Source organism: Lytechinus variegatus, chromosome 3 (assembly GCF_018143015.1).
Source record: "Lytechinus variegatus isolate NC3 chromosome 3, Lvar_3.0, whole genome shotgun sequence".
NCBI lineage: Eukaryota > Metazoa > Echinodermata > Echinoidea > Temnopleuroida > Toxopneustidae > Lytechinus > Lytechinus variegatus.
Window position 1 is genome coordinate 26,481,950 of NC_054742.1, and position 107,995 is coordinate 26,589,944.

The window sequence follows — 107,995 nt, forward strand, 5'->3', positions numbered from 1 at the left end:
TGAAATTGTGAAGGAATGCTGCGGCTTCCAGGAGGCCTAGTCAGTCGGCCTACTCTAGATGATGGACCTTGTTGCAAAAGATTATTATTTTTTGAAAAGTTTTCACATGGGCAAATGAAATGAAATATAGAAACAATGTTTAAGTCATAGGCTTAACATTATGCAAAAAAACTATCATGATATCGTGATCAAACATATAGCGAATGTATTACGCAAATCCACCCTTTACTTCAAAATTACCGGTACTTAAAGTTAAGATTAATTAGGGCCTACTATAAAATAAGATATTATGCTTTGATAATAAATTTGATCCTTATAAAAAAAAATCCAAACTAGCCTTACATGGCCGCTGATTGCAGAGTGGATTTTTTTTCAGAATGAGAGCAGCCATGTACAAAAATGTTAAAATTTACCACCAAATTTTGTGACAAGCAAAAAATTTGAGTAATCACCAAAAAGTTAAGTTATCTTGTCCAAAATACATGTTTTATTCCGATTTTGAATGATGTATTTCTTTCCATCATAAAAGACCAAAAATAGTATGGGGACATGTGATATTGTGTCCCCCCTACTATTTTTTTTGGGGGGACGTCCCCCAGGGATTTCCGCCCATGGAAATAATCGGCACTGATTTTAGTCAGTGCTGACAGCTTTCATGAAACACCCCCAGATGGCGCATTTTTCTCGTTGTTCGCGATAGTCCTTTCTGAAATAAAATGGCAGCCTCCAGTGGGAAAAAGAAAGTAGATCTTCGGGAGTTAATGAGACAGCAAAAGGCTGCAAAGCAAAGCAATGTCAAGAGAATTGAATCACCATTAGCGAAATATCCTTTTGAATAGTATGTCAGGCAAGAAATTAATAAATTCGGCCATTATTAGAGCTAGAGCTATTACCGTCTTGAATTATTGTAGTCCCATGTTATTAAGGTATACGTTAGTCATTTGATCGGTGTTACTTTAGGCCAAGTAAAAAAAGATAGTAGTTGATCGTCCGGGTTTTTTGAGAGCGGTGATGAGGGAGGTCCTTGCTATTTGCTATCTTACTATTTTTTTTAAGAACACGGAGACATTTTCTCGGTCCGAATTTTGATATCAGTGATGAGGGAGGTCCTTACTATTTACTATTTTTTTGCTATTTTTTATTCAAATGATTGTCAGGCCATGTCAAGCTCGAATTATGTGATTGATGTATGCTCAATAGTAATAATGAATGATTAGAAATATATATTATTATATATGTATAAATATCTACGAATGATTGGAAATCTATGGAAAATGTTAAAATAGTATTGTGCAATAAAAATCTATTGATGTATTATATTATTATTACTGATGTATACTGGTACTGTATTGTTGTCAAACAGAATGTTCATGTCAAGTGAATAATTTAAACATTTTAATTTATTTAAGGGTAAAAAAATGCATGGTGGGGTCTTTTTTATTGTCATGGAGTCTTGTTCAATTTTCCAGAGCCAATCTCATTTTTAGCTCTGGGCATGGTTTCGCATCGCAGTTTTCGGGTGCTTGTTCGTTTACATAATGTTTAATACTACTGCTCAATTTTTATTCATTTTAAAAATTGATATTGAATATTAAATCCCTCATTGAATATTCGATGCATTGCCTCCTGACATTAGAAAACTTGCCAGAAAATTCAATGCATTTCACAAATTCACATGTCACGCCAGCACAGTCAATCACATCATCCTAGCACACATGCAGTTCTCCCAACTGAGTCACAAGCACACAATCACCGTAACACACATCTAAGTACAGGTGCTATCACTCACCAAAAAACCCCGCTGAAATACAAATTACGTCATTAGAATTGATATTTTCTGCGCCATATTTCCAGAGCATGCGACGGATTAGTTCAGATTCAGTAAGCGGGGTCCCCGAAAATGCACTAAAAATGAAGAAATCCGCGATCTTTTCCGAGTTTGCAAACTTTATTTCCTTGCTAATTTATGATGGTATCTTCAAAATTCCTATACAAAAACAAATCAGAATTTTTTTCTTTCTTGCAATTACGGCGATATCGACTTTGCAATTGTTTTTGAAGTTGCGAGAGAGATCCCAGAGTAATCTTGTGATTTTTTTCGTTATTCAGCAGCCATAAAAATAGTTAATAACAAGAAAATTGATGCTGCAATTAAAAAGGGAAGATGGCGAGGACGAGAAACAACACAATTTTTTTTTTTTTTTTTTTTTTTAGAAAATAGTAAATAGCAAAAATTTTCATGCGGCGGCCAAAAGTGATGCGCGCGAGGACGATCAACTACTTTCTTATTTTACTTGGCCTTAGGTTTAGCTACTATTTTTATTTTACTTGAGAAAAGGGCAAGACTTCTATATGTCCCCTCCACTAAAATTGAAAAAAAAAATGGAGAAGGTTTATCAAGAATTATCTAACATATATCTAAGAGATTTAAGAAGGAAAAGTTGGATAGGTCTAGATCTAGATACCAAAATATGGCTTTAATTTCGTCAAAAATTCGAATGTGTAATCCCCAATCATGGCATCGGTTTATTAAGTCAGAAAAATGAATACCCAATACTCTTAGAGAGAAGACTAGTCGTAATATCGGTTGAATACACTGGGCGTTGTGGCGTGCACCTGTAATCCAACCAAGCTGTGGGGAAGTTACAAATTGATGCAGAGGTTCGAGCCCTGGTCACGTCTTTTGGATGGTGACGTTAAAGGTCGGTCCCAGACGTAAACAATCATATCTGATTGATACACATCTGACAAAACTCAAATACACACACACACGATAACCGTTATGAAATCCATTACTTTCAACAATTCCTGCTAGCTCAGTGAGTAAGGCGACAGACTGGAGATGCTTCGATCTGCAGCGAGAGGCACTCATTCAATGAACAAGGTTGTATAACCTTGTTCTCAGTTATATCTCCATGTGTGGCAAAATAAGGGTGGCAATGTTTGGCTTATTTTCTCTTTTTCTTTGGGGCAAATGTTTGATTTTTTTACACTGACAGTTTCCATTAGACCTGTTATTTGTACAGCTTGGCTCTTATTTAAATTTGATTCTTTATATCATTTTTTTCTTAATTAAAAATAGAGATCAAAAAATGAAAATTTTCTTGCCATATTACTTTCCACCAATAGAGGGCGTACACAAAATATGCCCATAATTCAAGTTTTTGAGCGCTCTGGTGAATACAAAAATTATTCCCAAGTTACTAATGATAAATAAATTAAATCTGTATGGAAATTAGTAATCTTGGTCACAAAAGTGACATTTTAACTCTTAAAGTGTGTGCTCAATACAGGCATTGGCATACCATAGTCCTACCTGTAGATTCTCCACAGGCCAGATGGTAGCAGTGAACAAGTGGCGAGAGGTTTGAATCCAAGTTCCCACCGGAAGTAAGAAGAAAAAAAAGAAAGAAGGGGGTTTTGGAGAAGCATTTTTTTTTAATTAGTGGAGGGGACATATGGAAGTCTTTCTGAGAAAAGCATGTATCTTATCACTCTAGGCGACACCGCAATACTTACCCATGTTAAGAAACTGGGACTCCACTCACGCGCATTTGGGCCGCCCCACTTGAAAGATCTTTCATATTTCAGAATATTAAATGTAGTAAATACATTTAAAAGTGACAAATTTTCGTCAAATAACCAACAGATGACAAAGCAGAGACAATAAAATTAATAAACTTTTGTAAGTTCTGCAGTGATTTTCTTGCTAACCTAATAAATACATTGCAAACGAATACTAAAATTTAATATGTGATTATAAATAATTGTTATAGTTATAATAATTATTCATAATCACGTATTAGATTTTAGTGTTGAATAATAATTTTTATCTATAAATTGTTCTTCAAAACGGCATTTTGTAACATCACTAATCGAAGGTATGTCATATTATAATGAAGTGGTTCAAGGGTCAGACCTATTGCAGGGCTCGACACTAGCGGCGGTCGACGGTCCCAGACCGGTAAAAATCGCTGTCGGGCCGGTAGATTTTCAGAAATAGGAAGATTTACTGGTCCGACATGACCAGTAAAAAATATCATTGTCGGGCCAGTAATTTTTCCGAAAATAGCACGATTTTAAGGGTACGACATAAAAAGTAATAAAAACCATTGTTGGACCAATAACTTTTCCAGAAATGGTCAAATTCACTGCAAACCATTTCCCCCCGACAAATTCTGTCATTCACACACAGAATACACACAGAATGAATCACACGCAAGTATTACTAGAGTACATGTAGATACAGTGTACATGTAGCTAGCCAGCCACACGATCCACATGGTAAATTCTCTACTGGCTGCGCGAACGAAACTTGGCTAAACTCTGGCAGAAATCTCTCACATAACTGTCAAAATTCACGGTTCATACTCATGAAAGGCTCTTATAATGTCCATATTTCCTAAAAATTGGAGTAACTCTGTCATTTGTAAGCAGTAAAAGGAAAAATTTTCACTTCTGTTTGGTTCAAACAGATCGGGTTTCGGGTGGCATCGTCTGAATACATATTAGCCCCACATATGCATTTATGTGTGTGTTGATACACTTGGTTTCTGACTTTCTTTCATAGCTACTTTAATTGAGCCAAAAAGATACTGATAAAATATTTATGATGATGGTTTTACATGGAGCTTTCTTCCTCTGTTTTCTTCCTTTCCTTCTTTCTTTTCAATCTTTCTTTGTTTCTTCCCTCTCTTTCATTTTTTGTTAAAGTTTTTCTTTTTTATTTTCCTTTTTTTCTTTAATTCGTTCTTTCATTCTTTCTATCCTTATAGAAAATATTTTTCTCTTTCTTTTTTATCTTTTTTTTTTTCTTTCTTTCTTTCTTTCTTTCTTTCTTTCTCCCTTCCTTCCTTTCATTCTTTCTATCCTTATAGAAAATATTTTTCTCTATTTCTTTTTTATCTTTCTTTCTTCCTTCCTTCCTTCCTCCCTTCCTTTTCCTTTCCCTTTCCCTTCCTTCCTTCCTTCCTTTCTCTCATTCTTGAGTCCATCCATCATATATTCATCCTTTCTTTCATTCCTTCTTTTTACCCTTTTCTTTCCTTCATTCTTCGTTACTTTCTTTGTTTCTTCCATCCATCATACCCTTTCTTTTATCCATCATACCCTTTCTTTTTTTCATTTCATCCTTTCAGCCCTCTCTTTCATTCATTCCTTCCTTTCTTCTATCTGTCTTTTTCTTTCCTTTTCCCTAAAAGTTGTTAAATCTATTCTTTTACCTTTCCTTTCTTTTTTTTTGACTGCTTGCTTCCTTTCTCTCCTTTATTCTTTCATTCCTTCCTTTCTTTGTCTCTCAGTCTTTTTTCTTCCTTTCATCTATTCTTTTACTTCTTTCTTTTTGCATTGCTTGCTTCTTTCCTTCCCTTTCTTCATTTATTTCTTTCCTTTTATTTCTTTTCCTTCCTTCCTTTCCTTCCTTCCTTTTATTCTTTTTTTTCCTTCCTTCCTTTCTTTGTTTCTTTCTTTCTTCGTTTCTGTCTTGCTTTCTTTTTGTCCTTCATTCCTTCTTTTTATTGGGGGGGGGTAACAAAAGGCTAGAAAAATAAACTTGCACCTTTTTTAAATGTTTTCTTTATTTTTTGGAACCAGTAGATTTTACGTTCGGACCAGTAAAAATTTGAAAAACTGGGTATCTACTGGTCCGACATGAATAGGTTGGACCAGTAGAAAAAATAGGTTAGTGTGGAGCCCTGCCTATTGTACTTGCTTTGTTGACATTAAATGACAAAAATGGTCCTATTATAGACCAAAATTTTATTTAATTGCATACATTTATACACTTACTTTATAAAGGTATAGTTTCCCCCGAAAATAAAGATAAATGAGAGGTTTCTTACCAGACCGATGTCATGTATCCTGGATTGTAAACACTGCAATACAATAGGTTTGACCCTTGAACCCGCTTCGATATGACGTACGTGTACGTAGCTTCGATGAGCTGTATAATTATTTACAATCAGTATTTAAATTTTATTATGTAATAAAAAACATTTTTAATCTATTAATTTTTCTTCAAAACAGAATTTCGTAATACAGCAACAAACTAGTAATGCACTTAATCAGTTGTCAATCTCATTGTTTTAGTTCTTGGTAGTATGGTAGAACAATTTGAATAAACCTTGATATGATAAGATGCAAAAGAACAAGTGGGGATATGACATCAGCCCAACTAATGATGATTCATGAAGCCATGCCTAGTACTGTTTCACCGGAATGTTGCAATTACCGATATTTAAAATCTGTGAATTTTATTGAAATAAAAATATCTTCAGCCTGGAGCACCATTTTAATCCTGACAAATAGTTTATTGTAAAAAAAAGATAAAAAATAGTAGAGATATTGGTGCAAATTTGAAGAAAATCCATTAAAGGTTTAAAAAGTTTATTTTTTATTGTGACATCATATACAAGAAGAAACAAAATCAATGTAATGTCATTTTCTCAGAGATATGATAATGGGTTTTATTGTGTAGATCTAGTGAGTGATTGTATTAATGAACATGCGTATCATATGTGTCAGAAAGTAATTTCATACACTAGAAACTTAGCAACATCCTTCCAAAGAGAACTTGAATAGAAAGCTGATGAAAAATGGTAAAAACACATTTTGAAAGTCTTTATATTCTCATAATAATGGTCAAAATAGCTCAGTGATTTTTTTGTTTTCTCAACTTTTCCCATAGAAAACACATGTTCGGTAATGCGAGTAACAATACCTTTTTCAAGTGACCAAAATATTTCACATGCAATGAGGGGTCCCATTGGAAGCTGATATCATAAAAATGAAAAACAATTTCAAAAAAATTGTTACATATTTATATTTTGTAGGTATTCGTGTATGGTGAATTTATGAAAATAATGTGTTTGATATGATTGAATTCATGAAAAGTGTTTGGTAATGATTGACATCCATACCTTCAGTATATCAACAGACAAATTATTTCACACCTGAAAGAAGAAAAATTTGTTGTCATCATGAACAATTACAATTTATACACTTTATATTACATTATATATTGAGATAAGGTATAAAGAGATGATGGTTATGGAATGATCATGATAATATCATTTTTAGTGAATGTGAATATGACAGAAATAGAAGCAAGGTCTTGGCAATTACAATTTTGATTTATTGAATAACATCCAGGCATTCACTAAGACACAAATCACACAATTCAGGGGATCCAGTTAATTGTGAAAAATCAATGTTCTGTGGCTGTGAACAGACTACAGAGTTGTAGCTGTAATGCTATTTGGTGGTTGAAATGGTCATAGCTTACAAGTTTTTGAGGTTAAGTTTTTGAAATGACATCATAACTTAGAAAATATATGGACCTAGTTCATTAAACTTGGACATAAGGTTAATCAAGTATCACCAAAGATCCTGCATGAGTTTCACGTCACATGACCAAGGTCAAAGGTCATTTAGGGTCAATGAACTTTGGCCGATTTGGGGGTATCTGTTGAATTACAATCAAAACTTTAAAAGTTTTTGGATATGATTCATGAAACCTGGACATAATAGTAATAAAGTATCACTGAATATCCTGTGCAAGTTTCAGGTCACATGATCAAGGTCAAAGGTCATTTAGGGTCAATGAACTTTGGCCGAATTGGGGGTATTTGTTGAATTACCATCATAACTTTTAAAGTATGTTGGTCTAGTTCATAAAACTCGGACATATAGTGTGGTACGTTATGTCACTGACACAGCTCCTGTAGGACTAGTGTGCCAAAATTGATTTTTTGGTTGTTTTGGCTTCAATAGGGTCCCCTTAGACCAAAAACGATGGGGTTCAAATTTTCAGACCCCTCCTTCCCTTTGTGGGGGGTCCTTTTTGGCGCCATATTGGCCTGTACAAAGCCCAATTGTTTTCTCACTTTTCTTCGCCAATTATATATTTAAGTTGTCTGAGATGTATGAGAATGAATATTTGATGATGTTGTGATGTCAATGTTTTTTAACTTTTACCATATGGGGGCGGACTTTACGAAAAATGCCCCAAAATTGTAAAATATTGCCCCCAAAATATTATTTTTCCCTTTTTTGGCACTAAAATTAGGACAAAAGGATAACAAAATGAAATGAACATGTCTTGTTATACAATCCAACAACAGAGGAATATATCACATGTAATGTATATCATTATTTTTGGTCAATTGATGTAAAAATCATCCCCATTTCAGGATTTTATGCAGTGAAAACCTTACTACAACACTAGAGGGCGCCATAACTTATGATAAGCACTTCCCTAAAAAAAAATTCTAGGCACTTCAAGAGCAATTATTTCCAATGTCGATTCATAGTATGGGCATCTAATTTGTTTTGATTCTACCCCCCCCCCAGGGGGGGGGGCAAAATGACTGCCTTAGGCTAGAAATAAAAAAATCCTGGATTCTTTTTTTCTTGTTACTTAAGTGACCTTAATTTGATTTCTATTCAAAGATTTTTAAGGGTGAAGAAGTTAATCGGGAAAAGTTACAAGGACCCAGAAATCCAAGATGGCTTCCAAAAATGGAGTTTAAAATGGCTGTTGATACTTTAAATGGACATAGCACATTTTATATACCTGAGATAGATGGAATCGGTGTCTAGACCATGGTTTCAACGATCAAAATTGGGACAAGAATACCGTTTCCTTTTTTTATTTATTTAACTTTTGAAGGCCATCTTGGACGCAACATACCGGGAGAGTCGGTGGTCCGGTATGTTAAAAAATCCAAGATGGCTTCCAAAAATGGAGTTTGAAATTGCTGTTGCTTCTTGAAAAACCGATAAAGTTTGTTCAATATCTGGGAATATGAATGTGTGTGACTACCATGGAAAAGTGAGTCTAATAATACATTAGAATAAGCTACAAGGAGAGTCGTTGGTCGAGTATATATGTTAAACAATAGAGCATAAAATAGCCACTGTTACAAGTGGACATGTAATATCCATCAAGAATATGGTTTGAAGTCTAAACCATGATTTTTAAAGTCAGAAAATTAGTTACAACCGTTCGAGTGTTGTGGCCCAGTGGATTGGTCTTTTGACTTTGAAAGGGTCGTGGGTTCGAATCCCAGCCATGGCATAGTTTCATTCTGCAAGAAATTTATCAACATTGTGCTGCACTCAACCCAGGTGAGGCAAATGGGTACCCGGTAGGAAGAAATTCCCTGAATGCGAGAAGAAATTCCTTGAATGCTAGAGCGCCTAGGCAGCCCATCTAAGGCAGGCGTAATAATAATGGCAAGGCCCGCTTGGAGAACAGTTTTTAGAACTGAAGTGGCTTCCCTAGGTAAATACACCTATATTATTAAAGGGGAATGAAACCTTTGGAACAAATAGGCTTGTGTAGAAACACAAAAATAAAAAAATAAGAATAAAGAAAGTTTGAGAAAAATCGGACAAATAATGAGAAAGTTATGAGCATTTGAATATTGCAATCACTAATGTTATGGAGATCCTCCCATTGGCAATGCGATAAGGATGTGTGATGTCACTGATGAACAACTTTCCCTTTGGTGGACTATAGAATACCCTCAAAATGTCTCTTTTTGCTTTTTCTTACGATGATACAAACTCTTTATCCATTATGTATTCTTAAAAAATATGTATTACATGCCCTCATGTAGAAAGAACACATGATCTATGGATAGATGTGATAAAAGAGGCAATTCAAGTGAAATATATACTAAAGTAATGGGGAGAGTTGTTCATCAGTGACATCACACATCTTTGTCACATTGCCAATTTGCTATCTCCATAGCAATAGTGATCGCAATATTCAAATGCTCATAACTTTCTCATTATTTGTCCGATTTTTCTCAAACTTCTCTGTTGATCTGTTTCTTTGATTTTTCTGTTTTCACACAAGCTATCTTGTTCCAATGGTTTCATTCTCCTTTAATATTATCATAACAAGGACAGTCATTGGTCTATGTCGGAAAATCCAAGATGGCGTGAAGAAATCTGAGTTTAAAGTGAATGCTGTTACTTAAAAATGGACATAGTTCATTTAAAATTCACCAAGGACATATGATTTTGGTGTCCACTCAATGGTTTCATGATTATAATGATACTTTCGACTAGTTACAAAGATATGCACTTGTCCATTTTGCCTAAAAATCCAAGAAAGTTTTCAAAATGGCATCTAAAATGATTCCTAAAACTCATTAATAATGGTCAGAGTTCATACAATATTAATATGTGAGGAATAATTTGGATGTCTACATGGTGGTATAAAGGGTCATATAATACATTCAACAAATAACAAGGATATTTAGTTTTCCATTTTGTCTGAAATCCATGGTAGATTAAAAAAAAATCAAATGGGTGCTATTACAAACTCATGAATCAATATGATAACTTATCCCATACATTTAAGTGTAGGTACCAAAATATTTCTCACAGGTTGGTATTGTTTGAATAATGTCTCCACTTTTAAATAACAATAGTAATTTTGGAACCCATTTTTAAAAGCCAACTTGGATTTTAAGGCAAAATGGATAACTGCATAGTCATTGTAGCCAGTCCTTAATAAATATTTTTAATTTCAACTCTGAAATACTAGTGTAGACACCAAAATAATATCCCCAGGTGTATGTTTAATGTTCTATATCCACTTTTAAGTGATAGCAGTCATTTAAGCAATCTTGGATTTTTGTTAAACTTGACATCCGATTGTTCTTTCAACTTGGAACAATACTTGATCCTTTAAACTCTAGTGTAGACACCAAAATCAAATCCACAATGTGCATTTCTAATGAACTAGGTCTACTTTTAAGAACCACAGTCAATTTAGACCCTGCATTTTGGAGGCCATATCGCATTTTTTGACATAGCAGACCACTGACAGCCCTTATTTACTTATCCAAATGTCTTATTTGACCCTTGAAACCATTGGTTTAGGCAGCAAACTGGGGGCCGTTTCATAAAGCTGTTCGTAAGTTAAGAGTGACTTTAAGAACTACTGGTGATCCTTTCTTACGCGCTAAACCATTGCCTAAGGTGTATACCATTTACCAAAAGAAAGGATCACCAGTTGTTCTTAAAGTCGTTCTTATCTTACGAACAGCTTTATAAAACACCCACCTGATATCTCCCAGGCCGATATGAAATGAACTATGTCCGCTTTAAGTATCAGCAGCCATTTAAAGATCATTTTTTTTAAATTCATCTTTGACCACTGACTGTCCTTGTAACTTATCCTTATATATTACTTGACCCAAACCAGTGGTTTAAAATTAAACATCAAAATCACATTTCCATGGACGATATGAAATCAGCTATGTCTACTTTAAGTTTAGCAGCCATTTCAGAATAAATTTTTTGAAGCCATCATGGATTTTTGGACCCACCAGACCACTCACTGTCCTTGTAACTTTTTCCAATTTACTAATTCACCCTTAAAATCATTGAATCAAATTGCGGATTTTTAGCACACGGCAGCCTTTTTTGATGCCATCTTATATTTTCCAGGTATCCTGGGGTCCTTCTATTTACTCTACCCTGTGTCAACAAATTATTTCAACTCCTAGACCATGGAGTATGAAACTAATTAGGATTCTAGGGTGGATAAGGAGTGAGTCGTATTCATTAATTTTAAGTGAATGGTGGCCATCTTGGATACTTTCTTGAAAATAACCTCTTTCCCTGATTAGTACTAAAAACTGTTGAAAAACAATGTAAGTTCGAAAGTTCTCTAAACATCACATGTTATTTTAATAATGATTATGTGCATGTGTGTGTGTGTGTGTGCGTGTGTGTGGGGGGCTAAAAATATATTTTATGTTTTCTTTCTGTCTATCATGCAGTAATTGGAAAGTAGCCGAGAAGTATATAACTGACAATTCGAATTGAAGTCCTTTAATTGTAAATTGTACTCTAGAACGAGTGGCCGAATGGTGAAAGTTGTATGCCAGTCAGTTGGGGGGGGGAGTAGGGGCCCGGGGGGGCCACTTCCATTCACGAGTGGATACCATGCGCGACCATGGGGTCTCGAAAAGCACCCTAAACACGTAATTTTCATATTCTGAAAATGCACCCCTTAACAAGTACTGGCGTGTGAAACCCTACCCTTAACAAGTATAGGAAACAAATCGATACTCTTGGCAAATATTCCTGAAATGAACCCCTAAACAAAAGTACAGGAATGTTTTATTGTTACGGGTCCTTCAGTCGTCGGCTTTACCTTATTTGGTTTAGTACGACCCCACCTTCTACACCTCGCGCAAATCGGACTCTAAACACGAAGTGTTGGGGCAAAAAGGACATCCTTTATAAAACATTTATGTTTAATCATCCCCCCAAATTCGACCCTAAACACGTAATTTTCCTTGCGAAATAGATACCCTTTTTTCATAATTTTCGTGTTTTTGACACCCTTATCACGTTACGTACGTAACATGCCCTATCGTGAAAAAGACATCCTTTTTACATGTTTTTTTGGTCCCGCATGGTATCCACTCGTCAATGTAAGTGGCCCCCCCGGGAGTAGGGGATATGATTGGTAGGATTCTCGTCTAACTTGAAGCCTTCAGATATAGGCATTGTAGCTGTCTAGGGATGATAAAATACCATAAAACAATTCATTTTTCAACCGGGCGCAAAGTACTAATTCTCCTGATTTTAGTGGGTCTTGATATAGGTGACCCCCCCCCAGGCAGTGGGTGAGGGTGGGGAAAATTGGAACCCTATCATTTCCTGATAGATTGGACCCAAGTGAATAAAAAAAAAAACAATTTTGGCACAAAAATCCTGCAGGAGCTGTGTCATGATATACCGTACTAATATCATCATGATAAGTTATGGCGCCCTCTAGTGTTGTAGTTAGGTTTTCACTGCATAAAATCCTGAAATGGGGGTGACTTTTACATCAATTTACCAAGAATAATCATATAAATTACATGTGATGTATTCCTCTGTTATTGGACTGTACAACAAGACATATGCACTTCATTTTGTAATCTTTTTGTCCAAATTCTAGTGCCAAAAAGGGGGAAAATTATATTTTTGGGGTAATATTTTACAATTTGGGGTCATTTTTCGCAAATTCCGCCCCCCGTACGGCAAAAGTGAAAAAATATTGACATCACAACATCGTCAAATATTCATTCTTGTACACCTGAGACAACTTAAAAATAAAATTGGCGAAGAAAAGTGAGAAATAAGGTTGAAAACAATGGATTATCCTATTGGGCTTTGTACAGGCCAATATGGCGCCAAAAAGGACCCCCCACAAAGGGAAGGAGGGGTCTGAAAATTTGAACCCCATCGTTTTTGGTCTAAGGGGACCTTTAATATTGAAGCCAAAACAACCAAAAAATCAATTTTGGCACGCTAGTCCTACGGGATGACACACCGTACCGCACTAATAAGAGTAATCAAGTATCACTGAACATCTTGTGCGCATTTTAGGTCACATGACCAAGGTCAATGAACTTTGGACATAATGGGGGTATATTACCTTCATAACTTTGCAAGTTTATTGATCTGACTTTTGAATCTTGGACATAAGAGTAATCAAGTATCACTGAATATCCTGTGCAAGTTTCAGGTCATATGATCAAGGTCGAAGGTCTGTGAGGTCAATGAACTTTGGCCACATTGGGGGTACCGGTACTTGTTGAATTACCATCCTATCTCTGTAAGTGTATTGGTCTAGTTCATAAAAGGTGGAAATAAGAGTAACCAAGTATCACTGAACATCTTTTGCGTGTTATAGTAGTTTTAAAGTCAGCACTGTTGAATCGCGTGATGCAGGTGAGACGGCCAGTGGCATTCCACTTGTTATTTTTTTCTCGATGTCTGATAAATGACCCATATATTATAAAGGTCAAACTGAATGTTTGTTAAGAACTAAATTATTCCTTAACACTGACATACATATAACAACCTTGGTCAGTTAATCTGTGTAGTTTGCAGTCAGCAGGTGAAGAATGAAATACTGTGGACAGCTCATATTCAAGGAAAGAAACATAAAGATGTAAGTAAGATATACGGATACTTAATTTTTTTTTATTTCTCCACATCCTTTTTCTTCTCCCCCATCTCCTCCTTTCTATTTTGTATCATCTTCCATATTTTTTCTTGATTATAATACAAATAACTTGTTTTTTCACCCAATTACAGGATTATTCATCTTTTTTTTTTACTTGAGGCTTTTCATGATTCAGTATTCCAGAAACAATCCCTTATTTGTATGCATAAAGTTTCATGAATATAGTTGCAGTCAGTTTGTTTTTATATAAATTCAAATTAATTTTTTTTTATATTGATTTACATTTATTATTAAACTGGATGATGAAGGGAGGGGGTGTATGAGGCTGTTCTCACTACGTTCTTAAAACTAGTTTACTGGAAACAAGTTTAGTGGAAACTAGTTACGCGTAGTGAGAACGGTCAAAGCGGTCTTGGAAGCGATCTTCCAAACCAGTTTGGAAAACATCCTCGCGATGTAGTTTTCAAGATCGCTTTGCCTCGTTAAACTGGTTTTAGCGTGAGGACACAACCGTTCTTCGGAAAACGATCTTCGCACATTTTGAGCGCGCTACTCCACATGACAGGTGTAGAATGCCTATGCTGCGGTTTCGAATTTCGCACGAAACTTGTCACCCCACTGAGAGTGTTTCCATAGCAACAAGAGCGCTTTACGTGAAGTGATTTGAAAATCACTTTTGTGTGATCAAGTGAGAACGCTAGAAAAGCGATCTTCCAAAGTGGTTTCCTGAATCGGTTTCCAGTAAACTAGTTTCAGAAAGCGTAATGAGAACGGCCTCTATGTCTTTGAGCAAGTTGTCACTCTACAAATCCACATTTTGAAAATCGTACATGTAAGTGGCCAGCTCAATATGCTGCACTCTACAAGTCATTGACACTGCTGTTTATTGATCCACCTACATGTGCATTCATATATTATCATGGGTGATCAGAATTACTTGAAATCCTTGATCAAAAATACAGAAAAGTGTAAAAGATGTTGTGTGAAATCCATTACATTTTTCTCCCACAGAATGTGTTATTGCTGAAGACTGGAAAGCAAGTTGGCAGTACAGTAGTTAGTACACACCCTGTGAGAAGTAACGCTCAACCAGTGCCGCAGCCTTCAACCACTACTATCAAACGAAAGGCAGAACCGGATACTACTGCACAACCTGTCAAAGGCATACTAAAGAAACCAAGAAGTGAGGACTTATCTGTAGCTATGAAAGGTTTATGTTATTATTAGTAGTTTATGATAAAAGTAAATACAAAAATGAGTATGACACTAAATTTGAAATGTTTAGGTTGCCAGACAAAGAAATTGTAAAATCTAACAAGCAGTGGATTCATGATTTTTTTTCTGAAGGAGGGACTGAAACTCACTATATTTGAGTTAAGAGGATTAATGATTCTTGTCATGAAGGGGAAATCACCCTTGGTGCATACAGTAAATAAAAATAAAGCTGGAGTGTCAATGTCCATCTCAAGTAAAATACATCTATCAACATTAATAACATTAAGCTTCATCAAAAAGACAGTGACAGATTTGCCTGCCCGAACATATGCAGCCTCATTGTTTCTATTTGAATTTCATGATCAGGCATCCAGTAGATTGTAGTAGAAGTGTTTCTTTGAGCTTTATTGATTTAATACACAGCTGATGGATAATTCTTATTCTTTGCCCATATTTTTCAGAAATGAATTTATTCAAAATGGGAATTGTACATAAACCCTTTACCCGACAGACCAGTAATATGTACCTAGATAGTACATTATGATATGTTATTTCATTATTTTGTTCTGTTTTGATATCTAGTTGGTCTGCCATATGATGACTCTTCATCTGAGGAATCAGACAATGAAGAAACACCACAAGACAAGTAAGTTTCAATACCCAGGAATAGCAATGTAGTGCTTCCACTTTACAGTTTACCTGCATAATAGTAGCTCAAAGAAAAAAACATGAAACTTGAAATATTTATCTAAATTATTTTTTAAAGATAATCAATGTCCCTTCTTTAATATACAAACAGTTTGATATTTTTTAATACATTTATTATGTATTGTGTAATTTTTTGTGTTAAATCCTGCAATTCTAATTGAATCACTTATAAAAAAAATTTTCCGTCATTGTATTTTACTTTGTAATTATAATTCATCAAAAGGGGATTGATTTTTTTTTCTCTCAGTTCTTCATAATGGTAGTAGTAAAAGCCCCCCTCTTCATGAACTTAAAAACACTTTACTACATGTGTATGTGTTTGTGAAATCAAATTTAGTTATGTGTTCTCTGTGTTATTTAAATCTGCTATGCTTCTATCCTTGTAGACTTCCAGCAGACTTCTTTGACAATCCTAAAAGAACATCCACATCAAAGACGGTTACATCAAGTACATCATCATCACAGGTCAAGAGGTCAAATGATGTCATACCATCGGGACTTCCAGCAGGTGTGAATCTAATCACATTACAAAAAAATATATTTTTGTTTGAATTCCAGGTGTGGTATCAAATATAACAATTTGAACAGAATAATGATACATACTAAAATTTATCCAAATATTTTGATGCAATGATTTGCACTTGTACCATTTTTGTTTTGCATCATGACCTTCAACGTAAATACAAAGCAAATTTTGTATGTGAAAGGGATAGAAATAAATGTTTTACACCAGCGTATCATACTTGTTATAGTGGATCAGTAATTACATTTTGTTGGGTGTCCTTTTTTTAGCAAGTCTTGTGACATTAAAAATGCTTTTTCAAAATTCTATTTGCAGACTTTTTTGACAGCAGTGCTTCCTCAAATAATGCATCAGAAGAGCCTTCAGGAAAGGAGGAACAGGACCTGACCAAGTAAGTAAATCTTGTGATGTAAAGTTATTTTTGTTTTTAATCTTTAAGTCATATAATGCAAATAATGTTTTCCCTGACTTCAAAATGTTTTTGAGAATGATAGAGAAAATTTTGGTTTAATGAAAATCCATCAAAGAAATACAGAGTTATGGGTCTTTTAAGTTTTAATTTTGTGACAGCACATGTGAACAGGTCCCCTGTATGTTACCAGGTATATGATTTTAAATTCAATAAAATGCAATTTTCTTAAGAAATTCGAAAAGAATTGACCTGTGCACTCTATATATAATCAGACACATTATTTCAAGCTCATTTCTATTCGAGGATAAAAATAAATTCAGTAATTGTGAACCACAAAACAATAATGCAAATGTATCCATTGATAGTAAAAACTTATTTTAAGTAGTATAGCCATTCAAACTCCTGAGAGGCACATCCCTTTATTCCCTACCCAGAATAATTTTAGTCCTACCCCCTAGAGCTTGTACCTCTTGTATCTTTGTATTTCAACATGAATTGTGATAGCATAATCATTGAGATCTTCAGATCCAATTCAAGGTTTTCTTATTTTCTTTTTCTGTACAGTAAGCCAATGTCAGAGGTTCTTCCAGAAGGTTTCTTTGATGATCCTGTGCAGGATGCAAAGGTATCAACTCATATTTAATTGATTCCAAGTTCCATGTATCAAATGATTTCCCAAATCTAAGTGAAGATTTCAAGAAATTAATAGTTGATTGCAAGTCATTTTTAGGTCTGAAAATCAACCATACATTTTGCAAATAATGTGAATTTGGAATCAATTGCTGGCCTGCTCCTTGCTACAGAAAGTACTAATTGATTTGCTTAGTTGCAATGTTCACTGAAACATTATAATCAGTTATGTGTGAAATTTCTTGCAACACACCATTGGTTATTATTAACTTTAAATTAGTTCAACTGTCAACTGTAGTTGGAGGTCATGTTTTTCTTTTGTTTTATACCCAGTCTAGTCAAATTTCTTTTTAGTCTTAAGTAATTTTGTAGCCCCTTTTAATTTGATTTTGGCAAGGTTGATTAAAAAGCTTCTGATTTATCAAAATGTTATCATATTGAATTGAGCTGCTTTCTTTCATTGTTATTTCTATGAAGAGAAAAAATAGTCTCTTTCATCAACTATCTGACTTATTAATGGGAAGTCATGAGATATACAATAACATTCTTTTTTTTAATCTAGGTACGGAAAGTAGAAGTGAGGAACACAATGGAAGAGGAATGGGAGAAATTTCAGAAAGAGATGGAAACACAGCAACAGGTCAGTGTTGTGCTTTCTGAAGAGCACCACCATCATCATCAATGCAATCACCACCACCATCGCCATCTCCACTATCATTAACGTCTTCATCATCACCACCACAGCCATTATTATCATAAATATCATCACAATTCTACCATCATCATCATCATCATGATTATTCGCATTACCACTAACCTCATCATCCTAATTATTGTTTACTTCCATCCTCTCTTCATTGTCATCATTATTATTGGCACTATGGTAACCCCCATTATTACAGGGTTCCCAGCCCGTCAGGGAAATTTTTTTACTTTTTTCCAGTCAGGGAAAAATCAGGAAATTTGATTAAAAAATACCTCAAATAAGGGAAAAATGCCTAAAATGAGGGGAAATATCAAGGAATTTTGATTGGCCCTAAAGTCGAAAGCACAGAAGTTAGTCAAATATTAAAACAACATCCATTGAATGACTGGTAAAGGTGTTTTTTTTTCCTTATTAGTTTTGCATTATTGTTTTTATACTGAAAATGCATATAATTCACTGCAAAAACTTAGAATCCATGCAATACTGCGAATGGATTTGAATAATTATCAGGGAATTTTTTAACTTCATCAGGGAATTTTGTTTTCTTCAAAAGCTGGGAACCCTGCATTATCACCTTCACCTCCACCTCCATCACCATCATCATTATCACCAGGGGAAAAAAATTACATGGGGGCTCAGGGCGATTTCACCCCCGAACTGGTCAAAATAGCCTTGGAAACTAAGAATGTAGCCCTGGAAATCCCAATTATTGCCTGTTCAATATAATATATTGCAGATTGTGATAGAAGCCCCTGCAACTCATCACCACAATGATTTTCATCATCACATCAGGCATCACTTTTATCATCTTTAATATTAGCATTACCATCATCACTTTCTTCACTCATTATCATTAACATCAAATATTGGCATGAAGGTAACAATTATCATCACCATTATCATCATGAACAGCAATGCCATCACTGTCATCATTGTCATCTTTTACATCTTTACCAGCACAATTTCTCTACCACTATCATCTTTTTCATTATCATTATTATAATAAGTTTACCATCATCAGCTTCACCACCACCTTAAAATTCTTTTCTTTCTTTTTTTCAAAGAATGATTTGTACAGTTTTCTATATAAAGACACGTATAAGTCTTTGGAATTTCTGTTTTTATTTAGTTTTTAATTGAATATATATCTGAATAGGTATGTATATTGTATGTGACAACCTTAACCATTTTTCATAATTTCATTAAGAATTTAAGTCAGATATGAAGAAAAAAAATTGTTTTTCATTCCCAGGTGTCAGAAACCTTGGCAGAGGAAGATGATGAGGCAGCACAGACAGAACGAAATATTGATGAAATAGATGAACAAATGTAAGCTCTTTTCCATACTTTGTTACATATGTGATGACCTAGATTTATTGATTCATTTATTTCAGTCCGTGAATTCTGCTAGGTCTGATTTATTGGGTATACATCTCTCGCCCTTTCTTTTCATTCTACAAATGACTCTAATTGTAACACGAATGTTTTATTGTGGTTGATATCATAAATTTTAGCACTTGAATTACAAAATTATTCATTTCCATTGTGACATGTGTGGAATGGGGCATCCCTCTGCCATAATGAAATATTATTTCCACACCTTGCTCCATCCATGTCCATTTATTTTTTTCAAAGCTGCAGAATATACATCATCAGGTATTAAATTCTTGTTCAAATTTACTTTCTTATCATGCCAATACATTGATTGATCAATAATTTCCTCTCTCCACCAGAAGAAGGATATTGTAATTTTCTTGAAATGCCAAAGTGGAAATGATAAATATTGAATGTTTTCATTGATATTGTGTCAGATAAAATTTTCCTTATGTTCTGTACTCTTCATTTTCCAGTCAATGTTTTGCCAAAGTGGAGACACTATGGGACAAGAAAGATGAACTGAAATCAAAGGCTGAAGACAGATTGAAAGATGGAGAGAGGAAACAAGGAGGAAATGAACTTGATGAGAGTGGAGATGAGGCAGAGTTTGAAGAATTCTTGAACTGGAGATCAAAAGGTGCTTGGAAATGAGACTTTGTGCCTGTCAAATATGATCGATTCATGGAACAATGTTTTGGGCATTGACTGGTCTTGCACTATTGCTGATGAATGTAACTCACTACTCTTCTTTCATGAACACTATGGATGGTCAAGCAAAGAACGATATCAAGCATACAAGGACAACTAGTTTCTTCTGTGAGAGCTCGGGACCAAGGAAACGCTGATATTATATGAGTTCATGTCATTTTGGTTTTGACACAATCTGATTTTTGATTGAAGACATTTCTGTATACATGATTACAGCAATGAAACCTTTCAAAGCGAGACGGGCATTCTTAACACCATGGCTCAGAAAAATAAACATGAGCAAAACAAATTTCATTTCCAAACAATGGTGGCAGTCATTCTGAAAATTCTGTTGGCAATTTTATTGACTATTTTTTTTCTACAATTAATATGAAATAGGAATATAATGAAAGTGCCTTAGGCAAGATAATAGAAAACATGATAAAGAATATGAAAGGTGGGTAAAATTACTAGTATATAAAAATGATTTATTACTGCATAATTTCATTTTGGCAAGCTTAGTGTCAAGTTTAATTCCACATTTATCCACTTGGCTAATGTATGACGTCAATGCCATTTCTACAGTAGACTAAAGTTTGTTCCAACACCAATTATTACTGAGCTTATCAGTCATCCACAATTGTCTGATCAATAAGACAAAGACAACTATATTATCAATTACTTGAAAAACAAGTATTATTCTAACATACTGGAAATTGTGTTCATTCAAATTTATATAAGCCACAGAAATGACCATTGTCATGAGTGAGAGATCTGTGAAAATATCCTGTGTAAAGTCAGAATTTATAAAATATTTTTATAAAATTAAATATGTGTACTGTCTGATAATGTACAAATGGAATAAAGCAGTATATAATGTTAATACACCACATTTCTAACACTTTTTAAAATAAATATATTTCATTCCTGTACAACAATGACTATATATAAATTATAACATGATAAGTACTGACTTTATTGCACCCCAATATATAGTTGTTTTGCATCACTCATTAAATGGATATTAACAAAAGAACAGTTTACATAAAAGACAAGTACATTTCATACATTGGGTAAGGAGTAGTAAACAAGAGACCGGGGGGAGTTTCATGGAAGGACTTATCAGATTTTACAGTTACCATAGGAACGATGCCTCTCAGCCAATCAAAATCAGAGAGAGATGTCAGATATGACAACTTGTCGGGTGAAAATGTTGATAAAATGCAACCCCAGGGCCCCGACTTAAAAAGAGTCACGATTGATCCAATTATCTACAATGATGGAAAGCCAGCAATGTCAACATCTAAAATACATGTTTGTTCAAAAAAAAAATCTAGACATGATGTACATTCATACAATCATGGTTTTCTTTGAAATTTGGTGTGCTTCTCTGTTTACAAAGGACATTGTGCAAATTTCCTGTAGAAAAATTATGATGTCAATGGATTTCCATATACTGGAGGTTGATCGGATCGAATACTCTTTGTAAGCCCAATAATTTGCCATACTACTGGCTCTAACAGGGCATTTTAAACAGTACATAAAGTACCAAAAGATTTACCAAGATGAAAATATATTCATAAGCAACTAAAGTAACATATAATGGAAATGTTGGTTAAAACTATAAAAATGCAAATTATTGTGTTGATTTGGAAGTTAGCATATACAGTTGGTCCAGAAGTTTACATACACCCAGGAAATTCAAAGAAAAGTTGACTTACCAAACATAAAATTCACTGTATCTTACATTTGTGCTTTCATGACAAATTTGATATCAAACAAAGGAGTATGTCATGCCCCTTCATCACATTGCCTTGTCATCAGGACCTGAAAATATTTAGATATCATTTTTCCAAAAAAAATCTTCATATTTTAGAAAAATTATGAATAAAAAACTTGATGAAAAATTGCATATTTGTCCTAGTTACTTCTCAACACAAACATGTCAAATTGTACTTTTTGTTCAGTGGTGACATATCATGATAGAAAATGTAATATAAATCATAGATTTGACATATATTTCTATGAAACAATGTTTAAAATTAAAATAGACAATAGAATACATTCTTCAAAGAAAATTCCACCTGAAATATACTTTAATTATGAAAGTGAAAGAGCTTAATACGCTCTTTCATTTGATACCAAATTTGTCACACTAGTATTTACATGCATAAAATTCAAGACATATTCAACTTCACGACAATGAACTAATTTCTCTGAATTCCATGGGTGTATGTTAACTTTTGGCCTGGACTGTATGTGTATAATATTTCAATTACTAGTAACAGAAAAAATAAACAATAGATTTCCTTTGAACATTTGACAGATCCAGTCTTACACTACACTCTAATCTGCATGGATGTAACATAAATCTAGACCAACTGCAGCTTTGGTCCTATCAAATTCCGAATCCTACTTAAGTGGAGAGGACACAGCTTTGATAGTCTCAGCTTTGTTCTCGTGCTATGCTGCTGTGATCTCCCAATTTTGGTAAACATTCTAGAGGATACATTTGCTTTATTCAGACGATTTCTGATGTCATTTTCTGCCCCACCATCACTTGTGACAACACTATCAAGGTACTTGAACTCCTCTGCTACATACTAGATACATCTTTCCCATTCACTTGTGTTGGTAACAGATTTGTTATTGAATGTCATCTATGTTACCCCCCCCCCCCCTTCAAATCGCAGCAGACTTCAATTCAAGTCTTTTGAGACTCTTGAACTAATCTCCAGGAATCCGGAACTCAAATCAAATCCGGAACCATTGGACCCCCAACCACAGCCAATCCAGGTCCACTCTCTCTCCAAATCCATGCAATTCAGAGTGTACTATTTACACCATGCTCTCGCAACAGGATGCATGCAGAGGGGTCTGGTTTTCCAAGAGAGCATTACTTTCTGCATGATAGCCAAGGGTTTGAACAGGTATAAACCATATAACACTTTACAATTCAACTTCTTTTTCATATTTCCTGACATCATACAGTAGTCTCTGATGAAGCAATTCTATGAAGTACCTTCACTGCATCGCCTTTCCTAAGCTTGACTCCTTCCTTTAACATAGCACTATTCATCAGATGGACTCCAAAGAATATCTGGAATGATACAAGACAAAACAGTCCATATTCACGGAGGTGGTTCTGAAACCAAAGTCTGAGATCATGGTTTATATGCAGAATTATACATGTACTGTACATTTATTAAGAGATTCCACTTGAGCATAGTCACCTGTACAAATATATCTCAATTCTACCTGTAAATTGAATACCCAAAGACCAATAGTTCGATTAGGAAGCTGTTTTACAAGTACCAACACACATGTATCATTTAACATTTAATATAATTGATGAATATGATGAGATATGCATCCCTTGGGTAAGATCTGACTGTTTTATATACCATACACTACTTGGAATCTAAATACCATTTTTAGTCACAATTAACTCTTCATGGAATAGCTCCAAGAGATACACATTAGTTCTTACCTTTTTACTTCTGACAGCTGATAGTGTACACAAAGGCTCAGTACCCTTCTCCGCAGTGTCTTGGTTGATACAGATCATTTGGCAACGGTTACAGCATCCTTTGACCTACACAACAAGTACAAAATTGGAAAACATCTGTGATTACTACCTATTTACTTGATCTATACACAACAAAAAAAGTAAGTCCCCCCTTAAACAAACATTAATAATTTCCCAACCGATGCGAGTTTTTAGTATATTTTTACATGAGCGTGTAGGTAATTTTATAAGCTACCCTCTGAGTAAATGTTGTGGACTTATTTTGCGTCATGCTTCAGTGAGCACCGTCAGAAGGCAAAAATGTCACTTTTCAAAAGTCACAAGCCAAAAATCATGACTTCGATTCCATTTTACTGGAACTAATTCCACATTCTTAGCATGAAAAATAGTCAGAAGGCTTGTAAAAGGTACTTTCTAAAGTACGATACAACTTTTCGGCTAAATTTCATGGTAGAATAAACACAAGTCCAAATTTGCAATAATTTGATTTTTTACACATTTATATCAGTAAGAATGAAAGAATATGATGACAGTTATTTTGGGGAAGAGTATCTTCAACAATAATCATCGTTTCACGGTTCAATGAACATTTAATAAAAATAAAAAATACGATTTTCAAATATCATAGGCAAGTATTGTTTCATTTTAGTAACTGAAAATGATCTTTTCTCAACTCTTTCGTTATGTTCATGACCATTTAACATGCTTCAATGATTCAAAGGCGTTTAATTAAACATTCACGCTTGAATGAACACGTGGAATGTGATGCTCTCTTTTTTACGTTATTGGAAAAAATGCAATTCGTAATTATGGATATCTGTTGAAAACCTCCTAGCATAGTTCATTTGATTTGATTTTTATGAAAATCCCGATTTTTAATGCATCAGTAAGCACGCAATATTAAAAAATTATGCAAATGAGAAGAAAGTTCAAAGCCTTGGCCCCACTCTGTGCCATGTTGAATGCTTATTTTGGTGTGCGCGCCTTTTGGATAGTGTTACTCTGAAGCCATGTGCGAAGTTTCATGAAATAACTGTTGGCAAAAGTAGCAAAAACCGTCCATGAAACAAACCCTTATTTCATATTTGTGACAATTTTGACTTTTTCTCTCATAGACTTGTGTACATTATGGGTGCATATGTTTAAAAATAAGTAACCCCTCATTCAATATGGTGGAACTTTTTTTCAAGGCTGTCTTTAGCAATGTCATTTGGCAGTAATGTTTATCAACCTAAGGGTAGAATTCTGTGCAAAAATGAAATCGATGTGTTTATTCATGGATGAGTGAGCACGCATCAAAGTGGGAAAATTTGTATTTTCAATGTCACAGACTCATTTTAAAGGGTAATAAAGTGAATATTGAGGGCAAATTCGGTTTCAAATGTTTTTTTTATCATCCATCATTTCTATCACCACACACTTTCCGAACTTAAAACATTTTCATGGTTGAGCGAGCACATTCGAAAACTTAGGAATGAATACTCTTTATACGGCATAAATGTATTCTTTTCGTAACAATTTCTCATGATCAGTTTAATTTATGGGCAAATTAGTGGTGCACCCAGAATTTTGAAATGGGTGAGGGGCCTATAATCGGGGGAGCCACCAACATTTTCAAATTTGAACATGATCTAGCAAGTTGTAAAGAATACTACCATAACCCCCTATGATGATACGTCACAATACAGGGGCCGCGGAACAGTTTTCAAAGTGGGGGGGGGGAGCTGAGCCAAAAGTGGGAGGGCGGGGGCTGACCATGCAATGAATCACAATCGTATGGTCATTTTTACATTTTTGTACATGCTTTTTGAAAAAAGTGGGGGGGGGGGGCTTAAACCCCTCCCCCGCTTCCACGGCCCCTGCAATACAATGTGCTCACTCAACCATGAACATACGATATCAAAATTGTGTGTGGAGTGGCTAAATGATGGATAGTAAACCAGTATAACACCATAAAATTCACCTAAAAAAAACACTTTTGTCCAACATTGTACTTGCACAATCTGGAACACGACTCTTGTGACTTTCAAAAATGGTCATTTTTAATTCAATCTTTGATTTCTCATGCATGACTCAACCGATCAATCTCATATTTCCCCAGGAGTTGCCTAATGAGTGTAAAAAACCACCTACGAAATATCATATCTCAAAATAATTCCGTTCAAAAGTTACAGCAATATGATTTAGGGGGGACTTACTTTTTTTGTTGTGTATATATAAAAAACATTTAACGGGTAACATTAAATACCAATAATTCAACATGTACATGATCATGGCTTTGAAAAACCTTGAATTCAGTAAGATGTTTTCATCAATTCTGCTTTCTTTTCATTCAGTATATGAAGACATTAATATTGTAATGGGTATGAAACATGCATGGCAAAGTTTCCTATTTAGCTCATTTCAACATAATGAGCCCAGAGCTGATAATTTGCTTGAATGTTTCTTAAAGGATTAAAGGAAACTGTTCTCGATTCACATTCCCACCTCATTCAATACAATTGATGCTATTACACTGAAGACTGGAAGATACCATTCATTGTTCTGATTTGTTTTCGTCCATATACAAGACACAATCTTGATAAATCTGTGTGGTTTGTAGGCCTAACGAGCAGGTGAAGAATGAAACGGTATGATTGATTCATAATCAAGGAAAGAAGGAAAGTGTATTCTTTTCATCCTCCTCGTTCTCATCCTCTTTCCTTTGTTTTTCTTTATTTCATCTGCTTCCACTCCTCCTATTTTCTTCCCTCTCCCCTCCTTTGCCCTTTCATCCTCCTTCCCTCATGATACATTATCAAAGAGAAGATCATTCTACCTCAAAATCTTGACCTCCAATGGCTATCTTGCTCCATGATTCCTCTTCAAAAGCACTGCACCCCTCAACCACCAGGTTAGATCTAAATCTTGCTATCATGTCATCCAGTGAGAGCTGATGACTCTCTTGATTGGAGGACTGGTTGACCGCTGATAGGAGGGAAGCTGAAGAGGATGCAGTCACTAAGAGGTACTGTGACTGGTTGGCAAGGGATAGGGAGCAGTCTGATCCTCTCTTGGCTGTGTACACAAAATGAGATAAGTCATGATATGGTGCCAAATTCGAAGATGGTTAGCATTTTTGCCAATAAATGGTCTTTTTCTCAAAGATTTCAAAATGATGATTCCTATCATGACCCAGAGCAGTCATTAATAAATATTAAGATTTTCATCATCATAGTAGTTCCCATCAACATAAATCTCTTTAAGTGTAATGGGGGCATGGCCCTTATGACAATCAAAGTCAAGTTTTCTGTGAATTAACAATGCTCTATGTGATAGTGCCAAGTGTTGTTGCTGAAGTGTATCTTTTCTGGATGACACATGAATATGATTATTCATAACTTCAACAATTGTACACAAAATTTGAAACACACTATATCATATTCCACTTTTTCTCATTAAGAAAAATAGATCATTTGAACTGAATCAGAACAGTCAGTGGCATGTCCCTAAATGAATTTCAACATTCCTACACTAGCTATTTCCACTATATTAGGTACTAAAGTGAAAATTACCCATCCTTTCTGATAGTACAAATTTTACAAAATCAAATGACTTGACATGGTCAGTTTCTTTTCAAAGGAGAAAAAGTTTTGGCTATACTTGCCTGTATTTTTGTTGAGTTTACTTGATCTGTGGTAATCTGGATCTTGTTGCTGCAGACGACAACGCTGACCTATGACCTCTGTGAGCCATGCTGCAACCCCATCTCCACAATCAATTGTATTTACTCTGTAGGGGTAGAAAAATAAATTAGCCTCGACTATGATGACATACTGTACTGAAAAAAAATCTTTGCAGTAAAATGAATTCAAATATATTTTCACAGATATTTTTCCTTTTAACAGGTACCATGATGCTTTGGTGTTATTTAATGAAAATGTTAATATTATGCAAGCGAAGGTGCATTGAATTTTGAAGGAGTAGCATTTTTAATAAAAAACAAATTCCTAGCAATCATAAATCTCAATATCTACATATTTAGTCTCTGCACATAATTCATCATCATTTATTTGGATGTTTAATCAACAAATATACTTCCTGATTTAATGAGTTAACCGATATTAGCATTTGGTTAGTTTAAAAAAGTTGTGCAGCAATCAGCCCGTTAACAAACACCTGTTTTCAGTTATATACATGTACTTTCTCCTTCTTTGTGTGAAAGAATTACATACAATATTAAACATTTTATTCATTTGCTCTTACCTATCACCACAAACTTTGCCTTGACTAAGGGATGTTTCATTGATGTAAGATCTAGGGATGTCCAGAGGCAATGTAAAATTACCCTTGTCTGCAAAACATAGAAAAAAAGAGTAAAGGATAAAAAGGTGGAATTTTTCATATGACTGAAATGTATTACATTATATTTGCCTTCAAAATTAATCATGGATATTTCTTTTATGTTTCTATGTATGAAATACCTAAAAAAGGAAGGAATTTCTTGGGTAACTTCTGAAGGTTTCCATAGTAAAGAAGAAAGATTGAGTGTAGTGGTTTCATGGTAAAACCATGTATTCTTTTGTGGGCATATGTTGGTTCTGAGGACCATCCTAAACCTGATGAGTGTGTTCTTGTCTTCAGGAGAATTTCTTATAAATTCAATGGCAATAACAATCTGCATATTCTCAAAACCGATACCTGTTGGCAACAAGTCAAATGGCAGGGACCTTGTCGTACTTAGTGCTTCAAATAACTAGAATCAAATAACTGACCTAAACACAATCAAATCTCTTTCATACAAACATGTTAAAGAACTTAAACAAGAATGTGATGGAAAATGTTTGAATTTTAGGGTATTACCTTTATACGCTAAAAGCAATTGATTATTGACAAGGTCTATAGACGGTTTTATGAGGCATAGATGAGGAATTCGTTTCTGAGACATGTACACGCCACCATCGTTGACAATCATCCACCTTCTATCATATTTGAGACCTGCTTCACTTAACTCCCATTCTGAAACCTGAAGAATAAATATGACAAACTGAGATTTTGAATCCTATGTTCTTGATTTTATGCATACTTTTTTGAGAGCTGCCTATTTTTGGATCTAAGAAAGAGTAATCAATGGTCTCACAGTAACAAGGCTGAAGGAAGCAACATTACTGTGTGTATGCTAGTTGTCATCAGGTAATTGGCAAGTACTACTTCTAAATCTAATACCTCCCAGATCTTGTGCAATCTTGCTGTAATTGGCATATATCTGGGTAAAACTGATAGGCTTGCAGTCAAACATCACTTCCTTCTTTTAGCTTAGTCATCACAAGCCCAATGATCACCCCCTAACATCTATTACGGACCTTAATATTTCCATTCCATATCAAAGTAATTGAAATATTGCTAAGCATCTCAATCCATAATTTTAACTGATAGACTATGAAAATCTTTCTCTTGCAGAAATATGATCAAAGGTGAACTTATGTGAATATAATAATGAATAAGAGAACATTAAACAATCATATTTCCCCCAAAAATGTACCTGCAGAATAATAGTAATTAAAATGGGCAAATTATCAAAAAATAAAGTTAATGGAAATATTTTTGAATAGACATGAGCCAGGAAATGTTTGCTTACCTCCATGGCACCACATGATTTAACTGGATAAAGAAATATCTTTAAAAGTCTTGGACCATTGGTGGTGGATTGTTCATTGGTGGTTCTTTCTCCTTGAGAAGTTGCCTTTGAGCTCCTAGTTTCACTTTCAGTCTGCTTCCGCACTGAAGGAAAGTTCTGTGGACCTGATGAAACAATTTTTGAGGAAGTTGGTGATGATGATCGAGATGAAGATGGTGGTTGTAAAGTTGGTAGTGGTTTTGATGCTGTTGATGATGATAACACTGATGGTGTTTGTAGTGGTGGTGACAGTACAGATGATGATTGTAGTGGTGATGATGTTGGTGCTATTGTTGGTGTTTTTGATGATGAAGAAGGTGACATAGACTTGGCTGAAACTGTCAATTGTTCTATTCTTGTGTCTCCCAACATCAAATCACTCTGTTCCATAGAACACGATATTGTTTGGCACTCTTTTTCAACAAAGTAGTTTTTGACGAATGTAAGAAACCTGTCAGCATCTTCTTGGTTTGACATATATCCAAATGAGATTCTAACTGATCCTGTAGGCCTGCCATTAATCAGATCCATGTCATCACCACACACATGTCCAGCCTGAAAAAGAGAAAGAAATAAATTGGTATAAATTAGGATACCATATTCATTTCAAAGGTGTTGTGCCCAAGAAGAGAAAGAACTTGTATTCTGTGATGACTGTATAATTGATACTTGCAACTGCAAAATTACCATTATCTACATGATTTTTCTCTCAATTTTTAAAAAATACTTGTATAAGTATTTTTTTAGCCACAACGGCAAATGAATGATAAAACACACAAGAAAATAGGAAAGCAAACTTGAGTTTTACACCTCGAAACTTGAATTTCAAAAGATGATATTGGGCAATGGAAGACCATATACTTTTACTAACATTAAAAAAATACTTATTGATGACCACAGGTGAAATAGTTTCGGATGTTCATAAAGCCATCTGTAAAGTTATTCAAGACCTAATAAACAACTAGAAATACATGAAGCAACAATACATGAGCCTAAACTGTCCTGACAGCTTTAAGAAGTATATCTGCAAATTCAAATTTACATTGCAAAAATAACTTAAATTCGCACTGAAATATGTGTTAACAGTTTGAATATTGATAAACATGTGCATATTTCCAGTTAAGCTAATAATAGAATTGAAAACCGCATTTGGCTTTTCATATCTATGCCATTTGTTATGTCACAAATAACTTTATTAAAACCACTTTGAAATATTCTAAGTTATATCAACTACATGTATTTTAAACCAATAGTATGTATACATTACCATTCACTGAATAATTAAAGTAGAAAGTTAAATATTTCCACTCTATACCATCAGAATAAAATGTTAGCGGTAATCAAACTCACATCTAGATTATCCTTGATGTCTTGATCTGTTATATTAAGGTAGTACTGACAAGCTCCAGTATTACAAAAACAACCAGTCCTTAGGTGAATATCATGCAGAGAAGCCAATCTCTCAAACTGTACATTGGAAGAAAAATAAGTATGGATATCATATTTATGGAATATTCTACAAATCTACATAACAAAATGAAAAAAAACATAAGGACAATAATTATTGGACTGGTACTTTATATGTTCCTGTAACAATATTGATCCTTTTTCTATTTCATGTATATATCCATCATGAATTAAGATCCAACATATGACTGAACTAAGTTACTTGTTATCAGATAGTGAGCAACATGAAAAAAGAAAAACCTAAATACTGTGAAATTTTATACTCATCAAGATGAATAATATAAAGCAAACAAGTGAAAAAAGGGTGATTTATGATGGATATCCATATCCATTTCATAATAAAATGCTTGGTGCACTTGCTCATCGCGCAAGCTAAAATGCGCAATGCTCTTGCAGATGAAAAAAAAACAAGTTACCTGAAATTACATTAATCTAGTAACCATATTTGTGTAGGTTTTATGAAATAGAGACATATAAAGATGATTTTTCTCAATAAATTACAATTTGTAAAAAAAAAAGGACTGCCGTATTTTGGTTGCAAAAACGTACTAAATACGCCTAAAACGTACTGGTTGGCAGGTCTGTTGCATGCATGGAAGAAATTGAAACAAGTGATGCAGAAATACACTACAATATTCTAGAACAAGTAAAGTCATCAAATGATCAGATTATCTCAAACAAGTATTTTTTTATCAAATGCAAAAAATCTGACCCTAGTCGGTTTCAAATAAATATCCATTGAGCTCCCAACACTGTAAGTGGCCTTCAACATCAGAGATCGTAGTTCAAAAAAAAATTAATCAACTTGAATTTTAAACATTTGGATATATTTCTGAGATTATTATTTAGAGTCCATCGAAATCATGTAAAAAGAGTGATGTCCTTTTCTTCATATCATACAAAAAAATGTACAAAAGTGACCATTCTGCTACCATGAAAAAGTGGCATCTAATACATTTTAGGGATACTATAAAATCGGAATTAGTAAGATTTCAAGTTACCTCTGCATATCCAGAATGCTCTCCGCTGGACCGAAGCAAGTTAAAGTTAATGATAGGACCTTGATTATCAGAGCTTTCAAAACCACTGCAGTTATAGATCTCACAAACTGGCTGCCCATTATGGTGCTTCCAAGTAGATAGTTGATCATATACATACTTGGCCAAGAGGAATGTATGTTCAGAAATTGACTTCATGCCACCTAATTTTTAAGAAATGACACAAACCATATAATATGCATGGGAAATGAAAGATTACTATATCAAATAAGCAATATCTGTTCAGAAATGGATCTAATGATTACACATAAACCTAGAGGAGGTGGATGCATCATTATACAAATTGATCAATCGCAAATCCAGATGGGGTCCCAAAATTAATCATATATATATTGCAATTGATTGTTGCTCTGCTTCATGTCGGAGTGTAATCTGACTTTCTCCAGCTTAAATTAATCAATCAATTACATAATCGCAACAGAAATTTGTGATTGCAAATATTTTATTACTACACCCCTAAGATTATGTAGCTGCCTTTTGAGTGAGAGGTAATAACATAATTTGCAATTTATTTATACTTGACAGAAAATTTATCTGCAGTTGGAGTGATGGATACATCAAGAAAGAAATTTCCAATTTATCATATGAAAATTAATCAATTTAAAAGGTACTGATCCTTACCTCCATGTCTTTTGAGTGCATCAAACCCATGACGTAGGCTAACAATATCAAGAAAGGGTACAGTGCCATCTTCAAGCCTGAAAGAACAATTGCAATCATATCAACATTGAATTAGTAATATAAAATAAAGAATGAAGTTAGTTCCATGTTAATCTATTTCTTCAAGGCACTCTTTCAATAATGATCTTAGGGTGTATTAACTATACTTCTTAATTTGCAAAAGTCTTATATTCTGATAGTACGATGAATGCAAATAATTATACTTCAATAACATGCAGCCAATTCAATAACCATTTCTTAGGGCATATTTGAAGAATCTGAGATTAAATGTTATTTCTACATACAATCATTTTTATCTTGAACTTAATTCTCAAAAGGCCCACCTTTCTGCCAATTCCATTCTTGTTTTGTTGAACCTTTCCTTGGCTAAATACGCCATCACAGTACCACCTCCAAAGTACTCCTTCACCAACACATGGGCAGAATCATTGCGTACAATAAGAGCTCCCAGACCAGTTGGGAATCCAAACATCTTGTAGAAGGAAATTGTCACAAAATCTGCATCACAAGAGCTCAGATCTAAAGGAGAGGTACTGACGAATGCTGCAGCGTCCAAAACAACATACCAGTTACCATAGCAACCAGTATGGTGACAGAGGATTCCATCCTGAACTTTCTTTGTCCATTGCAGTGGGTACTTGTATCCACAATAGTTACTCTGAGCTGGATAAGCAAACAGCCCTTGAGGTCGCACATTGTATTCTGCACCATCAACTTTTTTACCATTGTTTTTATCTTGTGAGCTAATCTTGTTAATGACAGATATGGAAGAAGTGAATAGTTCTTTCATTGTATCTTTAGACAAACACAGACTATCTGCACCTTTAGCATGTGCAATTTCTCTCATTCCAACTACAGACGTATGGTTATCTTGTAAATAGCAGAAGATCCCTCTCTTCTGTCCATGATCATGATTATCATAATGGTTCAGAGACGATGATCTTCCTGTCTGATGGCATCCTTTGAAGCCAGACCAGTCAAATGATTCCGCAAGCAGCTTTAAGGCTCCAGTGCATCCTGATGTAAATATAACAGTGTGTTTCTCAAGAGTGGTATTGAAGTATTTCAGTATCCTGCCAAGAAAATGAAATATATGTAGTATGCACCTGTAAAGGTATAAAAACACACAACTGAAAACAAATGGTCTATCCATTTGTCCCTTCTTTGTTAGTATAATGTATCTGTACAATTAATATGATGCAAATTAAAAATTGAGGTTTCATCTGCTGAAAATTAATTCATACGTTCTTTTATAAGATCTGTTGTACAAAGTAATAAAAATAATTAGAACTGGATATGTTTAACCTTATGAACATTGTATTTATAGGGTGTGTTATGTTTGTGTATGTTGAGCAGCTATGTATAAATAACACATATATAGTACTGTCTCCTTTATCATGTTCTCACTGTGTAAATGACTATTAAATTTATACCAACTCTAGGCCTATTCCCTTCAAAGAAATCCATCCAAAGCTTTATGATCATGCTTATTTCCCAATTCTAACAAAGTACGCAGATCATCATTTGTTCTATATCATAAGTACACATACTGCAAATTGTGCATTATACAGCATTCATAACAATTTTTTCAACAAATCCAGTTTTTTATTATTTTCATTATCAATTTAAATTTTAAATAGACCCCCTCCCCCTTACTAATATTATTTTTATCCAAAGGCTCAAACATCTTAATTTGGTCACAATTCTGATGTAAAATGCAAAGCTATTTCGAACAATTTTCTCCAGGCAAACACAAATTGTCTACCAAGCTTTGAAATAATTGATACTCACTTATATAGATTAATCATAATAATTTTTCTTGATTTGGTTCAACATATCTAATGGTTCTGTCAAATGCGTAAGCTATGGTCTTATAGTATTCACAATTTCTTCACAATGGATTTCATGTAAATAAAATTGAATTTTAATTAGGCAAATTTTAAAAGCTGCAAAAATAGGTTTAGATTTTAAGGAGGAAAATTATCACTTTTTATTTTTTTTATCATCTTTTTAGCAATAATCATTTTACTTTTATGAAGGAGAATTGATGTTTTAGTGAATGTGAGCAAAATCTTAGAAGAGATCCCCCTTTTACTGCCAGCTTGTATTAGATTAATCCAACTCCAGATTAAAATGTTCCATTTCCTTTCTTTGTTACAACTTACCTGAACCTAGTTTGGTCGATTGTCTCAGTACAGAGACTACTGCTAGATGAGTGACTGTGTGGGTTACCATAGAGATTCTCTCTCATGTCTCTGTGAAAGCCCTCTAGTTGACTAGAACATGGCAGTGTGGCCCCTGTGTGATCGAGATACACTGCATCTACGGAGCATAAATAGGAAAGAGTGAAATCAAGCAGAATTGGTAAAATCTAAACAAGTCATCTACCATTTTCCTGTGGTAAGTACCTACCTACCAGTTTTGTGGTAGAGTGCTAACCCCCCCCCCCCAACTTCCTCTGGCTTAGCCTAACTTTAAGTGGTAATCAAAGCTAAAAATAATATAATTTACAATAGACTTGACAAAACACTAAACATTTCATCAAAATTGGACAAGTAATAACAAAAAGTTTTGAATTTTAAAGATTTGATTTCAATGAAATTGTTATATGTGCATCTTCATGAATTTGCAATGAACAAGAAGATGATATCAATATCATATCCCCACTTATTCTTTTGTATATGGAATATTTTTTCAAATTTTTTCCACCAAGAATGAAAAAAATGGATTGAAAACTGATTTGATGCATAAGATAAGCACTGCAACATTTTTTATTCACATGGGAGACATCATACACATATGTATGAAAATAACTAATTATAACATCATTAAATAACATGTACTGTAGCTCTATAACAATCAAGAAGGAAAGTGGGGACATGGCAACATCAGCCTGTAAATGATGTGCATATAAATGTTTTCCGTTATGCTCTTTACAATTTAATAACTTTATAATTTGTTATCAGATTTCAATGAAATTTCAGCATTTTGCTTAGTGAATTTTACTTTAAATTTTACAATTAGTCTAGATCCTACTGACTAAACACAATTCAGCCCACACATTACACTCAACTCGTTAGTTTCATTTTACTCTCCCCAAAGCCAAGGTGGAAATATAAAGGTTGAATGAAGCCTATAAAAATATCTACCTCATGTATCTACCTACTGTGGCCATAAAGTGCTCACACTGGTAGATTAAAGGAGAAGTTCACCCTGACAAAAAGTTTATTGTAAAAATAGCAGAAAAAAAGTTCGACACCCTTCTAAATATGGCACTATCCCAAACATCGGACACATCGGCCAACTGAATTGGAAATCCATGCTGTTGACATGCGTGCTCTCGTTTTCAGAACGAATTCGCGGAAAAAACAAGCTTTTTTTTAAATCTACCATAACTTTTACAAATTTTCTATTTTTTTATGACAATAATATTAATATTCAAGTTTTCAACATTTGTCATGTGTACTAGTAGGCCCCTACTACAGAAATAAACATGTTTATTTGATTCAATGATTTTTGGGGATCCAATTTTGCTTGAATGTCCGATATTTGGGCACTTTACTCTATCCTCGCACTTCTCCCATAGACATAGTGTGACTGAGCCTGCGGCTGAGGCTCTGAGCTGTGACTGTGGCTCGGTAGTATGGTAGTGGATCGTATTACCGAACACTTTTCATGAATTCAATCATTTCAAAAATATTATTCTCATAAAATTCACCAAACTTTCACCATAAATACACAATTACCTACAAAATATAAATATGTAAAAAATTTGCCGAAATCGTTTTTCCTTTTGATGATATTAGCTTCCAATCGGACCCCTCTTCGGATGTGAAATATTTTGGTCACCTGAAAAAGGTGTCGTATTAGTAATTACCGAACGTGTGTTTTCAATTGGAAAAGTTGAGAAATCAACAAAATCACTGACGAGCTATTTTGACCATATTTTATTATTTTTAGAATATTAAGACTTTGAAAATGTGTTTTGACCATTTTTCATCATCTTTCTATTCAAGTTCTCTTTTTTGGAAGGATGTTGCAAAGAATTGAGCGTATGACTATGAAATTATTTTCTGACGCGTACGATGCGCACGTTCGGTAATACAACCACTCACTATACTAAATCTGTTGAAAACTGCACCACACAAAAGTCAATGAATGGGACAAATGACATCATACAATCGCTCTCCATCTCATACATCCAAGTAAAACTCCTCCTAAAAAGCGAGCAGAATTAATGACAAACCCAATAATCGAATACAACTTACATTACACGCATTGAAACCGTCTTCTACTTACTCTTTATTTGAGGAAACTCGTCTTCTCTATGTGATGAAATCATTGTTAATTGACCGTTTTCGCTTGCGACGAGGCCCAGGCCAAGGACTTCAACAGCAACCAATTACGGTATATTGTTGCGTAATAATAACAACTTGGGTATAGGCGGCGCGGCCGGTCCGGTCGCGATGTGAGAGGAGTGAGAGTATCACCGGTACGGTGGTGGATGTCTAGCAACATGAAATTTGGAACGTCCTGAAACAAGTCAATCCCAACAAAAAGTTGACGTGAATAAAAAGAAATAAATTAAAGAACCATATAACTGAAACTTCCATTATTAATATTCTCCTCATCCTTATGTGAACAATGTTTTATTCCTTCATAAACACGTATGTATATCATTGATTTATTGTCAAATCTGGGCCAGAAATCTGCATAAGTTGAAATAATGTATTTTCAAATGATAAAAAAGAAAAGAAATAGTGAGTGAAAAGGAAATCATTGACTCACGGAGTAGTGCATACTTTTTTTGTAATGAGTGAAAATTGAAAATGTCATAACTTTCTCATTTTATTTTTGATTTTGATGAATTTTCAGTCTTATGCTTGTTTAATTTTTCTCTTTTTATTCAAATCAACTCATTTTCTGTGGTGGACTTAATTGACCTTTAAAAACTGAATCATCTATAAAACAACCTTATTATCCAATTGTTCAGCCCATTGTCATCTAGGTGTTTAATCGGGGGGGGGGGGGGGGGGGCAGACAAATATATTGCTGTACACACGCGCGACCAAAAACCATGCCAAGGGTGTTTTTTTTTTCACTTTTGGACGCAGTCCGCGCATTGGACTCGTAAAGGGTATCAAAAACACACATTTTTAAGAAAAAGGGTGGTTTTGAAAGACTGGTCAATGGTCTCGTGGGGTCAAACATATTCAGGGTATCATAATTTTCCCCAAAGCTTTTTTTTAAAGACTAGCCAAACTTGTTTAGGGTATGTTTTTTCCACCAGGTGATGATTTGGCGAAAACTTGTTTAGGGGTTTATTTTTAATCACAGAGAAACACTTGTGTAGGGGGTGTTTGGAAATTACTTGGTCACGCATGTGTACAGCAATATATTTGACTGCCCCCCCCCCCCGGGTGTTTAATGCCCCAGAAATATTCTAACAAAGCACACTATATTTATCGTATGTCAAATATGTCGGATTGAATAAACATCATCCAAATCCATTTTCTGCAACTGCAAATGGTAGTTGATTGGATTATTCGAGCAATGGGATATGGTATATATAAACCCCTCAAAAAAAGTTCTGCAACTCAAGTTTGAGTGCTAATAAATTTCTTAGTGTGCCATCATCATATGTCAAAGTGGTATCATTGGAAAGTATAATTATTCCTCTTTACGATCATGTGTCATTTGTAATGCTAGTGTTATCATGAAATAAACAGACATGATAAATATGCAGCAATGTAAAAAATGAAATGTTGCAAAATTCGTTGCCATGTCATGTTTGAGTTCTGCAACTCAAAACTGCAAGTTTGAGTGCTAATAAATTTCTTAATGTGCCATCATCATGTGTAAAAATGATGTCTTTAGAAAGCATGATTATTCTTCGTTACAATCATGTGTCATTTGTAATGCTAGTGTTATCATGAAATACACAGACATGATAATACGCAGCAATGTTAGAAATGAAATGTTGCAGAATGCGTCGTTTCCAATAGCGAATTTCCAATTGTTTCGAGGGTGGACCGAGTGCATTCACTGTCACCTGCATGGTGGAAATTCTATAGAAATTGAGACTCTCGTTAGAAATCAATGCATTTTGCAACATTTCACTTCTGACTTTTCTCAATGTTCAGGATGATTGCATATTCCATGATTACATAATCACAACAAATGGCATGTCATTGTAAAGAGGAATAATTCAGCTTTCCAATGATACCAGTTTCATCCTTTATACTTCATTAACCAAAAAAGATATCATCCCCAAAACCGAGTTGCACAACTTTTTTTGAGGGGTTTATATATATGCATTCATCCTATGAAAGGGCGAAGTCTATGAATGGGTTTATTCCGTCAAAATACACATATAGACATATAAAAATATATATATTTCTCTACATCTGTGTTTAAGGTGAATTTTGGGGTCTTCTTTCAATGTTCGTAATGTGCCTCTACCTTTGTCTTTATGTCTATGTGTGTATTATAACGGCATAAACCCATTCATATACTTCGCCCTTTTGTAGGATGTATGCATACCAGTATATATATATATGTATATTCATATAAATATCCAATATATATACAATATAAATACCATGTCTCATTGCTCCAATAAATTATACATATACTATATATAAATTATATTCAATGATTATATATATAAATATATCAATAAATGATAAAAGATAAAAGGATTAAAATAAAGCATCACCCAAATCCATTTTGGGGATGTGATATTTCATACATTTTATAAAGAAAAATAAAGCAACTTCATAATATTCTTAAAACTATCATTTTAATGAGCAAAAGAAACCTCATAAAAAAACTTTCTGTACATGACAAGACAAAACTGCACAAAATACATTCACCATTCAAGAAAGAAATTTTTCAAAATTTGAATATCAATGTATGACATATAAACTTTCCATAATTTGATTAGATACATACACCTAATTAATAATTTGTACATTTCCATATCTTTATATACAAGCAACATGAACACTTTTTACACCACAAACAAAGTACAATCATGTTTCAAATCTTAACACAAGCAATGCAAAACAGATATTTTTCCTTATTTCAGATTATACAACTTTATTCTCTTTTATTATAAATAACGAACAGTATATCTGAATCCAATTTTTTTTAATCTAACAATTTTCCATAAATTCTGATCCAGTATATCAACCTGATCAAAATTAGTTCAAGCTATGGACAAAATGCAAATGGCAATAAGAGGCCGTTTTGGATTACAAGACTAAATTAGTTGGGGTAACAACTGGCAAAACTATGGCATATCAGGTGGCCATTTCACAGGTGAAAACACTTTTTTGGCTTAGTTTATTTGATTCATAATAATGTAAGATATTAGCATCATAGTGACCACAGTATTCATATACTTTACAGTTAATTCCAAGTAATCAAATGAAACACTCTGCAAGAGCCCAATACAAGTTTTTCAAATTCTGGCCTTTATCTAAAACAAGTGGAGTGCCTCTGGCAATCTCGCCTGCAATTACACAATATAGCAGCAGTGCTGACTTTAAAAATGACTATGAAGTAATTATTCACAAAAACACCATTCATACTACAGTACGTTCATTGACCCTAAATGACATTCGACATTGATCATGTGACCTAAGACTTGTTAGTAACACTTGATTACCCCTGTCCACATTTCATAAACTATATCCATAAACTTTCAAAGTTATGATGGCAATTCAACAATTACCCCCAACATGGCCAAAGTGCACTGACCTTAAAATTACATTTGAGCTCGGTCATATGACATGAAACTTGCACGGGAGGTTCAGTGTAACTTGATTACTCTCATGTCCCCAGTTTAATGAGCTAGATCTATAAACTTTTAAAGTTATGATGGTAATTCAACAAATACCCCCAACTTGGCCAAAGTTCATTGATCCTAATGAACTTTGACATTGGTCATGTGACCTGAAACTCAGAAAGGAAATTCATTAATACTTCATTACCCTTATTTCCAACTTTCATGAACTAGGTTCATATCATGATGACATTTCAAAAACTTAACCTAGGGTTAAGACTTTGATGCTGATTCCCTCAAAATGGTCTAAGTCCATTGACCCTAAATGACCTTTCACCTTGGTCATGTGACCTAAAACTCACAAAGGATGTTCAGCAAATACTTGATTGACCTTATGTCCAAGTTTCATGAACAAGGTCCACATACTTTAAGTTATGATGTCCTTTAAAAAACTTCACCTTCAGTTAAGATTTGATGTTGATGCCGCCACTGTCGGAAAAGCCCCGCCTACAGTCTCGCTCTGCTATGCAGACGAGACAAAAACAAATCAAGCCAAAATCTTGAGCTAGAACAAATATGGACTTATGAAAACAAGCACAAGTAAATTACAAATCAACTCTTCTCATTTTTCCTTTTACCAAGGTGTAGAAGTAAGCATTGGGTGCAATGTGCTATCACATATACACTTTTCTATTCATTAATATTGGAAATATACTTGTTATCAAAATACAACTCACATGCATGATGAAAGTTGGCTGTTAGAACATCAAATGCTAATCTTCATGTTAAACATGGTAACATCACAATTAAAGTTGCAATTTCATTTTCAGCAATATTCAAGTGTACACAAATAATTGATTTGGTCAATATAATTAAAGTCACAGAAAGAACATAGGTTACATATACAAATATTGCAATAACAAGCATAATTCATTGAGGATTTTCTGCTCCTTTTATCCAATCGCAAGAACCCATGGCAAATTCAGCAAATAACGAGAATATCGCTATTAGAAATACATCATGATTAGATTATATCTTCTTTGACGTATTCAATCCATTGTCAGCAATCTTAAGTTCCATTCTTTAGACATTACTTAATAGATACAGGCACATTTAACTCTGCCTAATTTCAATCTTTTGGGACTAAAAATATCTGTTCAACTAATAGGAGAAATCTAACAAAGAAAATAAAACAGTGGAACAGACTGACCTTGACTGGGATAAGTAATGAAGACCCTTTTTTGTTTTTATTTGTTAATCATTTTTTGGGGGGGAGGGCTTTCAAATTATTCCTGTATAAATTGCCCCCCCCCCAAAAAAAAAAAAAAAAATCATTGATCATGGACCATGTGTATACATGACACGTTATTAACCAGCTTTCAAATGAACAAGTGAATTAATTCACATAGAATACATTATGCATTTCCAGCAAGTAGGAGAAATTGTTAACATGTGTTATGCAATTCAAACAAAGAATCTAAAATTTTCAATGTTTTTACATACCATAATATATTCAGGCAAGTGTATGTGACATATCTATCTATTATAGAATAAGCGGAAAAGTGTGATTTTCTTTATGCACTGATATTAATGTTATGTACATCATGCACATTCTCATGATTAACTTATTTTTTCAGACTAGGAAAAGAAAAGAGCATGAGAGAGGGAGAGAGAAAGAGAGATAAAGTGCCAGTGTTTGAAAAAGGAAAGAGGGAAATAAGAGAAGAGAGAGAGATGAGAGAAGAAACTAAGGCAACTACTCTCAAATTCATCATACATGTATATTCAATCAAAGATAAGCACAGTCGGTAACCCCCCCCCCCCAGAAAAAAAAGGAATATGCAAGATAACTGAACATTAGAAAACATTTTGTCATAATCATGAATTTTTCCTGTTTTTTAGTAAGGGAATATGCAAGGATTAAAAAATATCAAGCATAACCTGATATTTATCATTTCTAATCAAACACATATCACGGCCAAGGCACTTCAGCATTAAAAAAAAAAATCTGAATACGATCTTATCATTATCATAATAATGCTTGTTGGGATGCAAAGAGCACACATACAGCTTGTTAACAAAAATATAAACCACCAACGAATAAAAAATGTTAGTTGTTACTACCATTACATGTACTTCATAAGAATACTTCTCTGAACATGCTGTTCACAACTGAATAAGTAACAGGTAACTAGATTTTTAAAACATATAGGCATTCTAAAATAAGGTTTAATGAGGTGTAGATGAAAGCAATGCAGCACACTGATTAAGTTTTGGCACTCTGCAACACGAAACAAATCGTACGTCTTATCTTATCTGCCCCTCTGAAAGGAATGTGGCAAAAGCCACACATGATATTCTTATAGACTCAAATGATGCATCATAACAAGATGGATTTTAAGATGTGTGCATTCAAAATTACGCATACAATCGTAATTCCAAAGCTTTGTTATTCCGAAGGTTCGTTATTCCGAAGGTTCGTATTTCCGAAGGGTCGTAATTCCGAAGATTCGTTAGTCCCAAAACGAACTGTGGTTCGTAATTCCGAAGGTTCATTAATCTGAAAACGAAATGAGGTCCGTAATTCCGAAGGTTCGGTAGTCCGAAAACATAATGATTAACAAACCTTATTTCATTTTCAGACTAACGAACCTTCGGAACAACATACCTTATTTCGTTTTCGGACTAACAAACCTTCAGAACATCGAACCTTATTTCGTTTTCGGATTATTGAACCTTTGGAATAACGCCACAAATGTTCGTATTAACGAACCCTTTTACGTTTTTGGATTAACAAACATCGAGGTAAAGGCAATTTATGTGTTTCGGAATTACGAACCTTCGGAATAAAGAACCTTAAGAATTACGAAGTGTAACCAAAAATTATACCTCTGCCATTGCAAGATCTAAAATATATTGTCCACTTGAATTCTCCAATTTTCAAAAGCTTTAATTCCCTATACATTCAAGAACAAAGTTTAATCCTGACTTATCAATTGAATCTATAATGTATTGTGACAACAAGCCATACCTACATTACATGACGTTTTACATTATAATCCAATATATAATCAAATCATGATCATTACCAAATGCATACATGGACCAAGTTTGATTCAATTGATTCTTATTGTAAGAACAAGTAATGTACAATGATCTCCTTGACCTTTGACCTCATCACCCCCAAATCTACTACAAATTTCAAATATACACACATGACTCACATTTGAAGTTGAATAGCATGAAGACTTTTTCAAATAATCAAGGAAAATATCAGGAAAAACAGATGGCCCCAAAACAAAATGTCCCCAGCAACCACCTATGGCTGGTAGAAGCATAATTGGCATGCAATGATAATCATCATTTATACATATTTTAAAGTGATGTTTATCAAGTAAAATTTATCTTTAAAAAAAATATGATGGATGAAATACCCTTGGTGTCACTGGGCAATGATATGAGATGAAAATCCATCATTTTATGTGCATTAACGATGACATTTTATATCATTCTCAATACATGAAGGTGATATGACCGATAAATTGTTTTTTTAACAAGTGTGCAATAAATAAATCTTTCTCTCAACTATGGAAAGCCAACAATAGCATAATTTGCTATCCACAAGGCTACCTAGTAAAAACAAAAAGCACACTGAGTTGGAAAACTGATAGCAAATGCAAGAGCATACACAATCCTTACAAATATGCTTTGACATTTATTGAATTATAATGTTACTAGCTTTCTATACTAAAGATTGATGTGAATAAATCAAATACTTCATATTTATGAAGCCAGTATTATACATTATTTCTTATCAGAGAAATATAAGGACTAATTATTTAACATCATTTTAGGCCTCCAAATATCAAGGATTTTCCCAAATCTATCCAGTGTCTAGCTTGTGAAGGGAAAATTCTATTTTCAGCTTCCCAGTCTGACATTCGTTTCCACGTCTATTCCGGCGTCTATACGAAAAGGTTGATCCCTAGACTGTTTAACCATTTATTTCAGGTCGCTCGCCTAAAATAATTATTACAAAAATTTGTATCATAGCTATACTTTTATTTGGACCTCTATTTAGGAATTCTAATATTCACTCATACGGGAAAACAGAGATTTAATCTAATTCATATTGAGGTTTCTAGCGTCTATAGACCTTGGCTACAGGATTGTTTCCTGCATCTGTTTACCTTTCCAAGTTTTCCAACGTCCAACTTCCCATGTCAATACTCCAGTCAGACTCTGTTGTTTTTGCAATACCCCCAAGACTAAACGTCTCTTTATATATGGCCAGATTATCAGAAGTAGTAGTATTATTACATATTATTCACAGGGGTTAAGTAATGTTTAATGTGTGGGAAAGGAAGTCCCATGGAAAAACGAAGAGACGATCTGGTGGTCAGTTGGACAGGATTGCACTTGATATAATGGGTCTCTTTAATACCAACTACCGAAAATGAGAATAAGAACATATTAGTTGTGGCAGACTATAACTCAAAGTTTGTGGAAGCATACGCCATCCAAAATAAAGAAGCATATACTGTGGCAAATAAGCTAGCTGAGGAATTCATCTGTCGTTTTGGGGTGCAAAAGGAGACACATTCAGATCAAGGGCAGAATTTTGAGTCTAAGTTAGTTAAGGAAGTCTGCCAAATTCTTGGTCTGAAGAAGACTAGGACCACCACTTATAATCCAAAGTATGATAAGGAAAGATTCAACAGGACTTTGCAAATGATGATCGGAACAATGATGGATCCTGACAAGCATCAGAAAGATTGGGACAAATATGTTCCCTTTGCGACAGCTGCTTACAGAAGTGCGGGACATGAAACTACCGGTACTCTAGAAATGCCAAATACGATATTTGGGCGAGAAGTTACTCACCCAATTGTATGTTGATCGACTTTTAACTTGAAACTGACTACGCAGCCAATCTTCAAGACAGAATTGAGGAAATGTATACTTCTGTGACAAAGGAAGGAGACACTAACTTTTAAAGACAGAAAAAGAACTATGATGTGACTATGTTTGGTGAAACCTTCAAAACTGGGCAATATGTTCGGCTACGGAACGATGTAAGGAAGAAGGGAGTGAGCCCTAAATTCGCAAACAAATGGGAAGGTCCATTTTGTGTGATGAGGAAGATGTCGGAGGTCACATTTCACATCTATAAAAGTCCTAGATGTTGTTCAAAAACTTCTACAGACAAAAGAAGTACGAAGGAACCGAACTGTATGACTGGAACAAGGTCACCAACCAGACCAATAATGATGAACCCAAAGACCAGGTTATCGAGACAAGGGAAATGACAGAGAACCAACTGGAAGTGAGGAAGGATCCGGTCGCTATCCAAGACAAAGTCGCCGCCCTCCTAATTACTTTTATTGATTGTAGAAGTTCTTGCTCAATTCAAGTCACCCATGATATCATAAAAAACAAAAACAACCACAATGTAAGAAAACACTGATAATATATTCTTTTCATTCCCTGCATAGATGAACTGCCTTGTGAGACACCTTGTAAACTTGTAAAGTACGCCATTGTGCTTCAAGTGTCATCACTGTGAGTACAGAAGTACAACACAGGAGATGGTCAAGTCTCACAAGAAGGAAAGATATCAGCATGACAGGGCTTCATTAATGATGCCTATTCCCCCTCACTACCGTTCTTCGTCTTTCAGGAAATCTGAGCTCAAGTCCCCAGTGAGAAGGAAGCTCACCACTCCCAAGCTTGAGATGCCAGCTATCATCTCACCTCTGGCCTCACCTTAAAAGATGGATAAAGCTGGTGAGCAGGAACCAATCTCTATGGAAGAACAGGCACCAATCTCAACTGAAGAACCGGAACCAATCTCAAATGAAGAACCAGAACCAATCCAACTGAAGAACCGGAACCAATCTCAAATGAAGAACCAGAACCAATCTCAACTGAAGAAACTGATCCAATCTCAACTGAAGAAACGGAAACAATCTCAACTGAAGAAACGGAAACAATCTCAACTGAAGAAACGGAAACAATCTCAACAAAAGAACCAGAACCAATCTCAACTGAAGAAACAAAAGACATCAACTGAGGAAGAAACCTCAAAGGAAGTATTCTTTAACCACCAATCCACTCAGACCGAGGCGGATGGTCTATAAATTTACAAAGGCCCAAGCCACTCGATCGGCCAGTGGAGCTACCACAATTAGCCACACTTGGGATAGAACGAGGTATACCCACTACTCTTACAAAGTATCTGGATGTGAAACAGAAGTATAATTCTATTATTATACCAAGTATGTATGTATATTCACTATAATCAATTTTTTTTCTTTCCTCTATTCCTACTGTTCTTTCTCTTTCTTGGAATGCACACGGTCAATCGCAGTGCTGGCAGGTTTTGATAGATTTTTGACCAATTCATATCTTATTAAATGTTAATATAAATTTATCTGTATATATTTTCATTGCAAAAAAAAGGAAAATCTTATGGAAACTTATTGACTTATTGAATGTTTTGTAGAAATGAGCGAGAAATAGTGAATAAACTTGCTTTGATATAACAGAGATTGAATTCTCTGTACAATATATGCTGCACGTAGACATAAGTGTGCTTTCCAAACTTGCTTGGTGCACCGTTTTCATCTACTTCCGCAATTTGTCCATAAGAGTGTAAAGAGACGTTTAGTTGCAGGGGCTGGCAAAATATTTGACTTTGACTTGAGCCTTGACGTGGGAAGTTAGAAGTAGGAAAACTTGGAAGGTAAACAGACACAGGAAACAATCCTATAGCCAAGGTCTATAGATGCTTGAAACATCGATATGAATTAAATTAAGTCCATATTGTCCTGTACGAATGAATGTTACAAATCCCATATAGAGGTCCAAATTAATTAAAGTATAGCTATGATACAAATTTTCTTAATAATTATTTTGAGCGAGTGACCTGAAATATATGGTTTAACAGTCTAGGAATCAACCTTTTTATATAGACGACGGAATTAACAGACGTGGAAACGAATGTCAGACTGGGAAGGTAAAAATAGACTGGGAAGGTAAAAATAGAGTTTTCCCTGAACAAGCTAGATGCCAGATAGATTGGAAAATTTCTTAATATTTGGAGGCCCAAGATAAAATTAATTAGTCCTTATATTTCTCCAATAAAAAGAATATCTTAGAGCTTATCTGTAAATATAGTAATAAACCACTGTGTCTTTCCTTGCTGTGTACCTCCCATAGTCATATATTTTGATGAGACGACCCTTAAATGCAAATCTATAGTGAGCCGCTCTAGAATTTTTCTTCCACCCTTTTATCATAGTAATTCTCTTGGAAACTGCATGCTTGGAAAATATTGAGATAAAATGGAAATAGGCAAAAGCTCATGTGATCCATCACAGACTGAACACCATCCTAACATAGAGGTCGGAATGGAAGAGATAAGTAAGAGTGGCAGCTGCTATAAAATTACAAATGTGCTATTTGGAGGAAGGTTACCACCTGTTACCCCCCTTTTGTTGTTTTCTCATTATGAATATGGTCAAATAATACTTTCACATGTGCGTTTATATTACATCATTGACCTGTACATGAAAAATAAAAGTGGAATACATGACAAGGAAATCCAGAAAACTAAATGCTGTGATTGCATCTCAGGTCTCCAGAATACCTTGCTGATTCCCAACATTCCCTACATTCTGTGATGGAAACATTAATTGTGCTAAAGGATACAGGGAAACAATACTTGCACATTGAGTACAAATACAGGCATTCTGAAAATTAGTAAATTACTAGCAATATGAAGAGAAATATCAAGAAGGAAAACACTGTTATCTAAGTTGTTCCACTTGTTCTACTGGAATTTCGTTACTTTCAGCTGCTTCATCAGTTGTGCTTTCAGGAAGATCTGAACCTCCTACCTCATCTTTATTGATAACCTCTTCTACAGGAGTTTCTTCTGTATTTTGTACTTCAGCTGATGGTTCCATTGTTGATGTAGGTTCTTCCATTTGGTTCTGATGGCTAGATGTGGATTCTGTGTCAGACCCACTCACTTCACTCCCACTAGCATTCGATCCAGAGCCTCTTCTCTCTGCAATGGTCAAAAGCATAACAAGAAGAAGACATATTCATAACATCTCAAATCTCAAAAGCAGGTTGTAGGTTGTTTTCCTTTCAGGACCCCCAATAAACTTTATTTCAGACATCCATATTTTTTGTGAGTTTGCTCATACCATTATCTATTTACCAGATTTGTATTGCTCATGAAATTTATTTTCAAATGATATACAATTTAAGGGGATTCAGTTAATTGAAAATATAAAAAGCCAGCCTTTTTTTTACAGAATTTACCTAAACTTTCTGAAACAATGATCTTACCAAGTGTGGCTCCAAATGTAACAGCTGGTGTTTCAGGAAGCTTAGGAGCATTAGGTCTGACTTTTTTAGATGGGTTGAATGTCTTGCAGTAAGCACACCTAAATGCTGTAAGGAAAATCACACCAAATTCCATAAGATTAAAATGTGGATTGTACATATGATGAATTGGCATAGATTTATCGATTCAGCTTCTTCTAAGCTTGAGTCATATTGATTATTTTGTAAACTGTTGTTTGATAGCTTTTATTCTATCAGACATCGATGCATCAAATTTTAAAGGCGGGAAAATCAAGTCCATTTCTTGCTCCGTCACATCAAGTCGATGCATGGCACATACTGCTAGTGCCGATCGTTAGAACTGTTAGCAGATGACAGAGCAAAGACCGTGTGTACTTTCCATGATCACAAAACAAAAGGGACCCATGCAGAATTCTTCCCAAAATATATTTTTAAAAATGATAATTGCAGATGACACCATATACGCTTGAAAGAAAATAATATGAAAGACATGAATCACGCAGTCGATCTGAATGATTCTCGGTTAACTCTCAGACACACACAACAGTCCACTACCCTAACTCTCCCGCTTGCTGCACTGGCCAACATGCATGTGCTAGCTTGCCGACCTTGCTAGAGATGTAGTTGGATCCTAAATGAGCTCCAGATTGATGGACTCTTATCGGTTAGAAAGGTCATAGTTCATATAAGTAAACAATGAAGGTAGTCATGTGACATTGGCCGACATTGCAATGACGGTCCAAGAAAAGGCCTGCCATCGCTTGACACTATTTCTGCATCGAGGTCACAAGTTAAATATATGTGTCAAAGAATTCATATTTTCACCGCTATATGAGATAATAGAATTGAAGATGGGGAAGAGAAAGGGACAAGCTACCAGGCAACCAACTACGAAGGTCCAAAGTCGACGAGCCAGCAAAAGGGAAAATACGGGCGAAAACGAGGAGTAGGCCGACAGCTACCCGCTCCAAATTGACAAATCGTCGCACGGCTGCAGATGCAGAAGGCAAGGCGGGCCCATTGCTGAGCAGATCAGCTCAGGCCGGAACGACAGTGCAACCGTTGCTTCTCCTGCAGACAGGTAATGGCCATAGTGATATCAATGCTAGGTCTAACGTTAGATATGACAGTGGTAATAACGATGTTGTGTCCTCTTTTCCCTCCCTGGTGCCCAGTGCAAGTCTTCTCCAAGAGAACATTGAACTGGGGGAAGAGGATTCAACCGTTAATGTCAGTGTTGTTGGCTCTGGATCTACACACAGTCCTAAAATTTTCATGGGAGCAACTGCAAGAAGACAACATCATGCGGATACACATGCTAAATACTCCACATCACACAGTTACAGAAACGTCTCCATTGAATCCGGTTGGGGAAAAGTTGGGCATGTCTACCCCTCAAAATATAAAGGAAAAAATTTGGAAGGGGGAATACACTGACCTCAACACACTCATCGATAGCCAAGACACAGTAACACACCTGCAATGAGTAGCTATACCGCAGATGAACATGCCAACAACCAAACAGTAGCACAGGTAGAGGGACAGTGGCTCTTGAAACCCTCCTCTTCCCCATCCAAAAATAAGATACTCCATATTGAGAGCTGGACCAATGCATTTTTTGTGTACATTAGCATTTATCTTGAAGCTAACCCCACTCACATGCATGCCCTACTCAAATATTGCCACCTCATTCCCACAGCTGCTCTCTGGTATCACGGGTACGGCTGGAGGGAGTTTGAAACTGAATTCAGACATTGTCTCCATAGAAAGGGTGGTCATGGGCAACATTAGACGGTGAACTGTGGCTCCTTCACGTTATCAGCGGAGGGCAGAAAGGACGCAGAAACACAGGAAGGGGGTGGGAAAGGGGGGCATGTCTGCACCCCCAGCAGGCCGAAGTAAGAATCTTTTTCAGACCAATGAACAACAACAATACAATAAAGGCCCCCTGTTATGACTACAATGACCGCACAAGTACCCGAAAGCAATGTAGGTTTGCAAACAAGTGCATGCTGTAGCATGCGGCACACCTGGCCAGATTAGGATGAAAGAGGACAAAAACACGATTCTTAGATTCCGAGCTACGACGACCCTAATTTTGGAAAATCTAAGGTCACAGTTAAAACAATACCCTTCTCAGGGGTTTCAGCGAGTTTTTTTGCATAAACTACACAGGCCCTAGGCTATCAGTAGATCTGCCCAACTTAAAATCAGTAGAAAATAACAAAGCAGCAGCTTCAATGAAAATAAAGAAGAAACTTGAGCTTAGTCAGTATGTTGGCCCCTTCGACTCAAGGCTATTAAAAAATCTTCGATCAAGCCCAATTGGCCTTGTTCCAAAGAAGACACCAGGTGAGTTTAGGCTAATTAACCACTTGTCATATCCAGAGGGATTATCAGTAAATGATTTTATTTCAGATGAGTGTTGCATGGTTGAATACACAAGCTTTGATACGGCTACTGAATTAGTGGCAACAGTGAGCGTTGGGGCAGGAATGGCAAAGGAAGATATACAAGTGGAATGCCTCTGGCCGTCTCACCTGCATCACGCGGTTCAATATAGCAGCAGTGCTGACTTTGAAAACTACTCTAACTTGCACAAGATGTTCAGTGATACATGGTTACTCTTATGTTCACTTTTTATGAATTAGACCAATACACTTACAGAGATATGATGGTTATTCAACAAAAAAAAACCAACATGGCCAAAGTTCATTGGCCTTACATGACCTTTGACCTTGATCATGTGACTTGAAATTCACACAGGATGTTCTGTGATACTTGATTACTCTTATGTCCAAGATTCATGAATCAGATCCATAAACTTTCAAAGTTATGATGGTAATTCAACAGATACACCCAATTCGGCCAAAGTTCATTGACCTTTGACCTTGGTCATGTGACCTGAAATGCGCACAGGATGTTCAGTGATACTTGATTACTCTAATGTCCAAGTTTAACGAACTAGACGAATAAACTTTCAAAGTTATGATGGTAATTCAACAGATACCCCCAAATCGGCCAAAGTTCATTGACCCTAAATGACCTTTGACCTTAATCATGAGACCTGAAACTTGCACAAAATGTTCAGTGATGCTTGATTACTATCATGTCCATGTTTCATGAATCAGATCCATAAACTTTCAAAGTTATGATGGGAATTCAACAGATACCCCCAATTCGGCCAAAGTTCATTGACCCTAAATGACCTTTGACCTTGGTCATGTGACATAAAACTCACACAGGATGTTCAGTGATAATTGATTAACCTTATGTCTAAGTTTCATGAACTAGGTCCATATACGGTATTTTCTAAGTTATGATGACATTTCAAAAACTTAACCTCAGGTTAAGATTTCGATGATGATTCCTCCAACATGGTCTAAGTTCATTGACCCTAAATGACCTTTGACCTTGGTCATGTGACATGAAACTCTAATAGGATGTTCAGTAATACTTGATTAACTTTATGGCCAAGTTTCATGAACTAGGTCCATATACTTTCTCTAAGTTATGATGTCATTTCAAAAACTTAACCTCAGGTTAAGATCTGATGTTGACGCCGCCGCCATCGCCGTCGGAAAAGCGGCGCCTATAGTCTCACTCTGCTATGCAGGTGAGAAAAAAATCGGCCTTCCGCCTGCTCCCCATCCAACAGAAAAATCTGAGGGGCCCACCATGCGGCTCACATTTCTAGGCCTAGAACTTGACTCAATAAAAATGCAGATACAGCCCACTACCCTGCGCTGGCCAACATGCATGTGCTAGCCCGCGGACCTTGCCTGAGATGTAGTTGGATCCTAAATGAGCTCCAAATTGATGGAAATATATATACAGTACGTAATTTCTCTGGATGGTCATTTGAATTGGTATTCTATGCTGATATAGCAATTGTGAGGAAAGTTTGTGGAATAAGTTTTATGGCAATGTTTGAGAATTAAACCTGATATGATAATCCATTTTAGATACAATCATAGAGCCAGAATGTCTCAAACTGACTTCTATATTAATATGATTAATGGATGTAAATCATTATTAAATTATTACAATTTAATAAATTTCTATGTCCATAATAAATATATAGGAAATGTCAGCAGAGTTATGTTATGCTGATATGGAGGTATTTATATTGTCATTATTTTCCTCTTTTTTTTTTCATCTTCGACAAAGGAAGAACAATGCGCATGCAGGATTATTTTCCATTTGTAAATTCATAGCAGCTAAATAAACATGGACTAACCTAGACGGAGTTGGGCACAAATGAGCTTCAAATTGATGGAAATAAATATCTAATGTAATTTTCTCTGCTTGGTCATGTAAAATGATATTCTATAGTGATTAGTGATACTACGATTGTGAGAAGAGTTGCTACAGTGACAATGTTCGAGAATCAATCCTGACATGATATATTTTCTAGACAAGTGCAGATCATCATTTGATCACAAATTCGCTATGTCCATCATTAAAAATGGAAACGGGATACAAATGCTTTACATCAAGTTCTAAATTCATATTTATGATTATTATATTACAAACGTCTAAACGTCTCTTATATTACATGTTTTATGGTCATAGTAAGAAATATTGTTAATGAGAGAAAGATTTATTTCAAGTCCATCGTGTCATAATTTTCCATTTTGATCTGGTTTGATGAAAGCACAATGCGCATGCACAATCAAAGACAATGAATTCCATTCATGAATCCATCATGCACAAATCATCTCAGCATTAGCAGGTGAGGACTCGAACTGGGATCAAAATAAACTTCAAATTAAGTGCGAATATGCATCATAATTACACAAAAGGTTTCATTTTGGGGGAATGTAATTCAATTTAGTAGGAGTTTAGTTAGACATCATTGTTCATTTTGACCATTGTGTGTACCAAACGAAAAGGCCATACTGTATATCTTTCCTTCACATTGTCATTTTTTTTTATTCACCGGTTTCGCAAAATCTGCACCGGCGCTCAATGATATCGATTGAGCACCAATTTTTAAATTGATTTGACTCAGGCTAAGTTTCTTAATTTCTAATATCAGAAAAAAAAAGAAAAAGCAGTGCATAAAATGATCATCTTCATTTAAAAATTTATCAACAGTTAACTTACATGATGTTTGTACTGAAAACATAGAAATCACAAAATGAAATGAATGTAATTCCTGTTGAAAGCCAGTGATAATAATGTCCTTTTTATTGAAAACAACCAAAGGGACATCTTACAGCTATGGACTGGTTCTTTGTAGAGTTGCATTTTGATGTTTACTTCCAATGGGTGTTTTATAAAACTGCACATAAGTTACACACAATGATATAAAAAAGTTAACTTAGCATTACCAATTGATTGTATATGGTTCCCATACACTAACAGATATGATCAATTGTACAATCATTTGTGTCTTTTTTTAACACCCATCTTGAGTGCTAAATTGAATTCCAAACCATTTTTATTCCGTCCGCTATTTGAAATCCGATCTTTGTGGAATAAAATCATTGCTATTAAAAACATCTGAATGCAACATTTGTTAAAATTTCAATAGGGTTATAGGAAATTCAGTCCTGCGTAGTTGTAATACCACACATAATGTAGTGCATCTCATTTACCCTAATAGCAAATCATCAGTCATACATTAAGGTATGTGTAAATTCATTCGAGAAATTTTTCATATCTAACCAGCTTGAAGCTTCCCCAAGATCTACGTACTGATGCTATAGAGGAGTATGGACTTACCAAGATATTCATATTCTTCCTGTAGTGCCATGCCATTGTGTGAATAGCAATGTTTGCAGATGAGGGCATACCTGCTACTTGGTCCATCTCCAACCAAGTAACCTACGAGCTTGTCAAAGGTTGTCTGTTCTTGAGAAAGGATTGGTCTTACTGTGCCTGGAGATCCTGAAAGAAGAGAAGATACCAAGGATGAATCAGTTGATTATTCCATTCACATCATGTTGTTTCTCTAGTGAAATTCCATTCGCATTCTTGTACTACCAGGGTGGCTTTTATTCATCCATTTTACACAATAGCATTGAGACTCTTAGAGACTATGGCCCGTATTCCGAAGTCAGGTTTAACTTAGACCATGGTCTAAATCTGTGCTAAAATTATGGACAGCCAAATATATCAAAATCATCTTACAGTGTATTTTTTATGTTTACAATGCTCTTTCCTCACTCATGAATGGTGAAGACAGCTATATTATTTATCCTTCCCTAACAGTTAAGAATGATTTGATAGAAAAATTAGCTTATACATTGGAATTATGCCACTAATGGCTATCCATAAATAAACCATAACTTTAAACCAGAGTTTAAATCAAACCCAAATTCAGAATACAGGCCTTTATCTCTAACTTTCAAATATTCATTTTCTTCCATAGAAAAGAAATGCATGTCAAAATATATACCTGTTTTCATCCATTCTGTTACATATTTTCCTTTTCAAATGGTAAATTCCATTTGTTTCGCTTTTTTTCCGGTTTCATATCTCCCTCCTCTCTCCATCTCTTTTTCTCTATCTTACTTTCCCCCTTTCTTTTCTTGTCTCTCTCTCTCCTCTCTTTTAACCTCAATCCCCTCCTCTGTCTCTCTCCATCTTAACTTACTAATCATAGCAGCCTGAGGTGTTTGTAACATTGGTTGGTTTCCAAGATGAGGTGAAGGTCGTTGAGGGGTCCCAGAAGGAGAACCTCTCCCACGTCCTCTACCTCTTGCACTGAATGGTCTCTGGCGCAGAGCTATAAAATAATAATTGAAATACCTTAAAGATTAATCACACTTTATTCAACAAGAAAACCCATTATCAAATATGATGGAAAATAAAAATCTGTTATTGATTAGATTCATAATTGAATTGAATGTCTGTAATAACTTTTTTTAGTTTGAAGCATTTGTTCAAACATAATGTATAAAACATTTATAACTAATTCTTTGGGGTAAAACTACAAGTGATAACTAAAAAACAAATGGCATTTCATGATTTCTAACTTTATTTCTGGTAAAATTCAAACTTTATATTTGATGAAACAACCTTCCCTTCAATAAATTAATACAATAGGCAATGTACGATGAGAGAGAAGTTATTTAATTGAATGTGTGGCAGTTGCACAAAATTTATCTCTAAAGAAAACCAAGTGGAATGCCTCTGGCCGTCTCACCTGCATCACGCGGTTCAATATAGCAGCAGTGCTCACTTTGAATACTACTCTAACTCGCACAAGATGTTCAGTGATACATGGTTACTCTTATTTCCTTTTTTTATGAACTAGACCAATAAACTTACAGAGATATGATGGTTATTCAACAAAAAACCCCAACATGGCCAAAGTTCATTGACCTTACATGACCTTTGACCTTGATCATGTGACCTGAAACTCGAACAGGATTTTCAGTGATACTTGATTACTCTTATGTACAAGTTTCATGAATCAGATCCATAAACTTTCAAAGTTATGATGGTAATTCAACAGATACACCCAATTCGGCCAAAGTTCATTGACCTTTGACCTTGGTCATGTGACCTGAAACACGCACAGGATGTTCAGTGATACTTGATTACTCTAATGTCCAAGTTTAATGAACTAGACCAATAAACTTTCAAAGTTATGATGGTAATTCAACAGATACCCCCGATTCGGCCAAAGTTCATTGACCCCAAATGACCTTTGACCTTAATCATGAGACCTGAAACTTGCACAAAATTTTCAGTGATGCTTGATTACTATTATGTCCAAGTTTCATGAATCAGATCCATAAACATTCAAAGTTATGATGGGAATTCAACAGATATCCCCAATTCGGCCAAAGTTCATTGACCCTAAATGACCTTTGACCTTGGTCATGTGACGTGAAACTCATGCAGGATGTTCAGTGATACTTGATTAACCTTATGTCCAAGTTTCATGAACTAGGTCCATATATTTTCTAAGTTATGATGACATTTCAAAAACTTAACCTCAGGTTAAGATTTCGATGTTGATTCCTCCAACATGGTCTAAGTTCATTGACCCTAAATGACCTTTGACCTTGGTCATGTGACATGAAACTCTAAAAGGATGTTCAGTAATACTTGATTAACCTTATGGCCAAGTTTTATTAACTAGGTCCATATACTTTCTAAGTTATGACATCATTTCAAAAACTTAACCTCAGGTTAAGATTTGATGTTGACGCCGCCGCCGCCGTCGGAAAAGCGGCGCCTATAGTCTCACTTTGCTTCGCAGGTGAGACAACAAAACCAATTTAAATCAAAATTCAATTCAACAATAAATGCTTCTGATCTGTTCGAAGAAAAAATGTGCTTGCAATTCCCTCCCAATGATTTTAATTTAAATGCATGTTCAAAAGGTCCAAAACCTAAATACTAACTCAAACTGGCCATCTAAAGTCAAATACAATTTTAAATCCATACCTGTTTTAGGTGTTAGCCAAAGACAAAGTATAAATATTGCCCATGGCTTTCATCACATGGGTCATATTTATCATACATGACGTATCTCACATGAATGTTGTAACAAATTACTAAATAGTTCAATCACATTTTCACAGATGGCACAGATGTAAAGAGGATAGATACAAAGAGGGTTAAACAACCCTACTACGCAGAATTATACAATTTTTGTAAACACCAGTATTTATACCTGATAACCTGGGCCTAAATTCAAATACATTAATCCTTAAAGAGAGATTGCACATGATGATTTGTGAAATGACATATTTACCCAGATATTCCTTAGAGGATCTGCTAGAAGAATCTTGCAGGCAAGGGGTTAATATCACTAACCTGGTGTAGGTGCTTGTCCTCTGCCGATTGCTGGTGTCTGGGGCGAGGTCAAAGGGGGCAACGTTGCACTTGGATCAAACTTCTCAAGTATCTCTTTGGCTTTCTTGTAACTCTCATTCTCCTTCACATCTTCTAACTGTAAGAATATGATGTGAAGGTATTTGAAATTAAGTGTTAAGCTTTGAAATTTAATTCATCTCAATAGCAGGATTCCTGAGTTTAATGATTCATAGTACACATGCATATTTCATAAACCAATGTTTTATCATACTATTTAAAGATCATCATAAGGAATTCAATCAATATCAAATAATGAGCATGCAAAATGACTAACAATTTAGAAGGATTCAATTCCAAACTAGCTATTATATAAATCCTCTATAACCTGCTTTTACAAATTTGAGATCAAGGAAAGTGCACTTACAACAGACTTTTTCTTGTTCCTCAATTCCTCAAGAGCAAGATCTATAGTTGACAGAAAATGGTTAATGAAAAGTCTTAATAACCTTGATTTGTTTGAATTAAAACCAATCATTGGCACAAGCATTTGTACTAGTTACACACACTGTGAATGTCAGAATGATATATACAATGCATGCCACAAAAAATGAAACCGATATTTATTGATGATTTATCATATCTTGATCACAAACACCATAGACAAATGACCTATCATTGTAAAGCTTCAAGTCTCTTCTTCCATTTGAAATAACTTACATTATTCCTCATTCAGATTCTAAGCCTTACAATGATAGGTCATTTTTTATTTTATTTGTGATTAAGTTATGATAAATCATCGCTAAATCTCGGTTTCGTTTTTTGTGGGATGCACTATATGGACATATCACAAAACATACCTTTTAATACAAATGGTATGGCTAAGTAACAAAAAGAATTTCAACAAATAACTTAGTAAAAGTATTCAAACATTAAAGGCCTTTATAAAATCAAATCTGTATAACTACAAAGCTGTGCCAAATAGGATTAAAATGTTCATAGATATGACAGTATAAATATAACAGAGAATCATATTTAATTAAAAAATCCTTGAATATAACATGCAATATACATAGGCCTATATCCAACATCTATGAATCAGGAAATTTATATGATGCAAATATAAAAGTGAAACTGAAGGTCATTTCCCAGGACTTTAGCATTTATCTGTACATTCAAAGAAGTAAATTAGCACTGTGACACAACCTTACATTAAGCTTTTATCTATAATTGTTTCTCACTATACAGCAACTATATTTTCTTACCATTTTGAGCAATCCTCTTTACAAAGTACCAATGCAATGCCTTCCTTATCAGCCAAATTCTGTAGAGAGAGTTAAATAATGTGTACGGTTTTATATTTACAATAATTTTCATTTAGTAACAAGCTTTTTAATAATGCTTTCTTAAATTATATGAAGAATCAGCAATTCTATACTTACAAGAACGGAAACAGAAGCAGAGGAAAAATCTGTATAACTCTCTGTTGCCAAGTTGTAGCATTGTAGAGAAAATAGAAGAAGAGTGCCATTATCAGGTAGCCAATGACAGAGTAGAGCAGGAGGCTACCCATGTAATGTTTCTCTAGTTCAACATTACGTCGCTTAGACCGTAGTAGTTGGTCAATGTCTTTTTCAATCCCTTCCAATATCTCAACAGTACTCTGCCGTTTCTGTGTAAAGATTAGTTGGTAAGAAAGAGATGCAGAAAATAATCTAGAAATTGAAATAAATACTTCAAAAGCTTTCTGTTCTGTCATTCCACATTTTTAAGAAAAAATAACGAGAAGTTCTGTCACGATACCTCTCCTAATTCTTTCAAAATTCATAACAAAATGGCCGATCGAGACTGGGGTAGAAGGAGAGAACTTTTTGTTTTTTTGAGGTTCCAGTCTGTGCCTCGATGTCAGGATACTGCCAGACGTTAGACCTTCATGCATATAATCGTGTTAAGTGCATGATTTCAGTTTTCACAATTCAGTTTGATAAATATTTTGACCATAAATTACCCTAGTCCTGTGTCTATGGTCAAATACACAGTAAGCCCCTGGGCTCCCACCCGCTTTGCAGTCCGGGAGCTCCTTGGGGCTGGGTTATGGCTAGACCAAAAGCTTCGGTCTCTGTTATGTTGGTTGTTCAGCTGAACTCTGTTGGCTTCACTCACCAAATACAGAGACCGAAGTTCTAGCGCGATCTGTACAGGGGACTCAATGGCCATATGTTTATGTACTTAAGATCGGATAAAATGGGAAAGTGAATTTGGTAAGTCACTGTTTTTGTTCTTTTTAACTTGATTTTTCTCTGTTTTTTGGCAATTAATGCCAAGAGGGAATATTAATTTGCATTTTGGTCGCGTTAATTTTCAAAATTTTTATTCATTAATTTAAGACAAAAATTGAAGAGCCCCGACAGGGGGATTTTGCATTGCAAGTCCCCTAATGGTGGCTGCACGATAGCGAGCCGTCTGTGTACGAGGAGAAATTTTAAAAAAAGTTTTAAAAAACTCCTCGAAACAGACGGCTGCCAGCTGTCTAGGTTATGGCATGTGAAGCCAGGTCTTCGTGGTAATTGACCCACACGACGGAAGCCAAAACCTGAAACTTTCACCCACGAGATTTCTACTTTCCTTCTAAAAGATCTAGCCCTAAATCATCTACATGGGATAAAACTTGATGTCCGTCATTTCTACACCCTTGTTATTTTTTGAACAAGAATTCATTAAAAAAATGAGAAAAATATTGTGAAAAGACGGAAGAGACTTGCCCGAAGTTTATGCCGCCATCTTGCTTCCTATTGTTCTTCGCCAACGTTACAGACTCTTCCGTCTTTTCACAATATTTTTCTCATTTTTGTTGATGAATTCTTGTTCAAAAAATAACGAGGGTGTAGAAATGTCGGACATGAAGTTTTATCCCATGTACATGATTTAGGGCTAGATATTTTAGAAGGAAAGTAGAAATCTCAGGGGTGAAAGTTTCAGGTTTTGGCTTCCATCGTGTGGGTCAATTACCAGGAAGACCTGGCTTTGTACACTCCTAGTACCAATGAGGTCCAAACATTACATGTATGGACCTCATAGGCGACATCAGTGGAAATGCGGGGTTAGAAATCTTTGAGTACAGGATATTTCGATATTATTTCACAAGTACGCGCTTTATTTGTTATTTTCCTTAAAATTATAATTAAGGATCGTAAATACATTGTTCGCAACAACAATAAAATGAAAGATATTAAGGGAAACTTACATTTTGACGACTTTTTCCTGATTTTCTTGGCAGTTGCTCTTCACTTCTGACTCGCGATCGAAGCTGTTATGCAGATCACGTGATACGCTTTCTCGTCAGGTGATCGGTTGGTTATTCTTTTCGCCAGACGTTGATAATGATATATTTCATAACGCTAGCATTCATCGCAAATTCAGGTGAAAGCGATTGGAGTTAACAGCGCAAGCTTTAAATTTTTCAAAAAATTTCGCGCCGGACATGAAGGATCATTTGGTCCCATATTGGCGTAATGCATAACAACGGGGGGGGGGGGGGGGGGTGTCCCTACCACTTCAACGACTATAGCCAGAAATTATGATTTTTTTTCTCTCCTAGCTTTTTTAACCAAAATACCCCCCCCCAAAAAAAGGGAACTAGTGTTAAAGAGAAAGAGAATTATGATAGAGGAACACAAAATACTTTATTTTGTCAGCTTTTATTTATTCGACTTATAATCCCATAATCAAATATTAAATGGGGCTTCCACAGTTTTTTAAGCCCGGGGCCACTTACATTGACGAGTGGATACCATATGCGCGACCAAAAAAAAAATCTTTTTCACTATAGGGCACGTTACATACGTAACGTGATAAGGGTGTCAAAAACACAAAAATAATGAAAAAGGGGTATATCTATTTCGCTAGGAAAATTACGTGTTTAGGGTCGATTTAGAGGGGATGATAAAACAAGATTAAAATGTTTTATAAAGGATGTCCTTGTTTTCCCCAACACTTCGTGTTTAGAGTCCAATTTGCGCAAGGTGTAGAAGCTAGGTGGGGTCGTACTAAGTCAAATAAGGTCAAAAAGCCGAAGACCGAAGGACCCGTAACAATAAACATTCCTGTACTTGTTTAGGGGTCATTTCAGGGAATATTTAAACAGTATCGTTTTGTTTCCAATTCTTGTCAAGGGTACGGTACACGTCAATACTTGTTAAGGGGTGCATTTTCAGAATCAGGAAATTACGTGTTTAGGGTGCTTTTTGAGACCCCATGATCGCGCATGGTATCCACTCGTGAATGGAAGTGGCCCCCGGATTTTAAAGTCAATTCATAAAAATATTCCTCCTCGGGATTTGAGCTTTCTTTCATGAAATATCAATCTTTTTCGTGATTACCAAAAATACTTAAAATGCCATTTTTTTAATCTTTGTATAAAGCTTTAGCTCATGCGTTGCGCCTGCAATATTTTAATGTTGAGATACAACTTTATGCTTTTAATGAATTCCTAAAAACACTAAATTCTCAGATTATTTGTCGCAATGGAATGATTGGAAATGAATGATTAATAAGTTTCATGAATAATGTTTAAAATGCATCTCTCTATCAGTTTTGAATATTTAAAAAAAATGTCAGCTCGTGCTTTTTGCTCGCAATATTTTGATTAGTAAGAAGTTCTTGTATATGCGAGTTTGATAGATAAATAAATAGAGAGAGGGGGGAGGGTCCCTCAGCTACTTGTCCTCGCTTATTCCATTTTTTTTTATTATGCTCGTACGTGTTGTGAGGTTTTCAAAGTCTTCTTTTTCTCACTCTTTTTATTGTCTCGGAACTTCCCTCTATTTCTTTGCTACGATGTATAGCCCTTCTTACTTGTTTCAATTCTTTTATGTTCTCATTTCACTGAAAACATAATTATTAAACTGACGTAGAAGACTTTACAACAAAATTTTGATATTGTTTTTTTCTTGTTTGTTTGGCTTTCTTTTTTCTTCTCCTCATTTCTTGTTTTTCTTCTTAGTTTCCCTTTCCTTATTTTCTCTTATTTCATTTCATGAGGCATCCGCCAACTTATATACAACAACAAACATATTTAGAGGCCGATATCCAGTGAGGGGGCGTGGTGGTATGCCCCTCTAAAAAGGAGGAAAATAGGAAGGAAAAAAAGAAGGGAAGGGGAAAAAATAAGAAAAAAAGAAAGTCAAAGACGATGATGGCAATGATGATGATGATGAAAATTATCTTGGTGAAGATGATAGTGGTGGTGATGGTGGCGGTGATGATGATGATGATGATAATGATGGTGGTAGTGGTGATGAAGATGAGAATGAAGTTGGTGACGATGCTATGATGATGATGACTAGATGTAATTTTGTTATTTTGTCTTTAAAAAATAATAGTGCACAGGCGAAATCATTTAAAGTTTATTATGAAAATAGCAGAAAAAAATAATTTGAAAAATTGTACCGTTGCGTATCCAGTGGAAAATCCATCCCCCACCAAAAAAGAAAAAAAAAGTGAGATTTTGTTTTGTTATTTGTGACGGCGTAGGTCTATGCGAGCAGCTATGGGATGGGAAAAAAAGTAAATGAAATGTCAAGAAATACATGATAATGACTTTTATTGTACATTCAGTATATCAGTAGATAACTTCATACTCTTTCCAAAAAAGAAAAAAGTGGGTATATTATGGACCATTAAAAATGGGCAGTTGCTCTGTATATTATATTACATAGAATATATAGAGCAACTGCTCGTGTGTAGCGGTAAGTTATTCACCTGATCTACATAATTCATGCGGCGCACGGCACGTGCGCAATGTTTAATAATTATTGCTGTGAACACAATGAATGTCATCAAAAACATAATCTCACAGATCAAATAATGCCAGCTCGACGCGCAAAATCAGAAAAAAATATATTTTCTGCCCTGATAATTTGGTAACCCTAACCTAACCCAATTTCTAAGTATTTTAAACATAAACAGACTACAGACAATGATTTAAATTAACTTTATATTCTTTTGCGAAAAAGAATATGAAGGACAGCTTTTTGATAAAGAACAGTTTTAGAGTGTTATAGCGCGATTTATACCTACAACCGCTAAATCCTGTCACTGTCGGTATGAAGCAGTGATTCCATCAGCTTACGGTAATAATTTTTGCAACACGGGCGCCAGTCCGAGAAACAGACAGGCATTTGCCCAAACGGACAACATCTCAACCTCTGCTCATTTCTTTTTGCACGGGCACATAAAATCTCGACGTAACCCATCACATTTCTCCCTATTTTCTCCTCCCTTTTATTTTCCATTAATTTTTCTTTCGTTCACTTTTTTCTGTCTTCTTTCCCCAATTTTTTTTACCCATCACATTTCTCCCTATTTTCTCTTCCCTTTTATTTTCCATTAATTTTTCTTTCTTTCACTTTGTTTCTGTCCTCTTTTCCCTTCTATTTTTGTTCTCGTCTCACCGCTTTTCCTCATCCCCCAGCCTCCGACGCCCGTGCAGATTCGCAAACAATATCAAGAGTATGTCTACTTGCAAGGGCGGAAATCTCTCCCCAAAGGTAGGGGGACCAGGGGCTGGAAAATTTGACAAACAAACAAACAAAAAAAAGAAGGTTTATCACCCCCTAAAGAAGGTCATCTTAACCAAAAGAAATTTGACAAGCAAACAAGCAAAAAAAGGGGGGCATCCCAAAAGTAAGATCGTCTCTTCCAAAATACATGTTTTATTTCGATTTTGAATGAAATGACCAAAAATAGTAGGGGGACATTGCCCCCTACTATTTTTGGTGAGGGGGACATGTCCCCCTGCCCTGGGATTTGCGCCCATGTGGGTGGGGGTGTTGCGCCTCCCTATCGGGATCATATCACAGCGAGTATACACTCTTCCATATGGAAGAGTGTTTACTCGCTGTGATTTCGATCTCACACATATAAAAAAAATAGAACAGCTACGCCTTGATCACAGGCCAAAATGCCTAACGATTTCTCCGCGGCATTAACAACTCTCGTAAGGGGCGCTCCATTTATAAATAAAGTTGCATGAATAGCTGTCTATGGCGACAAAAATTAACGCGGAATTGTTGCCAGAAGCGTGGGAATTTGGCAGAAAATTCAAGAAAAGAACCGGTGAGTACCGATTTAACAGTAATTATATATTCATTTACATTTATTGAATCATAAGAATAAAGATTTTTTACGGAAAGAAAGCTTAGTTCTAAGCTAGGGCTGCCCAAATGCGCGTGAGTGGAGTCCCAGTTTCTTAACACGGGTAAGTATTGCGGTGTCGCCTAGTGGGCTTTGTATGACTCTGAGAGTAAGCTTACGTTAGTAAATGATTTTTACTCTCTAGAAGCCGCCTGGCTACCCAAATGGCAACACTGTTTATCATCACATATGTTCTTTATTAGGACTAGATATATCATTTTGAACCTTCTCCTTTTTTTTCGATTTTGGGTGGCTGTCGCAAAAGGAACTAATAATTACCTATTTCAATTCACTGACATATAATTCAATGTATGGGATTGAATAAAACAAGATATTTCATACCGTTACTACTTACTAGATCCAACTTTTACCCGGCTTAATAAATAGCCTTACTTATCTACAGACTATGATAACTCACCCGGAACCTGGCCAGGATGGTCCCCATTTTCATCCAAAATCCTCCTGGGAAATGCCTGTCGAAGAAAACAGAGAACGTGAGTCCTGACTCTTTAAAGAGCTTTCGAAGGATCGGAAAACTGAATCTTCTTCAATAAAGTAATTTTACTACGGATAAATGTCTATTTCTTGTCGAAAGATGGCGCTAGAGCACAATGGAACACAGGGGTGGATCTTAAGTATAATGGGGTGCATATATTATTGGTACCCGTCACAGATAATTACTAGAATTTCTGCACTGCAGTTTTCATTCTTGGCAGATCTTCTCGCAAAATATTGTAAAGGGGAGTTTTGGGAGTTTTCTTGGGGGGGGGGGGTACGATTCTTCTATTTCTGTAGCGCTGAATGAATCTTCTCACAAATTGTTTATAACGTCATATACGGTGAGCTTTCACTTCCAGATGGACTGCATGGACACCCGCAGTCATGGCACTAGGCCTATAGTCCTTCACTCAGCAGAATAGTGATTTGAACAGCTTACCTAAAAGTGTGGTTGTCTTGCCAACAACAGAATCATTCAAAAGGCATGAGATAAATATAATACATTGGTGGGACCATCCCTTTGATCTACAAGGGGACGATTGCACGAAAGGCTTTGCAAGGACCGTCTTTCGTGTCGCCCATTTTTATGACGCACCATGTTAAACGCATTTCAAATAAATTATCTGCAAACATATTTTCGTCCGTTAAAATAAACAAAATATTTGTTTATAAAATGATGTGATATCTCATGAAATTGTATGAAATTTGATTTAAAAGCAAGCTTACAAATTTTATTTGTTCATAATAAATTTCAGAAACACCCCGCTAGCGCATCATAAAAGATGGGCGACACGAAAGGGTCCTTGGAAAGACCCTTTTGGGCAATCGCCCCCATGACTACCAGACAGTAGGGGTGGTGGTGATGATGATGATGATGACGATGACGACGACGATGATGATGATAATAATAATTGGCATTTATATAGCACTTTATCAATCTACGACTGTTCAAAGCGCTTCACAATCATTATTACCCGGTCACTGGATTTCCTTGGATTCAGAGCATTCCAAGCAGCCTGTTAGGCGCAAACTTGCTAAACCAACCACAATGACGGTTGTTTCCTACCAGTACCCAATTAGTACCTGTGTGAGAGTGGCATAAGTGTGGATTGACGCCTTGCCAAAGGGATGACGACGACGCGACGACGATGATGATGATGATGGGTGATGGATGATGCCAATGACAAGCAATGTTTGGATAATAATCACTAAACTGAAGTTTTCAATTCCTATATGTTAAAAAGTTTGTGTTGTAAACTAGCATTGCCTTAATTGAATTAGCACGGGGAAATTACCGACATGGATGACCTAAGAGTCAAGAAACGTGTGGGGGTAGGCTCACACAAACATTTCAGTAATGATATTTCTAAACTGCGCCTTTGAATTTCCGAAAATGAAATCTAATAAAATGGTAGTATTAAAGGTTCTCGATTTCGTTCTAGGTGTCATGTTTCAATTTAATTAATATATAGTTACGTCACTTTTCCACGCATTACTTACCCTACATACTCGTCATTAAATCTTCATTTCTTTCAGTAATTGTTATGACTGCGAATCTACGTTCGTTCTTCCAGTCCGAAAGTTTAGTGGAGATAAATAACAAAATGGTGGCATTTATGTTGCAAGTGTATTTCACTGAAAAGACATGCCTGAAAAGACATGCTAACAGTTAAGAAAAACAAGTTGATTTGAATGACAAAAACAAAACATATGACTTTGAAAAAGTTAAAAAGTTATCTATATAGAGGGTGTAATGTAAAGAAAATTTTCGTCACTCGAATTCCTCTCTGTTGTTCAGTTATGGACTTGGTACACGTGATTACTGTAACTTACTTGAATTGGATCGAGTCTTTATCGTCATTTACCACTGCAAATATTTTTTATAAAAAAATGCTGTAGATTTCATCCAGGAAAATACCCAATTTAAGTTTTTTAAGCAGATTTGGACTTATAGGCTCATGAAATTTTGTACAATAAAAAGTAAAGAAAAAATAATAAAAATATAAGTTTGTATGACACCCAACATACCCAGCTATCAATCAAGACTTGGCTAAAAAGGAAACCGGAAGCAACATCACAATCAGTGGCGTAACTACGGGGGAGGGGGCATGGGGGCACGTGCCTTCCCCCCCCCCATCGCCTGGCAAAAAAACGGGGAAAAGGAGAAAAAGAGGGAAAAAGAAGAGAAATTTAGTGGGGGAAAGAAGAAATTATTGTTCAATATTATATTATGTTTTATGTTATATTACATAAGAAGCATTTTTTCATAACTTTATGAAACATTTTTTGCTTCATTGTGTCTTCATTTCCTGGTGCTCGCATAGACTGTTTAACGAGATATATACTCCTGTTGTACTAAAACCTCCCGTTTTTATGTAGTGACATATTCTTCTTTTTCATGACTACTTAAAGTGATTGCCCTATATTAAGGTCTTAAACGTTCACATTAGTGGATTGGTGAGATTTCTGCTCTTCATGAACTCCTTACATCAGTCCTAAAAGTGTCAATTTTTCTGATCTGAATATCAAAAATTTTCAGCTCGCGCTTCGCGCTCGCATCATTTTGGTTAGTGAAATACGTAGGGTCTTAGTGAATTCCTACAAACAAGCCTTAGAATGCCCCTCTTCAAGTCTGAATTTCCTAAATTTTCTGAAATATAATCCTTGAGATCTCCCTGTTTAGGGTAACAAAAATTTTAGCTCGCGCTCACATTGTTTGTTTAGCGAGACATGCAGTTACGTATCATGATTACAAAAAATTGCTTATATATAATGTCCCTATTTAGCTCTGAATATAAAAAAAAATCAGCTCGAGCTTCGCGCTCGCATTATCTAATCAGTGAGATAAATATCCATTTAATGGCACTGCATGTCCTTAAAATATCTCTTTTAGGTCAGAATACCTGACAAATGAGCGCGCCCCTAAGTGACTCGAAACTTTTGCTGGTGCCCCCCCCCCATGCCGTGACCCACGGTACGCCACTGATCACAATCATGACTTTCCCCTCAACCTGGATATCTTGAATAAACAATATTCTGTTTGAGTGTCATTAAGTGTCGAAATGATGTCAAAAGGGTTGTAAAATCCTGCGCATAAGATAATCTGTGCACACAATCGGAAGTTCATAATTTGACATTGTAAACAATAAATCGCCTATCAGAAGTATTTTTGTGTTTATTGATCCTAAATATTGATCATAAAGAACAGGGATTGACGTATATGTAATAAAATATCTTTATTTCACTATCGAAGTAATTTAATACTTGCAACTGATTTAAATGTGTTTCGATTTCTGTTGGAAGCTGTTTACAGGGTTCTTAATTTGTTATGGGTAAACTGGTGACGGATTCATATCCGGAAGAGGGAAGACAATTCAAAGGAAGAAAAAATAAATCTGCTTTTCTGACATAACGAGAAAAAAAATACCAGTCTACTTTTCAAAAAAAACTTCAACCATTATTTTTCCTCTTTTTGGACAGGCAAAAGACAAAGAAAAAAAAAACGCATTTCTTAATTCACGGTGACGGTGGTAATTTGGGCGAAAAGGAGAGCTTTGTGCTGTCGGTGCCTTGTGACAAAATCCTGTCGTAATATTCTTGTTATAAATTCTTCCTGTATTGGAGGGCCCCTCTAAACATTTTTTTTTTAAAGACAAGTCCACCTAAACAAAAAGTTGATTTGAATAAAAAGAGAAAAATCCAACAAGGATAACACTGAAAATTTCATCACAGTCGAATGGAAAATGAGTTTTATGACATTTTAAAATCTCGCTTAATTTCACAAAACAGTTATGTGCTCATCCCGGTCGGTAAAACAAATGAGGTGACTGATGACATCCACTCAATATTTTGTTTGTATTTTATTAAACGAAATTTCAAATATTCTAAGTTTCTCATCACTGTCATGTGAAGGGAGTTTTATTCCTTCCTTAATAATATATTATATGGAATAACATTTGTGGTTCATTAAATTTGGTCCTTATTCTCATAAAAATTGAAAAATTGTACAATTTGAACAAAAAGGGAAAAAAAGAAAAAGTGAGTGAGGGACATCATCAACTATACGTCACTGCACGTCACTGAATGGTGCATATACTATTTTGTGAAAAATAAGCGAAACTTGAAAATATCATAACTATCTATATCAGATATAGATCGTTTATTTAAGCAACAGATAGGTGGCCGCTATAAATATTATATATGGTTTGACTAGATAAAAGTCAATGATCAGGTACGTAAACATACCTCATCATAGTATAATGAAGATTTAAAAGTCAAGTTGATTTGAATTAAAAGAGAAAATCCAACAAACATAACGCTGAAAATTTCATCCAAATCAGATGTAAAATAAGAAAGTTATCATTTTCACTTAGGTCAAGTTATGTAGAAATATACAACAATTCACTTCCTCACGTAACTATTTGATTCAATGTTCCCTCAAAATCGTTTATGTCATCGTTACCCTACGAGACAATCCAACTAGTTTCATCTACATGTAGAACATTGTTGCAGATGAAAAAAACACATTTATGTAATATATGATGGCCCGAGATTCTGGAACTCCCTCAGTGAAGAGATTGTTGATAGTCCATCCGTCAGTTCTTTTAAAAAAACCTTAAATATAATTTTCTTAAATCATACAGGTCATCATTTCTTTTTGAATAATCATACCATTAAATTTACGATTTAATGCATACTTAACTTCACCTTTTTTCAGCATTGAAGTCCTGCTCCTATATCATCTTTCTTTATCTCCTTTCCTTTTGTTTTCATACAATCATACTCCTCGTGCGTGTTTCCTTTTTTTTTATTGTTCTTGTTATTCTGCTGTTCTCTGTTCTGTCACCTCTGTGTCCGTCTTCATACATGCCATAAGCAATTCTACAGTAATTATTTAGAGGGGTCCACACCCTACACGCATTTGCATTTTTAGCGTTTCCCTCCATTTTCTCAGATCTTTATATTTATGATAATTTGCTAATATATAATGTGTTATTTTGGAAAAAAATATTATGTATACCTCAATTTATATTGTTTGCATATTAAGTTTCATTTGCAATTGTCACTCTAATTATATACAACTTTAATTTGTCCTGTTGAACATGAAATGAAACAAATTGAAATTGAAATTGAAAAATTGTGAAAATCTGTCACCTTCAGTGGCCGCCAAATTGGCTTCCATGTGAAAGTATTATGTCACATAATTTATGTGTCAACCTAAAAAAGGCTCCATAGCCACTTTTTGTTTCCCTTGTGCGGACTTAGTACAGATTTGACAGCAATGATCTGCAAATGAAAACTTGTTAAATCAAAGTAACACTATATCATTTCACTTATACTCCTGGCCCGGGACTTCTGGTTGAGGGTAGTAAAGAGGCTGGGATCTATCACAACGTTTTATTTTTTTTCATAATTTATGTTTATGCTTTTCTGAATGCTTGTTAATGTTAAAGAGTAATAATTCAGCCAAAGAAGCAGAGTAGTTGGGTAAAGATTTAGGCCTACGTTTAAACTCCTCCGGATCCTACATTATTGCATAATAAAATGCTGCGATATTGGGTATCTATTTAAAAAGATGGTATGGTGATTTGCTGTATAGGCTATACGGTATGAAATTCATTATAACTGATTTTATATGTTTATCAAAATTTTATCAATGGAATGTACCGGTGATAAAACATTGCAAGTATATCGCCCGTATGTCGAGGTGGCCATTTTTGGTAAAGGATCTTCAGATCAGCATATAAAACATATGGATAGGCCTAAAGTAGAAAAACAGCTCATATTTTCCAGACAGGGTTAATTTTGATTAATCTCATAAGGTTTATTACAAATCAATTTTTTTATTGTAATGTTGATATATTCATTTCTAATAGGCCCACAATTAATACAGTTGCTTTTATTTCTAAATTTATAAGTCAAAACTATCAAATTTGTTTTCGATCTGTATGCTGCTTCCGTAATGTTGTTTTCAAGGAAACTCAAATGCTTGCCATCAAGCAGAGACCTAGCTGGGGTTCTGGTCAGACGTACTAAAGAAAAACGACAACCCCCCTCCCCCCCAAAAAAAAAATCACTCCAAGCTAGATGATGGGCTCTGGTAAGAAAAAAAGAACTTGTATTGCTCCCAAATCTCTGTCATTCGGGAGCAATAACCTCCTTCTTTTTTTCTTTTTTTTTGCTTGTCAACCTGAATTCCAGGGGTGCTTGCTGCCTAACAAAACACATCACCTCCTAACAAATTTGGGGGGGATGCAGCAGCACCCACGCTTCTTCACATGGGCATGTGTCAAGCATTGGCGGCGGAAGCTTAAAAATTTAGGGGGTGTCCACCTGAAATTTTGGGATGGACACAGGTAAAAAATTTGAAAAGCGCCCCCAAAAAGGTTTTCAACCTAAATCTTAGTAGTTGCTAACCCAACATTTTTGACAAGCCAAAAAAAAAAAAAGTTATAAAAACTTTTTTTTAGGGGGGACCGTCCCCCCCCCCCCCCCCGCTTCCGCCGCCTATGGTGTCAAGCACAATTTCCTATCATTTGTGCTTTCAACCGGAACCCCGTACCGCCAAAATCCCAGCCTGGTTCCCTCCATTTTTGTGCTTGAACTGGGACGTACAACTACAAGGAACGCCGGACGTAAACATCCACCAACCCTTTACTCGACTTTGTTTGTTGACAAATGCAAATAAGGGCGGTAATTATATACGTCACCCAAAACTTCGCCAATCATGATACTGGGTTTCTAAATGTGATTACATCATTGTCTTGTACTTGCGCCGCATGCCTTAACCACATGATTCCGTTCCCATATGCTCCATGGTATACTGGTACAATTACCGGTAACCGGCTTTGGCGAAACCCACAACAGCAAGGCACAACAACGCGCGAAACGAGGGTTTATGTTAGTCCCGGGATCTGTTTCGTTCTTTTCGAATTCTTCCTAGCTTTCTGCTACTTTTGCTTTCTATTTGAGTTAAAAAGTCAACAGCAATAAACAGACACCTTATAAAACTTGAAATTTATTATTCGTCATGTTAAAAGACAGTGGTAGTGGCGCTGGTAGTACGCCGACAACGCCCGTGGACATATCAAATAGCGAAATGGAACAGGGCCAGAGTGAAGGGAACGGCAGCCCAGTCGGTTCACCAGAACTTGACACGAGTATGAGCCTTGCTAGTAGTAGCTGCTGCAGTGGAAGCAGTTCAGACATTGCTTCTGATTCAAGTCTTCATTTTAATGACCTACCAGTACATCCTGTCAACAGAATATCGCAGGTAGATAGAGTTTCTTCCTTCAATTCAGAAAATATAATAAAAATGATTGACTAACATAACATTACATTTTACATGTTCTATTATATTTGACTTTAGAATTAGAGCTTTAAGTCGTTAAGACAGTTTTAATCAAAGCATCAGTCTCTGTACGTTGGTTGTTCCGCTGAATTATGTTGGGATTGTTGGTTACACTTTTGAATAGAGATAATAGTAAAATGTCTGAAATTGTTAAATGAATCCCCAGAAACAATGGTTACTCCTGACTTAGACAGCTGGCAGCCGTCTGTTTCGAGGAGTTTTTTAACATTTTTTAAAAATTTCTCCTCATACACAGACGGCTCGCTATCGTGCAGCCACCATTAGGGGACTTGCAATGCAAAATCCCTCCTTCGGAATAAAAATTGTGAAAATTTATGCGATCAAAATGCAAATTAATATTCCCTCTTGGCATTAATTGCCAAAAAACGGAGAAAAATAAAGTTAAAAGGAACAAAAACAGTGACTTACCTCGGCTGTCACGCAAATTTACTTCCCCGTTTTATCCGATCTTAAAGGGGAATCCAACCCAAATAAAAACTTGTTTTTATAAGAAAAAGAAAAATCAGACAAGTTGATAGGTGAAAGTTTGAACAATATTGGACAAACAACAAGAAAGTTATGAATTTTTAAAAGTTGTAAATATTGGTAATCACTATATTCATGGAGACTTCAAATTGGCCGCATATGGGATGGCATAGTGATGTAAGGCAAGGACTACTCTTCCATGTACTCCAATACATATTATGGCTAAAATGTCATTTTTCCTAGAAGTTTTATTTCAAATTATATTTTTCTTTCATGAGGACATAAAACAATATACTACCTGGATTATATTCAGATTACTGCCCCAGGGAAATTGGTACTTAGGAGAAAACCACAAATCCCTGATAATAAAGTACATGGCCTATGGGAAAGTTGTCCTTGCCCCTTGTCATAATTTACTTACCCTGTTGCCAATTTGAAATTTACATACTATTAGTGATCTCAATTTTAAAGCAGCTATAACTTTCTTATTGCTTGTGCGATTTCTTTCAAACTTTCACCATTCTGTCTAATTTATTTTTCTCCTTCCCAATACAACATTTTATGGCCAAGGCAGGATTCCCCTTTAAGTACATAAACATATGGCCATTGTGTCCCCTGTACAGATCGCGCTAGAACTTCGGTCTCTGTATTTGGTGAGTGAAGCCAACGGAGTTCAGCTGAACAACCAACGTAACAGAGACTGAAGCTTTTCTTCTTCTGATAAAGTACAGTCCACCGACTGGTGTATTAATTATCGTACTATATTTGGCAGGTCTGGTGTGGAGTATGTACAGTGCCATTTCAAAATATACTATAAAAGTTACTACTTGTAAGTGCAGCTAAAAAACCATGCTCCTCTCTTAGCGAAGCAGGATGCTCTGTACCTCTTGTTTGAAGAGGCTAACAGAGGTGACATTGGGTAGTTCATCTGGCAAGGAATTCCATAACCTGATGGTGTCTGGAAAGAAGGACTTCTGAGCGATGAGAGTCCTTGCAAAAGGTATTTGGAATCGCTTGGAGTGTCCACGGCTTGATGTCATCGCCGGAGTCAGAAATGTATGTCGAATTTCTATATGCTGATTGACGATACGATGCATCATCATCATTTTGTATTGTGCCCTACGCTCCAAAAGTGTTGGCCACTCGGTGTGACGCTGCTTGTGCGTTTGAAGTCACCAACAACAAACCTGGCAAAACGGCGCTGGACCATTTCTAGTCGGTGGATATTCTCTTGGGTGTGAGGGTCCCATACAACACATGCATACTCTAAAATGGGGCATACTAAAGCCAAGTAGCATAAGGTCTTAGTCTTCCTTGGACAAGGGCTGATGTTTCGCTGAAGAAATGCACTGACAGCGCTGGCTTTCTTGGTAATCGCTTTAACATGATGAGTCCAGTTCGGGTTGCTCTTGATATGGACACCGAGATACTTAGCTGTGTCGGCTGACTCAAGAGGCTGTCCATGGATGCTATAAGTCCATTTGACAGGCTTTCTCTTGTTAGTTACATGCAGTCTACTCCTTTTGGTCTACTGCTGACTCAACTAGGGCCTATCTGTTTATCATGTGAAAGTTAATAGTTGTTACATTGTCATCACTGAAATGAATGTTAGTTACCTAAATACTTGTGATAATTTTTCAAAGCAATTAGTCAATTATTAATGTATTGGCATGTCTGTTATTTTATTCCACCATAACATTGGCATGTATATCTATTGGATTAGATTCATTGGTGAATGGCAAGTGTTGAATGGTAATTAGATGTATCAACCTAGTAATAAATTTGGCATTGAATCTGGCAGGAAAATAAATTGCATACAAATCATCCACCTGTTCAACCAATCTGTTATTTTTTTTCAATAACATGGTGGGAATGAGACATTTTTTGTACTTCATGGTCCTGTAGAAAACAAGTTCATGTACAATGTATATGTGCAATGTTCTTTTTCATTAAATCTATCTGGGAAATTTTAGGAACTGAAAAATAATTTTGAAATTCTGTTTCAATATAAAAAAGCCAATTTACTTACAATGAATCTGCAAGGAAATGATCATTACCTTGAATTAAACATCCATTGGGAAACAGGTATTTCCAGAGGCTGAGAAAATTAACATACTATGTAGCCAAACTGGCCATATGCCTCCATTATTCATGAATTCGATTCATTTTATTCAAAATGCTTTCTAAAATTGTCAGTTGTTTGATGATTATATCAAATCAATAAAAAAGCATTAGAGTGCCTTCATGCGTTCAAGATCATGCCCATGTTCATTGATGGGGATATTCCCTTTTATCATGCTAAAATGCCATTGCCATGCCAATGTACATGTACACGACTGCATGGAAACTTAAAGGAGAATGAAACCATTGAAACAAAAGAGCTTGTGTGAAAACAGAAAAATCAAAGAAACAGATCAACGAAAGTTTGAGAAAAATCGGACAAATGATGAGAAAGTTATGAGCATTTGAATATTGGGATCACTAATGCTGTGGAGATAGCAAATTGGCAATGCGACAAAGATGTGTGATGTCACTTGTGAACAACTCTCCCAGATTACTTTAGTATATATTTCACTAGAATTGCCTCTTTTATCACATCTATCCATAAATAATGTGTTCTGTTTACATGAGGGCATGTAATACATATTTTTAAAGAATACATCATGGATAAATAGTTTGTATCATCATAAGAAAAAGCAAAAAGAGACATTTTGAGGGTATTTTATAGTCCACCAAAGGGAAAGTTGTTCATCAGTGACATCACACATCCTTGTCGCATTGCCAATGTGAGGATCACCATAGCATTAGTGATTGCAATACTAGTATTCAAATGCTCATAACTTTCTCACTATTTGTCCGATTTTTCTCAAACTTTCTTTATTCTTATTCTTTGATTTTTCTGTTTCTACACAAGCCTATTTGTTCCAAAGGTTTCATTCCCCTTTAATTTTCTGGACAAGATATCTTGGGACCTGTTTCTCAACACCGCCATAAGTCTAAGTTCTTGACTAAATCGGAGATAGTGAGCTACTTGTCCGCTAACTGTGTCACGAAGCCCTCTTTGCCAAGATTGGGACAACAACCTGACTAAATATTTATGACTCCTCCAAACCTGTCATAACTTCTTTCTTGATGACGTAGTGATATCATGTGGGTAGACTATGACATGCAAAAGTGCCTCTAAATTTAAAAATTATAATATTATGTAATCATTCATAAAGTTGAAACTACATTACAAACAAGTGGGATAGATCATTCAATAATTATTAAAATGCACAGAAACTATCAAAACTGTTGGTAAGACACCACAAAACCATTCATTTTGAGAATGTAAAATTGAATTGAATTTTGAAATAGTAAAGTAATTGAATTCATAAAGATTTGTGTCATGCAATCCATAATTGGACTGATATTCCTTGTTTTCAGACCCTTATCAACATTTTGATAAATTCTATCTCTAAATGTAATTTGTCAAATCGTATGTTTCGGTATCTGAAGATTATTAAAAAAAATTTAATGTTACAATATCTCTTTATGGTGTTTGTAATCATTAAAAAATGTCAAATTATCATTTTACAAAGAAAACATGGTTTACTTCTGTAAACTATGAAAATTTTATATCCCGGGGGTACCCATCTCAACGTCCACTTGTGATTTATTAGTCATGAAATCAAATACTGATAATTTCTATTTCTCAGCACTACAGTATTGCTCGGAATAAAGTTGACACCCTCCCGAGGGGTCACGCACCTACCGCGAGACAGGCGTGAACCAAAAAATTACCGCCAGCCAATTTCACGTGTGAAATTCCCGCGGTAATTCCCGCAGGCCGCTGGCTGAAGAGAGGCCCAATTATCACGTCAAACACGAGATTTTAGTCAGATCTGATCACCATTTGTCCATGTACTTTTCGCCTCAACACTAGACACTTTTTGGTAAAAACAAGACGCAATCTCAAGCGATCCCGATGCGATCCCGTCAGTTTACTGACGGATGTTCTATTGTCACTTGGTCTATTTATCAGATGGGCTAACAACATTATGGCTAAACCCACTTTGTTCAATTCTCTTTTAATCTACCATCCAGTCATTTGCACTTCAAAATATCAACCCGATAGACAGTAGGTTGAAAAACTGCCTCGAGCGCGCGCATCAGAAAAATTCCCGCTAAAAATCCATGTGCCCAGTTCCTGACCGAGTGACCCAGTTATTGTGACATCTTTGGCTTAAAGGACGAGTAGATTCCCTTTCCACTGTTTATTTATGAAGCTAGCTAAAGGTTTATTTTTCAGTGTATATGTTATCAATGACGTCTTCCGTTTAAAAGGAGTAGATAATAATTTATGTCTTTTATTTTTATCTCCTGTTCTTCAATTCTGTAATTTTAATCAGGTACGTATTTCATTCAAAGAACGAATATTTTCATCATTTTTCTATTCATCATTCAAAGAAGAAGATTCGCTTCCCATCATAGGCGGCGGAAGCCAACAAAAATAGGAGGGGTCCACCTGAAATCTTGTGATGGACACAGTTAAAAAATTTGACAAGAAAAAAAAAGGTTATCAACTAAAATTTTAGAGGGGAACCATCCTCCCACCTCAAATTTGGGGGGATCTGTCCCCCCCCCCCCGCTGCCTATGCTCATCGTTTTCTGTTCATTGTTTTTTTTTTATTTTTAATCAGTAATACGTCGTTTATTTAAAGGACGAGTAGATTTGCTAACCATCATATTCTGTTTATCAATTCTGTGTTTTTTGTTTTTAATTTCATCACTTACGTTTTTATTCAAAGTAGATTCGCTTTCCATCATTTTTCTGTTCATGAATTCTGTATTTGTATTTTTCTGTTACGTCGTTCATTTAAAGGACGATTAGATTACCATTATTTTTCTGTTCATTGATTGACTTTTTTTTCATGTAATCGTTACAAAGTCAATTCAAAGGACGAGTTTAATTCAGATTTGAGTTTTATTATGAAGTTATGAAATAGAGATTTAGAATTAAGTCAAAATAATCATACATTTAAATAAACAAAACAACCTATGAGATACGAGATCTACTCAGAATGGAACAGAGATTACTAGATTTGCTAACTATCATTTTCTGTTCATCAATATTTTTGTGTTTTTCCATTACTGACGACTTTTATTCAAAGAAGATTCGATTTCAATCATTTTCTGTTCATTTATTCTGTGTTTTTTTTTTCATTCAATCACTTGCGTCTTTTATTCAAAGAACATTCGCTTTCAATCATTTTTCTGTTCAATTCTGTATAGTTTAATTGCATCGTTCACTGCAAGAACGAGTTGATTACCTTCATATCATTTTTTAGTTCCATCAATTCTTTTCATTGTTTCATCAGTTACGTCTTTTATTTAAAGAAAAAAAAAACGCTTTCCCTCATTTTTCTATTCAACGATTCTGTATTTTTATTTTATCTGTTACATCGTTCATTCCAAGAACAAGTAGATTCACTTTCCATCATTCCGACGTTCAGAGGACGAGTATATTTGCTTTCCATTTTCCTGTTCATCAGTTCTGTGTTTTAATTAGTTGTTTATTCGAAGAACTAGTAAATTTGATTTCCATCATTTTCTGTAAAATTCTGTACGTTTATCGGTTACGTCTTTTATTCAAAGATTATTCACTTCCCATCATATTTCATTTTATCGCTATCGATAACACATGATTTTATACCCCAAAAAGATTACTTTTCAATATCATCATTCGTATATTATTTATTCTCATTCAATTCTTATGTCTTTCACTTTGTTTTCTTCCTGTTCTTCTTCTTTCTTTACCTTTATCACCTTCATTCGTTCATTCAACATATCATCCGTTGCTTCTCTTGTATCCTTATCTTCTTTATCCTTCATTCCTTCTCCTCGCCGTCGTCTTCTTCCTCCTACTTCTCCCTCTTTTCTCTTCGATCGGCCATCTTGAACCCCCCTTCCCGGAAAAAGAAAACCCGCAAGTGGCCCTGCTTTAAATGCCTAGCATCAGCAGTTTCTGAAAAATCTTATTCAGCCCCCCCCCCCCTTGCATCTTCCTTAAATATTTTATATGCCTGTTAGTGTTACTCTGTTCCCTTTCTCCCCGTTCATCATTCCAGCAACAGCCTGCCCCTGTAGGCTATATCGTCTTTACGCCCGCCCGTATGAAGGACACACTCGGTGTCCGTCTGTCCGTCCATTCGTTAACTTTTCCTTCTCAACATGATAACTCCAGTTCAACTTACCCGAGGCTTATATTATTGGTGTGTATATGATCCGGGAATTCTATTCCTTTTGAGGTCAATTAAGTCACTACCTTCCAGTTTTCTTGCTTTACCAATATACTCCATTTTCCGTGGCACAAAACATTGACAAAATATCATAAAAATGTTTATGGGAAATGTTAAAATCATATAAAAATGGTTTTCTCATTACTATAAAACATTTCACTTACGTTATAGCTGTAACGTAAAAAAAACATTTAAAACATAATTCCCTATAAATGTATTTCAGTAATATTAATAAAATGTTGCAATGGTATCTTTTTATGAATTGACTCGTTTTAATCCATGTGCATATCAATTATCTCTTGCTAATATGTTTATGTATATTCATTTTAATGTTGCCCTGTGTATTGTTCGTCTATATAGAACAGACAACCAGGAATTATTGCAATTGTTTCTCTTTTTATCGACAACAGGTGATTTTTATCCAAAATATATGATAGATTTTCAATATCATCCTCATGACCATCATCGTCACCCTCATCAACACTCCGGGCCCCAAAATGCCAACTATATTGGACAATTTGGGGGTGGGTATTCATGGACTGTCTTAATACATGTTCTTTTCAAACAGTTACACAAAAGATCAGATGTGTAACTTACAGCCTTCTCATTGTTTGCTGTTCTATAATCTTCACACCTCTATTCATTGTCCACAAAAAGCGCGAGACGGTGTAATTAATTGACCCCAGTTAAGTTCACATACAGCTAGGGTTGTTCAATTCAACCACGTTTCAAGAGTAATTAATATACATGTACGAGGACATCATTCCTGATCTTATCTATCTGTCTATATAAATAATGTACACGTTCGATAGGGAAGATTGATACTGAAGAAATAAAACAATGTAAGAGTCTTGTACCGTCATATTATAAACCCCTCAAAAAAGTTCCGCAGCTCAAGTTTGAGTGCTAATAAATTTCTTAGTGTGCCATCATCATATGTAAAAGTGGTATCATTGGAAAGTATGATTATTCCTCTTTACGATCATGTGTCATTTGTAATGCCAGAGTTATCATGAAATACACAGACATGATATTAATATGCAGCAATGTAAAAAATGAAATGTTGCAAAATTCGTTGCCATGTCATGTTTGAGTTCTGCAACTCATACTGCAAATTTTAGTGCTAATAAATTTCTTAATGTGCCATCATCATGTGTAAAAGTGATATCTTTAGAAAGCATGATTATTCTTCTTTACAATCATGTGTCATTTGTCATGCTAGTGTTATCATGAAATACACAGACATGATAATACGCAGCAATGTTAGACATGAAATGTTGCAAAATGCGTCGTTTGCAATAGCGAATTTCCAATTGTTTCGAGGATGGACCGAGTGCATTCACTGTCACCTGCATGGTGGAAATTCTATAGAAACGGAGACTCTTGTTGGAAATCAATGCATTTTGCAAAATTTCACTTCTGACTTTTCTCGATGTTCAGGATGACTGCATATTCCATGATTACATAATCACAGCAAATGGCATGTCATTGTAAAGAAGAATAATTCAGCTTTCCAAAGATACCAGTTTCATCTTTTATACTTCATTAACCAAAAAGATATCACCCCCAAAACGAGTTGCAAAACTTTTTTTGAGGGGTTTATATGTGTGTCTGATGGAAACGATTGAAGTTAAACAGAAGAAAAGGCGAGATCAGAAAGGAAAGAATGATCTGAATAAATAAAATACTTAAATTTAAAGGTACAAGCCTATAGGCTTGAAAGAGATTGAACAAGAACGGTAGACGAATACAAGGACAATAACAATTGATAGTGAAGACAAAAATAAAGAATAGAACATACATGTTTCGAGGTGTCGCACCTCGTCCTCAGCCTGAAAATTATTAACAGTCATTGGTATTTATACAGTTAGGATGTCAAGTATAAATTTCAAGAATGTACATGTAGTTACACACAGTCACTGTCTACCATGTCTGGAGACACTTGCAATCGTCACCCCAATGCTAGTTAGAATGCAATACCCATTGTTTCAAAATTCTCGATACTGCTCAAACAGATTTTCAACTAAAAATAAAAGAAGGACTTTTCATCAAATGGAAACAACCTCAACTAAACCAACAGGTGTGCAATTTCCAAATAATGTTATCCATTTAATTTAACCCACCCCTATCTGATGAATCCATAGAATTTGTATTTTTTTACTGCATTCCATTTAACAATTGAATTCACACCTTGTAATCCTGTGTAACTACATACTTGACATCCTAACTGTATAAATAGCAATGACTATGTTCCGTTTATTAAAATGTTATGTTCTATTCTTTATTTTTGTCTTCAATTTGGTATTGTGCCGTTCTTTTGGAAGTATCATAATTGATAGTGAATAAAATAGGGGATAGACATAGACAAGATATTCAACAAAAATTAAGAGCGATAGAAGAGGACAGGACCTATTGATATAGAGGAATAAAATAACGGGATTGACTTAATTGGCTTAATACATGTTCTATTCAAACAGTTACACAAAAGATCATTGTGTAACTTACAGCCTTCTCATTGTTAGCTGTTCTATAATCTTCACACCTCTATTCATTGTCCACAAAATGCGCGAGACGGTGTAATTAATTGACCCCAGTTAAGTTCACATACAGCTAGGGTTGTTCAATTTAACCACGTTTCAAGAGGAATTAATATACATGTACGAGGACATCATTCCTGATCTTATTGATGCTGAAGAAACAAAACAATGTAAGAGTCTTGTACCGTCATATTATATATGTGTGACTGATGGAAACGATTGAAGTTAAAGAGAAGAAAAGGCGAGATCAGAGAGGAAAGAATGATCTGAATAAATAAAATACTTAAGGGTATAGGCCTATATGCTTGAAAGAGATAGAACAAGAACGGTAGACGAATACAAGACAATAACAATTGATAGTGAAGACACAAATAAAGAATAGGACATACATGTTTCGAGGTGTCGCACCTCATCCTCAGCCTGAAAATTATTAACAGAGTCATAGGTATTTATACAGTTAGGATGTCAAGTATAAATTTCAAGAATGTACATGTAGTTACACACAGTCACTGTCTACCATGTCTGGAGACACTTGCAATCGTCACCCCAATGCTAGTTAGAATGAAATACCCATTGTTTCAAAATTCTCGATACTGCTCAAACAGATTTTCAACTAAAAAGAAAAGAAGGGCTTTTCATCAAATGGAAACAACCTCAACTAAACCAACAGGTGTGCAATTTCCAAATAATGTTATCCATTTAATTTAACCCACCCCTATCTGATGAATCCATAGACTTTTTTTTACTGCATTCCATTGAACAATTGAATTCACACCTTATAATCCTGTGTAACTACATTCTTGAAATTTATAATTGACATCCTAACAGTATAAATAGCAATGACTCTGTTAATAATTTTCAGGCTGAGGATGAGGTGCGACACCTCGGAACATGTTCGTTTATTAAAATGTTATGTTCTATTCTTTATTTTTGTCTTCAATTTGGTATCGTGCCGTTCTTTTGGAAGTATCATAATTGATAGTGAATAAAATAGGGGATAGACAAGATATTCAACAAAAATTAAGAGCGATAGAAGAGGACAGGAACTATTGATATTGAGGAATAAAATAAAGGGATCGTCTTAATAGAGATTACGAGAAATTAAGATATAGATAGCAGGCGTATGTGTACGTGTGGTTACAAGAGAGGTTGATACTGACTGATGAAATCAAATGATGGATAAATTAGAAGAACTGATGATTGAAGAAATAGAAATAACCCACCCCTCACCTAGTCTGCTGGGCAAACCCTTCACTCGAAATAAGGGTCTGAATGTGCAGCCTACTCATGCCTTGTGTACTGAAGGCTCTCTCGCTCAGGATTGGAACAGCAAGTTTTGTATGTGCTAGTCTTTGCGTGGAGGCACACTTGTTCCAATGAGGGTCTGTGCCTGCAAACTACCCCTCACCCATGATGATGCCAGGTCGTCCTCGACTATACCCGATGTTCAAACTATAACTATGTTGTGCATTAGATTAATAAGGTAAGTTTATCTTTCCACATTTCTAGCTGATTGATTTATTTTATTTTTTTCATTCTTACACATTCATGAAAAACGTACTGCGAAATTCAATGTCACTTCATTGGATATATTTCTTTATTTAATTTATGTATACTGCCACTTCCTGACTCGTTTCCATTGTTTTATTGCTTGGTTTTCCCTCATTCGCTCCGTCAATCATTTTAATCACAGCATCACTATTGAAGTTTAGGGGTGGATCCAACTTTTTCAACGGGGGGGGGGGGGGGTATGCTTATTCAGTAAAATCTTACAAGTTGAAAAAAAAATGTGTTTCACTCCCAAATGAAGGTAATATATGCCACGAAAAGTCTGAACATTCTTAACAGAACGGAAACACGCAATGACAAGCTCGGTCGCTTTTCTCACTTCAATTTTTTTTTATTTTATGCATCTCCCCCCCCCCCCCCCCCCGAAAAAAAATTCTGCATATAACCAAGGGTCAGGTCACTTACGTATGTCCGTTATTTTACCACAATAAATGTTTTAATGGTTCTCGATGGAGAGGGGGAGGGTGCTACCCCCCCCCCCCCCGTTCCTCTACAGCTCAAATTCACTTTTTTTTATCTCGAAGTTTGTTTCGATTTCAAATGGGATTTTCAATTTCAGAAACATTTTCCTTAGTAATTGTTCCCATCCTTTATATTAAAAGCTCTCGCTATGCCTCTTAGAACTTTTTTTGTCGTATTTCTCAGTGATATTAGGCATAATCTATTCAGTCTACTCCTAAATCATACCATAATTAAGAGAAAAACCCATCTCGTGCGAGTACTCGTTAGCGCTTTTGCAGATACCGTACCATACCAGCGAGCTCGAAAGAAAATCAGATTGCTCGAACTTAACTAAGTTACAACAAAATCACCAAATAGAAAGTATTTCGTGCTTTTGTGCTATCCCAGTGATTGTTACTGAACCTAAACTCATTTTCTTCAGTTAAATGATACAGGTATTGTATTTTTTAATGATGGACGTCCATTTTAGAGACAAAATCGGAATATTATGCACTGTCACTGTCTTCTCGGCCTCTGCTCACAATGTACGGTAACCGGTACCGTATACTAGTAGTACAGTAGCTAGCTAAACTCGTACTAGTGGTTTGACGTAGTGACACTGACAGTGATTGTAGCTAGCTACATGTAGTTACTTAGTACTAGCCTTGTACACTTCTTCAAAAGACTTTACCAAATTAGGCCTAACGTTGATCGTATACCCATATATGCTTACTCTCGGGCTTACTCTGTCGTTGTCGCAATGCAGATATCGCCGAGTGAGGGATAAGCACAAACAAGCCTTCACAAAGCACAAGCAAATGTTTATTCCGGCACTAAAACTTAACTGAAGACATTCATACTTACAGTTAATTGTCATGATGTTAATCAGGACAATTTAATTCATTGTCTGACTTCAGTGGTTCATCTTTGTGCCTTCAGGATAATATGATCCACCGTTGGGTCTTAGTTAAGACCAAATATTTACTTATTGACAAATATACACCTTTATTTGTTTATTAGAACATTCAGGTACAAAAGATCAGCATAAAATTGTTTTTCATCAATGACCAAAGGAAAACATAAAAACTATAAATCATCATATAATACATGAAAATATAGTCAAAATCTAAGTCAAAAAAAGACAAAGATAACAATACTTGGTAACAGACGGTAGATAAATATTGTGATTATACGAATCAAACTAATATCTATATATCAAATTAAATACATGTATCTAAGGAACGATAAGGCAAGGGAAAAGTGAGTCGAGCAAACATTAGTCTAAAAATGTAGACCCACATCAGCAGTGTGTGTACCTCAGCTGATTCAACGAGTCTGCATAGCAGACTATGTCTACGGAGGCTGCAGAAGCTTCGCTCGACCTTTCAGGCTGGTTTGCTGTGCAAACCAGCACCTCACGAGCCATTATGCCATGGTAACATTTGTTCCACGGCGGCCGTACGGCGAGTCGAAAACAGCCGTTTTAACATTTTTTTGTCCAACTACATATTGGTGGTTTGAATCAAAATGGATAAAACGGCTGTTTTCGACTCGCCGTACGGCCGCCGTGGAACAAATGTGACCATGGTATAAGCAAGCATTGGCGTACCTACGGCCGGGGGGGGGTCAGATGGGAGAGAGTGCCCCCCCCCCCTGACGAGCGACACACAGATGGCCTGCTACTTTGGTCTTGAATTTTATTTTTTTTTGCTTGTAAATTTTTTTTCTGATACGAAATCCTTTATTTGTGGTTGAAGACTTTTTGGCTGGCCAAAATTTTTCCTAATACGAAATCCTTCATTTGTTCTTGTAGACTTTTTTTTTGGTTGCTTGTCAATTTTTTTGGGCGGACGAATTTGCCCTCCCCCTTGCTGGAAAATCTGAGGTACGCCACTGCGAGCAAGAGAGATGACAGCAGACAATGACAGAGGTGACGTGAATCAGTGAGAGGAGAGAATATAAAAACAATTCTGAAAACTATCATTCAAACAATGAAAGATTAATTAAACTTTAAGAAGATATATGCATATTATGGCGATCCGGTGACAATAAATTGACACTTAAAAATATTTTATCTTTGTTCATCCATTAACACCAGCTTGAACGTCGGATAATATTGAATATAGAGCTTTGCAATATTACACCAAAAAAGTCAAAAGGATTAAAGAATGGAGGAAAAAAAGATAGGGATCGAGGGAGAAGTGACCTGAGATATTGATTCAGTAAAAATTTAATGAGTGAGACATGGGTCAAATGGAAATATATCAACATAAAAAACGATAAAAATAGAATATGAGGAAACAAGGGAAAAACAACACTGATTATAATTAAGCATGAGTAATCAATTCGTGGTGCAATCATTTAATATGCCTTGTACGTGCTGTGTTTTTGTGACTTGATCGAGTGGTGGGAGAAACAAAGTAGTTTATCATTCCTTATATCATAATAACGGCAGGAGGATTGTTGGGCAATAATGCACTGAAAATATTAAAATTAAATAATTATAGTTGCGAACAAGTGAGAGAATGACGATAAAGGAATGTAAGAAATTAAAGGAAATAGACGATAGGTCTGTTTTTTCCAGCCTCGGTGTCTCTTGCTCAATCTAACCACCCCGCCCCCACGACCTCTCTATCCATTATCTAATGCTCTCTCTCCCTCTCTCTTGATCATTCCCCGTCTCTCGTATCTGTCGCTCTCTCCTCTTGCTCGACTCTGTCCCTCCGTTATTGGGTGCTCCCTTTTTCTTGTAACTATTTACAACTTATCCCAGAAAGTACATGATCTCATCTCGACCCGACTTTCGTTCAAAGAAGTTCAGAAAGATGACAATTTGAGGGCGATGACACGAGCGTGCATTAAAATTGTGCACTGGCGCAAAGCTAAACATCAAGCCATGACATTTTTGTTTGGGTTTCGAGGAGATCGAGACGGCATCTTACGGCAATAAGTTGCTGTATTGTAATTTCGAGAGAGACATCGCGGCAAGTCAGGAGGGCTAATTTGAACCATGTGAGTTGTCTAAATTGTGACATTTTATTATCAACATAAGATCGTCCCTCCTTCTGCGGTATTACCGCGGTAATACACGAGATTTTTATTTAAAAAATCTCGTGGTAATTACCGCCGTAATTTCTCTTGGCAGGAGACTCCCGCCGATGGGAATTTGCTGGTGGTAATCGCGCGGTACCCGATCTCCCGTCGACTTACGCGGTACAGCGCGGTAATGTGTCAACTTTATTCCGAGCAATACTGTAGATGCTCCAGTCTGCATGGTTCAAGCATACATATGATATATTTTGCCTCTGCTATTTTAATAAAGGTTTATATCCCCATTCATGACAATCATTGCTGATCATAGTTTTGCTCTTCGAAAAATGCTATTTTGTAGGGTTGGCATTTTTTCCGCTTTGGGGGCTTATTTTACCGGACGCCGGGAAATAAGCGGTATTTACCGTTATTTTCCGCTTTTTTCCGGTATTTACCACTTTTCACCGGGAAATACCGAGAAATATAATTTTCCACTCACTTTTCTATAGGGATTGTCAAATTTTGAACATAAAAACAAAGGTGGTTAGTATGGTTGCTCTGGTGTGTACCATTTGTGTGAGGGTATGTGTGTGTTTATGTTTGTTTGTGAGGGTGTTTATGTTTGTGTTTGGGTGCTATCTATGTCTGTTATGAAATGCTGGAAAAAATACAATAAAATACTAAAAAGATCCCAAATACATGTATACATCTAATTTAGATACGATGTTCTTCATTAAGTTTTTTGCATAGTTATTGACTCTATTCAGATCAGTTAAATCTATCATTTGTGTACATTTTTTGGAGAAATGTTCAGAAAACATATATTTAATGTCAATTTAAAATGGTACTCTGGTAACTACATTCACTGTATATCTCATTTTAGGGGAAGGAATTGGTAAAGCACATTTTTCGGGGGAGGGGGGCATTTTCTATCTTTTTGTCATAGAGTCACAGTTGCAATGTGTGAAAAATAGTGTAGACTCAATGTTATTCAACTTAATAGCCACTTTAAGTTTAAGTATGGGATTTTTTTCAGGCCCCCCCCCCTTATAAAAAGGTGTTAGTTCCCCAAAAGACAATGAAATACATAAATATTATCATAAACATTTGGGACCCCATTTTCATTGTCAAATTCTTCAATTCCTCTGTCATCCTCATTAATGTCACTATCTCTGCTATATCCTTCTTCGTCATACATGTATATCGAGGATATCCATGTCTCAATGTGCACCAGACGTTCTTTTGAAATTTTGATGATCTCACTATGACTGATTAAAAAGAGAAGCTATTGTAAATGGAGCGTGCTCTAAGATTGATTTGTTTACAATAGCTTTCAATCAATATGAATATGACAAACTGTACAAGTTATTCATTTTACATTTCCCATGAAATATTCAGTAGCTTAAAGGACAAGTCCACCCCAACAAAATACCTGAATAAAAAGAGAAAATTCAACAAGTATAACACTTAAAATTTCATCAAAATCGGATGTAAAATAAGAAAGATATGACATTTTAAAGTTTCGCTTCATTTCACAAAATAGTTATATGCACATCTTGGTCGGTATGCAAATTAGGGAACTGATGACATCACTCACTCACTTTTTCTTTTGTATTTTATTATATAAAATATTAAATATATTGATTTTTTTTGTCATTGTCATGTGAAATGAAGTTTCATTCCTCCCTGAACATGTGGAATTCCATTATTTTAACATTTCGTGCTTCAGGCAAGTAGGGGCTAATCATCAAATTCGTAAAAATTGAAACATTGTATAATTCAAACAATAAAAAACAAAAGAAATAGTGAGTGAGTGACATCATCGACTCTCTCATTTGGATGTAACTGGCTCGTTCATGTAACAATTTTGTTGAAAATAAGCGAAACTTTAAAATGTCATAACTTTCTTATTTTACATCCGATTTTGATGAAATTTTCAGCATTGTGCTTGGCTGATTTTTCTCTATTGATTCAAATCAACATTTTTCTGAGGTGGACTTGACCTTTAAGTATGTCAATTATGTTATTGTATTCATTTTATATTTCTTAAAGGAAACAACTTTTGACACCTCTTTCCACTTTTGTGTGTGTTTGTATAAGTTATGCTTTTTAATTTTTGTGTTTGCTTTGTTTGTTAAGCTACTTTTAAAAGTTATATTAAAAGAACTGCAATATTAAAAATGGCATAGTCCAAGTTGTGTAATTTTTTAGGCTACAAAAAGATCTCTTTCTGCAAGCAATGTCAAAATTCAAAACCAGCAACCACTTGTACACACTGATACATGTACACACTAAAACTCCTTGCATGCAGTAGATACTGAGCTTTATTCACACTTAAAAACAAAAATCATATTGTAATGAGATACAATTGCATGTACGTGTAAAACGTTAAACCCCGGGAGAAATATTAACATGATTATTCAATTTCCAGGAACATAATTTGAGTTTGTGTACGTATGTGTGGACTTAGATCCTATGTGTGTTTGGGTAGGTACATGTATGCAGTATGGATTTTATCTGTTTGTGTGTTTCTACTATGAGTTTTGTGATTCTAATTATTTCAGAACACTATTTTCACTTGTTAGGTTAAAAACAACTAAAATTATTGAAAAAATAGAATTATAAATCATATTTCCCGTTTTTTACATATTTACCGGACGCCCATCTTATTTACCGGACAGTATTTCCCGGTATTTACCATCGGTAATTACCGCTACCGGTATTTACCGCCCAACCCTGCTATTTTGTGACTAAGGCTACGTGTACGTTCTGTTTGCTCTTTCTACATGTACCGATATTATCAATATCAAGTGATTCGAGTTATGAAACGTTTCGTGAAATGGGTTGAGTAAGTTTGGAACTAACATCATGGTCGGTGGATAAAGATATGACTAACTTGTCCAGGTGTTGAGAAACGGGCCCCTGATAGGGACAGTGATTTTCCGTTTTCTTGTATTTTTCATGTAAAAAGTCATGAAATTCACCTTTGCAAAACAGAATTCATGTTTTTCCTGTGTACATTTTCAGTGACAAAACGGAATTTCCATTTAAGTTGCAATGGTATTGCAGATTTTCAGAAACAGAAAAAAAAATTGAAACTGAAAATCACTGTCTCTATCCTGATTCTTCATCACTGATGGAAACATATTCCCTGCCTCCTCGAAACTTGTCAGTATTTATTTTACATGTGGCACAGGGTAGTATTGTATATGGGTATAAAGTAGCTTACATGATTTCCATGGGTAGACTTTTGCATTAATAGTGTCTGTCCACCCACACATCTAAAGCATTTAAGTATATGCAAAGTCTGTTGAAGAGATTGCGCATGATTATTACATACATGTTTGCATTTTTTGAGCAATAGTAAGATGTGTGAAGAGAATCTTTATCTGAACATATCTAGAGATAAGTTTCCTTTTTTGACATCCTGTTCCTTGATCCATACATAGGCCTAGGCTTAGTAAGAAGGAAACTACTATGTGACCTGACATATCAGTATCTACTGTACATGCAGACATACACTTGCATGTAGTCTGGGAAAGTTGCCCTTCTGGAATCTCACATTGTTTTAAAACTTAATCTTCTTCCAAAATTAATAAAGACCATCACCCTATATTACTTGTATTTAACAGGTATGAATTGTATTTTGATTTTGCTATTGCCAATGTTGACAAGTCGATTGTAGATTTGCAGTTAATTAATGCAGTATAGTTGTGTTATTGTAATCATCATGTCATTTTGTAGTAACTTGGAGGGGCTTTTCAGCATGCATGAATAATACATATACCTGTAAGTAATGGACATGAAAAATATGGAAATCCATTATCTGTGTCACACAACCTTCCTGAGTCCTCTCATGTCAAATGAAAGGTGTACTTTAAAGAAATGCAGTGTCATTGTTTGATTTTGTATGTTTGTTTTTCCTGCATTCCAGGTCCAAACTATTCTAGAAGTGTCAGAGATGATATCATCAACAGACAGTATGGGGTCCAAAGTTACATTGTATAAAATCAGCATTGAGGTAGGCTATTAATATTCTTAAGTGTGATCATGGGTTTACCATTGTCTTCTTGAGCATGCACACACACACGTGAGCTATATAGTACCTATCATTCAAGATAAAGGGGCCTTACTTGCTCATACATCAAATTATCAATCATGTAGTTTTGATATTTCAAAACTACAAGCTATTTGCAAGAAAAAGCATGAGAAAAAGTTAAACTACTGGATATAGAATGAGCAATTTACAACATTGCATGTGTAAACAAAGGTATCACTATTTATAAAAACATTGTATAGTATCTTTGAAAGTTTGAATTCTCAAGAAAAATAAGTTGTCAGTTAAATACTGGTACCGGTATGTAAAATGTACATCTTCAATTATTTTTAGATTCACTGGCTTATATTCATTTTAAGATCTATGTCTGTGTCATGACTCCCATTTTATAGATTTTCTGTTGTATTTTATTTTCCATACACAGTCCAATGATATTTGCTTCCATCTACCATCATCATGTGTGTGGAGAACGTACGCAGAGTTTGTATGGCTGAGAAAAAGATTGGAATCAGGATGTTCATTCATAAGAAAGTAAGTTATCCTCTCAAAGATAAATATTGTACGTGTAATATTGTGTATGTTGAATTCGAGTCAAGATAAAATAGTATAAAATATAAATAAAGATAAAAGAATGAAGAAAAGAAAAAAAATGCATGGGAAATGAAGTGTAAGGAAAATAAAAAGGTAGGAAAGGAGCTAGGTCTGCACATTGTTACAAAACTTACATAATCACCCAATTCATTATGATCAATCTCCATTGAATTGTCAATCCATAGCAGTTTCCATTCTCTTCTCTCTGAGTTTATTAATAAAGCTACGATGTTAATTTCTGGTGTGATCAATGCAATTGTATTTCATTTTGCTATAGTATGACAAGTTATTGTATTTTGTGGAATAGAATTTACAAGCATTGAACATAAAAATGAATGACAAAATGCAGTCTGAAACAAACCATTATCTTTTGTACTTAAACTTCCTTCATTTCCTTGTTATATTTCTTGCTTAGGGCTGTACCAGAGCTTCCCTCCAGGACGTTACTAAACTTGTTTGACAAAGATTTTGCAGAAAAAAGGAAAATTGGCCTTGAGGATTTCCTAAACAAGTAAGTTTTTTTATATTCAAGGCTTTTTGTGTAATTCATTGTTTGTTTTGCATCGAAATGGGGAATTCCAAGATAAATGATATTTTATTTCGAACAATAAATTATGGATTTATTATGGATTTATCATTTATGGATTTCCAAGATAAACATTGTGAAACAGCCTTGAGGGTGAAAGCTGAAGCAAACTTCAATTAAAATTTTGCAAAACATAAAATTAGGATTTTCTGAAAGCATTGCAAGCTCTGAAAAATTGAGTCTTTTGTAAGTTTTAATGCACTAGACCAAAACTGTTCTATTATTATTATTCATTATATTGTAGAAATTTATATGAGGAATATGTACATTGATTTAAATGGTGAGATTCCTCTATATTTAGTTTGCCTAAGAATTTGTTGTAATTTTAAAGACAAAAAATGTAGAGTATATTCAAGAAAACATGAAATTAGTGTGATGGAATTTAACACACCAGACTGTAAGGAATATTTTTGTTTGATTTATTACAGCTTCCAGTATTTGGTTATCTTTACTTTTTAACTAATACCTTGGTCACATTTACTCTATGGCGGCTGTACGGCGAGTTGAAAACAGTCGTTTTAACATGTTTTTGTACCAGCTATATAGGTGGTTTGAATAAAAATGAATAAAACGGCTGTTTTCGACTCGCCGTACGGCCGCCGTAGATCAAATGTGACCGTGGTGTAAGCTACTTTATTTTTCATTGACTCTTTTTTTCCTCCAAAATCAATTTGGTCAGTCTTATGACTTTGTCTGCTATACATGTGTCATACCTACATTACTGTACTTTATGATACAGAGAAGTCTTGCAGGTCTTACCATCCTCATTATTTCAGCAGTATGATTAATTTTGAATGATATCCCATATTGACTCATCAGGAATATAATATGTATGTTTTCATTCCCTTATGTCAATAAACAGAGTCTTAATGGAAAGGTCATTCTTATCAGATGCAGCTGTTCACCTCTTTCTTCAGTCCAACCTCTCTACAGACGAGATACAAGCATGGTTAGACAGGAAGGCAGATGGGACAATTCTTGAATTGATACATCGGGGAAAAGACATTGTGATGCAAGACTATGATGCTCTAACACCACAAGAAGTATGAGAGTAGTCACATTTTGGACTAATTGATCGGATAAATCTTGTTTACCATGCCTTCCGCTGCTTGTGGTATAGACAGGAAGGAAGAATTGCTGACCTCGGACCAAATAGTCCGAATGATTATTTGGTAATGCAAGAGAATTGACTGTCAACTACCTATTTGGACAATTAAAAGTAAATGCTGTAGTACAGTAACTTGGGGTTTTGTCTTCTGCTGCTTATGATAGAGGCAAGGAGGTTGTGTACTATTCTCACACCAAAAACCCCGTACACATGTTCAAGAAAAGTGACTTCTCCAGATTATTCCTGATTGGACACACAGCTTGTACTCTGCCTTCTAATCCGTGTGGTACAGATGTAAAGGCCATTGTGTAGGTTTGCGGTTGTTATTTCTGCTGTCTTGCCTATGTAGGCTATGGTCCTGTCTCCATGAGTAGGAGCAATGGAATATCAGTAGCAGAGATGCAATCTTGAGCTCTGTTCATGTACATGTGAAATACGGAGGAAGTGGATGTGTTGCACTATATTTTGAAGATTGACTACATATTTTATCATCTAGATTTACATGTGCTTATGACTGGAAGACGGACATATTGCCAGTTTTTACCAGTATTGTACATGTAGCAGCATAAAGAGTTTTATTATATAAAACCATATCGGAAACATACATCATGATATTAAACAGTACATATGATTTGTGAATGATTTTATACCTGCACACGTAATGATTGTAATCATTACGTGTGCAATGCTCATAAAATTGTTTAATGCCATATTTATATATTAAAACATGATGATGAAAATGGACTGAACAAAATTAAATCTGGAAAAATACCATTTACTCTGACAGGGAAATTTGTTTTCAGCCATCTTGACTTCGAAGAAGATCTTTTCACACTTGGCACATTCTTATAAAAAAAAACAGTCATTCAATCCATCATTCTAGTGTCTTTGGGAGTCTTGATTTATTTAGAATTTTTCATCTTTCCCCATTGAGTATATTTAGAAATTACAAGTGAGACCCTCAGCCCATAACAGGAAGTCATTGAGTTGTATATGTACTTATACTAATTGATGAATAAGGACATTAAGAATCTGTATCGGTTTCAATATTTCTTCAGAGTATTTTGAGTAAATCAGGGACTGAGTTTTTTAAGGGGAGCGAGAGCGATCACTTGCCACTGCTCACCTTAATCCATTTCAGGTAGAGCAATTTATCGCTCGCCTATAAAGCGAAATTGATTTTTTTTTTACATAAAATGATAAATGCATAAAAACTAGAAATCAAGCAACATCATACAGTTTTGTATTGTTTGTGCAACTCTTAACTTCCATGTATATATCTCTATTCTGACATCACTTAAAGGGATCGTTTAACTTTGTGAGCAGCTGATTTTTAAAATTCTCAAACTGAGACGAAACATGTGTATGAGTGCCTGTATTTGTCCTCAAAACCCTGAAACAGACCATAATATAGGATGAAAAACTCTAATTTAGATACACGTAGCAATTTATTCGCTTGATTTTGAGAACCGTCTAGTAGATGTGTGCCAGCTTATGACCAGTTTTCTCCAATTCAAAAAGTCTGTTGGCTATGTTGACTGCCTTCTGCTGTGTGTTTCTCCTATACAAACGCTATTATTAGCTGCACTGTACATTCAGTGTATACCTTGTACACACTGTATGTAGGTCATGCTGTGTTCTAGAGTTAATGTGTTGTGTTTCACAGATTCGCTCTATACACATAGTCATTGAAACCAACTCCCAATTATTTTCAAACTTTGGTTTACATCTCCAAGGTTTTAAAATTGATCCTGTAGATATAATACTTTGAAACTTTTGGGATGGTATTTTTACACTATAAGCCTAATGTTTAGCCCATTTTCAAGAACCAAAATGAGAATTTTTTAAATCAGAACAAAGTGAAATGATCACTTTAACCTGAATTTAGAATGAGTGTCAGTCAATGATCAAACTATTATTTGAAAACCCCATCCTCAGTCAAGTTTGTATAAGTAACACACAAATTTACATTAAGCAATAACACACATTTAAAATGAGATAAATATATTCAGGGCATCTAATTTTGGGTCCTTTGGTTGTTGGTTGTAACTTAGTGTACATTCCTCCATCCATTTTGTAATCAGACAAAAAAGCTCCCTTTGTATGTCAAGGAAGAGCTTTTTGTAGTGCTCCCCTACCACTCCCCTTGGGAGAGCTTCTTATTGCTCCCCAAATAATGATAAAACTGAGTCCTTGGTACATGTAAATGGAATTTCTTCTATTTTAAACTAGATATATTTGATAAATTCACTTGGAATCATTTACTAGTAATGGGTCAGATGCATAAAAAGTAGCTATTGCTGGAAAGCAATTGCTTGTCTTAAACCCTTTTCTTGCCTTCAGAAAGCATTGCTAGTCGTTTGAACAAGAACGACGTCATGCTGGTGTGAACATGACTCAGAAAACAAAAGCGGAACTCGAACACTGAAGTGTGGTAGTGCAAAATACGTTTCTTTCTCTCCTGTCTGCCTGTTACATCTTTCCTCAGACATGTCAAACTTTTTGTTTCTAATTAATAAATTTATATAGTTGGCATCAAGTTTGTCCTATCAAGGAATAAAACATGAACATGTTGGCTACTGTACACCTTTGGGTTCTCTCAGTTACATAAACATGATTATAAGACGCAAACGGACTGATCAAGCAAACGCCCAAGCTGCTCTGAAGGAGCTTGAGAAAACCCAAGCAAATGCTTAAACACACAAGCAAATTTTTTTCTTATGTATCATATGCTTTTTTAGCAATAGCTTAATCATGAAGCAAATGCTTTTAGGCATTAGCTGTTGCTTGAGCTTTCAAGCAGATCTTTTGCTTGCTCATTTTTATGCATACAGAATCAAGCAAAAGCAATTGCTACTTTTTATGCATCTGACCCATTGGATAAAATATAAATGGATGGATGGATGGATCTGTTTTCTTTTCCCTTATTTGTTTTAGGGGCAGACTATTATTTTAAAAGTGACAGCAATGATTTTAGACTTAAATGTATATAAGAGTTTTATTTAATATATATTGCAGATCATTAGTAGAAACAGTCTGCGATAAAACAAAGTGAAGTGTATTTAAAAAAAGTAGTAACTGTACGTACTGTACTCGTATGATTTGGGATTTTTTAGGTATTCAGTCTCAAAACTCTTTTTGCACCTGCACATGGTAATCATACTATACATTGCAGCTGGAGATACACATACTTTATTAACTTTGAGTTATCACCATTTTAAGTATACTAATATTCAAGTACATGAAGCAAATACATGATTGTGATGGTATAAGATTTGCATGAGGTAAAATAGTGATACATATTTAACGAGGTAAAGCCTACATGCAGTTGAAGAGAATGTTTCTCTTTCACTGATCTTTTTTTTGCGTACAGCAAGAGTTTGAGAAATTCAATTACAATCGGGACAATTGTCCTAATTTATAAATGAATTGTGTACTGTGGAAACCCTTTTGAAGATGAAGAAAGGATTTCTGACATACTAGTAATTGAAAATCGCTGGTACATGTAGGATGTATCTTTTGAGAGGAGAGTGCCTCTTGTACATGTAATCTCTGTTTATTTTGCAAGCAGAATGTGACATTACAAAGATAACCCCACACACACCTACTGTAATTTGTAAGGAAATTTCTCAAAAACACATAGCAAACGTGCAAAGCGTAAATATATATATGCATGTTGTGACATCATGATTGCAATATTTGCTATATTTTGGTTGGGACAAGTATGCATACTTGCCATGTTACAATTGTTGAAGCCCCATATACTTGGAGTACTACTACTGTACAGTATGCTATCATATGTTCAATTTTATCACGTTCATGTATATAATGTTTTTTTTTCGATGAAACTTTGATTAGGCTAAGTACAAAATCATAATTTTGCATGTTTTCTAGATTATTTAATAAATGGTGCTTCATTTTGCTGCAATATCTTAAATATACTCCTTTTGAACATATTGTGTACAATGTACTTTGCATGCAGGACCATGTGCTTTATTGACTTTTTTTCCTCCTACAGTTTAATAGTGAAAGTACCAAAGATTCCACATATTCATGTACAGTGTACATCAATTGGACATAGAGATCGATCATTCAGGAAAAAAATGGTATCAGTTGCCTTCACGGCATCAAATATAAATAATTGTTAACATGTAAGAGTAATTGTAATACATATGCAAGTAGCTCCTACATGTATGCATTCACACAAAGGATATTCTCAAGAAGTATAAAATAATAAAAGTAGGATCTTAAAAAGCTTCTTTTTTTTAATTACCAATTCCACGTCCTTGCAAATCTCCTGATTGTTTCTATGGATCAAAGTTTGTGGACTGTGACACATTGGGATATGTATAATGACACTGGCCTACTTTGCAAAAGGGTATTTTCCAATAGTCATGTGAGTGATTGTTTTAGCATTCTTCAAATAGAAAATGAAAACAATGGCTTAGTGTTTGGTATAGGCATAGGCTTTTTGCTATTGAACTTTGAGCTATCGTACCATTTTATACCAATAACTATCTTATGAAACGAAGCTCCATGATCATGTTTTCTTGCCATGCTTAGAATTGAAGTGGGGATGCTCTATGTAAATCATTAACTTTTTGGAAAATAGCCCATAATTGACAAGTATAAATGGCTTGAACGTGTACCACATATCCGGGTGGGGGTGGCATGGAATTCTTTTTTATTGATCAGAATATTATTAGTACATCATCCAGGATGCCAGGCCCTCCTGGATTGGTCATGCAAATGAGGAAACAAACAAAGCGTTCTACTTTTCAAATGAAAATTGTTTTATCCAACTTCTACTTACCATGGGGTTTGCTTTTTTGCTCTATAATTTTATAAATGAATATTAATAGAATTATTTTCAACCAATGAACACGGTTTCAAAGAAAAGTCAGTTGGTTGACTCTGAATGGTTTATTGAAAAGTAAAGGAATGCCACATTTTTAATGGAAAATAAGAATAGGGTTTGAAGTTTAAGTAGAGTGAAGAAATTATCATTTTTATGAATGTATATTTTTCATTAAGGAATGTTATGTACTACATGATTCTATTATCAACAATGCAAGCTCAATTTACATCCCTACTTGGGTTTTGAAATAGCATAATTTTGTTCTTGTTTATGATTCTACTTTTCAAATGGAAAGAAACGACATTGCAGATCTGCTTAGTTTCCTTGCTTTTATCCAAAATGAGGAAGTATTGTTTATATGTCAGAAGTAAAATGAAAAGGGACAAGTCATATTTAAACAATTTTTTTTAATATGGAGTATCTTTGATTGTTATGCAGTCATACATTGTATCTTTGTGTTCAGGGATAGATGCATTAAGTAATGTTTATTATGAGCCAGTATCATTTGAGTGCCAAAATATTATGACATTGAATTTAACCTCAAATACTTGTGATGCAATACTACAAGATCATATACAGAACCCTGTTTTATAAAAAGTTACAACTTAAATATTAATCCATTTTGAAGAGATATTGGAGGGAAAAACATGTTGATAACAGTCTGTTGCAATAGATCTTCATAAGATGGGGCCCAGTGATCCTAATATGCAAATCTTGTAATGTTAATTCTCTGACATACTCTTCTTTTGATTAAGATTGTTAGGACATAGAATTATATTAAAAAAGACCCCAGTCTAAAATGCCAATTCTGTGTTCTTCAGTGAAATTTACAAAAGTTATGACAAATAGATTTATACTGATAAAGCTTGGCAAACACATGCTGAACACTGCAAACATAATTTTAGTGGGTAGATTTTTCACTTGAGTAATATTTTATTTGCATTTTGCTTTGATTTTCAGGATTTTTACTCAGTTTTTCCCAATACCGGTAGGCCTCCTGCTAAATCTCGTCTTCCATGAAATTCTTTCATTTCACAAGAATTACAAAGAAGCTTTATTAGGTATTTTCTTTTCATCTCCTCAATAGAGGAAGGTGTAGTAAAGATGTATACTGGTAATATTAAATTTTATGCTTTTTAGAAAGGATATCATGGAAAAAAGTTTTGTCTTTATTCATTTGTGTTGGACTTTTATCATACTGTAGGTTCAATGTTCATGCTACGAATTTGATATGTCCCAACTTCCAAGTGATAACAAGTGGAATGCCTCTGGCCGTCTCACCTGCATCACGCGGTTCAATATAGCAGCAGTGCTGAATTTGAAAACTACTCTAACTCGCACAAGATGTTCAGTGATACATGGTTACTCTTATGTCCACTTTTTATGAACTAGACAAATAAACTTACAGAGATATGATGGTTATTTAACAAAAAACCCCAACATGGCCAAAGTTCATTGACCTTACATGACCTTTGACCTTGATCATGTGACCTGAAACTCACACAGGAAGTTCAGTGATACTTGATTACTCTCATGTCCAAGTTTCATGAATCAGATCCATAAACTTTCAAAGTTATGATGGTAATTCAACAGATACACCCAATTCGGCCAAAGTTCATTGACCTTTGACCTTGGTCATGTGACCTGAAATGCCCGCAGGATGTTCAGTGATACTTGATTACTCTAATGTCCAAGTTTAACGAACTAGACCAATAAACTTTCAAAGTTATGATGGTAATTCAACAGATACACCCAATTCGGCCAAAGTTCATTGACCTTTGACCTTGGTCATGTGACCTGAAATGCGTGCAGGATGTTCAGTGATACTTGATTACTCTAATGTCCAAGTTTCATGAATCAGATCCATAAACTTTCAAAGTTATGATGGGAATTCAACAGATACCCCCAATTCGGCCAAAGTTCATTGACCCTAAATGACCTTTGACCTTGGTCATGTGACATAAAACTCATGCAGGATGTTCAGTAATACTTGATTGACCTTATGTCCAAGTTTCATGAACTAGGTCCATATATTTTCTAAGTTATGATGACATTTCATAAACTTAACCTCGGGTTAAGATTTTGATGTTGATTCCTCTAACATGGTCTAAGTTCATTGACCCTAAATGACCTTTGACCTTGGTCATGTGACATGAAACTCTTATAGGATGTTCAGTAATACTTGATTAACCTTATGGCCAAGTTTCATGAACTAGGTCCATATACTTTTAAGTTATGTCATTTCAAAAACTTAACCTCAGGTTAAGATTTGATGTTGACACCGCCGTCGGAAAAGCGGCGCCTATAGTCTCACTCTGCTATGCAGGTGAGACAAAAACTAGTGGATTATTTGAAATCTAATTTATCTTGTTGATACATATCATTTTCAGAAATATAAGTCAATACCATTTAGCATGATTAGTGCACTGCAACAAATTTTGAGAAAATATGTGATTGAATATTATTGATAGATCTACCAGTGGGGCATCATGGTCTAGTAGTTATGACTCTTGTCTTTCAGAGGGATGTGGGTTCAAATCCCAGCAATGGCATGTTTTCTTTCAGCAAGAAATTTACCCAGATTGTGGTGCACTCAACCCAGGTGAGGTGAATAGGTACCCAGGCAACCCAGCAGGAATAATTCCTTGAATGCGCCTTTCACAGCTGGAGCTAAAGCTGGGGTAATATATAGTGCACCATTGAATGGGCAACTAGATAATCGGCACCTCGTAAATGTGATAGCACAATATAAAAAAACAAGACCATTATGAGTGAAATTATGTGAGATTATATAACAGTCATGTTAATGTCGGGTGACTTGGGTCTGTTAGAATTGTTCTAGATTGGTTACACATCGGCAAGGACTAGGTCTACAAGTTAAAGAGGGATATAAAACAAATATATCAGGCGTTTCATTCGAAAGTATAGTGTGACTTAATCCTCAGTTGGACTAATATAGCTATTTTTCTCCTCGGGCTTTGCTCATTGGGTAAAATAGTTATCACCAGTCCAACCTCGGATAAATAATTCCCACTATACTTTCTCAAAGCCTGATACATTTGTATATTATGTGAAGTGACCGAATATGTACCCAGTCATGTTTTGCTGCTTGGTTAAACAAGATTAAAGATGGAAGACTAAACGATATGCCAATGAAAAGCTGCTAAGCTAAGAAATACAATCGCATTCATGCATTCTAACATTTCATCAGCCAATAACTTGCCTGTTTAAAAACGGTTCACTTTAGGAGCATCACAAATTGACCTAATTTGAAACCCAACCATCAGGATTTGAAGACATCTTATGTGATTGAATGTCTTTGTACATGTATGTAGAAAAGTCAAATTCTTGTTTTCCAGGTTACAAATTAAAATTTTGAAACAATTGGAAATATTTAATACTTCGATGTTTTGCCCTCATTTTGATGTGGATGCTATGTCAGGTGAACTGTTACATATGATCTGAATATACATAAATATGGAAAACTGGACAAAATAAATGGCAAAGAAAGAGCAGGATATTTCATTAATTGGAGCAGAAAATACTTTCAATATGATTTTTGGACAATTTTTTTTCAATCTTTAAGACAAGAAATGATAGATCTTCTCTGAACACAAACTCATGTACTCACAATTTATATCATACTGACACTCTAGAATTCAGTGACGAGCGCACAGAAGTACCAGAACGCTAACATTAGGGCCAGTCACACCTTCCACGGGCGACTACCGCTAGACGCATTGTTTTCACTAACAGAGCACTAAGAGTAGGCCTACCGGTATCGATAAACTCACAGAAGCTTAGTCGAATGCCAAATAATCTAACAATGACAGGCTTCTATTAACATTAGCGCCACTGTTAGCTTCTGCTAAGCCTTAGCAGAAGCTAACAGTGGCGCTTATGTTATTCACTAACAGTGCCAAGGCCACCAATAGTGATAATGTTAGTGAATAATTTCTCTCTTTCTTATACCAAGTAATTTATAATATACCTCGGCCGAATTAAAGGGGTATTCTGGGCCTAACAATAAATCTAGATCCAAGACTACGCACAAATTATAGATTTTGCCTAACTCTAATCCCGTAACAACAGCTTTCTCTGCCTTGTGGTAATTTTACCCATGTTTTTAAGAGCCGATTTGTTAATAGATAATACTATACAGATTGTGATATCAAGCGTTGATCTCAGATGTAAATAATGCATTATAGCCATTGCAGCGAGATTACCGGTTGTAACGGGCCCTTTGTTAGCGCAGTGTTAGTGAAATGTTACGCTAACGGCAGCTAACAGCGTTTCTGTGCGGTCGATACAGGTTAGTACCGGGGGGGAGGCACCTACATTGACGAGTGGATACCATGCGCGACCAAAAAAAAAACGTAAAAAGGATGTCTTTTTCACATTAGGGCACGTTACGTACGTAACATGATAAGGGTGTCAAAAACACAAAAATAATTCGCTAGGAAAATTACGTGTTTAGGGTCGAATTTGTGGGGATGATAAAACAAAATTTAAATGTTTTATAAAGGATGTCCTTTTTGCCCCAACACTTTGTGTTTAGAGTCCGATTTGCGCGAGGTGTAGAAGCTGGGGTCGTACTAAACCAAATAAGTTAAAGCCGACGACCGAAGGACCCGTAACAATGAAACATTCCTGTACTTGTTTAGGGGTTCATTTCAGGGAATATTTGCCTAGAGTATCGTTTTGTTTCCAATACTTGTTAAGGGTAGGGTTTCACACGCCTATACTTGTTAAGGGGTGCATTTTCAGAATATGGAAATTACGTGTTTAGGGTGCTTTTGGAGACCCTATGGTCGCGCATGGTATCCACTCGTGAATGGAAGTGGCCCCCCCCCCCCCCGGGTTAGTACAAATTGCAATAACACCCACTTTCAAGGCTTGCAAATTTGAACATTTCTAAAGCAAAATCATCAGCTCATAAAGTAGTGAAAATGCATGAAGTGAAACTTTATTGTACTCTTCTTAACTTTTAAATGTTTGTTTTTCCTTCTGATGAGGTCTTTGAAAAACCTGATAAATGCAGAGAATAATTATTTGATCAAGAGAGGAATGGAGCACTCGGCCATATACAGTTGAGTACCGGTATGCAATTTTTTTTTATTTGACCTTCCATTTAATAGTCGAAAAATTAACCAAGTCAAATTAATTTTCAGAGAATGTTTGACCCCTTCGAATTCTCTATCAAATTTCACCAAAGACTAACAGATTTCTGTGATCCCAAGAGATCCCCCCACCTTTGAAATTGAATTGTTGCATCGAAAGTAGTCTTTAATGGTTTTAAAGCTCCCAGAATCACATAATTTCATGCATCATTTATAATTCTCAAACTGTTTTTGATCTGGGTCCAGTGTTGTAGAGTTAAATATAAATTATGCTGCATTTATCGTAGAGCACTCAGAGACTTCTGGTAAAGAGGTATTAGGCGCTAGACAGTGCGTCCCACAAAAAAACGAAACCGAGATTTACAATAGACAAGTGACCTACCATTGTAAAGCTTAGAATATCCTCTTTCATCTGAAATTACTTAGATTATTCTTTATTCACGCATGAATGTGCAAAAACAATTTGAAGAAAGGATACAAAAAAAATTTAGCGGGGGGTATCTGAATTTCAAAAAGAAAATCACATTCCTAAAAAAGTTAAATATCCCCTATTTTATTTGATACCTTAATCACAGAAAATGGTCAAGAAGAAAAAAACTTCTGCTCCCTCGAACAAGGCTTGTATTTCCATTTCATTAAATAAACATGTTTTCACCAGTTTCCCACAGAAGCTATCGCATGGTTAACAAAAGACTTAATGCATGGCTAATCATCAACAAATCGGAGTGTCGAGTGACTCGGAACGCTAGCCTGTAAAACCTCTTCATTTTATGACACTGAAATTCAAGCTTTATTTCAAATAAGCAGAACTTTATTATTTCTTGACCATTTTCTGTAATTGAGGTATCAAATTAAAGAGCAGATATTGAATTTTTTTTAAATGTGGTTTTCTTTTTGAAACCCAGATACAGCCTGCCAAGTGACTTTTCGGTATCCCCTCTTCAAATTGTTTTTGCTCACTCATGCATGAATGAGAAATAATTCAAGTAATTTCAGATGAAAGAGGAGATTCTAAGCTTTACAATGTTAGGTCCCTTGTCTATTGTATTTGTGATTAAGTTAAGATAAATCATCGATAAATATTGGTTTCGTTTTTTTCTGGGACGCACTGTATAAGCAATGTATAACTGAATTTCAAAGAAATACGTAACCTCTTGGGGTTGCAATTTTATGGCCGCAGAAAATGCACAACAGACAAAACAAGTGGAACGCCTCTGGCAGTCTCGCCTGCATTATGCGATTTAATATAGCAGCAGTGCTAACTTTGAAAACTACTATAAAATAATCATTCACAAAAACACCATTCATATAATGACGTAATACCACATTCATTGACCATAAACATTTGAACGGTGACTTAAGACTTGTCAACTACACCCATGTCCAAATTTCATTCACTAAATCTATAAACTGTCAGTTATGATGGCAATTCAACAATTGCCCCAACATGGCCTAAGTTTATTGACCTTAACTGCCCTTTGACCTTGCTTTTGTGACCTAATACTCACAGGGGATGTTCAGTGATATTTTATTACTCTTATGTCCAAGTTTTATGAACTAGATCCATAAACTTTCAGTTAGGATTGTAATTTAACAAATACCCCCAAAACGGCCAAAGTTCATTGACCTTAAATGACCACTGACCATGGTCATGTGACCAGAAACTCGTACAGGATGTTTAGTGATACTTGATTACTCTTATGTCCAGAGTTAGGATGGTAATTTAACAAATACCCCCAAAACGGCCAAAGTTCATTGACCTCAAATGACCACTGACCATGGTCATGTGACCTGAAACTCGCACAGGATATTCAGTGGTACTTGATTGACCTAATGTCCAAGTTTCATGAAATAGATCCATAAATTATCAAAGTTATGATGGTAATTCAACAAATACCCCTAACTTGGCCAAAGTTCATTGACCCTAAATTACCATTGACCTTAGTCATGTGACCTGAAACTCAGTCAGGATGTTCACTAATACTTGATTAACCTTATGTCCAAGTTTCATGAACTAGATCCATAAATTTCCAAAGTTATGATAGTAATTCAACAAATACTCCCAACTTGACCAAAGTTCATTGACCCTAAATGACCTTTGACCTTGGTCATGTGACCTGAAACTGGAGCAGGATGTTCACTAATACTTGATTAACCTTATTTCAAAGTTTCATGAACTAGGTCCATATACATTGTAAGTTATGATGTTGAGGCCGCCGCCGTCGGAAAAGCGGCGCCAACAGTCTCGCTCTGCTATGCAGGGCAATGCAGGTGAGACAAAAAACTGGTTAACGGTAGAAAATTCAGAATTTTTCATAATATACAAGGTAAACACCAGAAATAAGCTTTTGTGCTTTCAACAAATTGGAAGAAAGCCAACGAGGATAGTCATAAGATTGCTAATTTATGTGTATTTGATCATTGTTCAAAACTTTTTTTAGCAATTGATATTTGTTAAAGCCTGTAAATAGCTTTGGTAAAGGGTCAATAATGTGATTGATAATCGAATATAATGTATTATTATCCATACAGACAATTTTAGAGCCCAAATACAAGTGTTATTTTGTTGGTGCACTCGACCCACTTAAAAAGTTTGTTGAACTCGCCTAATATTTTTTCCGAGGTGACACAATATTGAAAATATTGGACGACTAGAAGGGGAATTCCCGAAGTGTACGCACCACTCATCGCGCGCGCATGCAGTTTTCAATGGCAAATGCGCACTGTGTGTGGAACTGTGACTGCAGAGTGATGAACAATTCCTATTAAATTTTTTCTACAGAGGCTGCAGTAAATCTCTAATGCAGAGAAAACCAACAACTGTTAGGAAGTTTGGAGTTATATTCGCTTTAATTTCATTTTATCCTATAATAATTTGAATATATTTTAGAAATTGAGGCACAGGAAATACTATTTTTTTGCATGATAAATCGAGTGCGTAGCTTTAGGAGGCTTCTACATCGGGCGGCGAAATTAAGAGGTTTTCGAAAAACACGACGGGATTTTCGTATTAGTGAGTTTTGTGATATTTTCTACTTGGTTAATGATCTTTAGAATGTTTGCCACAAATTAGTGAAATATAATTTGTTGAAATATTAAAATTGGGACAGTTTTTATTGTTTGAAAACAAAGTGCGTAGCTTTAGGTCCCCCCATCATACAGCAGAGTCAGAGTCTCAGGGCGGGAGGGTAAGTTAAAAATTATTTGCTAAAATTCTCTGTATGAATAATAATCATAATACTGGATGTCCCATTTTTCGGTCAATACAAGGAAATATAGGACTCGCTTTGCAAAATATTTATGCAAAGCTCGTCCAATATTTCCTTGTATTAACCTCAAGGCCATCCAATATTATATAAATATGACAGTATTACTGAAGCATAGAGACCGTTAGATATTTTTCCAACTGCACTTCTCTGAGAAAATTTCAAATATTCAAATCTTGGATATATAGCACCCTCTCTCGGCGATGCTTGTTTTAAATTTAAAAAATGGGCATTCAAGCACTTATCTTATAAATTTAGTGATTAGATATCCAAAAGTTACAGAAAAAGAACATATCTTGAAAGTTTCAGCCCGTTCCATGATTTAGAATAGGATTTAATTGAAAGACAAAAACACACAGATATTTTAATTTGATCGGGTGACCCGATCAAGTTAAATTTCCATGTAAAATCGCAAAATTTATCCTGTAAAACACATTTTCATTTCATATCCTCCACATCATAACTGTTATAGGGCATATCCATTCATATTAGCTAGCAATGAATTGGAATAGTGATAGGTGCATTTTGGTGGATTTACCAAAACTATACACAAGCTTTAAAACATCCGCTTACATGTACTTTTCTTTTACTTTCACATGCTTAAAGCTTTTATTGAATTAAATTCAAGAATCCAACCCAAATAGAAAGTTGTTATGCCCCAAATCAGAGGATAAAAGTGAAAGTTTAAACAACTCTGATAAACAAAAAGAGAGTGATGAATATATAAACATTTGTATTCTGTAAATATTTGATATCTCTTTACCTATGGCATTTTAAATTGGCCAAGTAAGTCATGTAACTGTGATGTAGGGTAGGTAAAGCATCTTAATCTGATACAACTTACATAATGATTAAATGTAATTTTTTCAAATATTTTATCTAGAATGATTTTTTTCTTCTTTTGAGGAGATCTAACAATATCTTTGCAAGCTTTCTACATTTGTCCCCGGGAAAAGGTGCATATGTAGGAGAAAGAATTCCCCTTTCATAAAAAGTAAATGAAAAAATAAAATTTCTTAAATACAGAAAAGGTGTTCATTGCAAATACTCAGATTCTACAAGAACAAAAATCAACATAGATCTACTATCACACAAAATTATCATTTCATTACAGTATATCATAAAATTTATTCCTTAAATATATTTCACATACATATATCATAACTTCAAGGTCTTATCTATGTTAAACAAAGGATGATGGAGGGGTAGTTATTCTAATGAATTGTGAATTGCGAATTTGGTGATTCATTCTCTTATGAGAGATGACACATTCAAAGATTAGAAATGGGTAAGATCTCAGGTATAAAAACTTTGAATCAGCCTGGAATCCTCAAACATTCTGTATATTGTCTATGGGAATTGGCTGTGATGTAGACTTGAAAAAGTGATTTGGACAAACAAACAAGAGCCCTTAATACAAGAATATAAATGTACCTTGCA

At 35.2% G+C, this 107,995-nt stretch overlaps 4 protein-coding genes across 4 annotated transcripts; 2 read left to right on the forward strand and 2 right to left on the reverse strand.

Moving 5' to 3' along the window:
- Positions 1–671: 671 nt before the first annotated feature.
- Positions 672–20,353, forward strand: LOC121410637 (zinc finger protein 830-like). The gene is made up of 10 exons (XM_041602855.1): positions 672–823; positions 13,873–13,972; positions 14,999–15,170; positions 15,785–15,848; positions 16,297–16,418; positions 16,749–16,824; positions 17,410–17,470; positions 18,038–18,115; positions 19,434–19,510; positions 20,032–20,353. Exons 1-10 carry the CDS (start codon positions 717–719, stop codon positions 20,207–20,209), a joined length of 1,035 nt encoding a protein of 344 aa, XP_041458789.1. The 5' UTR covers positions 672–716; the 3' UTR covers positions 20,210–20,353.
- Positions 20,354–23,223: 2,870 nt separating this feature from the next.
- On the reverse strand, positions 23,224–37,041 carry LOC121410638 (molybdenum cofactor sulfurase-like). Its single transcript, XM_041602856.1, has 13 exons — positions 36,936–37,041; positions 34,802–34,958; positions 32,960–33,709; positions 32,577–32,653; positions 31,899–32,098; positions 30,781–30,897; positions 29,392–29,985; positions 28,617–28,779; positions 28,020–28,107; positions 27,421–27,545; positions 26,593–26,831; positions 23,736–23,840; positions 23,224–23,345 (listed from the first exon to the last, which is right to left on the reverse strand). The coding sequence occupies exons 1-13, from the start codon at positions 36,976–36,978 to the stop codon at positions 23,229–23,231; spliced, it is 2,775 nt and encodes a 924-aa protein (XP_041458790.1). The 5' UTR covers positions 36,979–37,041; the 3' UTR covers positions 23,224–23,228.
- A 10,412-nt stretch (positions 37,042–47,453) lies between these two features.
- Positions 47,454–65,335, reverse strand: LOC121410639 (endoplasmic reticulum junction formation protein lunapark-B-like). The gene is made up of 9 exons (XM_041602857.1): positions 65,195–65,335; positions 59,025–59,254; positions 58,848–58,906; positions 58,010–58,050; positions 57,586–57,721; positions 55,409–55,540; positions 54,535–54,699; positions 48,787–48,891; positions 47,454–48,499 (listed from the first exon to the last, which is right to left on the reverse strand). Exons 1-9 carry the CDS (start codon positions 65,225–65,227, stop codon positions 48,237–48,239), a joined length of 1,164 nt encoding a protein of 387 aa, XP_041458791.1. The 5' UTR covers positions 65,228–65,335; the 3' UTR covers positions 47,454–48,236.
- A 6,761-nt stretch (positions 65,336–72,096) lies between these two features.
- On the forward strand, positions 72,097–99,315 carry LOC121410640 (sorting nexin-12-like). Its single transcript, XM_041602858.1, has 5 exons — positions 72,097–72,547; positions 90,904–90,990; positions 91,451–91,557; positions 92,033–92,128; positions 93,066–99,315. Exons 1-5 carry the CDS (start codon positions 72,305–72,307, stop codon positions 93,250–93,252), a joined length of 720 nt encoding a protein of 239 aa, XP_041458792.1. The 5' UTR covers positions 72,097–72,304; the 3' UTR covers positions 93,253–99,315.
- Positions 99,316–107,995: the final 8,680 nt, after the last annotated feature.

Coding starts and splice junctions, on each gene's coding strand:
- LOC121410640 (XM_041602858.1), top strand. CDS start 72,305: ATGTTAAAAGACAGTGGTAGTGGCGCTGGTAGTACGCCGACAACGCCC. Junction 90,991..91,450: donor TGTATAAAATCAGCATTGAG/GTAGGCTATTAA, acceptor TTCCATACACAG/TCCAATGATATTTGCTTCCA. Junction 91,558..92,032: donor GGATGTTCATTCATAAGAAA/GTAAGTTATCCT, acceptor TTTCTTGCTTAG/GGCTGTACCAGAGCTTCCCT.
- LOC121410637 (XM_041602855.1), top strand. CDS start 717: ATGGCAGCCTCCAGTGGGAAAAAGAAAGTAGATCTTCGGGAGTTAATG. Junction 16,419..16,748: donor ACCATCGGGACTTCCAGCAG/GTGTGAATCTAA, acceptor TTCTATTTGCAG/ACTTTTTTGACAGCAGTGCT. Junction 19,511..20,031: donor GATGAAATAGATGAACAAAT/GTAAGCTCTTTT, acceptor TTCATTTTCCAG/TCAATGTTTTGCCAAAGTGG.
- LOC121410639 (XM_041602857.1), bottom strand. CDS start 65,227: ATGAAAATGGGGACCATCCTGGCCAGGTTCCGG. Junction 58,051..58,847: donor AAAGAGGATTGCTCAAAATG/GTAAGAAAATAT, acceptor TGTCAACTATAG/ATCTTGCTCTTGAGGAATTG. Junction 48,892..54,534: donor GGAAGAATATGAATATCTTG/GTAAGTCCATAC, acceptor TTTTCCTTACAG/CATTTAGGTGTGCTTACTGC.
- LOC121410638 (XM_041602856.1), bottom strand. CDS start 36,978: ATGATTTCATCACATAGAGAAGACGAGTTTCCTCAAATAAAGA. Junction 33,710..34,801: donor ATCGACCAAACTAGGTTCAG/GTAAGTTGTAAC, acceptor TTTTCTTGGCAG/GATACTGAAATACTTCAATA. Junction 32,654..32,959: donor AGAATGGAATTGGCAGAAAG/GTGGGCCTTTTG, acceptor TTGTTCTTTCAG/GCTTGAAGATGGCACTGTAC.